Source organism: Seriola aureovittata, chromosome 20 (assembly GCF_021018895.1).
Source record: "Seriola aureovittata isolate HTS-2021-v1 ecotype China chromosome 20, ASM2101889v1, whole genome shotgun sequence".
Taxonomy (NCBI): Eukaryota; Metazoa; Chordata; class Actinopteri; order Carangiformes; family Carangidae; genus Seriola; species Seriola aureovittata.
The window spans coordinates 15,650,381-15,768,687 of record NC_079383.1 but is presented as its reverse complement, the minus strand read 5'-3'; the positions used below and the strand labels follow the sequence as shown (position 1 = coordinate 15,768,687).

At 40.1% G+C, this 118,307-nt stretch overlaps 4 protein-coding genes and 1 long non-coding RNA gene across 15 annotated transcripts; 2 read left to right on the top strand and 3 right to left on the bottom strand.

Moving 5' to 3' along the window:
* The first annotated feature begins 7,976 nt into the window (after positions 1-7,976).
* On the top strand, positions 7,977-16,934 carry shha (sonic hedgehog signaling molecule a). The gene is made up of 3 exons (XM_056363738.1): positions 7,977-8,620; positions 12,792-13,053; positions 15,172-16,934. The coding sequence occupies exons 1-3, from the start codon at positions 8,321-8,323 to the stop codon at positions 15,858-15,860; spliced, it is 1,251 nt and encodes a 416-aa protein (XP_056219713.1). The 5' UTR covers positions 7,977-8,320; the 3' UTR covers positions 15,861-16,934.
* Positions 16,935-19,450: 2,516 nt separating this feature from the next.
* On the bottom strand, positions 19,451-46,343 carry rbm33a (RNA binding motif protein 33a). 7 transcript variants are annotated; one of them, XM_056364034.1, is made up of 20 exons: positions 46,111-46,335; positions 42,701-42,779; positions 42,228-42,255; positions 41,694-41,767; positions 41,298-41,607; positions 39,249-39,407; positions 38,918-39,086; positions 38,484-38,713; positions 36,774-37,095; positions 35,096-35,157; positions 32,458-32,587; positions 31,537-31,904; positions 30,524-30,787; positions 29,982-30,275; positions 28,814-29,572; positions 28,628-28,783; positions 26,725-26,901; positions 25,699-25,884; positions 25,205-25,293; positions 19,451-25,012 (listed from the first exon to the last, which is right to left on the bottom strand). In XM_056364034.1, exons 1-20 carry the CDS (start codon positions 46,127-46,129, stop codon positions 24,964-24,966), a joined length of 3,924 nt encoding a protein of 1,307 aa, XP_056220009.1. In that variant the 5' UTR covers positions 46,130-46,335; the 3' UTR covers positions 19,451-24,963. The 7 variants fall into 7 exon arrangements, with proteins under 7 accessions (XP_056220009.1, XP_056220011.1, XP_056220012.1 ...); XM_056364036.1 differs by having other exon boundaries at positions 28,628-29,572; positions 30,524-30,757; positions 46,111-46,338; XM_056364037.1 differs by having other exon boundaries at positions 28,628-29,572; positions 30,524-30,757; positions 31,549-31,904; positions 46,111-46,338.
* A 3,943-nt stretch (positions 46,344-50,286) lies between these two features.
* On the top strand, positions 50,287-85,976 carry LOC130161181 (uncharacterized). 3 transcript variants are annotated; one of them, XR_008826105.1, is made up of 9 exons: positions 50,287-50,538; positions 51,198-51,266; positions 53,555-53,613; positions 54,325-54,393; positions 66,479-66,643; positions 68,451-68,523; positions 68,629-68,802; positions 79,653-79,716; positions 82,899-85,976. It is a non-coding gene; the product is annotated as an uncharacterized LOC130161181 (long non-coding RNA). The 3 variants fall into 3 exon arrangements; XR_008826107.1 differs by lacking the exon at positions 66,479-66,643; XR_008826106.1 differs by lacking the exons at positions 79,653-79,716; positions 82,899-85,976 and adding an exon at positions 72,658-74,473.
* Positions 73,203-79,646, bottom strand: en2a (engrailed homeobox 2a). Of its 2 annotated transcripts, none has more exons than XM_056364247.1 (2): positions 77,647-79,646; positions 73,203-75,522 (listed from the first exon to the last, which is right to left on the bottom strand). In XM_056364247.1, exons 1-2 carry the CDS (start codon positions 77,954-77,956, stop codon positions 75,203-75,205), a joined length of 630 nt encoding a protein of 209 aa, XP_056220222.1. In that variant the 5' UTR covers positions 77,957-79,646; the 3' UTR covers positions 73,203-75,202. The 2 variants fall into 2 exon arrangements, with proteins under 2 accessions (XP_056220222.1, XP_056220221.1); XM_056364246.1 differs by having other exon boundaries at positions 77,470-79,642.
* Positions 85,977-91,353: 5,377 nt separating the features above from the next.
* insig1 (insulin induced gene 1) lies at positions 91,354-100,092 on the bottom strand. Of its 2 annotated transcripts, none has more exons than XM_056364786.1 (6): positions 99,112-100,092; positions 98,581-98,952; positions 96,729-96,853; positions 96,290-96,456; positions 95,431-95,530; positions 91,354-93,629 (listed from the first exon to the last, which is right to left on the bottom strand). In XM_056364786.1, exons 1-6 carry the CDS (start codon positions 99,167-99,169, stop codon positions 93,600-93,602), a joined length of 852 nt encoding a protein of 283 aa, XP_056220761.1. In that variant the 5' UTR covers positions 99,170-100,092; the 3' UTR covers positions 91,354-93,599. The 2 variants fall into 2 exon arrangements, with proteins under 2 accessions (XP_056220761.1, XP_056220762.1); XM_056364787.1 differs by having other exon boundaries at positions 98,581-98,931; positions 99,112-100,086.
* Positions 100,093-118,307: the final 18,215 nt, after the last annotated feature.

The window sequence follows — 118,307 nt, the reverse complement described above, 5'->3', positions numbered from 1 at the left end:
TTGAATTCATGAGGCTGCCTGGCACCCGCCTCCAAATGAATGGATATAGGTTTGACTCACCCAACTCTGTATTACCCCACAACTGAACGACCTTTTGCTGATGGTGATGGTATAACTGGCAAGCACGGTGGCAAGTTCATACATTAAAACACAATCCAAAATAATCTATTCAGCCTTTCGGGGTAATTTCGGCATGGTATCACCCAACATCTCTGCTGCTGTTCTCCCGGTGCTTCCCCAATGTGTCGCATCAGTGGCAAAATATGAGTCAGACCTGACCTCACATGTGTCAGGTCAGTGCTGACCCTCCGGCTTCCTACACACACTCTAATCTACCAAACTAAGAGACTTTTCATAACGATATACTGTCATACTTCCCAACCCTCTGAGAAATTGACTGATTTTCGGTTTTATGGGGTTATTGTAAGCCATGCGGTAAGAGGTGTGGGTCTATTTTGTAAATAGCCACACCTACCACCTATCTATCTATTTGTCTGTCTGTCCGTCTGTCCGTGTGTCTATCTGTCTGTTTTATTGTCCGTTACTGATCAGACATCAAAGGAGTTTTAATGCAGGTCAGTGCCCGACATTTTCTCTCAGCAGACAAAAGCAGAAGCCTCTGCCGTGTAAGACAATTAACCCAGAGCCCTCACAACCGCGCAGGCTAAACAAATCATAAAAATAAGTATGAGTGGCTGATTGTTTGTCAGCTTTTTATGAAGCTGCTATAAAGGGATTGGGTCCATCCAAGAATCATTTGAAGTCTCTCAGGGAGTTTCTGCTTGTCAGAAAAAAATGAGTGAAGATGTCTCGAGGTGGATTTTGTTATTCAGGGTGTCAGGGTGTAAGCGGCAGGGGTCATCGCCAAGGTGCGAGGGGAGAGGTGCAGTGCAGTCTGGGTGCTAATCAGACTCGTCCTCCGGAGCAGCGTTTGACATTTCCCATCAACACTGGCTCCCAGCTCGCTCTCTCTCCTCACCTGGGCTCTCTCAGACGCTCAGCTCCAAACCAGACTGTCTTCCATACTCTGTTGACACAGTCAGGCTGCTCCGTCAGTCACTCGCCTCATTAACTCCTGTTGGGCTGTTATTCCCACTGCTATAGTCATATATGCACGTGCCCTCGCATATGCACACTCGCATACATCCACTGAGTCAAAGTTTCCCACTCGGAGGCAGTGGAGTGTTTGTCAGTTTGCACATTTTGACATGTTTTGACATTTTTCTCCTTGTGTGAATTACTACAGCTGCAGGATTCACTTTCTGTCCGCTAGCCTCTGATCAGATGAATTGATTTCGGAGTGTGCTGACAGGATAAGTGTGCACTTTTTTTCTCCTTGTCTGTTACGATTAAAGCTCAACAGATACATCACTTTTCACCCTCACATAGATAAGGGACCGTATGAAAATTATTAGGGGGAGGGGTGTCTAGAAAAGTGGAGGGTTATGTATTTTTTCTTTTTGCTGAGAGATGGGGGGGAGTCTTTAGTAATTGAGCAAACTGCTAATTGGTAACGATTTAAAAACTATTATTTGATTAACATATTACATCCAGTGCTACTGCATATGTGAAAGTTGGGTCAAGAGGGAGCTGCGTGTGATGTGTGTAAGTTTGAAAACGAGCAAACAAGAAACAAACTGAAGGTGTGGAATTAGAAACAAGTGAGGTCACCAGTCCTCTGTGGACCGCTTCTTACTTCTGGAGGCTAGCAGCCTGAGGCTACATTAGCCACCGCCACCATGTCTGTCTGCTGTCAAATACTGGACTCAAACTCAGGCCGCTGCCGTAAGGACTCAGCCTTGTAGTACACGAGCTACCGGGTGAAGAAAATAATAACACCAAGGAGGGTCTGAAACATAATGTTCAGCCACCCCCCCTATCCGAATAACTTCCCATACAGTCCCTAACTGAACCCTAGGATATAGATTGCTCAGAGTGAGTTGTTTTTGTCTGGATATTAATCAGCCATACTAGGTGCATTTACAGTAAAGCATTTGATATGAGTAACTGGATGTGAACAATCCACACATTTCACAATAAATCAATAGATACAGTATGAATGCCAGAGGAAAATATTTGTATGATTGGGTTTCTCATCTCTATCATTTCTGTTACGCACAAAGAACATTGATCATTGCTCAGACCACAGTATTTGACACAAAATTTATTGCCACTTTCACTTTGAAACGCCATCAAATATCCAGCTGACAAGGATCTGTGTCCATCCAAAGCCACAACTCATAATAAGATATGAGGCAGTGTCACTTTTGTTCGGCTTCCTTGTTCCTTCCAGGCAATAACTTTGATCAGTGGCAGCAATTTCCTGGATTAGTAAAGTTTGAATGAATGCACAAAGCGGGAAGGATATAGTTTGCTGTGGAACTGATCGCTGTCAACCTTGATTTAACACAGAAGGTGACACCACAGAGCACGCCAGGACTTCCTCTTTTTGATAAATTGGAATATCTGCGGCAAATCAACTTTGGTGTAAATCAAAGGGGAAACTGGAATGCCATAGCACAGGAAATTACATTTAGTAATGTTTATTAATTTGAAATATGCAAGTAATCTATATTTACCCAAACAACCTAACAAATAAACAACTGGGCATCAATTTGATGACTGACACATTGTTTTGCAGATATCATCAAGGCAGATGAGAAAGAGCTGATTGAGGAGAGGAATGCCTGAGCAGCATGTTAGCATATCATAATTGACTATCAGTCACACAGGTGGTTTGTGTGGTTAGCGTGGGTAGTAGTCTGCTAACGGGGCGTGATGAAGTTTTCCTGCTGTTTGTTGTGTTCCTACACCTCATTTTAGTCATAAGGGAATTATAACCTCCATTTTTGTAGCCTGGGGTGAAATGGCACACACTCGAAGCACTCAGGGCTCATTAGAGAGATAGAATCAGTGTCCTCACTTTAATGAAAGCAAATGTTGAAGAGTTCATGTTGGAGCAGATTGCTCATCTCGAAAAAGTGTATCTGCATAACCGATCTTACAGTGCGATTAAGTTTGATACTTCAGTCAGACATAGAGTGTTTCACAACTTTATGACTTTGAGTCACTGGTGGTGTTTTGATTAAAACGACACCACACTGATTTTACGCATGAAGATCAGTCTCGAGAGGTTCTACGACTAACCCTGATGATGTCATAGTGATGTCATCGAGGTTATCTCTGATTAGGCTTGAAACTTTAAATTATTAGCAAAACTCGGAACATGAATGAGTTTGAAAGATGTGGGCGTTTACCAGGCAGGTATGATCTCACAGAAGACACTGTTGAGTTGCATTATGGGAATTGTGGGATCAAGTGTTTTCTGAACTTGAGCCATTCGAAGAGTAAAAGTTAAGATATATCGGCCACTGCTGCATTAATTTTGACCATTCCTTTTTTTTTTTGTTGTCTCCTGTCTTATAATTTAATATCCCTTTACGATTCTTTTTTCAAGATTAAGAAATAGTAGCATCTTGGGAAATATGAATTCCTATCTTGCTTAGAGTTACTGTTTGTGCTAAGCTAAGATAACTGGATGTTGACTGTAGCTTCATATTTTAGCATAGATGCAAGAATCATATCAATCTTCTCATCTAACTCTTGGCACAAAATGAAAATAAATGTTATTTCCTAAAATGCTGAACTACCTTTACAATATAACCACAAGTGAACTGGACTCAGCCACATATACTGTCAAGAAACTGAAACTAACCAGATTGTTTTATGAAAAATTTAAATAATCTCACTCCAGTGGCATTAACTGTTTTTCCTAAAGAAATTAAAGAAAATTCTGGTGGCTCAGAAACAGGGAAAACAAAATGTTTACATGCAAATTCTTTACAGTGTTTCCTCAGAAACTCAGTTAGGACTGACAGCAAACAACTACTCATACTTCAATACTTCATCAATAGCACCGAGCCCTTCCCTTCTCCGTCACTGTTGCCTAAGATTGTGATGGTGTTGCACGGTGGCCAGCACTGACTCACCTGGCGGAGTATCGCACACACCGCCAGCCCCCCGCTCTCCAGTCACTCACCTCCTTCCCCTCCCACTGAGTTCACCCTGCACTGCAGTTCAAAGTGGTTTTGCCTGTCTAGCCTTGGCGTTTAATGTTTAAGTATTGGGAGCGGCTGGAGAGTGCAAATAAAATGCCTTTACAGACTCCGGGGCACGCTGAGGGCTGTGATTCCAGATACTGTATTGTGAAATTTCCATTGTGCTTGACAGAGTAGCCTCAGGGCACTTGAATCTGTTCAGCTGAATTTTGACTCTTTACTTCTTCATAATGCTTGATGCGTGCGGCTTAGATAAACCATTTAGAGGAAGATTATTCAAACTTTATTACGCTGACAAAAGAGTACACATGTTCACGGGATACAAGGCGACGTGTCTGTGCTATCAGCTCTTTGTCAAAAGTTCAGAACAGGATAAAGGTTTGAATGCAGACCCCACCTGTGAGAGAAAACCACAATGAGTTGTGGTAGGGCCAGCTTTCTGTTGGGCTGGAAGAAAGGAAACCATGTTTTCAGCAAAGGAAAACAACACAGAAAGCCTGACACTACTTATATGTTTGTGCGTGATTATTCTGTAGTCCTAATCCGTCTAACAATGTTACAAAACATTCAGACAGGAGGAGGCTTTAAAGCAGTAATTGGGGGGACTTACACTGGTGAAAAACTGCTCAACCACTTCTAGTTGCATCTCGCTCATGCTTGATCGAGACTGTGGCACAAGAAATCAAACATGGGTGTGGATTTAGTCTGATTCGAAGCATATCTCTTAATTCCCTTGAATGTCAGGCTGAAGAGTGAGCTTTTTAAAGAAAGACGGTGCAACGGAGCAGATGTAGACATTTCAGAGCAGGCAGAGGGTTAAGTGAGCGGATGTGATGTCTGTGTTTTGAGGGTGCAGGTCGCGATGGGACACAGAAGGGTCCAAAAACTGATGACTCATTGGCCGTTTTCACGCCTCACATTGGATTAGCCATCACATGCAACAGGCTTCTTAATATGAATTGTGTAATGGCCTCAATCCCTCCAGAATTATTTCATAAAATCAGCCTCAGTTTTGCTGTGTCACCCTCATATGCAAAACTAAGGTCAGTGAAAAGTGAGTCACAGAGCGTCACATAGCGGTACAGGTCTTGGTTTTTGGAAGCTGTTTACTTTGTTTGAGACCTGAAAGAATTCTTTCATTGTGATGTTAAGATAGGTTTTATAACACACAGGCTTCCAAAAAACATGGATCATGCTGTTGTCAGGTGAAAATTTCCACTTTGCTTGTTATAACTTAAATCACAGGATTATGCGCTCCTTTGTGGTTTTAGGTGCTGGGTTTATAAAATCCTTTCAAAATCCATTTGGCAAACTGAAAACGGCTATTCTGAAGCTGAAGGGGAAATTCTAAATTGTCCATACATGTGTGAATATATTACTCTTGATCATGTGTTAACCCTGCAACAGTATGGTGACATGTTGTTTACATCACAGCATGCATTCACCCTGAACAGTAGCAATACCGCAAGTATTTTTGCTGTTTGCTTTAAGGTTTTTGAGTGTTTCAGACACTATCAGATAATTTCTCAATCAAAAGTTCAAATGCTAAATTGAGCTTAGATACTTGATGATTAATCGGCCAGACTGTCGGCTGTGATTTCCATTCCAGTTGCAAACTCCACCCATCTGGCACTGGAGGAGGCCAAAACCAAACAATGAAGTGTAATGTTTGCAAATACTATTTGCCCCAGGTCGAGCAGATAGATGCTTGGTTTCCTCTGTGGGAGAAACTCAAGTTCAAATCTAGTCTGTCACATCAGCACACCTTGCTCTTTAGGCTGCATTATTCATTGCAATCTCTGCATTATTCATTTCACTTAGCATCACATTTTGTGACTTGGTTCATTTACAAAGAACCCCTTACAGTCTCTGTTATTATCATTATTATTATTACACCCTTATACTTTTGGCATGTGAGGATTCAGACCTCTAAGGACTGTTACTGCCTCCTCTTCCTATCTCTGTGGTTTTGAGACATTTGTGTGGCATGCCAGGTTTTATCTCAGAGCTGTGACACCTGAACCAAGACTCTGACCTGGGGCCAAACAGCACCTCCAGTGTCCCTCAGGGCACCACAACTGCTGTCAGCTCTGTGTTTGAACAGCACGTCTGCAGAGACAGCTGCTGAGGTCTAACAAAGACATCTTGAGAATCTCCATGACATTTAGCAAAAACAGTGGGGATTCAGCGATACGTAGGCTGAAAGCCATCACTGGTAGTCGAGTATTTTGGTCGGGGTTACACAGCAGTGTGCCAAGTGCACAAGCCATCTTTTGGCCAAGACTTGATGTTCATGGTCTCAGTGAGCGGCAGGCTGTCTCACCTGCGCCGGTTGTGGTGCCACGAGCCTGGCACAGACTGAACAACACCAGACTGGAGGTCAGCCAGAGTGAGGTTTAATGAGACTGAAGCCACACCAAAGGCTGGTTTATCTGTCCTCACTTCAGAGCACCTGTGCCACACAGTCACTGTGATGAGAGCTAAAGTTGCTCCAAAACAGTCCCTCTTCCTGTAATTACTGTTTGTTATCACACAAATACTTTTCCTTCCTGAGACATTTTAGATATCTATGTCTCTCTGAACTAATATACCTTGAATGTGGACACAGTGATGTTTTGTGATGGTGCAATGCAGGTTTAATCAACAACATTAAAATATGACTTGAATTAGCTCTAATCACAGGAACATGATTATCTGTGTGTTTGGGCAAAAAACAGCAGAGGAAGGTTGGTGATTGAAACCAAATATATTTGAACATCTAAGCAAAATCATAACGGGTGGAGAATTGATTACAGGAGTGTTGGGTGTTACTGTTTGCCATGAGTGCAAGAAGACCCCCCTTTTCCCTTCTCCTTTAAAGGAGGGAGAAAAGAGAAAGTTGGAGTTAGGCACAAACACGTATGCCACTATCATGGCCAGTAAATAAAGCGGTTTCCAAGAGAAAACCTGTCAATGAAGTGGACTTTGGAAGGAAGAGAGAGAGCCTATGGTTGACCCTTGACTCATAACAGCTACATGCAGAACATTTAAGCATTAAAGCGGCTGGTTCCAATGAGAATCCGCCTTGGATGAGTCGGACAGTTCTGGGATACACCTTCTAAAGCCTCATTTACTATTGTCTACTAAGTCCGTACCGTTCCCTCCCTCATTCTTAAGGAGTTAACTTCATGATGTGAGTCAGAGTTGTAACAATGTACTATAATTAGTTGAATACAGACGTGGACAAAAAGTGAATGGGGAGGAAGAATCATTAAAAGAATAAAATGCATTTTTTGATGCGTAAAAATGCAGGGTGCAACAAGGGCGCACGGCACGCGCACTGGATAGAGTGCAGGTTTATTTTTAAGTTTTGCTGAAGTTTGACAGAGTCTGAGTAGTTTCAAGCCAAGATGTAAATGCCGTTATATTTGTTCAGCTTTTCTAGACTTGTATTTACCAAAGTGGAATGAGACGTCTCCAAAGTCATTTTCGTGCGTATATTCGCGTTGGCATTAGTCTGTCTTAGAAGCCATTTCGACTTTAAATCCACCAATCTAATATTTAGCACACTAAGTAAACTCTTCGTTAGGTTTATTTATTAATTCTGTAGATATGGGGTCACAGCAAACTCTTCCAACGCGCGGCATGCGCAGTGCGCGTCCACGAGCAGTTTTATTCTCCTGGGAAATGCATTCTGTGCGGAAAGTTCTTCCAGACGCACTTCAATTACCGCACACACATTGAAATCACTTCAACTACATTGCTTCAGATTTGAGCTCAGCACTGTGCCACTGCTCCTGTCTGTCCTGCCTTCCCTGTGAAATCTGGAAAATGGGAGGGTGAAAAAAAAACGGTATATAATTGATGTTTTCCCATGGAACTGCCCCTCCTCCCCGCGACACAGGCTAACCCTCAGGTGGAAGAAATCTTTTAAGATTTTTTTGTGGGATAACATCAGGAGGGTTTGTCTAGGCGAGCCAATCAAGTCCCTCCCCTGCTATAGATCGGTGCTATAATACAAAGCAGTAAAAGCGGTCGCCTCACACAAGCGGCTGCAGCTCGACTAGAGATCCCGTGGCTTTTAATTCCCTCACTACTTTTTTTTAACCCTCCTTCGATGTGCCCCGTTATTACCATTTGTCTGAGGCGTTCATTTCCGCACCTGCCACGGTAGAGACCAGGCGAAGGCGAAGTAGAGGAGGAGACAAGGACATTGCGAGAGCCGGGAGAGGCAGACGGTAGAGATAGCAGCGGCGACTCGTTTGAGATCTTAAAGGACAAAAATGCTGCTCTGGACCAGAATCGTATTGGTCGGTCTCATCTGCTTGTCCTTGGTGTCCTCTGGGATGGGATGCGGACCGGGCAGGGGCTACGGCAGGAGAAGACACCCGAAGAAGCTGACACCTCTTGCGTACAAGCAGTTCATCCCCAACGTGGCGGAGAAGACCCTCGGGGCAAGCGGCAGATACGAAGGCAAGATCACAAGAAACTCCGAGCGATTTAAAGAACTGACTCCCAATTATAACACAGACATCATATTCAAGGATGAGGAGAACACCGGTGCCGACAGGCTAATGACTCAGGTAAGGAGACAGAATAACCTTTTTTCCCCTACTGCCCGTCTCCTAACGCACCATCACTGCGCACTGCAACAACCTCCTTGTCAGACTGATTGCGCACCTTAAGTGAAGTCTGTTTTTACCCGCTGCTGAACTCTTCACACTGAGCCTTTTAACTTCACTGTAAAAGCAGATGCGCTTTATGCACCAGCATGGGAGTTTTCGAAGGCTGCAGGCTTGAAGCGAATGTAGAAATCCAGCTGGAGAAGTAATGTGCAGGCGGACAGTCAGGACACTCGGCCTTCATGATTGTGACAGTGTATTTAAAATATTAATGTGCCCCTCTCCTCATATCTATATTTGTATCTCTGTGAAACAGTATTTGTTGCCTTATAGGCGTACATTCATATTACCTTATATTTCATGAAGACATTCAGTGTTTGCTGCATATTGAAGCTTTACATTACAGCTTGTTTAAAGCGCCTTTTCTTTATTCCAGCCCTGGGGATGCGCACCGATTCAAACAGCCGGGCTTATTCAGGCATGGCGTGGCTCATTCAGACATTTTCTCGCACAGGCTGCTGTAATTTAGCTTTTCGTATGGTGTGCATCAGTGCATGAAAACAGTGACATTTCTTTGAGAGTGTTCAGGACTTCATAAATGGGTGGGACTCGGTCAATTATAGGAGCGAGGCGCACAGAGGTGATGGTGCCTTTTACAAATGCACTTGCATGGAAGATGACATCTTTTTTAAATACTCCATCCTCATGTAGGCAGTTAGTTCAGTACAGATAAGATGAGGCTCACAAGACGTCGGAGAGATGTAGGCTGCAGGATGCCGCGTCTCTTCAGCATGACTTTTAGCACTCAGATGCTGGTGAATTATTAAAAGCGCTTGGGTGATACTGGCTCAGTAATAATAAAATGCCGGTGGTGATGGTGGTGGTGCTGGTGGTGATGACGCCGGGCGCGCGCCGGAGTCCCTGAACCCGTGCCTCGCACCATGCATGAGCACGAGCTCCGATGAAATATTCACTGTGCGTGCGGTCTCGGCGTCCCTCTCAGCCCTCCCCACATCTCCTCTGTCATAAACCTATAGGTTCTCATACACACAGATCATGAAATTACAGGCGCGTGGGGATGTGATGCGCAAAGTGGGGTTCAGGAACCCCCACCCCCACTCCCCCATAGGGTTCCTCGTGGAGGTTCCAGGGTTTCCAGAAAACAGAAGAACGGCTTCATTTGCCTCTTATTTCATTCATTTGTGAGAATATAGAGAAACGTGTCTTCATTATAAGGCTTTCAATCTGAGTCAAATGCCCCACCTGCTGTATAAACACTTGTGTTTGCAGGTCTGTATCAAATCATACAAACGAGGTGGCAAATCCTCTGACAAAGGGTTTTGTCTGTTTTGGAGCCTTTAAATAACATTTTAAGAGATGTTTCTTGTTTTACAGAGGTATATATATAAATATATATATATATATATATATATATATATTTTTTTTTTTTTTAATCAGAGTAGTTGCGGCTTCTGGTTCATCATCCGTTTCCCATTCAGCATCCGAGCGTTTACAGAAAAGCCAACGACCGACTCTAAGTGTGAAATGTACATGAAAGGGCTTTTAGGCACCCCTGACTGGGCCTGAGACGCAATTTGAACTTATGACCTTTGGTCAGCGGGAGGCCATAGTAAGTTAAAACAGGTGAGATTTTCTTTATCGTACGTGCCATTGCAAAACCATCAAATTAAAGCATGTACATTCAAATGAGAGTGACTGTAGCGGTTTTTTAGACTACTCTGACAAAGGCATAAGCATTATCACATGAGGATTTACGCTGTGCCAACAGTCTTTGCGCTGTCCCGCGGCTTTACGCATGAATCCGGTGGGTTTTTACGCACGGAGGTTTACGCATTAATATAATGAACTTTACACGTTATCATGCGTTGTAGAAAATTGATGTTGTACGCATACATGAAACAAGGCACGTGCCCGCTGTAGCTCCCCTAGGTGTGTGCAATAAGTGAATCAATCAATCAATCCACTGAGGTCTAATCATGACTATAATATTTGATACTTGAAGGAGCGCTTGAACAAGCACCTACTCCCTTAACTATTAAGATACAGCTCACTCCCAGGAACGCTGCCAGGAGAGGTGTTTTACAGACATTTACAGATGGATATATAGATGTTTCCTGAAGTGACGGGGGCCTACAGTGAGCAGGAGCATCAGTTTGGAGGCTGAGCTGCAAAATGTCCATCTTCAACCGCAAATGCCAGATGCACTTCCAGTAGTAGAATATTATCTGACACAAAATAAGTGGAAATGTTCCATGGTCGAGCAGCCAGATTGCTCGATCTCCTAAATTCCACTTATTTCTAATGAAGTTTCCCTTGTTTCAAGAATTTCCCAGACAATCTATAAAGCAGAATAAGGTGTTGGGTAGATTTTGTGACAAGAAAACGACTCAAGATTCAAGAAAACACACGATTTGCCTTGTGAAATCACACCACCCTCACTGGAAAAGGTTACTTTTATCGTTTAAGAAAAGTTCCTACTAGATTAGAAGTGTTTATTTTTTTGCAGTGTAGCACTATTAGGAGCCTGCAGTCCCTGCCCACAGTGCAAACGAGTCGGAAAAGAGATGAGCTGGCGGCTTGTTTGCACTGACAGGTAGCTGATAAGTGTTTCCTCTAACCAAATCATTTGTGAAAAGATTAAGAGGGAGGCTGTTGAACAACTTTACCCCGAGCACAAAGCGCCGGTCCGGGGCACCCTGCTGGGCTTCACGGTGGCTGAGCAGAATTTGGCTTGATTTGCGGCACACGACCTAATGAATTAATAAATAGGTTAAGCTTTACGGCTCTTGACTCCGACAAACCCACTCAGAATGTGGGAGGTTTTTTAGGGAGCTGTTTTTTATTCAACACATTCTACAAGTGTGATATCCTCATAAAACAGCCACTGATATATGAGGAACCTCTTTTTTTCTTTTTTGTTATACGAGTTTTTGGGTCTGTGTGAACATTCTTCCTTTAGGACACACAGCCTGTCCATAAGGGAAGAGGACAGTGGGTCACACATAGACGCTTCTCTGTGCGCCCATACCATCCCTGGATATTTCACAAGTCTGTCAGTCAGCAGCCAAAACACCACGACTTAAGGAGGCATGTCACGTTTCCAAGACTTTGCAGGAGGAGAATAATGAAAGTTTCCCTCCGCGGTTGGACTGAAAAGACTCTTTGTGATGTTTTATTTGACATATTGGTTGAGTGTTGAGAATAGTTGTCTTGGAGAAGGCCAAGCATCTTCATTGAGAGAGCGCAGAGAGGTTGGGGTGCGACGATTTATTTATAGGACAAACTCCAGATATTTTAAGGCTTCAGCTGCTCTTGAAGATCATCTTCATATCATCTGCATATCAATTATTTATTCAAAGAAAACAGACAAGTTGCAACCAACAAAAAAGTCGGTGATTTCATGACCTAATACAAACTCATGAATATATAATGTATACGTGTTGTGCTCAATGCAACACTTTTTTTTTTTTTTGGATAGAAAGGGACGCTGCTCGCACCTTTCCAAGACCAAAGACCCATATGTTATAGGCCAGTGAAGCGAATGCGGTGCCTTATCAATATTTCATCAGCAGCTTTCTTATCCGAGATGTGCCCTCTGACGCTGCTGCTCACACTGAGAAATGCAAGCTCACATTCAGGATCAGAGCTGCAGTGTGTTTCACCTCAGCTGGGAGGAATCAGGGGCGTCAGGTGGGGATGGAGAGGCGTGGGCGAGGCCTCAGTGAGCCCAGATATGATTTTTTTTAATTGTTATTATTATATAAGATACAGCAGAGATCAAGAAAACATCCCATGAATCTGTCGGGAAGGTATATTCTTGGGGGTGGGGTGGGGGTGGGGGGGGTATAAGGAGAAACCCTCTAAGTGCGGCGCATGCAGTCTAATATTTTATTTCTCTAACCAAAAGATGATATATTTTTAGACAGTTATGAGCACCTGATAGTCTTGGCAACAAAAATGTGTCAATAGAAAAAAAAGACTGTGGTGGCAGATGCTATTTTAAACTCAGGCTTCCTTTCACTTTACGCGCCAGGGCAGCTTATACCTGCGAGCTACGACCCAATCTATGACACAACAGGTGACTAACTGATCCATTTCTTCCTTCCCGCAGAGATGTAAAGACAAGCTGAACTCGCTGGCCATCTCAGTGATGAACCAGTGGCCCGGGGTAAAGCTGCGGGTCACCGAGGGCTGGGACGAGGACGGGCACCACTTTGAGGAGTCTCTTCACTACGAGGGCAGGGCTGTGGACATCACCACCTCAGACAGAGACAAGAGCAAATACGGCACTCTGTCCAGGCTGGCGGTGGAAGCCGGATTCGACTGGGTCTATTATGAATCCAAAGCCCACATTCACTGCTCTGTGAAAGCAGGTAATGACTGCGGGACGGGAGGAAAGCCACTTTGTTGTGCCTTTAGAAAATCTCTCATGCGCGCCACGATGCTGGCTGCAGGAGAAAATGACCCAAGTCTATCACCAGCGCTCATTTTCCGTCAGGTGCGATTGTAATCATCTAAAAGAGCAGGTGCAGCTCAGGGAAACTGCAGCCCTGCTTTATCTCCTAGGAAAGGTTCATGCAAAATCAGACTTTCATCAGTTGCTTGTGAGTAAAGAGTAGATTAGATGTAATGAAGTTAAGCAAGTTATGCAAGTGTCCAAAAAAACAACTTGATTTCAGTGACCAATCAGCTGCCACATTCACAAGCTCCAAGAAACTACATGTGAGAGAAGACGTGTAATAAAGTGTGTCTTATTGCACAGCTGATGATCAGCTATAAAGCAAAAAAAGTATCATTCATTGAATGATTAATAACAAGCGAGATCTCAATATTTATCTGACGAGATAGTTGAAGTGCAGAAACCAAAAGTTGCAGCATAACGATTAATTTTAAGTCGCTTTTGGAGTCGGAAAATGTAAATATATATTTCCATGAATGATGTATGCGGCACATCCCTGCCTGTGGCGTTATGAGCATTTCCCATGCAGCTTATTTCTTGATCTTACATCGCCCCACACTGTCTCCTGGTGGGAACCACGGCCATAATCTAACAAGGCTCCTCAGTGTGACCCAGAAAAGCAAATCATTTTGTTCTGTGGATTTCTGCACAGCAGCTGCAGCCAAAATAAGATTCTGCAAGTTGCGTTGTTAGTTCTAAATTAGGTAGCCTAACATTTTTGGGTTTGGTCATATAGGGGATAAACAGAAAAAAAAACTTGCCTGTTAACTTCTTTATTTTGGATCTCATTTGCTCTAGCTTTGACATTTAATTTTTAATTTTAAGACCTTTATTGTGGCTCACTTTTGGCTGAAATAATCTTCCTCTTAGGCCTTCACTAAGCAATGGGACACCTACGGGGCTTAGAAAATATTTCTTCTCACTGATTGATGAACCATGGCACTTTTTCTTAGCTCAGACTTTATTGATAAATCCCTTATTTATCATTCAGCACACACGTTTTGAGATCACAGTATGGGCCAGGCCGACGTGTCATTAGGGGTCATGCGACTTTACCAAAAGGATTTGGCTGAACAATGTTGAATTGGTTGGGGTAAATCTGGTTTTCAGTTGTCACCTTATTTCATGCTCGGGAATCTTAAAAGAAGATTAAAAGCCCCAAATTCTGAGTAGGAAACCGCCTTTTCTGTGTGTAGGACAGTGTGATCCTAGAGACTGGTATGTGGAGAGCTCCACCAAGGCCAAAATTATTGTCATCAAGACTGACAACAAAGCAGGGAGAGGTGGTAGAAAGAGGGGACATTGATGTTGCACAACAGAAAGCATTTAAGAGTCCGGGCCCTCATTTAAATTCAAATCTACGACTCGAGAGGCTTGGAAAAGTGGCTCCACTGGGTAAATAGTAGTTGTGAGTCGCCTATTTGTGTGAATTGTCACATAGAGGTTTCTGCACCTGAGTAAATATGGGAAGAGTAGCTGGGAAAGGCGTAAGTGTTCTTTACCGAGAGTAGCTCGATCCACAAGCTGATTTAGAATATCAATGCCTGCTCTTTATTGGGTTTTTTAATTAAGAATAGATGAGCCAAGGCTTTCAGTTTTCTCGTCTCAGACAACGTGGTCCAAGCCAATACGCATTTGGCTTGGAGGAGCCGACAGGCATCATTATGCAAAATGCATATGGCCCACCACGATGTGTGGAGGCAGGAGAAAACACAAATACGAGCAAAACAAACAAACAAAAAAAAAGAGATTCTCTTGAATGGGCTTTTGAATGGAGCAGTGGTCATTAACTGGAATGCGTAAAAGCACGTGTGATTCTTATCTTTAAGTCCTAAAAGTGTTTAAAAGCTTTAAATATCACTGCTTTAGGACACTGTGTGTGTTTCTAAGATGTTTTTTTTTTTTTTTTAATGTTGCAGAACCACAATGGCTTCAGTCATGAATAGGCTCCTAATCATTTTCTGATGGTGTAAAATCGTATGTTTTGACAAATTTCACTTTTTAACGCCATAATATATTTTTCTTTTAACAGAAAATTCAGTGGCAGCAAAATCGGGTGGCTGCTTCCCAGGCTCCTCCACTGTCACCCTTCAGGATGGTACCAAAAGGGCGGTCAAAGACCTCCAGACCGGCGACAAGGTGCTGGCAGCAGATGAGGATGGAAACATGATTTACACCGACTTCATCATGTTCATAGACCAAGACTCGACAACTAAGAGGCTCTTCTACGTCATCGAAACCGACTCGGGCCAGAAAATCACCCTCACCGCCGCGCACCTCCTCTTCGTCGGCCACAACAACCACACGGAGAAAGTGGACAAGCGGATGTCGGCAATCTTCGCCAGCCAAGTCCAACCTGGACAAAAGGTGTTCGTCTTCGACCCCGAGCGGAGTCGACTCCAGCCTGTGACCGTAAAACGGATTTACACACAAGAGCACGACGGCTCCTTTGCGCCGGTGACCGTGCAGGGGACCGTTGTCGTGGACCAGGTCCTTGCGTCTTGTTACGCAGCGATTGAAGACCATGACCTGGCGCACTGGGCCCTGGCACCTGTCAGGCTCGCCCACTGGGTGTCCTCATTGCTTTTCAGTTCCCAGCCTCAAGCCAGTGCACAGAACGACGGAGTGCACTGGTACTCCAAGATCCTTTATCAATTAGGAACATGGCTCTTGGACAGCCACTCGATTCATCCACTTGGGATGTCAGTATACCCGAGTTGAAACCTCTACTACAGGAGCAGAATGGGACTTAAATGTAGGACACACGAACTATTCAGTAGATTAAAAAAATAAAATAATAATAATAATTAAAAAACGAACAAACAGACAAACAAGACAAAAGGCCCCAGCGGAGTTGGGATATTTATTTCAGTGACTTTTCCAAGATGTGTCCCCTTTCAAAGAATGAATGGAGCCTTAAAAAGTTTCTCTTTGAATAATTTATTCTCATGTGAACTCGCTGCTGTCACACAAATGGATTCTGAAACGGTGTGAGCAGCAAATTGTGCATAATCTATTTTTGTATATCTCAAATGCAAAAAAAGAAAGAAAAAATGAAGAAAAAAAATGAAAAAACTGAAAAAGAAAAAAAAACTGCGCAAAGAGAAAGAAGACCATGTAGAAAGGAGCTAACTTTGACAGGTTGTAATGTTCATATGTGCATATATGTGCAACTGACTGTTATATTTTGGGGAGAACAAACTTCGCGGGGTTCCATAAATTATATTTTTATACACAGAATTGTAAATTAGATTTTGACAGATCGCTACCGAATCACATTTCGTTATTTGAAATAGTGTAAGATATGAGAATATATTTTAATTTAAATACAGTAGTTGGGAAAGTATTGGAAAAATCTTGTACTGCTTGGTTTATTAAGAATTTTATTATTTTGGAAACTGTTCGTTTAAGTTGTCGGAGAGGGACAGATATTCTGCCTCATGTCTGCATTCTCTTGCATTTTTTCTTTTGTGTGTTTCTATTTTTCTGTTTTCTTCTGAGAAAAATATTAAATGCAGATTCTGACAATTCAGTAACAGTTAAAGTAGTACTGAAACGGTTTCGTTAAATAAATTAATAAGTAACTCCTGTAAATGTACTAAAATGTATTTTTCTTTTCATATTTTGTAATAGGGAAATAGTTTTATAGAAATGACCTGCGGCAGATGCACAGTTTGGATAGTCTATATAGCCAGACCATACCAGTTAACTTTCATAACAGGGCGATGTGTCAAAAATGTCTAGAGTTTATTATTTATATGTTTATTACAAAATGAGATAAAGAAAATCTTCAAACTTGCAGTTGTTACATGTCTTTGTCTGAATGAGCTTCACAGGAAACACAAAGAGGAACATTTGAACAATATTATGAGATATTTTATGGCCATATTAAGGTCTTAAATTAGTTGTTAAGACAGCTAATTGATAAACAAATCAGTTATAGGGTTGTGTTAATATTTCCTTCTTGGTCCAATTATCTTTTATAATGAACAAAGCATTCATTCTAGACGGTTATAGTTAATATGTGGCAAGTTTTACATGGTAACTGAGGGAGTTTAGCCCACTGGGAAAGCTAGCAAACAATTTCGCCCTCTTTGCTAGCTTTTACAAAATGGCGAAAATATTGCGCTTTGAACTACCTTTTGCATGCTTGCGAAATGTTGAGAGTCCATGTTAAATTTAACGAGGTTTGCCCTCCGCAAATAACTTCTAACTTGCAGACAAATTAAACAGAAGTGTGTTTGTTGGCCCTAAATCTGCTTCTTGGTGTCTGCTGGTTGAGGTCAGATTGCTCCATCAGAAGAAATACAGTCATTGTAGTCTAAATCACAGCTTAGTAAAACATTTGTTAGTCTTAACAAATCGCTATAATCCTCCAATATTTTCATAGGGACTTAGAGTGTGCATGTAGCACTTAATAGTGAGGTTTTAGTGATGTATGTGTGTCCTCTTGAGATGTGCTTTGGTGTTGTAAGGCTACATATCTCTCTGAAATTGATTACAGCATCAGTCTCCCCCCCAGCTGCCTTGTTGTTAAGTTGTGCAAGTGCGACACCATGTGGTGAATCGCCGATAGTGCTGCCGAGAAATGTTTTAAAAAATCATTCTACAGCTGGGAGTTGTAAATAGTTTTTTTTATAAGAGAACTGCCTATACTTATAGCAAGAAATGAGCTTAATCTGCTATTTAAGTTCACTACGAAATAAATGAATGTATTGGGAGATTGAAGGGGTTATAGAACAAACTGCAGTGGCTCTCGCTTTGGTTGTTTTTAAAGATTTAAGTTTGATGCTTCAAACAAAATAACTGTACAGGTCTATAGAGAAGCAGAGGTTCAAATGGAGTATGAAATATATGAATATACAAATAAAGTGAATCTTTTATAGTTTTCTCAGTTCTAAAATCACAAAAATGATAAAAGCCATCTTTCACACAGATTTATCAAAGGTAAAAGGGGCCATTGAAGCCAAGTGTCTGAATACTGTTGCAACATGAGCAGGAATTCCATTTCCTTCTCCCACATTGTGTTTTGTTGTTGATATTGTGAGGTGGAAACTTCGGGGAGGGACAAAGCCGCCCATCTCTCCCGGCACTGTGACCTTGGGTCCCTGACAGATACAAAAGCGTCCGTGCAGGGCAGCATTCCTCAGAGCAGGTAAACAGAGCCTCCTCTAATCCCTCAGGGTCCCTCAGTCTGCTGGAGCTCAACAACAGCTTTTACAAATGTTGACATTTGCAAACATGAACAGTCTGGCATTCTGGAAAACAAAACTACCCATTTCTATGAGAGTTTTGCAAAAGGCAGCACTCCACTTTTTCAAGGCAACATTTACTGCTCTGTGGCAGCAATCAGCAGAGTGTTCAAGACGTAAGTGGTAGGTTGGAGGGAAATGAAAACCGACAAGGATCTGCTCTTTGACAAGCTATCACACCTTAACTACTGCCTCCTCCCTCACTGTCAATAAACTGAAACAGAGGACTGAACTTTTTAAAACACACTAATTTCTTACATGTTGATATTGCAGATAAACTCATGACAGATGGATGAAAAATGGGTAGATTGATGGCAGCAGGTGGACAAAAGAGACATACTGTGTACATTATTATACATTTTTCACCAATATAAATAGAAAAGATATCAGGGTTGCCAGATTAAGTCAAGATGTATGACAATTGAAACCCTTCACTTTTAAATCAATTAGCATTTATACAGAGTTCTCAAGAACTTCCCTGTTGGTCCTGGATCTGAAGAACACTTTAGTGGGTGCTCAAGTGAACATGGATGCAAATCTCTACAGCTGCATCACAACCACACGCTCAACATTGGCCTGATTGGCCCCTTTTATTTCTTACTCTATTTCTTCTCTTCTTATCATGTCTCAGACATTAGCCTCTAATTCAGTATTATGAGGAGAACATTGTAGGTCTACAGCCATGTATGCTATGCTAGCCATGCATTGTTCTGCTACTCAAATGCAGATGTTTTTCCCCCCATATTTTCTCTAATTATTGATTTTTTTTCTTATAAAATACAGGGCAGTTTTGCCTCTTCACTTTTTGAAGTGTCATTTATCTGCTCACAGCTGAAAAATAACATTCAACATGTGACAAAAGGTCGCAGGTAGCCAGTCCTTCATTTTAAGGGTTCATCAGCCAAAAAAGGTTGGGAACCACTGCTTCAGCTGACGACCATTCCAGTCTAGCTATTTACTTCTGACCAAAGCACCATGGTTGTTTAGGTCTGAAATGAAATAGATTTGAACTCCAAAAATGACCAGCCACTCCCAATTTCTCAATGAAAACAAAATCCGTTTTGCAGTGTAAGTCAAAAAGTTTATTTTCCTTCAGTTACTGGTACCAAATTTAACATATTTCATCTCTTTAAAAACATACTCAATTTCTTATAAAAAGCATTTTGCCTCTTTACAAACACCACAGTTTACAGCATCAAAGCTATTTTCGCAGTGATTTCAGAATATTCCAACATAAAACATGATCACTTCATATGATAGATCAGTGCGAAGGGTGAAAACATAAGACAAGATGCTTTGTCAACAGTTTCAGTCAAAGCTCAATAGGTTGGATTTTCAGTCATTATTTGGTGCACCATACTGTTTGAGATGAGGAAACCACTGTAGTGTCTTTTTCAAAATCCAACCAAACAATGTATGTCAAGAAGCTGGGATGACCTTTGGTGCAGTGAAAGCCATAAAGCGGCTTTAGAGTTACGTGTCTGCTCTGTGAACCCGGCTGTCGTCACAGAGATGGAAACCTCCAGCCACTGGGCTAACAAACAATGGTAATCCTGGTAGGCCACCCTGCTTGATACAGAAGTCTCAAGTTCATTCAACAACAGCAGCATCAAGGAAAAGATGAGTAACTGTAAAAATATATGCAAGCTGGAAGAACAGCGATGGCAGAAAAAGCAGTAATGGGAGGAAATGTGGCGGGCCCAATACTCTGAATGCAGCAACATCTATTTAATGAGGGAAGTAAGTTCAAGTAAAGTCTTCATCCTATGGTCGCAGGCTGCATTGGTGTAAAAAAGAAAAGAAAAAAAAACCTGAAGCGTGAAGTGAGTGAGTTAAGGCAGGAAAAGTGACAAAGCAGTTTCATGGATAAAGCTGGTAAACGGCTCTTCGCACCAGAATGCTGTGGAAAAATTAATATGTTAATCCGTGAGGCCATCGTTTGTATGATGTGATGATAACTGTGGTCACATAAAGGTGTGTTTTCATAAGACAAATCTCATTAGTTCCATCCCAAACCAAACATCTGTGCAAACAGCCCAATGTGATTAAACCAGCACCACAAGTGTCGGACCATACCAGTGGTTTTGCATGCTTCTGCTCAACCCATTTATACTTCTCATGTAATCCGTACTTCTACTTTTTAGACTTTTTCGTTAATGGTCACATTAAGAGTAACAGATTTAAGCCACTGATTTCCTAAAATATAAATACATTGTAAATTAGAAAAAACTCTTGGTCATTTGAAAACACTTAACGCCGCATTTTGCTGGTACAAAAATATTCCATCTGGTTTATAGTAAAAGTAAACTTGAACAAGATGCAACTAACCAAACAAAACTGGAGATGGCATACTGTATCTCCTTGGTTGCCTAACACAACTTAACAAAAAGTTGGATTAAATAAAGCTAAGTTTTGGAAATGTGTTGTATAATACATGCAGCAGAGAAATTATTTTTTTATACCAGCAAGATATAAAGGTCTTTTAAGTAATCTGGGCATGTCTTCAAAATAGCAGTAAGTGATATTAAATGACCTGCTGGGGTTTTTCAGAATTAAGCAATTGATGATTACATTAGAGATATAAACTGGGGCTAGTTTTAGCACATCAACAATTAACTGCCCAACTAAAATTTTATGTGTTGAAGCTACGCATAAGAATCAAATAGGAACAAATTACAGTGAACAGTATTAACATGAAACATAAGCCCAGCTTTAGCAGGTTTCAAGTCTCTGCATGTATACCTACTTTGTTAATTTGCTAAAACATGCTAAGCCCTTGGTATGGTCCCTTAACTTTGCATTTGGGGTGAGCAACACACTGATGACTGGTTGTGACACCACTCTGGTGACGTGGATGTGACCTGAAGAAAAAGAAAGAATGAAATGATTATTTCAGCCGGTCTGCAAAGTCTCAGCACCCTTATTCACCAAATGGACCTGTTGAAAAAAAGTTGCAAGTTAGTGTTGTATAGAACTCAACCCAGCTAGTGTTGCATATTTGACCCGAAGCTGGTAGAAACATTCTGATACTTGTCAGCAGCAGCAAAAATGAAGTTCTCTTATGCGAGCACAAGACAGCCCCATACACATCTGACAGATAAACCTTTCTGAATCAAATATCTAAATAAACTACCTCAACCATAGGGTTGAGGTGATGTGATTGGAAAATCACCCTGCTAATTAAATAGCTTACTGTAAATCAGGCATTAAGCACCATTTTCCTCTGAGAAATATAGAACATCATTTCTATAAACTCAAGGTACATATATGTGCGAAATTCTTAAAATTAAGGTACAAATAGATTCAATATGAATCTGTTCTGGAATTACAAGACCAGATGTCTTATAACAATATCTCTCTGACTGGCATTGCCGATACTTTTTCAAATCCACAGGATTTACCACAGGACTAAAATCATGCATAACCCACAACATGAAAGACAGTAAATACACATTGTAAGAGAACAAAAACCTCTACATCAGTTCAACTCAAAACAAAAGGATTAAAACATAAAGAAGCCAGTTTAGAACAACTGTAAAACATACAAAAAACTGTAAACCACTCAACCTCAAGTTTTACAAGACCTAAAAGGAATTTAGGGGTTTAGACATTTTCAGACACCCCATTCATCCAAATACCTTTGGTATTAAAAGTGTTTTGAGGATCTAGTGATCTTTACTGGCGAGAATCACTTAAGTGCAGCTTATTTCAAAACCTAATAGATTTTGAATTATTTCAAGTAATATCTAATTTAAGGGAAATACCACTAAATTTATGAATTTGATTCACACATGCAGAAAGCACAAATGTAACTACTTGTGAACCACTACTTCGTAAATCTCAAAACCAGAGAACTTAATCTGTGATGTCATCCAGATGCTCAGCCAGGAGTTGACTTTCTGACAGTAAATAAGGACTTTGTGGTTTTCAACATGTTAACCCTCTAATGTGATATAGTTTGCTCTAACTGAAAAATATATCCCAGTGAAGTTATGTAGGATGTAACAATTACTAGACCTATTCCTATATCTTACACATTTCATGGAGCTCCACATTAGTATGACATCAAGGTTAAATTTGCAGGAAAACATTTCTCTTGTTTAAGAATATGAAGCAAGTATTTTCAATGCCAAAATTCAGTGGCATTCCCCTTAATCTTTGAGCTAGAATTTCTTGCTGTATAATTACTTAAGTCTACAAACTTACAAAAATAATAATAAAAATCCTCAAAAGAGTTTTGCATTAATCCCAAGGTAATAGATAGTTTTTAAAGAAAAATATGATATGTTGCAAAGTGAATACCCAGGAACTTGATCGAATGATTGAAATGTGGCACAAATAAGAAAGATACTTCATTGCACTAGACACATGGACATCACACAAAACCACACATCTTTGGGCTAAAGTTGAACCGGCTTTACATACCTGCATGTTCACGGTATATTGGCCATGTTTTATTTTCTTGTTTTCCCTTAAACTTTTTGTCAAATGTCTTATAAACAGAAACGTGGTCCAGTCATTTTTTCATGTTGGCTCTAAATTCAAAACAAAAACAATTGTAAAATGATTTATGCCTGGACACATCAGCATATCTTTACATATAAAACTGTTTAACTTGATACAACATGAGTAAAGAATAACTCAAAAAATGTTAACAGGATAAATATTGAGTCAAAGGTCTGATCTACTTATGTACATGATCACTACATAGATAATGGTTGCCCCCTCACCTTCCTCGCATCACATCCCTATCAATAAAGTACGCAAAACAATGTTTGAATATTTAGAAGAACTTTCTGTTTGACAAATCCTAAACCCGGAATAGACAAAAATGTTGTGTGTAGAAAAAAAATCATGGAATAACTGAAAAAGTAAGTGAGACTAACTTGCTATATTTAGTTAAATGATGACACGGAAGTTAAGTATTAAGAGAATTAAAAGGTTTCAGTGATGTGGTAGCACTTCCCAAACAAGGGCACATGCTCAGAAAAATATGTTGCATTAGTGATTGTACAAGTGAATTTCTCACACGTGTGAAGAAATTTGAATCCTTTGTAAGAGTAAGATATCATTATGATTTAGAGCCCAGAAGTTACGGAGAACGTCTATATCATAATAAGGGGAACTCAACATTTAAGGTAATTTGTTTGTTTCTGCTCTTCTGCCAAATATCCACATTACTAGCTCAGTGTGAAGGCCTTTTGCTCAAAGTGCTATTCCAGGTACATTATACAGCTCATTGATAAGGCATCAAATTACCAAGTGATAGTCACACAGATTCAGATCAGTTATTTCCGAAAGGAGAAAGCCAAACATATATCCTAGCTCAAATAATTTACATAGGTGTGTATATCCTGAAAAGAATTGTAAGTAATTCCCTCAGAGCTACAAAATAATACAAATATTAAATTCCCAACAATATACATTTAAGTTGTACGCATAAAAAATCTCAAAAAACCTAAAAACACACTCCTTCAAGGCACACTTAGGACAGATTAGAAAGCTAAATCTAACTCCATAATCAGACATACAACTAAAATATACATCCAAAAAGGCATGAAGTATTTTTCCTAAATGCATTCCAGGTGTTAAAATTAAACAGTTAAAAGACGTTCTAACATTTAGAACAAGGAGCACTGCCAAATGACCAAATGAACTAACTTTAATGAGCGATTTGAGCTGAACAATGTCTGAGAAGCAGCACTGAAACTTAAAGCACCACAAAATCTACACAACACAGTCACAATTCCCGAAACTAAAAGGGAATTTGGAAAACACATATTCATGTTAAATCCTGTTAAATCCTGTGTTAACTTGGTTTTAGTCACTGCTATGTCTACTCTATTAAATCATCCACCCAGGCCACCTCTGTGCCTGTATGCTAGTCCTCCACTAGGTAGTGCCATTTACCCAAAAACTGCTTTGCTTGGGGATTCATCACTTTACCTAAAAGCAGGTTTGGGTTGAAAAAAAATGAAGCACCAATAGTAATGAAATACTGCCATCTACAGAGGGGGACAAACACTGCTAGGGTAGAGCCCACATGAATAGGCTGGCTACAATCAGCCACAACCATTCCCTGTGTGTAAACCAAACACCGAGCCGCAAATAATAATAAAGAAAAAAAATAACACTATGAAGTGGTCACATTAGAATTACAACGTTCAAGTGTCATTTGCATTTGTTAATATGAATCTCACTGAGGAGGGGAGCAACCATTATCTCATGATATGTTCTACTTAGGGTCCGTGTAAGATGCACAAAAACATTCATCACAAACTACATCGAAGTAGGATTAACTGTCCAGTGTCTCTCCAGTGCCAATTTACAACAATGGCCAATTGGTAGACAAAGTCAAACACAGGCGTGCTCGCAGCTTATGTCTTTGTGATCACTGTTCAAAGTCGAGAGGAGATGAATGACGAACGATGCTTCTGTGCAGACGTTGACTGTGAGTGACCTCAAAAGGCTGAAGAAATATTCCTATGCCAAGATGGAGCTGTGCATGAGAAGCTCCCATGTCAGGAGAAAGTGACGTCTTGTAACGGGACTCCCTGGCTCTATTGTGCTCCTCATCCATCAATCAGCGACACATCAATGTGGGACAAATCAATCATGTGCCTGTGTGGTAATTGTGATAATGTTTGAACCAGTGTCAAAAGGGGCTGGATACTAATACACATTTATGCAAAATCTGTACAAGCTGAATTTCAAGACCATCACATTGGCAAAATGTAAAGACCTACCACAATACGTAATCATTTGACTGGCATGTGTTTAAAGATGATGAAAAGAAGAGGGAGTATTGATTACCTATGGAAGCTCATTTGAAAACTTGCTGCGTGCTGGGGACTGGAAAATGTGGCAACTGCTTTCCTCTGCTGTGGCATCATTTTGAACATCTGCGACAGAAACAGAAAAGAACAAATTTAATACAACTAGATACTCCTCCTATCCACAAGAGGGAGTGAGGGTGGTGAAGGAAAATTGATTAGCTCACTCTCTACCTACCTAATCACTACGACAGAGGGCGCTATGGGATTACATTAGGAGAATTTCATTACTGCCACTATGGTGGACACACATAAATATCCATTTTTTAAAGTTTTCCTCACAAGGTACGTAGCTTAAATATAAAAAAAAATAACATATGTACATAAGGCATTAGTTACAGCTTAACTTCTGCCCAACTGTCTGAATATTGTTACTTTTTATACAGGACGGGACATATTAAGTTATAAGAAAGGAACAGAAATACAATACGTTTGCACGCTAAAATATTAAGTTGTAAAGCATCTGATACAAACCTCAATGGGGCCGATGGATCTGAGAAGATTCTTCAGCTGAACGTCAGTTGTAGATGAGGAGAGGCCCTCTATGGACACGGTACAGCGTTCACTCTCTGCAGCTCTTTGGCTTTGTCTGGTGGCCATCGGACGACCTCGACCCATCTGACCACCCCCTCTACCTCGGCCCCGGCCCGACACGACAACCTACCAACCAACCAACGCCAGGTGTGAGAAAAATTGCCGTCATGACAGAAAAATACGAGGGAAGGGGGAAGAAGAAAAGCGGCGAAAATACAGACAACCTTTTCCTGCTCAAACAGGCATGTTGATGTTTTAATCCTGAATTCAACCGTGTGGAGAGGAGCTATACTGTTTCTCAGCACAAAGGAAAATTTAAAAACGCTATGTTTTCCTTTCGCACCCCTCAGACACGCCACGCTTTCATGTGATTGACTTATCATATTTCTACATAGAACATCAACATCAGAACATGATGCATGTGGCATGGCATATCTTCATATGAGCTCCTGAGTGAGAGGTATGTTTCTTCAGCTGCAGAGGAAGAAGAGGAGGAGGGAGAGACCCCGAAAAGGAGAGGAGGTAGAGGGAATATGTGTGTGAGTGTGTGTGTGTTGGGGGCGGGGGAGCATTAAGGGAGAGGAGCCATGCAAGCGTTATGGTGGCTGCCTTACCCTGTCAGCATCAGTGAGTATGGTAACTGTGACAGCAGCCTGGTGGTGACAGGCGTGCAGAGAGGCCAGGGGACCTTGTGTAGCCCCCTGTGTTACACTGCTTTCAGCTTGTCAATACTCCTGCACCTGGCATACTGTCCTGTCTTATTACCACTATGCTCGATTGGTATGTCTGCTGAATGCCAGGGTAGCGCCAGCGGCACAGGACAACTTTACAGGAGACATTTTGGCTTCTTCTATATCAGAACTGCCATTACTTCACAGTCTGGACTATTAAAATATCTATACTTCAGGTGAGATGGTTGCTGATGCCCACAACACAGAAGGCGGTGAGCACTCATTTATGACATACCCTGTTTTGCTGTGGGTTGCCCATGCCCCCTCGGCAAGCCTGCGGTGTTCCGCTTGGTCCCTGTTGCTGCTGTCCTGTCATGGTAACCTTCCTCTGGACGCCCTGGTTGAGTGCAGGTGCCGGCCAGGTGCCTTGTTGCTGCATAGGGCTGCCAGTGGCCTCAGGCCCCTTTCCACTCTGTATGATGATGGAGGACAATACTAATTTAACAACTGAAAAAAATGTCCAGCCTTTATCTTTGTTTGCAGGATTCACAAACTCCTTCTTATGTTAAGCATTTAGGGAAAGTGTCATGTTTATGGACATAAGGGAGAAATGGAAGGCCATTTCTACAAAGCAAACTGAAAATGTGCCAGCATTGGAGCTGGATCCCTATCGCACAAGCTGTGGGGAATAAAGATCAACCCAACAAGGTGATGGTCTCATTATCAAATAAAGTCACAGCTGAACTCTGTTGACATGCGGGGAAGAATTGAAGGTCGTCTCTTCCCCGACTCTGCGGAGAGATGTGACAGATCAATACAGGGGAAGAAAAGAGGCGATATCTCTGACCTGTCCCCAGTTGAGAGTAAATGGATTAATCCCTCCTATAGAAATCACAGCTCCTGATTGCACCCATCAAATGCTAAGCTGCATTACACTGGAACGACAGCAGCTCGATGTGTACCCCATCCCCCTTACACCCCCCTTCTCCCCGGCTTTTGTGTCTTGTGCTGCTTTGTATTATCCCTGATGAAAATATAATTTGCCTCTTATCTGTGTGCCTAAGCCATACAAATCCAAATCCTCAAAAGTGGCAACTTTCTTACACAGGTATTATGTTGCCCCCCCTTCAACCAAGAAAGATTAATTACAAGGCTCTTGGATTGGCATTCTTTTGTTGCCTCACACCTGAGAGATGGGTTGATGGAAAAAAGCAACTGAGGGATGACAGAGAGGAAGAGAGAGAGCAAGAAAAAAAGAGAAGAGAGGAGATAACATTGTCAAGCTCCCGTTGATGACAGCAGAACAATGTGGAAGAGGGAGCATCTAGAGAATCTTCTTTTCATCGCAGCTATAGGCCTTAGCTGTGTCTTTCTGTTTCCATCTCTCTTTCACCACCTCACATCCCACTCCCCTTTTTTCTCCAAGATGCGGTACATCAGATAGCTCTGCGCAGGTTTCCATTAAGGCACTGACACCCAGTTATCTTCATCTGCAGCCAGCCTGCGATTTTGGCTCTGCGGCTTGATCCTCTGGGATGGAGTCGGAAAGCGGCTTATTTCAAATACTATCACATCCCACCAACATGTCTCATCAGTGACAAGTATGAATGTTTAACATGCATGCCTTTGTGGTTTTTCAATAAAGATTAATGTGTAATTAAGGCCACAGCAGTAACTTATCAAGTGAGTATAAAATAGCCGGCAGTGGTAATTCTGGACTTTGTTGGCGTTACTGTCATTCTTGTTTTACCTTCTCCAAGGCCTTTATCTTTTTAAAAGAATACTCTTGTGCCCTTAAAAGAGGATATCAACCTTTAAGAGCAGTGATGAGGTGTCCCCATCTCTACAGATAAATGTCATACCGCTCTCTTTAATGCCTACAGCCTTTCTGTGTTCTCAAGGTAAAATGTACGTGAAGGCATTGTGGCTTAAATACCAGTTCCCAAAGCTTTAGAGAGGAAACTCTTACCAGATCAATTTTGCCAAAATGACACAGACATCATCTTGTCAGCCCCATAGGTTAGATATCTTTTAGACTACAAAATAGACAGCGTGAGGGCTTTCAGTGGCATTTAAAACTATTTCATTTCAAAACTATGTAGCTTCCCTAGTGAATAAAAATCAGTTGTAGAGGATGAAATAAATGCCGAGCCAAACGCAAAAGAAGGTGTTGGATAAAAATGAAATCATATGCTCACCGCTCCTGAAAGTTTGACGACTCTGACTTTTTGCGGCACCTGCTGACCTTCAACACCAGAATTCTTGGCTCGCTGCATCACAGTTCTTTTAGCCCCAGGTTTAGGTCCTTGAGCCTGAGCCTGAGCCTGAGCCTGAGCCTGAGCCTGAGCCTGAGCCTGAGCCTGAGCCTGAGCCTGAGCCTGAGCCGGGCCCAATGAGGGAGTTACAGGTATGTTGTTTTGAGTGCCAGGTCTGTTTAAGTTCTGCATTGCACTATTCCTTCGGTGTTGTTGCTGTTGGTGTTGTTGTTGTTGTTGTTGTTGTTGTTGTTGCTGTTGCTGTTGCTGTTGCTGTTGCTGTTGCTGTTGTTGCTGCTGCTGTTGTTGTTGCAGCTGCTGCGGACTTTGTTGGGGCTGTTTCCATTGCTGGTCTGGAATAGGCCCGGGGGTCTGTTGCTGTGGGGTGTTACCTTTTACCATCTGTAGGCGTGTCTTCACATTGGGACGTGGAGTAAGGGTCTGAGTGGCGCCATTAGGAGGGATGGGGGTGCCTTGATTAGGATTCTTAAATGACTGATTTAATGGTTGTTGTGTTCTCTGAGGAAACTGTCTCTGCTGTTGTGGCTGTAACTGTTGCTGCTGTTTTTGTAACTGTGGCTGCTGTTTTTGTTCTGGATGCTGCTGCTGCTGCTGCTGCTGCTGTTGCTGCTGTTGCAGTGGTGGTGGCGGTTGTTTTTGTACAGGGTGTGTTTGCTGATTTTGCTGTGCAGGTTGAATCAGTGTAGGAGCAGGCCCTTGGCTTGGAGTGTTTGTCTGGGAATTAAGCCTTTCCAGCAGCTCCTTCTTTCTGACGCCGGCTTGCATCTGCCGTCGCATTTCCTTCCTCTTCAGGATCTCCTCTCTCAGACGCTTCTGCTCCTCAATCTTCAGACGATACTGCCGTGTCTCCTCATCCTCATCAGGGTCCTGTGGCACAAAACACAAGTTGACAATATGACTGCCTGTCTCCACTTACGTGAAGGGGAGCTGTGAGCCACGGTGTCCTATTTGAACCATATTACTTGACACTCAGATGTAATCAAAGTCAAAACCCAAGAGAAAAATGCAATAGTATTGATCTGTTCTTTCCAATGGAATGAGACTGCTGTCATTAACAACCTTATGATTGGTCTTTTAATAAATGGGGGTCCTCTTCAGCACACTGATAAGCTCGCCTGAACTGGATTTTGCGGGGAAAAATACTGAAAATTACTCAGTTTACAGTACCATTTCAGTTAAATATTTGAGAAATTAAAATAAGCAGTTATGTTAAATAATTTGTGCATTGTGCAAACAAACTCAATATTTTATTTATCATTAATGTAAAAAAGCTGACCTGTGCCGCGCTGGATGGTGTGCTTGGGATTTCCTTGCGAACCACTGTCCTGCCTGCTCCCCCAGGCTGCGATTCAGTCTTGGCAGCAAATAGGCCTCTTCCTCTGCCACCGTCAGGCACCGGCTGAATGTTCTGCCCAGGACGCACCCCCTGTGTTGCCTTGGCAACAGGCCTGACGTTGGCAGCGGGGGAGGCAGTGGGGCGGGTACTGTTCATGTTTGTGTTGCCAGGTGCTACAGGGAGCTCCCGTAGGTTGCTGTTGCGCTGCTGTATTTGCTTGGAAACAGGTGTGTTCTGAAGAAAGGGCAAAATGTAAACATTTCATTTTGAGTTTACAATTAGTCTGATTTTAATATACATTTAGATCTATCCAATTTCACCATGCACTATTTTGTTTACTGAGGAAAGATGCTGACAGAATAACAGAGTAATTATAATGACACTGATGAAAATACAGACCCCATGTAAGTTCTTTTCATCAGTTTGAGCAGAAAACAGATAATATGCTAATATGCTAATAAGATAATATGTTAATCTCTCACCATCCTCTGCCTGTTGGACATGTTGCGCTGCTGGGGGTTCTGAGGGCGGGGAGTCATCTGCCTGGGGCTACCGTGCGCCTGCTGTTGATGGAAGAGATTCTGGCCATGGTGCATCATGGGGCGAGGCTCACTGAGATTTAGCTGTTGCTGCTGGTGATGGGGTAACTCCTGCCTATGATGTTGTTGCTGGTGGTGCATGGGCTGATGGGATGACATAGGGTCGTGATGTGGAAGCTGGGAGACAGGAGGACCATGCATTAAGCCCTGAAATTATAGAAAAGACAACTAGAACATGAGAATCAGAACTTGCTATCACATACAATAGTTTTTATATTACATATATGTTTAATAAGAATGAAATAAAAACTGACTACATTATATGTGAGTATACATATATACACAGTTCATACACATATATAATGCAATCTGTTTTTTGTTTTTTTTGTTATGTTTTTTTTAATTTAATTTAATTTTTTTAAACAGCAACTGTATAATTTCTTATGAAAACTATTTTCAACATAGGATCAGACAATTACTGCATGTAATTAACCTCCAATTGGTGTCCTCATGTATCCACATAGTTCTACTAAAATGGCGATTCAGTCACTAGAGGGAGCTCACGTATATGTCTCCACAAAATGCTGAGATGCCAAACAGACAGGTCTTTTTCGCTTCAGTAGCAGTGAATATGATAACTAGTCTAGTTTACTCATGTGTACAGTACTCTAGTCATCGCTCTTGCCAACACCATTTTAATAATCTAGAGTAAAACCAACCAAAATTCATACATTGATGGCACACAAAGTATGTGAATTGTATGCCAGGCTCCTTTACAAAATTTGTCAAAGGCAAGAGAAGATACTAAAAAAACCTCATGATACTAAGATCAAATTATCATGTTTGGCATGCAAATTTAATACATGATTGGAAAAGAAATAAAGAAACATTACCCAGCTGTTGCACAACTTACAGACAATTACACAGAACATCTTTTAGTTATAATATTCACTTACTCTTAGTCGTACCTGCATCCCAAACTGAACTTGTGGAGGGGGAAAAAGGTTCCCCTGCTGGCCAAACGGCTGACGAGGGCCCATGAAAGGTCTGGGCTGGTTAGGGGGGCCACTTTGTTGATTCAAGCCGACCATTCCTTGGTGACCTTGGTGGGGAGGGAGGTTGGGTCTTGGGGGTTCTCTCGGAAACAGTCCTAGCGGGCCCTGACCCGGCTGGTTGAAGGCTGGTCCTGGTGGGCCGAAGCCCATGTGGCCCTGTCCGGGCAGCTGCTGCTGCTGGTGGAGGTTGTTGCTGCTGTTCATCAGAGGGCTGGGGCCCTGGTGATCAAACATGTGCTGCCCTGGAAACCGTGTTGACTCTGTGCGCTCTGTGCCCAAGCAAGAAGACCAAACAACAACAACACAACAGAGATGTCAGTTTTTTGCACTGTGAGCCAATTTCAATACATCAGTAACTCCCTCTCCAGATGTATAGTGTTATGGCAAGGGAAACAAGAACAGACAACTCTATCAAGGTGAAATGATAAACCACCAAGTGGGTTGTATTTAATTCAACATTAACACTGTGAATAAAAAATCTGAAATATATGTTTAATGCATGTTTTAAGTATCCAAGGCTCATTCAGATGTACACATATATATATACACACACACACACATATATATATATATATATATATATATATATATATATATATATATATATATATATATATATATATACACACACACACACACACACACACACACATATACATATACATACATACACACATGCATTTAACATGAGTGCTGCTAATAGAGCAGCACCACAAAGCTGGGAGCATACCCTGTAGGTATACTGTCAGAGCTGTTGTCAAATAGGGTTAAATATGCTAAGAGCGCTTTGTAACCCTCGTCAAGGCTGGGTGTGAGACTCACCTGTCATAAAGAGGGGCTCCCTATCCTGGGGGCCTTGAGGTGGCTGGTTCCTAAAGGGCTCCATGTGATGAGGAGGCCGCTGGGGCTGACCAAAATTACCAGGCATGTGCTGCTGGAAGTCTCCCGGTCCCTGGGAAAACACAAAACTCATGAATTATAGGCCATACTGGGAACTCAATAATCACAAACAAATTAAACTAATGAAAAATGGGAATTTGTGGTGGAGTATTTCATCGGGCATGGCGTGCTTGTAATTGAAGGGCTAGGGTCATTAAAAAGACACAGAATCATGAGTTGTAAACATCAATATGCATGCCAATATTAAAGAAACCCTTTAGCATGAATTTGTGAGCAAACCTGCATTAATGCTACTTGAGGCTTTGTTGATAAACCTTCTAGAAGTCTGTCTTTAACAAGGAAAGGGTATTTTAGGAGGGGATAAATGCCCTCATCTTTGTTTCAACTTCGTTTTCTCTTTGCATGTTCGACAGCTTTCACTGCATGCACACTACTCCCCATCTATCTTCCAAGGAAAAGTAGATAACAACCTTTTAATCCCTCCTTGGAATTCGAATCCCCCTCATAACTGTCTCCTTTATTCTTTTAAACATCCATCTCTGTTGAAAAATTAACCTGCTATTCAACACGTGGCACTTCCACAAATGGCCTCCTTGCCTCCTCCAAGCTTATTGTAAATTACTTAAGATGCTATCAAGGCTTAATCCATCTTTATTCCACTGCTGTGTGGCGGTATTTAGAGAGGAGAGGTGTTAGAAAGCTGGAAGGCCAGAGTCCCAGAAACTTGCTTAACAGAAAGTTAATCAAAGGGGCTTACAAAGACAGGGGAGCACAATGTGGGCACAATCACACTGTTCTAAATGGTCAGACAGGCAGGTTTGCACAATGAGGACTCTGGTGTCCATATAATACCTCTAAAATAACACGGCTCATCCTCTCACTTCTAATCCTTGATAAAAAAAAAATTTAAAAAAAGGCTGCAGGCTGTTCAATATGTAACTGATGCTCGGATAGCTCTTAGCAATGAGGGGATAACCATGACAAATATAATAGAGAGGGGTGAAATGTCACATATTTAATAAAGAATGGAAATTTGAGCTTAAAGCATTTTTGTTTTCAGGATATAACATTCACAGGCGGTAGGAATCAAGGAGCTATGACTGCTACCAACTGCCATCAAGGAAGAATTTATTTATCAAAATGCACAACAAGACGCTAAGAATTTCAAAAAGGTATTGACTACTAGAAATTACATCCCATACTGACATTGTTTTCAAATAGTGCAGTTGGTGGCATCTCCGTTTCATGGTTAAACTGAGTGTCATTATCTAAATGGATTAAATATACAAATAACTTTAATTGGCACTGAGATTAATATTTCAATACCAGTCTCCACCTGCAAATATTTAATGCAGTAATACTAGAGGCTATGACCCCCATTCGCCTGGTCTTTTAACAATTAAATTTGATGGGATGATAATGTATGATAATCATGAGTAATCAGGTGCCCACTGCTAAATGGAATGTTGCCGGCTGGTATGTCACCTGCATTTCAAATTGTGTCCTTGGCAACAGCAGCCTAAATGCAATTGACAGCTGGGGAATCCAACACTATGTTGTTCATCAGCCCATACCCTTCCAACCCCACCTTCTACTGTCTGATAAGAGCCAAAACAGCTCCCTGCTACGGTGCTATCAATATCTAGCACCATCACAGTCCTCAGGGAGCAGGAATTGCATGATACTGACATTGAAGGTTGGAAAAGAGGTAAATAAAATACAATTTTTTTGACAAAGATTGACTCCAATGTGAAAGCCTGGCTCATTTGGCAACAGGGTTGTAAATCCACATGAATGCAATTGGATGCAGCTATTTTCCAATGGCTAATTTGCATAAATCCATATAAAATGTACTTTCCAGGAAGATGTCAGTCAGGACCAGCGCCACCTGATGCCTGGGCATCATTAACTAGAAGGACGGACTAACTTAAGGCACTTTGGCTGACTTGCTAGTGAGCCATTTCCCGCAATACAGTAATTACTTTAAAGGCATTTCTGTCATCTCTTGGATGGGTTCTTTGTGTGTGAAATAAAGGACCTTTTCTTACAGGAAATCACAGACTTAAGATCCCTTTTCTCTGACATGAAATTCAGCTTTCTTAATATATAGTGCAAAAAGGCAAGACGCTCACAGCCCAGCCCCATCAAACCACCACCATGTTTCATTAATTCAAATACCATTCAAAAAAGGTCTCCATGCCTTTGGGACACAAACTTGTAGAAAGTGAATTTTAACTGGCAATATATCCTGGATTCACAATTCCATTATGTGCCAAGCTGGCTAGTCTGAGCCCCAGCCCATCCATGAAGAGTTGCTAACTAAGTCCCGCCACTGCAGCCCCGACCTCCAAAAAGTCTACTGCCTAAAGCCCCTATCACGCATTTCCAGTTGTGCAGCCAGACTCGTATCAGTGTTTACAGATTTGCTTTAACAGTATTTGGCCAGGGCAGGAAAGTCTAATTGCCGTAATGATATTACCCTCACAAAAAGGGACGCTAACCGTGTGGAGAGGGAGAGAAAGTGAGGCAAAAGGGAGAGAGAGGAGCAGCTGCTACTCACAGGGAACCTCTGAGGACCCACAGCAGGTCTGGGCTGGCTCTGAGCAGGAGGCATCAAGGGCACTGCAATGAGAGAGAGGGAGAGAGAAGAGAAAGAGGGGTGGAGGGGGGAGGGGGAGAGAAATGAAAATGAGGGGCAGTAGGCAGAGAGAGGGTGGTGATAGTAGAAAGGGAGGAGACCATTAGACACCTCCATGCTAAAGGCTGTTACACAGAGCTACATCTTAAATTTGTCTCCGAGTTGCTCCTCACATCTTTACACAGCTGGGCACAGACCAGGGAGCTCAAGGAAATGTGAAATGCATGTGAATCATTTCCCAAATTCAACAAATACAAATGAATAAGACATTTGCTGTTTGACAACATTTGGCACAATACAATTCAATAAAAGCATTTTAATTTTGCATACTGCTGGCATACTGATTCAAAATAGGGGTTACTGTAATTGTATGTCAACATCTACAGCTGGAAAACATTCAATTGGAATCTATCACTTAAAATATATAATTAAATAAACACAGACATATATACAAACACATGCACACACACACACACACTTAATCATAACCAGAGGCAATCCCTGATCTTCCAGAACACGTCTTCCTCTCAGGAGCAAAACCCAAACCCCCACATGCACACACAGTGAGATATACACACATACACACACGCGCGCACACACACACACGCGCACACACACACACACGCGTGCACACACACGCGCGTGCACACACACACACACACACACACACACACACACACACACACACACACTTCTAACAAAATTTCAATCTTGGCCTGGACAGACAGGCCAGATAAAACTATCTCAGGGAACGGAATGGTGATGCCGCCAGAAAAAAAAAAAAAAAGAGGATAAACCCATTACTGGCTCAGAGAGCTATTCACTTGTCACTCAACCAAACAACAAAATGACATTCTAATCCAGACACCTTTCAGGACAGTGTAAGGATAACTGCCAGCCAAAACGGCATCATGCACCTCAAGTGAAGATCTTGCTGATAAACTAGGGTTACACAATTATGGATAAAATGACAATTATGATTTCCATACTTGAGACTACGAATCTTAGAAGAAATAATAAAAGAATAATATTTATTGCATTTTTATTTGTCTTCATGCATACTAGTATGGAACTATAACATCAACTTTGCACAAGACAAAAGGCACACTCATGTTTTAAACAGACAGCTTATAGCCAACTGCTTGACTTTATATGCTGAGGGGTTAGGGTTAGAAATAATGTCAACTGTAACTGAAATAATAACTTGAGTCACAGCACCATACACCTCTGGATGTTTAACTACACTATATAAAAATGTATCTTAATTCATCAATTATTTTAACGCATACATGGACATCATATAACCACACAACAGATATGACCCTTTTCCTTGTATAAACACAATTTTATATTTTATATCCCTCTCACATTTTGTTTGCACGGTTCATCACGGGATGTAAACTTGTGGATATAATTAGGAGAGTTTGGCTTGATGCAACAAATCACCTTGCTAACACATAGGTAGCAGAATTGTCATTTATGAATAAGACTGAAAAATCAATTTTAATGCTATTGATCGAGTAGTGCTGTGATAAATCCAGAAAAACGGCCATAGAGGTTATATTAAAAAAAGCATTTGAGTGATGGTGGATTAATTTACCTTGCACAGAGGATGACGTGGGCCCTCTGAAATGGGGGTTTATGTGGATGTTTTTGGGCTGTGGAGGTTGCTGCTGGTGATGCTGGGGGAAGTGGGGTGGTGGGGAGCTCATCATTCGTGGTGGCGGCTCCATCTGGGGCCGCAACGGCGGAGAGCGGTGAGCCATGTGTGGGGGGATGAGGGGCTGAAGGGGCTGCTGGGCCAGTGGGCGCCCATGCTCTTGGAAGGGAGGAGGTCCTCTTGGACGCGAAGGGTGGTGCTGCTGGGACTGCAGTTGCTGCTGATGAGGCTGATGAGGAGGAGGCATTCTGGAGGGTGGCTGCTAATTGGAAAGAGATGGGGAAACGGAGAGGAGGGAAAACCAAAACAACCTGTCAAAACACATTTCTTTCTGGGAAGATTCTGATATCATTGCTCGCAGCCATGCGATGACACGCCAACAAGTCAATTCACCAGCAAAACTGAAGATGATATCCTAAAGTAATTTAGTGCAAGTCTCCCCTGAAGATTAAAAGTGCACGTGTTTTTTGAGAATATATATAAGTGACATAAAACTCAAGGCAACCTTGGTGGGATCACAATATGTAAAAAGTGAGCTACAGCCATTAAGAAGAAACAAAGACCAACACCAACAGTCAAGCTATCTGCTGGCACTGGAATATATCGACCAGGGATGCACCAACTGATAAATGTTGGACCCATAATTATATAGTTAAGTGACGTGTAAAATGGGTCCTTGATAATTGGCCAGTCTATCTATTCAAACTACCAAACAATCAAACAAACAAATAAACAAACATGCCAGTGACCAATTTAGTCAAGTAGTTAAACTTGGCTACAACAGTATGTTGTAAAAAATACAAGCTCATTAACAGCAGTCAGCACATTGTTTGTTGTGTTGGCATGTCGTCGATCTGCTTTTAAATTTTCATTTCCAGTGCTGCCGTTTTGTTTTGAATTTTACAGCCTATTATCATTAATTAATACTACCTAAAATAATGAAGAGCTGGAGAGAAATGTCATGCTGCCTTGAGAGGAATCACTTTAACACAATGGTATATTGGTATTTTATTATTTATTAATACTTTTGATTTTGTGTACTTTTTGTGTAGTCCTCGTCGAGTTCTTAAATCCAATAACCTTCCACTGTGTTACTGAAGATCATCATCACTGGCCCTTTTTATTTAAGTTACATGTTCAAGTGACTTCAAGTGACTTAGACTTTTAAGGGTCTTGTATGAACTGCTGAGCCATGTAAATCAAAGGATTAAATGCATGAATTGATATCAAACAATAAAAGCCCACAAGAAACTAAATCCTGGGCAAAGAACAAATTTAATTTTGTATAATACTGTCTAAATGGACTACTGCCAAATGATTTGCTATAATCCATATATCAACATTGATATAGAGAAAGAGTGTTTTGACTTTTTCACGCGTAAACGAGCACTGCTTTGGAGGTCTTAGACAGTAAAGACAACAGCAGTGAATACAACACATTTCAAATACAGAGAAACCCAGCCTTGCTGTAACTGTGACAAATACAAGAAAATGTCAAGCCATTTCAAATCATCTTATCCAGTGAAACCCTTATGCTCCCTTTAGCTACTCTTCAAGAGGAGTGATTCAGTACTAAGTGATGCGTTACTGTGTAGCTAAATAGATTATCCCTTTTATGCTGTTCAGGTGGATGACTGTACAGTAGTTTACCTGCATGGCCATGTTTCCCATCAAGGGGAGCCTCTGGTCATTCATTCTTCCTCTGTGTCCTCCTCTAAAATCTCCCATTCCAAAGCCTGGGAAGCCTCCTCTTCCTCGGCTTCCTCGCCCAAAGCCGCCTCCTCCTCCTCCTCTCCCCCGGCCTCCGTAACGGTTCTGTCTTTTCTGCCGTTCTTGCTCCTCAAATTCCCTCAGATCCTGCTTGGCCTTCTCTGACAGTTCTGATTATATGTGGAACAGGAAAACAGCATTTGTATATTAACCCTAAATATTAATTTAGGATAAAGTACAGGTTCAAGTCCATATTAATGTAAACCTATTACAGATTAGAGGTCACAAGATCACAAAATATGTGAGGATTTACTTTTTACTTTAGTTGTCAATGAATCAAGGACAAATTATAACCGGCAGGAAACATTTTCTACCTAATGTTTCAGGGATGTTCCTCCTTTTACTGCCTGCATCAGCCAAACGCACAACAGCGCCATCTTTTCTCTCAGACTTGAACCGTATGCGACCAGACTCTTCATCTTCCTCATCCTCCTCATCCGATTCCTCCTTGGTCTCTTCTTCAGGCACAGCTTCATTTTCAACCTGAAGACATTTTCAGAGGTTAGAAACAAAAGTCTACCATTCTAACAAATACCCCTCACCATTTTTATTACGAGCACAACTGTGTGCAATAATCGAGTTTGTGGTAAATAAATGCAATCTATAGAAACAAAACTAGGCGTTGAGTGGAGGCTCTTAACATACCTCCTCTGTGTCAAAGACCTGAGAGTCCTCTGCAGTGTCTTCCTCCTCTTCTTCCTGCTGCTGTTCTCCCCCCACCTCTTCCTCCTCCTCGGGGGCCTCCTCCTGTTGGACTCCATGTTCATCCAGAGGCTCATCATAGGAGGTTTGAAATTCATCATCCTTTAAAGATCACATGGGTAACATGTATTGATTAGCTTAAGTGGTAACAACGCTCAGATAAGGATCAGCAATGGCTGACTGCATTTCAGTCGTTGTTGGAAAACAATCTCTTAGTGTGCTTCTGTTGAAATTAAAAACATCAATTCCTAACAAGCAATGCTGTCACAATGTAGGGCAAATATATACAAGCATAAAGAACACATTATGAGTTCAACTGGCATCAATTTTTGAATGGCTAAAATAAATAAAAGTAGGCTAAATGATGATATACTTTAATATTAATGAAGAGATAAGTAGAAATTTAAAGACAAAGACAAAAATTATACAGAGTATAAAGGCAAACATTAAAATGTTATGGAGAGGATTTTGGGGAGGCACTATGTACCCCCCATCCCATCCCACCCCCCCACCCAAATTACCATAACAGTGGGAGCAAGGCTTCATTACTATTCCTGACAGCATTTGAAATTCAATGAGATGTAAATGTTTGACATGATATACAGAAATGCAGGCACAGATAAAAACACTCCTCCCCGCTTCAATGATGGTGAAAATATCATTGACTGACTCCACGCAAATCACACTGTTATTGGCCGCACTGTAAGTTCATGACTCCATGCCAAAAACATGGCACAGATGCAAACATTCTGGGAGATGACAAATCATTTTTTTCCCTCCTCCATAATAAGATTTCAGTTCAACTCGTGATACAACCACTTCATACAATCCCAAATACACATCTCAGTCATTCCAGAAAATCAACAAGAAAAGAGACCCCATAACTGGTATAGGGGTTGCTGGTTATTCAAACATCCTATCTGCATTAACAACCTCTGACAAAAATTCATTGCTAAATAAGGTCAGACTGTAGGTCACACAATGCTGTTTGGTGTTGCGCTCCATTAACCTGCGAAACAGCAGCACATATTAATGCAGAAAAGAAAAAAAACACACTCTGTAAACTGATGGATGGACAGGCTGCCCCAAGGGAGCTAAACAGCTTAATCCTTTAAACTGTTCCACATAGTACCCACTGAATACCATAGTGTGCAAAATGTCAAGGCCGGACAGTTTAGTGACCTTGTAAACAGTTATTACACATAATACAAATACACATCCACACCTACAGACATTTCCCAAAATCCAAAGTAGGCATCCACTTGAGCTGTGTACCCTCAGTAAGAAGGTCAACATCTTATCTTTGTTTGGAGAAAGGAGGTAGGTTAATATATCTCTGTCAGGTGCCAAACACCATCACACCTTGGTAAATGGACCATAACGGACATTTGCACATGGATCTGGTCTTATCTTTGATCCTCTTAGTCTGGGCTAAGAGGGAAGGGAAACGAATAAAAGGGAAACTCGCATCAATCATTAGAAAACTGTATGGGGTGTCCTCAGGAAGGTCAATAATCTTTTCACCTGCATGAGACTTTATCAGATCCAGTCTAAAGCCTGAGATAAAAGCCCCCCACATTAACCTCCGTCGATTGGCAGCACATCTCCTCAACACAAAGCAGCTTCTTACTCCCCCAAAGATACAGGGCCCAAGGTCACAATGGCACAAGGATTTGGAGGCGACAGCAGAGCATTACTTCACACCAAACAAGCTGTCAACACAAACTTTGTCAGCAAGATGGAGAAATTAACTGGCAGGAAGTGATAATGAATCTAATCCTCTCCTGCCCAGAAACGCCAACCTACATCTCCTTCTCCTGAATAGATTTTCAGTCCTGACTGTCCCCTCACCTAGACAAGAAAACTGACATTATCTCTTGGATACAATAGCGTTGGACAGAAAAAGGAGGTGGAGGACGTATGTGTGTGTGTTTGTGTGTGTGTGTGCATCCGCAGGCGTTTACATGTGAGTAGGCAAATGTGAGAACTCACTTGAAATTCACCATCTAAGGGCTCATTGATTTGGATGTCTAACACTTCATCCTGGTAGCCATCTTCACCGTCAGCTAGCTCAACAGTGTAATCCATCTGGTCTTCAGGCATCTCTGTGTTGTCGTCCTGGCTGTATTCCTCTGTGTACTCCTCTTCTTGCTGGTACCCCTCCTCCTGTACATCCCCTTCTTCACAGCCCTCTGCACCCAGGTTCACAACGTCATCTGTGTAGTCTGCTTCCTGCGAGTTGTCCTGCTGGTCATAGGATGTGCCTAAGCTGTATGTGGCATTGAGGCTCATATCCTGACCACTGAAAACAAACAAAACATTTCACTTTCCGTAAAACATAGAAAACATTATGAAACTGAACACATAGCACTGATGTAATTATCTTACCCCATGTTCACATCTTCATCATCACTTTGTAGAAGGTCATCATTCAGCTCTTCATCAGACACTTCTGAGGGATTCTGAAACAAAAATATAGCAACATTTTCTTTGGCTCTTTGACAATTGTATTCTACCCTTCCTCAGTGTGTGTGTGTGTGTGTGTGTGTGTGTGTGTGTGTGTGTGTGTGTGTGTGTGTGTGTGTGTAAAACGTGCGGGCAGGGGACCACCTCCAACCCCAAAGGATGCTCTATTCCCATGTGGTGAAGACAATCTGGGCAGGTCAACACAGTTCTTTTTTGTCCACTGTACTTCCTCCTGGTTCACATCAACAATTCCCCCTGTGGAGGAGCCACCTGCTACAAGTCCACTGCTCACTTCTATTTTCTAAATGTTCTATCAACACTAACGTTCCAATTTTTTGGATATTATTTTTCATGTCCTGCTTGTGAGCAAAGAAACCATACTGACAAGCAAAGTGCTATTTGTTGCCTAGCTTAATGTCAAAGTAAACGAAAAAGTGAGATTTTGTTTAATCTTACCTCCTCCAACAAATCCTCTTCCAAATCACTTTTAAAGAGAAAAGACAGTAACAGGTTAGCAGAATCAGACAAAACATTTCAGTCTTCAGTACTGACTAGATGTTTATTTTTATATTATTTTATTTATCTACTAATTTTTACACTTAGATTATGTCTTCTGATACCTCTGTTTTTACTTTTTACTTTTTTTCCAGACAAAGTTAAGGATTAACTGCTCCTTTATGGGATGATAACATTTATTTAAAATAAGAACACTGTTCAAGCCATTGACTTATCGGAAAATTGGAAACTTAGCGTACGACAAATTAGTGTTTTGTAGATATATGATTTTAAAAGGACAGTCATATTTTGTTTATGGGAAGATATGAGTTTTAAGCTGCACTGGACCTATCTTCATTTTGATAACATTAGCAGGTTGTGAGTTATATACAGCACTCTTCTTAGAGACATGAGAACATGAGAAGATGATTTACCTCTCTAGATCATCATCTTCACCTCTCCTCCTGCGTGATCGCTCAGCACCAGGTTTGTCATATTCATCAAAGTCATAATCTGCAACAAAAAGGAAATTTTGCTGATAGATTTCGCACTAGAGCAATGCAATATGCCAATATATTCAACATTATCATAGGCTGACATACTTATTCTACACGCAGAATTTGAAAAGCACATTCCCCGTACGCCAACCTGAGTCAACTACTGAAAGTACACAAACAGCATAGTAGAGAGTTGAGACTAGTACACTCTCTCATGCCTGAATCCAAATAGAAAGATATTTACCCAACATTTAACAGCCTTCCAAATGAACATTAAGATTGGCCTGAGTTATGGTTGTATAAGCTGAAGTGTTTATAATGTTGTCCTAATCCTCAACAAGAATCTGTTATCACAGTATCTGCCATACTAGATGCTGCTGCTGTTTAATCCTCAACTGATACAGATCAACAACAAACCCCCTGCCTTATGTGATGCATGCTCTCAGTTTTAACAGGCTTTCCCAACCTTGCAATTACATAACATTTGGCACACTGGCTCTACGAAAGGGAGCAGAGCTCCAGGGAGAAAGGGAAACCCTTGATCCCTCAAAGTCATACATCTAGAAAAAAAATGGGAAGAGTAACCAAAACAAACGTATTTTATTTAACAGAGAATATTATTCTATATATAATAAGTTGGAAACAATGAAGAACTGAAAAAATTAAATCCAGGCCGGATCCGTTCCTTTCCCTACATCAAATTGATGACAGAGGCACTGATTATTTCTTGGGGCCACTTGGCACAGTTGAACCATTGAAGATGGGCACAGATATAGACACAGCAGACACGTTGACTTGCCATAGTTGGAAAAACACAGGTGTTATCAATATCATTAAGAATGGCTTCATTCTATTCAATAACACCCACTATATACATCTCATTCCAACATCTGCAAATGTGCAAACGTATCCACAAACCTCCACAACTACATAATTACAGTCAGCATGCAGACCTAGAATATGCCTTTTCGCTCATCTCCTCCCAAAATACACTGATAATCAGGTAAACAAGGTATCTATGAAGACGAGAAGAACAAGGAAATAAAAAGAAAGTAACAGATATGCTGTACAATGGCGAAACAAAACCACTGTAAAAGTTTTAACAAAGAACAATCACAAGCAGCTTTTCATACTGTCTTCTTCTCCTGTATGCATGCTCTAGTCCTGTCCACAGTGCCTTCTACAGTGCCGGAGAGCAATGGCAACTCCTGCACAGATGAGAAATTGGCATGTTTGTGTATAAATAGAATAACTATTGCAGATATTGCAGACACACCCACAAATGCGATGGCACACAGGTTTCCACAGGGAGCACACTGAGAGCTGTGAGGGAAATTTTTTATATCTCATGAAAACAGAATAACTTAAGCAGAGTGAGACTGATAAAGAGGTCCTATACTTTTCTTTTTTCCTCACATGGATGGAGGATAGTTACACATGACACTTAGTACATGTGCATGTGACACCCTACTCTAACACAGAATTCATCACTGAACACCACCCTTTAACAAAGATACGGAACACTCTCGTCCCAGTTGTTACCCAAGAACTGATGGTCATGCCACATTAACATCCCCATATTTGATCTGTCCAACTTGACATGACCCAGCCAGACAAATGTCCCTGCCACAACCTTCCTGGCTCTAACATATCAGTACATATCCCTTACCAAATGTTTTCCTTTCAAAGTCTCCTAATAGGCTTGATTTTGAAATCGGTACATGATGAAAACACACAACAATCATAATTTTCCTAACAGAGTTCTGAGCCTGCATGCACAATACCAGGATGCTGAAACCCAAGCAGCTAAATGGAATTCAGACAACATTTTTTTAGTTTTTGCCTCCTATCACATGCGAAAATGTCTCATGTGACAAAAACATATTACTGGCTTTAAGTTGAGGTCAAGTATCTGGCCAAGAGTTAGTCTAAAACTTTTGGTCTAATATTTCAGTCTCTTCACTCAAGACCCACTTGGACATGACAGGCTAATAAGCAGCCCCACAATTCATTTTGCACCAGTCAGTTGTTTAATGGAGCAGACAGAGACTTCAAACAAACTAAAACGTTTGGCAAACATTACATTACCTTTTTTTTTTTTTTTTTTTAAAAACCGATTTCTTTTACTCAACTTGACCAAGAGAAAAACCTGCATGAGGCAAATTTTGGAAATAGATATTGGAAGCAAGTTAAATTCCTGTCTGAATATGTATTTAACCATAAGGTCAGACAGAAAAAATATTAGTCATATGGACACATTACCAAAACCAATTGTTAGCAATTTGTCAAGTTGGAAGTGAAATGCCCACGTTCATACTATACAATGAGATGTAGTTCAAGTTTCTCATTCGTAGTTATACTAATATACATTTTCCGGCAACTTTCTGGTAAACAATTACATTTAACTGCACGTATGACTGAATATAACTGACACCTAATGATCTTCTGGTGGCCACAGCAACTAGCTAATAAAAATCAACGAATATGTAGAATAAAAACAGCACGTAAAGTGCGTCATATAGTAGCACCCCTGTGTACACATGCCGTCGTTAGTTCAGTCCCAACCCTGGCAACAAGGCCAGAAGATAAAAACCAACGCATAGTACATAATTTAAAGCGGATATCTGAACACCACCATTAGCCAAAGAACTGAGTGTTTTGTGAACAACTGCCTTCAGTGGATCATGGTTAGCTAGCTAGCTTTTATCAGCAATGTTGGGACTAACGATTTATTATATTATTGTACAAACACATGGTGTTATTGAGCCATTATTCATTTTAAAATGCCATTATAGCAGTTTCAACATTTTTCAAGAGCAACGTAACAAACACGACGCAACAAATACTCTACATCACTCACATGAGGTGTATTTTCACCAGTTTGCTGACTAGCTAGCTCACTTGCTAATGATATTTGCAAACGCAGCTGTTAACAACCACAAGCTGGAAATTAGGGCTGAAACATTAAAAGCTAACGTTAACGTTAGCCCGCGAATTGGCCCTGAATTCATTCGCTAAAACAGTGGATAATACCAGCATTAGATAATTTAAACAACGATAAAATGTCGCTAATTACGTTTAGATGTTAATTACTTAGCTGCCAAGCTAACACTGCCGTTCGCTGAAACTTATATCTGTATACAACCAAGAATGTCAACCACCGATGGTTACGGATGTTTGTTCAGGGTAAAGCTTATTAGCTAGCCATAGCTAAGGTCCAGTTTATGGCCTACAGTCACTGCAACCGTGTTTCAATCTACTGCTAACAGTAGCTAGCTATGTTAGCTAACTTAGCTTTCTACAAAGCTAACTTAGCATTATCGACAAAAGCCGCTGACATTACTCACCCTGGCCGTTGGCTGACATGGTGCACTGCGTGTCCCGCTCAAAGTCTGACTACAAAAATGGGGGTTGCATTTAATCTTTCGTATTTCACTCGTAGGACAGTAAAAAAAAAAAGCGTGAAACTAGCAACCAAACAGCGTCTATGCAGCATTGATTTCCATCCACGACCGTAGTACAAACATGGCAGAGCTGTGGTTGCTGCGATGATGCATTGTGGGTGGGAAACACCAGCTCCGCCGATAGGTTTTTGCTGCACAAACGCGAGCTCCCTGTCAGGTCCGATATGAAGGCAGATCATTATGAATCTGGCAAGTATCTGCCCTCCACAATTGCGCGTAGTTCATACCAAGTGTTAGTTGTGGGAAATACGTTTGCTGTACAGTTAGATAGATTATGCAGTTCAGTTCAATATTGCTTCCATAAAAGGGCCTCATTATCAAGAAACGTACATCCAAGAGGGCATTTCCTTTATACGTTTAGAAATTCTAGTAGACCTACATGTAGGCTATGGATATATGTGAATATATAGGATATCTATTATCAATATTTATCAAATATATTATGAGTATTATGAACTGGAACCCAATATTTTTCTAAACATATGCCTTGCACTCAAGGTTGGTATGGCCTTTGTTGTAATAGTGGGTATAGTTAGTGGTACAATATAGTAAAAACATAGATCATAAAAAGCCTAATGGTTGCCACCATTAGTATAGCAGCCTTCTGTATATTAATGTTTCTCTTTGTTCTCTATGCTAATGATTCACATGTAATTATTCTACATGATTACCACATGTTATCCTGGCATTCTGGTGAGAACTGTGTGGCTAAGAAAATATATTTGTATTTTCTTCTTGATATATTAAGAAGGATGTTCTGTTGAACAAAACAGAAATTGCATTTTCACACATTGTTTTCCTGTTTATTTTAAGGAGGTATAAAATGAGAATAAAAGTGCATAAGCTACATAAACACAAGGGTACAAGTATATCATAACAGATATGTGTCACAGAATTGTGGGAGATTCAAACTGAGTGTTTAATCACAAGTTTACTTCTTCTTTAGTAAATATAGGAAATAATCACAAGGAAAACCCCGCCTCATCTGAAATCACCTGTCATCCTGTTAACCACACCCAGGAAGTTATATAACCCCCCCCCCCCCCCCCCCCCCCCCCGGACTGCAAAGCCTTTTCCCTCCAAAACCATTGTGAGAACAAAGAGAACCACTGTAAGTTGAAGAATGGACTTCCAAACCTTATGTTATTTTTTTTTTTAAAAGTATTGAAATTGTACTTACTTTGTCTTTATGTATTTTATATCTTGCTTCATGTACAGAAAAGTCATCCATTCATCCATCTAACCATTTGCCTAATCATCTCAATGGCTTTCTGGATCCTGTGTTCAAATGTGCACACCACAGATGCTTAGTGAGCCAGCACCACCACCTTCATTATCATTATTTTCACTGAGATTTTGATGCAGTTGGTCATAAAAGACAAAAGGATAAAAAAGAAAACTAAATAAATATTATAGCCTGATTTATAGGTACATACTTCACACACGTTAGCAATTACATTTTCATCTTACACGGACCCAAGCTGGTTCTGCTATATTCAACTCTATAGTAGCTTGTGAATCATTATCATGTGGTTAGGATTCATAGATAAAACATGTAGGTTGTTCTAAGAATGGGGTTTCTGATCTGCTTAGCAGTGAGATTTTGTGTTGTTGTCTGAAGGTAACATGAGTCCTTCAGACATCTGTATGGACAGTACTGAACTCACTCAACCAGTCCCACCTGTCTTTACCACTGAAGCAGGTTGGCTAGCACAGCAGATCACTGCATTAATGAAACCCTGAAAAATATGACAATTCTTGGTTTCTATTTTTAGTGCTACGGCACATTTACAAATGCTTGCCCTTTTCAGATCTTGGTCACTTTGGCTGGAACTCAAAATGCTGCTTAATCTTTATTCAAGTCACTCCTTTGATTTTTCTTGCCTGTAAGGTCAAAGCCTTTTTATCTCTGACCAAATTTTTTCCTCTTTCTTGCTTGGGTCTGGGAGTCAAAGTTGTTGTCTGACTCTATAGCTTGACTACAGCAGAATTCTAACCCCCCAAATTCCTCCTGGGCTGACAAACGTCAACAAAGACCCCGAGAGACACCAAAGAGAGGTGAGCAGTGAACTGAAGCCTCATTGTATTGGCTCATTATGGTGTCCCGCAGTGAGGAAGAAGCTATTTTGTAGCACCACAAGGTCAATATCTGAAAGCCAGGGCGATGGAGGGGATCAGCCGTGAGATTTTTAATTTGAGAAAGCGTAAAGGGACTTTCCAGTGAAAGACAGTCTGTGAATCATAATGGATTGTGTGGATTGTACAGACAAGATGTCGAGTTGGCAAATATTTTTCCTTCCTCTTCTTATAAGATTATATTAAATGCAGATTCCCCACAGTATTGCAAGCTCCCAGACACTTCCTCGTTACTGCTGGTTTACAATAGTATACAAGTTAAAACTAAAATTAAAAATGTCAGGGGCCCGGTGCTGCTGCTTTTTTATAACATGTTTTCTAAACTTTCTAAAATCCTGAGGTTTCAGTCTCCCAAACTCACATTTTGGATGTTTGTACATGCACAAGCTCATAAATCTAGTTTTTCTCCTTTTATTAAATGAATGCAGGTGCAGTTCATCACAATATGTATTCCATACCTTACTAAATATTCACTCTAAACAGCTGTTTCCAAAGCTGTATGAAATATTTCTGTGCTCCCTGGATTCACTTTCCCAGGAATTTTGATTTTACTTCCAAATAGATGTGAAAAGGGGAGCTGTCACACTCTATTATGGTGACCTCAATGATTCTGTGCCCTACCCAAATCCAGCGGTTTTCCATAACAATGCAAATTAAAGGGTGCAAAGCCGAAGGAGACAAGACTTGTTATTTTCCATCCAAAGGACAGAGGTTCTTTACAACAAACTTGTCTGTACGCCTTGTGTAGACTTTGACAGAATCTAAATGCCAACTTGGAAGTTGTTTTGTGTGAGACAATACATTTTTGCTGTCAATTCATAAGGCTCAGCAACTGTCTTGAGAAAGGGATACTGGTGCTGTGGAGTAGGAATATATAGGCCTGCAATAGATAATTTTGTAAATAAATAAAAAATCAAATCTTTTTAAAAGCATTATGTGCTGTGTTTAGCTGCAGACTAACTCTGAGACCTTCTGAGACAGATTTCATGTCCAAGTTCTTTTCTCAATGAGGGTAAGTCAAAGGAATGTATTGCCATGTGGCCATAACTTATTAGACCTATTAGCTTAATGTACTCCAACAGGAAGATTTGTTTTTGGCAGATGTGCAAGTGTCTGGTTCAATCCCACAAGGGCGACTGGGGTTTGAATGTAATATTATCTTTCTGTGGACTGTGGTAAACTGGATCTGATAAATTAGGATATACATTTTAAATAAATATTTTTTTTTTCTATTTATCTGTATGAATTCTTACTACTCAAACATAAATAGACAAAGACCTGGGCAGCAGACATTGCTGATATTCATAGGACTGTTTCAGGAATTACAGTCAACTGTAAGTGGTAATGTGAAACAAAGTATTGCATGTACTGACACAATGGCTGAAGCATATGCAGTATCACTAGAAATCGTTTGTGGTGCTTTCCCACTTAAAACAAACACCAGCAGTCACAGGAAAATACGCTTGATTACTTTATCACCTTTTTATAACCTGTCATCTTTATTGGCTTTTATATGGTGTATATAATGCAAAACATATCAGACAGGTAGATTGTGATTACAGCAGTTAATTACATCCAGGCCATGTAATGCACAATTAATTTTATAATGTATGTACATGTCTCAGGTAATTATATATGATATGATTTCTCTGTAATGCATAAGACCAAACATCTCTGCCATTTTACCAGACTGAATAGGCTGCAGTCAGTGACCCACATCTCAGTGCAATGAACTGCTTAACTCAGACTGTTATTTTATTCAGTGCACTGTCAACAGACGGGTGAGGAGGAGGAGGGGCGGGGGTTTGTACTTATCGGCCATTGTGATTGGATGCCAGACTCGGCTCCTCTTTACCATTGGGTCCTCGCGGTGTCACTCTGGATCTGTTATCGCAGCTTCCCGCGCCATTCAGCGTGCACGCGCAAGGCAAGCAGGCACGTAACCGCTTGGAGACTGTCTGGAGTCTGTCTGAAATTGATAAAATTGGAGATGGAGTTTTACACCTCTTTTGCTCATTTGCAAGAAAGCTGCCCGTTGGAAATGGGAATTTTTGCTCTCCTCTTCTAACGCCTTCGCCTATGAGCCGCCACGCTCAGCCAAAAATATTTTTTCAGATAAATGGTGTGAAAGTTTTTTCTTCTGCAGTCTATCAGGAGACATTTCTTTATGCACAGGTAGGTACGACAGGCGCCTGAGTGCAAGTTGCCTAACATACAGTGGATATTGCAGCGTAACATTACTGCCAAGAAGATGTTTATTTGTGAATGTTAGCTGTGCGGTTTTTGGTCTGTAACGGTTTCCTAGCTTATAATTTGAATTAGGCTGTTCTACCGTAACAAACTGTAAGTAGCCTGATACATTTTTATCGTTCAAATAACGCTTATGATACATATATACATATTTTAATTTCTTATGAATTCCACACAGTAGCTGTTTTGGTTTCAGTACTTGACCTCATTCACACTACTTCAGGAGGATGCGCAGGTGACGCACCTTTGCTGACGTGGTTGTTGATTAACCCCACGCGCGCTTAAGCTACCTGTTACTCAGCAGACACCTGAGGGGAAGACTGTCCCGTGTGTGTGTGTGTGTGTGTGTGTGTGTGTGTGTGTGTGTGTGTGTGTGTGTGTATTTGTGCACGTCAATTCTCTTTTTAACCCTTTCACCTGTACTACCAAAACAATTCCTGATTACAAAGCGCCGGGTAATGTATTTTTCATGCACACGTGCAGTTAACTAATCTAAAGCATGTGGTCCTCAGGTGGTGAGATAGTTTAATATGACTCCTGTGTGAAATGCTTTGTCTTTTCCTGCCCTTGTTTATGCTCTGCAGGGGATCAACCCTCAGCCCTGGAGTTCAAGAGGAGTGCACCATCCAGAAGGCAGCATGCACCAGTACAAGGTTGGTTAGTTGCTGTACACAATGTAGGTTGAGACAGGGATAGCATGTTCACTTTTAAGGATTGAGGTGTTGTAGGGTGATACTGATTAGACTTAATAGGCTTTATCAGACAATTGCATTTATTAATTTGCCATGATTACATCTCCCATCAAGTATCACTTTTTTTTCAGTAATTATCTTCAACTTCACCACAAGTAGCTTCAAAGTACAGTAAAGCATTTTTCCTCATTGTTTGACAGCATCACATAAAGTATGTGTCTCCTTTCTTTCATGGTATATTTAATATATATCCGTAACAAAATTATTTAAATGTAATTTTCTGGCTGTGTCATCACTTTTTTTAATTGGTGGTTGTGAGCCTGGTATATTTGGAAATGTTCTAAACTTCTATCAGTCTAACAATGCTTCTGCATATGTTTAAAGAGGTCAATTGTCACACTATTTCCTGCCCAAAATGATGAGCTTTTGCATCTCAGTGTGCAGAAAATGAAAAGACGGCTCAAACACTGAACTAATGACATTGTGGAAGTCTAAGTAAGTTGTGTGCGACGGTGAATGTATACCTGATCTGCTGCTGCCTCAGACCTGTCTAGACGCTTTTGCTCTGTCACTGCAGTTGTCTGCAGACAGTGCAGTCATATGACTTGGGGAGCCTTGTTCCCCCTCCCAGTGTCTGCTCTTTTGGGGCAAGATGGCTGCTATAGCATTGTTGTTACTCATGACGTATATGAATAAATGTGAGGTGGAAAAAAAGCATCGGGAGGGTAGTGTAACACTGGATTTAAAGGAAACAGACATCACCCTCCCGAGTACATAGTGAACACAGAAGGGATAGTGGATGTTAACTCTGTAATGGGGTCCTCTAACCTAAATTTGTTGTTTAGTCGAATGGATGATTATTTAGTCACCAGTTGCCATCATGTGGTTATTGCAGCCTGCCAGTAACTAGGCAGTTCCAATATTTTCATATAAGTCTTAACTTGATGGAAGTTGTTTCCTGGCTAGTTTCACTGCTATTGCCTCCCTTGTCTTTTATTAGGATGCTTGGTAGCCATTTTGTCTGATTCATCACTGCCAAATGCTTGCAGGGTATCCCGGAATTTGTTGTGAACAACCATCGCTCTGCATGTTGTAGAAATGTCTGTGGTGGCTTCTGATTTTGAAAGATTAGTATCGTTATAATTGATGTGTGTGTGTGTGTGTGTGTGTGTGTGTGTGTGTGTGTGTGTGTGTGTGTGTGTGTGTGTGTGTATATATGAATCCTTTTTTTAAAAAAGCATGTTTGGAAAGCAATAGTCTTGAAGATTGCATTGTGTCTGAATATACTTATGTCTTATCACTACACACACTTATAATAGCCGTTTCTTAGACAATTACAATATCTTACTGGGAGTCTGAAAAACAGATTTCCTGTAACGACTTAGCTTTTGTTTACAATGTGCTTCACCACATGTTAAGGCAGCAGTGTGAACATAAATCATTTTATACAGTGTGAAATAATGTTTTCATGTTGATGAGAAAGTAAAACAGCAACTGTAAAACATTTAGTTAATATTTTTCAATCGACAGCTATCTGGTGGATTTTTAACTGAAAGTCAGTGAAAAAGTGACTTAATCATTCTCCTAGATTTGAGAAGTCTTGTAGATTGCATGGCTCATCAGTTCTGAAGGAAAGACGATCTGCAACAGGTTACCTTTTTAAGTATTGTTAATACTTTAAGTTTTTTTTCGTTTTTTTTTTGCTGTACAATAAATTCAATGCTGTAGTAACAGCCAATAAAACTAATTGTAATACCATCATCACTATAGTCAAGTTTTTATGCATGTTGATACAAATTCGGTGAAGCACTAATTCACTTAAAGTGAAGGAAAGATTGTTTTTTTGTTTGGTTGGTTGTTGTTTTTTTTTAACACTTTAAAAGTCATGTTTTGAACCAAGCAAAGATACTTGTTTTTAAAGTCAAAGTTGCTGCAGTTTGCTTTCCACAGTGCTCTGTCAGTTAGGGAGGGTCCAAGCAATATTAACTTTGGCTTTCCAAAGTGCTCAAAGCTTCACTCTGACATTACAAGTTATTTTCACTCAGTGAGCCTGTGATGTTTATCTGTTTGCCATATCAGTGACCAGCCTGGACAGATCTCTTCATTTGCACCTACTTTGTACATACTACTGCTGTCAGACAGCTCCTTTAGTCTTGTCGTTTCAGATTCCTTAATGGCCTTTAAGTACTTGTTGATTATGTTTTCACTGGTGCGTACAGCCACACTTAAAACATGCAGTATCTTTGCAGGCCTGTCCCAAACCTGATCCAGTGTCTGAGAAAAAATGATTGGAATTGCAGTTAGAAAGGTAAGAGACTTGGACAGCAGAGTTTTAGGTTCATACATTTTTCTTGCAGTAACTTTTTGCACTTCACATTCATAGTCATAAATTGGCAACCGTTGATTAGAATATACCTTTTTGCGATTGTTTTTTGTTTCTGCTACACAACATAAAACATAGATCATGTATCATAAAATGTTGTTTTTTGGTTATGCATACAGTATCAGTTTATTTTAAGGAAATTGATCACTTGTCCTTATTTGTAGTTAGCTTGTATAGTTAGCTCACTGTGTGATAACTGCTGCTTGCATGCATAATAGAAATAAAAGATGTATTACACAATACTATCTTAAAACAAAGTTATTCCTAATTTGTGCATCTTGAATTAGATGCCAGCTATTTTAAAGTAATTATAACAAACAACTAGAGCTCATACATTTTTTTTATTATTTATTTTTTTTTAGAACCGTAAAAATAATTTCAGTGATACTTGAAACATATGCCATGTAATATCTATTTATATATTGTAACTTTTTTGATCACAAATTTAGTTGGAATGTTTTGTAAGATGAAATCTCCAATGTTACAAACAAACCAGAATGAAAAAGCCTTTTAATTTAATGCTTGTCCTTACGATTTATTCTTTTGTTTTCTTCTTCTGTGACCACATAGTGTGTATCTTGACTATTTCCAAGCCGCATAGTTGTTTGTTAATGATTTGTCCTTTTGTTTTCACAGGAGATCCATGGTTTCTTGCCACCTGCCATGCCTTCATGTCTTCAACGCTGGAGTGTGTCTGCTCAAATGGTAAGATCTGTGTTGACCTGTTCATTAAAGCGCATTTGGGCACGTTTAAAGTTGAGAGAAGCAATTCTAGAAATGCTTCAAGGTGCTGCAGTGAGTGAATGTGATTGCCTGAGGGAAATATCAGTCCGCTGCACACCAGTATTTACAGAGGTTGAGCTCTGGCTTGCAATGCCAATTTTGCATGATGTGATGCTGAGAAATGGCTAATCAAATTCATTGCTGTCATTCACTCGTCAGCAGCAATCATTTTTTATTAACACTGATTTTTGATCTCTTCATAAGATAATCATGGATATGGATCTTGTAACTTTCACTTGAGGCTTAGCCGGAAAATGCTGATGCAAGAAGGGCTCTGAATCTTCATCCCGTTTTTCTATTGGCTCATTGTCTCCACCCACAGTGCAGTCACGAGGTCTAACATCATGATGATGTCTGGAGAAAACAGGCTTTCATCTAGGCTCTAATGCTTCCTGAGCTGTGGTGAAAAGATTTCTTGGGTTATTTCTGTGTACATACAGAGCAAAATTTGAGCATGTTTCAAAGCATTGCTCTGTACAACAGCAGCACCTGCCATTGTCTGTTGTAAGCGGTGGGTTGTTTACCTCACCAGCCTCTGCTGCGTAATGACGTAGTTTCCTTTGACATTGGTGTGGCATATTTTAAATCAAGGCCTTCCCTGTATTTTAAGGAGTCTCCTGGCAGTCTGCCAAAATATGGATCCATTTGCCTGTTCTCTCCTAAGAGCACAACTGCACAGCTGTAACCCTTAGCTGGTCCTAGCCACTGATAACTCAAAGCCAGCAGCGTCCATTTTAGGTTTTAGGCAGCGGCGAAAGAGATGAACTGTAATGTAGCTTGTAGAAGAGAAATCAGAGCTTTAAGCGTAAATTCTGTTTGAAAATGGCACGACTTTTGTGGAGCAAACAAACTTTTCACAAATGGATTTGAAAATAATACTGAACAAATGCGTACTTGTGAAAAATACTACTGAACTGTGTATGATTTATAGCTTTGCTTTTTGTCCATCGCAGCGCATACATTTTTTTTTTAGATGAGTATTTTGATGTTATCATAAATATTTATTTTATTTTCATGCATTTTAAACTATCTAGCAAATGCTTTTGGTTGCAATATATAATATGATTTACTACAAATGCACGTCGATGAAGAGTTAAAGTTATTAAATTCCACATGTATTTAAACATACCACAGTAAAAAAATATTAACGGTACAAAATAATTTGCTATTAAATCTTGTGTCAGAAACGCGGTCGCTATTTAGTATTTTTTTATTGCACAAATGAACTAAAGGTTCATCAAAAACAGAAGGTAATGAGTAAGTCATGCATTGCATTTGGGTAAAAAAAAATTCAAAAGCAATGAATGTAGGCCATCTTTTAAGGCGTATGGTTTGTCTTGTGTTTGGAGATTTGGAGCTGTGAAATTGAAGTTTTCACTCTGAATATTTGAACAATAATTAGTTCTTGATGTAGATAGATTGTGTTTTAAAGCAATTATTAAAAAATATATCAAGTGTGTATATATACAAATTAAATACAATTTCTTTTTTTTTTTTTGCGAATCGTACATCATAAACATTTAATACAGAAATATTTTTCATCGCAGTCATCAGACATTAAAATGTTTGATAGTCCTATATTTCGTGTGTGACTTGTATGATCATGTTATGCATATATATTCAGATTATTTCAGTTTGCAAATATTTGTTAAATTATGCTCGATACCGTGTTAATTGTTATAAAACTAACAATACACATACATACAAATATATAGTAAATATAACTAATGAAATATGTGTATTTTATGCTTACTGCAAATCTGCAATAGCGATAATGCTGTATTATTAGTTTGCTGTAAAGCATCAATCGAAAATTAAAAGTAATCTTTATATCTTTTATAATTTAAATGCGCTTTAAATTAAAGTCCAGCCATTGTAACATTTTTAAAAAGTATTGTATATTGTGACGTATAACTGCTAAAAGGTTTAGGTAACCTTTACCCCCTTGAATACTTGTTTTCGTGCACTGTTAAGACCTTGTGTGAAAGCCACACTGTGTTCTGATGCCACCTAACACAACAGTGGCTGTCAGTAACATATTAAGCTGGGCCTCTGCTCTGTTGCCACAAAATAGAGGGAGAAAAGGCACTTTGGATTTATGCATGTGTTGTAGTGTCAAGAGGAAACTAGGCAGGTCGGAATTACTAAAGCTATAGATTAATGTCAGATTGAGTGTTTCGATTTTTTTTTTTCCACTCTCAAACCTGTTGACCTTTTTGTAGATGGGACAAAACAAGTGACGTTTACTTCTCCAGGATATTGCAAATTCCCCTAATGCAAGCAGACAGTATGGACATTTTCCAGTTGTAGTCATGCGTATTCATATGAGTCTGTTTCAGCTGTTGTCAGACTTAGAAACTGTAATCCTGATAGTATAAAAATTTTGTATCGTTATTCATATTGATACTTCTGTTGACCGCAAACACTTTTGATAATGTGCTTTATTGTTTGTTTGTTTTTTGTTGTTTATATCTAATATTTCTGTCGATCAAAGTATGTTTCCTTTCATAATATGTTCAACATGCCCTAATAATAGAATAACAACATGAGAGACTTATTTATCGGGTGGAATTTGCAAACTATCTTGTTTTCTGCTCATAGTTTCTTAGGTATGAAATCGATCTTGGTTCAACAGTGAGATCTTTGCCCAGACATAGCAGGCCGTTGTTTATCATTAAAACAAACAGTCAACACACCACTCACTGAGTGAACAGAGATTTTGAATTTAAGCTGCAGCCACAACATCAGTATCAACATCTCATAAATATTAGATCCTCATTAGGAGAAGGCTGCCTACCTGAAATTGCACAGTGATGATATTGTAAATGTTAAGTTGTTTTTTTTTTAGCTTTGTGAGAGGTAAAAAACTTGCTTTTGTTGACTGTATTGTTAATGTTGTGTGTTGCCTGCATTTGTTTCTACTGTTTGTGATCCAGCCATTCTTAAGATATGCACATGCAGCATGTCCGTTCCTACTCAGCTGCGTAGCCCTGACAGCTTCAGCAATACTTCCTGTTTTCATTTGACTGCAAATCCACCACTGACTTTTAAATGGAGTGTGCTCATCTATAACACCCTCATGAACGCTACAAAGAAGGCTGTAGGCCTGGGTGACCACTGTTTGACTGCAGTGCAAGGCTGCATGCCTGCTTAAACTGAACAGCAGCCTGAACAAGTACTTAGTTACTGGGGAGAAACTTTTGGCCTGAGATGAACTTCTGCTTTTTTTTTTTTTTTAGTCTTAACTTTCACTGAGCCCCAAGTACAGGGAAAGTGAAAACACACTGCTGGATGGAGTCGAGTGAAATGAAGAGGAGTAGATCTCTACTCAAGTTTCCAGAAAAATTGCAAAAATGGCAAACCTGGCGTACCGCTTCATTTAATGCTATATAAAGGAGTTGTTGTTCTTTAAAATAACAGGATCAACTCATCTATAGGAACTTTATCAGATGCGTGTTTGTTTGGGCTCAGTTGTCAAGTACAAGATTTAAATAGGTTTTTTTTACCCTTGTACACAGACAAAAATTAACCTGTGGCTGCTGTTGGTAAGAATAGGTCAGCAGCAGTTATCTGACCCTGGTCCACCATGCTTTCAGTCAGGGTTTTACACAGGCCAGATATTGTGCAGCTTTGGCATGAAAGGTTGAATGTAAAATACATTGTGTCTTTGTATCTCTGAACCTTAGTTATTGTATAGAGCTTTACCATTGGTGGATTTTAAGGTCAGATACTGATATTTAGTCTCAAAGATTTTGATAATGATAAATCAGAAAATGTTTATTTCATACACATTTTAATGAAGGAGCTGTCGTCTTAAAAAAAAAAAAAAAAAAAAAGGCACAACAGTTGAACAATAATGTAATTATTCTAACCAGAGGTTGAATTAACATCTGGTCAGACCGAAAAATTGTATGTACTCTGAGAACCAGGCTAAATTCCATTCCATATGGTAAATAAGTGTTAATTTCTTGTCCACACAGTTATAAATCTTTTCAACCGCAAAGATGCTTGAATGAAAGTGTAACTTGTTGCATTAACTTCATGAATTGGCTAAAGAGAAAGTAGTTTATAGTTATACATGTTTTGTCCAAGCTCTTTCCTTGTTGAATCTCAAGTGTGGAAGATAAAATACTGCATCAAATACTTTTAGTGATGCATCAACCCTGTTTAGCAGTTAGTGGTAGTTATGGACTGGGTGTTGTAAACACAGACAATGCAGTAATTATGTGACCAATAATTTGGTATAAATATCCATGCAAGAGGGTTGTGTTGTGTGAATTATTTCTATCTTTCTCATTTCTCTCTGTATCTAATGAATATGTAAAAAAGAAAAAGTACTCCAATGTGGTACAGCATTAAAAATTTCCCCAGTTCACAGGCTTTCCTTCAAAGTCAGATATGTGAGACTTGAGGGTGTGCTTGCATTTTTCCCTAATTGGGGCTTATTTTTAACACACCTGGAATACCTGCTTTCATTTTGCCATTTGACCTTTTGTGAATTAAGACGGAAAGGTAGAGTTGGAGCTCGTCAACCCTGCGGTACATCATAGCAAAGGGAGGCTGCACCATGACTAATTAGTAAATCTCACTTCTCTCTAAGGTGAAAAAAATGATTTCCGTTGCAAGGAGGGAAGGTGTTGATGAGTAAATACCCACCTGCACCAAGTTGCAGAAACCCAATAAGTCTCCTTGGACTCTGAAACTGAATATTTCATATTTCACTGATCTCTAACAGCTTTTCTGCATGTCTCATATTTGACTCTCCATAAGCCATCTAAGATGGGTATAAGGGAAACAGACTGCAGGGTCTCTTTCCTGTCGCACAATGGCGTGGAAAGGTCAGTCCTAATGAAGTCGGGGGTGTGACCCCTAGTATTCAGTGACTTTGCATGGGCCCCCACTTCACCGCTGCAACCATGCCGGTTAATCCCTTTTTGATCCTAATTGATAGGCATTAACATGATCCTTATCCAGGAGCTGTGTTTTGTCTTCCACAGCCCGTCTCTCTGGGTGTCAGTGACACAAAGTGTGAAAGCGTTAAACCAAATGTGAAATTGATATTTTTCGTGTTTGTGTGCTTAAAATCTGGCTGTGTTTCTAAACACTCACACAAAAGTGCTCAGTGTTCAGCATTTGCCCTTTGAGGCTCTTAACAGGACTTAGCACATGACCTCTAGAATCCGACTGTGATGTGAATGGTACCAGCCCATTTCCAGTTTGTTTTCCTTTGAGCCCTTTTATCTTCATCACTAGGTGATTAAAGCCTTTAACTGTTGACTAATTACCCTCTTCAAAATGTTTGCATGTCACTTTCATGAAGGTGCAGATATTGCATGATTTCCGAAGTGCAGGTGTTGTACCAGTTCCCAAGGGCTTTATTTTAGTAACTTTGTCTGTTCCACAAAATAGATTTGTTTTATATGCCATAGTTTGAACCTTTTTTAAAGTCGATTTACCTGTTAATACCAAGTATGAATGTCTTCTGATTGTCAATGATTGTCTTCAGACTGATGAAACCTTTTCATTGCTTCCTATAGCTGGACACTTATTGGCTTTTTGTTGTTGTTTTTTTTTAATTTATTTTTTATAGCAACTAGAAGTAGCTGTCCATCTTAGTGAACTGGAGAAAACTTTCATGATGCAACATCTAAGAACTAAATTGTTCTGAGATTCTCACATTTGTGTGGCTTTTTATTATCATTATTATTATTATTATTATTATTATTTGCACTCTAGCCAATGATCACTGTTATTTCAAAATCTGAATATATTCCATCATCATGAACCTGAATTCAGTCCGAGTGGTGACGGAGTGGCACTAATGTGGCAAAGAAGTTTTGATTTTACTATTTATGTTTCATAAACTCCTTATATCTTACATATCTTCTCAAATCACAGAAATGCTATGATTTATATGTTGGTATGACAAGTGTTATTTCAGAACTCTGATTAATTTGCATCTCTTCGATCTTTATTCGGGGTTCAGGCTGAACACAGTCAGTTTGAGTCATATTTGAGCTCGATTCTACGATCAGTTTGTTCAGTATAAAAAGATTTAGCATAAGCAAGCGTGTAGTGGAGAAGGACTACTTTTATTTTAAAATACTTTGAAAGGGTTCAACCGGAAATCATTCAAATAAACAGTAACTTAGTCATGTTCAACTTAAGACATGTTTAGTCTTAAAAGATGACTACATTGAGAGGTCCAACCAACCATCAGTTTTCCCTTCATATATTTATACCTGCAGATCAGAGCGAATGTTTTCCCACTTCACCTCCAACAATGCAGCTGGGCAAGTTTTAGACTTACTTCTTTATTTATAGTACAAATACAACATTGATAAAGTGTTACCTCAAAGGACAAAATGATGTGATTCATGCTAACAAGGCTTGCTACATGATAAATATAACTACAAAATTGTAATCACTGCAATATTTTTGCAGAATAAATATATTAATTAACCCTAGATGCCTTTTACAGTAACTTATTCTGTGTCTTCATTCATTCTTCTATAGAAAAGTTTTCCATTTTCAAAACCATTTCATTTCTTTGATAGTTTTATTTTGATTTAGATTTTTGGTTTAAAAAAGAAATTCTACTGAATGCTTTTGGGCAGTTCCTCAAAATGAGTAATTACTGCTTATGAACACTTACATCAAGATTAGGTGCCTTCTTTAAATTTGTCTAAACAGTTTTTACACATATATGTTTATTTGAAAAAAAAAAAAAAAAAGCCTCTGGATTCAAAGGCGTCTATGGACAACCATATGTGATTTATTTTTTTTTTTTCTTCTCTCAAACCTGCACAATTAAGAAGCATGTCTTGCCATTGTGCTCAGCAGTGTGCAACAGCCCACTTTAGCTGGAAAATGCCAGGTGTCGTGTTGGTTCTTGTTGGTTTCACACAGCGACTCAAGTCCCTCCCTGGAACGCAGTTCTCAGGTCTCCATAGGATTGAGTGTTATTTCCAGCTTGTTTGCTGCAGTGAATAATGAGTACTCTGTAAGGCCTGATGACATAATTTGGAGATTGCTATGGAAAAATAACTAATTATGGAGCTAAGAAACTACAGATTGGGACTACACTCGTGTATTTCACTTGACTGGCACCACCTGCCCTCTATATGTCACAGTCACTTCACTTATCCCACAGTTGTGAAACCGAGCTGGTGTCTGCCAGTTATGCGCAACCCCCAGCAGACACACACAATGAATCAGTTGTGGATTGGGCTTCATAATGCTGTTATTTAGATTAGTTCTTCCCATAAAAAATAATTTGAGTGCAGGATTGAGAGTTTGATGGAGGGAGGATTCAGTGATAACAATAGCAAGGGAACTCCCCTTAGTGTTACTGTCTTCACTTAGACAGTAGGAAAGTTGAGCACTGGAGAGCTCTACAAATTTGGGTTGAGGCGAGTAGTGGCACTTGCGTTTCTCTGGACTGCTGGAGCTTTGGGAGTAGACATTTAGGGAAGAGGAATATGGCCTATGATCATATGCTGTACTGTATGAGGAGTTTGCTTCAGTTCTGGCTGTGGTTGTGAAGCTCTTTCCTTTGCATTATTTTTTTCCTCCACACTTCCTGCTTGGAAAACTGGCAAAGTAGTTTATGAATATAAAACAGTTTTGTTTGTAAGACTTTTGTGTAAGATTGCGAGCTTATAGAACAGGTTTTAATGTCTTTACCAGTGGTGCACTGGTGCAGCAAGTTTAAATAAATTTAAGTGATTTTCTGAAATTGCCATGAGTGAAGCTGTGTGAATAATTGGCCAACACCCACACTGTGCATCTGACCTCCAGCCATATAATGGTAAAATTTTTACTTTTAAATGATTCACCAGTATATTGTATACTAATACATTGTCAACAGCAGAATGCTCACCTCAACAAAGCTCCATAAACTTTCGGACTTTAGCTGGGCTGGTATTTTTCTATTCTCCTCTGGTACACAGGCCTTTTTTCTGACTGGTTTTATCAATAATTGCAAGGCCAAAAAGTACAAAGAAAAATATCAGCCGCATCAGATTGTGTGTGTGTGTGTGTGTGTGTGTGTGTGTGTGTGTGTGTGTGTGTGTGTGTGTGTGTGTGTGTGTGTGTGTGTGTGTGTGTGTGTGTGTGTGTGTGTGTGTGTGTGTGTGTGTGTGTGTGTGTGTGTGTGTGTGTGTGTGTGGTTGTGTGTGTGTGGTTGTGTGTGTGTGAGAGAGAGAGAAGTTTGACTACCAGTCTAAAGGCACCAAAACAGGTGCAAGTGTGCAGCATCATTACAAAGGACAACCAGTGTGGTTGACAACTGACTGCTCAAGCCATGTTTATGCATGTTAAATCCTGGCTGGAATGCAAGTCAATATATTAAGCCTTCAGCATTTTAGAGCAGTTACACCATCTACATCTTTGAAGTTTGGGATGTGTGCTAAAAATGTTTTTATTTTTTTTTAAATCACAAGAATAGCACATATCACAGCACCTCACCTGCTCCAGTCTCCATATTGTTTTAATATAAACTGCTTCTCCTGGAAATAACACAGATGAAAATGATGTAAAGTACTTCCAGGATGTAGCTGCATCACAGCAGGGATGAGAGGAGCTTGTTATGTGTGAAGTAAGTCTTTTAAGACATTGAAGTCTACGGTAATTTCCACTTCTCTCAGGATATAGCTGTCAAAAATCATACCAGCAGAGTGTCATTCACTTTCAGTTCATTTTTATGAATTGGTTTATTTATCTGTGTCATCTGACCAATTTTTGGCTACTTTGTGGTTAAATAGTTTACTGTGTAATCAGTTGTTTTCTGTGTTTATTTGCTTCTGCTCATGCATTTCACTTTTATTCTTGCTTATTTATATAGTGATTTAAAACAAAGTGTTGGGCCTGGATGTGATTTACATAGTTCGTATGTAGGAGGGAAAATGAAGGATGGAAGCAAGAAAAGCAGGCAGAGAAAAGTTAGAATATTAGTGGCTGTAGAATATGAAAAGTTAGAAGGTAAATGATTCACAGAAGTGCTGTTTATCTTCAAAAAACCTTGTGCTACGCCAGAGATGATGCTGTATCTTTAACACTTAAATGAAATTTAAGATTAAAATTACATTCAATTTCAGTACTTAAAATCAGCTTTGCATAATTTCTCTGGAGTTCAAAGCTAATAAGAAAAACGTTATCAAAAAATCGTCTTTAGGTGCATGAGTTTTACCTTGGATATTCTGTATGTCCTAGTTCTACCAACAATATTCATAAATCTCATGATTCATTAAAACATCAGTTTGTTCTGGCAATACTTTTAATTTGGATTTCATAAATCCCCCATATCTACATTCAGAGTTAGGATGACACATCTGTCTGAAACCTTGAATGCAATTCATTAGAAACGGAATTCTTTGCTGTAGCTTGTTTTATAAACTGATCTTGTGTGCAGGCATAGACTGGTAGCAGGTATAGTTTAAAGAGGTGATAGTAAATTGGTTCATAATCCAGGATTCCCTACCATGACTGCTGGACAGTGTGACAGGTGTATTACACAAACTTCAAGGTTTTGAGAATCCTTTAGCATCAAATTCAAGCATAAGGCATCGAATCTCTGTGATTTGTAGCTGTTGGAATTAAGCGATGTGTGCAAAACTATGTTTCAGAATTAGCTTTGTGCTTGTACACAGTACTTTTTTCCATGTCATCATTGCCTGGCTTGTGCCAGTCAAGAGTTGAATTTAGATTTGTTGCTTTTGTTATGAAATCAGTTTTCATAACAAAGCAGGTAGTCCCATATGGGCAGGCTACTCAATCTAACTTTACTTCTCAATGCTGCACATTCACCTTTCTCCTGACAAAACCATTCAAGATCAAGGGCAGCATCACCTTTGCCACTAATGAGGTTGTTTATTTACCAAATTTCCTTGTGGACTTAAACTGTGAGAGAAAAACAGGCCATGCATAGCAAAGCACATAATCAGCATTAGCAAAACAGAGTTCCAAAAGCCCCAAGTTATACATTTTGTGACAGTATAACACCATGCAGCTTATCAGAAATGCCTGCATGTTGAACATGTAAAACCTCTCAAAGAGGCTGCTGAATTGAACAGACCACATTATTATACTTTGAACAAAGTGGCACCGGAAAGCAATTAGGACAGGGTAGCTATTTTTATAACATTTTCTACTTTTAGATTCATCTTATGTTAGGTTTTCAAAAACAACAAACTGTTTGACAGCAAGGATGCTCAGGTGATTGATTACTTCAACCGTGATGTCTTTGGAAACCCAGACTGTTCATCTGCGTATTAATAGCTGGGTTGTCATTATGTAGTATAGACAAAGACAGACAGTAAGACACTAGAACAATGACAGAGAATCTCAGCTATAAAGTAACTACATCACTGTTACTAACAATATTACAGAAGCTGGTGATATTGTGTGGAATTCCAGTTGGCTTCATTTTCCACCTATAACAGAGATATATATATATCAACCCTAGGAATTATGGGAGTTTTCAAGGCAAAATGAGCTGAAGTTAGGGTAAATCACCAACAAAAAAAGCAAAGTTATCTAATATGTGAAGCGAAGAGTCAAACGTCATGACAACATGTGCAAAACACTGGGACTGGGCACAAGTTGAAACTAACCAACAGGGTTGCGACAGACAAACGGTGCAGCGTCTGTGAGGCTGCAAATACTGCTAATTGGCAGTTCCATGTGATGCTAGGTTGAGTTAAAAATTTAGTCTATCCTATGTATTGGCTTTGTAAGTTTTTGTTAAATGTATAGCGTCTTGAATTATTTATCTCAATCCTTATTGACTGTATTATATTAAAAACTGAGAACGATCACATATTTTACAGTTTTTCTTCTAATTTCCATCACATATTTATCCTTGTGTTCAGTGGTGGTACAACATACAGCAGTTTAGTTTAAAGCTAATGGAAGAGCCTCTGGGCACTGATAGTTTGCAATAATAATAATAATGATGTATGTGTGGCACAGTTGTCCGTTTGGTGCACAGCAGAATTCCATTTTTGCTTAAATCCGTCATTGATTTGCAGACCTGCTCATCAGAGCCCATGTACACTGCTTTATTTGCTGATGTAGATTGGGTTCCAATCTCTGCGTAAATGTGTGAGGCTTTACTGTATGTTTGCTTATCTGTCCAGCCATCCCATCTATTCAAACAGCTTTCCTTTCATTTAAGGCTGTGTGTTGGCTGGGCTTTTTTTTTTTTTTCTGGGACCTTTTCTGTTATTTTGGGACCAGATGGCGAGGGGCACGGAAGCGCCTCTTTTGTCCGGGCGCCCCTGTGAAAAGAGGCTGTCCTCCCTAATGTAATCAGCGGCACCGGAAGGGTCCATTTTGGGCTGTGAAAGAAGACAATCGGGTCTGGACACGTCTAGATTACAGAAACGCAGAGTTCATCTCCCGACCCTGCCCCCTTTGACCAAGGCCCTGGCATGGAGGATCCTCATCTTTGATCAGTGGAGGGTGGAGGTGCTGATCCGACCTCACGAGGGCGAAAGGCCACCCCCCCCACCACCACCCCCCGCCCTGTTTACCCTGCACTTGGCTGCTGCTGACACCTCCTTCCGGAAAGAGCCAGGGGTGGTGGGTTGGTTTGGGCACTGGGGAGGATACCATGACCCGTCTAGACACCCTTGCTTGTTGCCCTGGTGTTGCCAAGGGGACATAATGAACTTTGACCTCAAATGTAGTTGGTTAGGAGCCACTCTGGTTATCCAAGGAACACATTTTTTTTTTTTCTTTTTAATTTTCAGGGTTGGGGGTGGGGAAATGAGGCGGGGATATGGATGTGACCCACATAACACAGAAACTGCTTTGAGCGACCACAGTCATGAATTTATTGGCAAAAGTTCCTTTTTTAGTTTTTAATAATTGTGACATTTTCACTTAAGTTAGAGAATGTCAAGTCAGTTGTGTAAGACAGATAATATTGCTGACTAATGCCTTTTGCTTTTCAGCTCTGAAATGACATTTACTTTTCTGACAATTTTATGTTTGTTTGCTTTAGTTCATCTGACACCGATGACACCTCAGAGGGAGGACTGATTTTTTTATTTTTTTATTTTTTATTTTATTTGTGACATATTCTAACACCAAGGAAGATTTGCTGTTTTTGGTTCATGAGTGTTTTTTGATTTTGATACATTTTGGGACGTTTTATTTCTCATGCACAGTAAGTAATCTTTGAATCTGATGAATATGTTGTATCCCATAAAAAAATATTCTTACATTAATTCAATATTTCAGATTAGCATTGCTGAGTAAGATTTGTCTTTCTGAGCTGTTTTTATGTTGTGCCTTGTTGAGCCAAAGCCAGTTTTCTCCCTTGGCCTGACGCAACATTTCATTCAATTTTTTTCTGTTTTATCTTCATGAAACTGATTTTTATATTTCAGTATATTAAAATAAGGTGCACGATGATTTGCAGCTTCTCTCAACATTTTATTGTAACTTGCACTTAAAAAATAAATCATAGACATACATAGCTCAAGAGATTTGAAAATATTCTAAATGGATTCTCAAGAAATATGCAGTGCGACAAATAATGCAGTTAATCTAAGTCTTAGTGAGAAGAAAAAAGTAGACGCAGTGATGTATTATATTGATATTTACGAAGTATTTCGAATTTAAACGCGAAACATCTGCTTACGTCTTGAATTTTTGTCTACGTTTTTTTTTATAATCAGGGATTTTTCTCAATAATAAATTGTCAGAATAACATAATTGGCATTTTTATACTCTAAAAGAAATGTTTCCTCATGTACACAGTGACATGTTGCTGGTGTTATTCTCATTTATTACGCGTCATACTTCGTCTTATACCCAGAGTCCTTGGTTTTGGCCTGAACCACAACATAGCCTAATGTGTGAATTGGCTTTGATGTTGAGGCTGTTCCTCAGGAGTGGGTGTAGATTCCCCCATCATGGCCGCCACTACCAACCCCGCCCTCTGGCCTGCCACTCAGGAACAGTTAAAATGGCAGCATGCAGCAAAATGAGTGAGAGGGAGAAAGAGAGAAACGCCCACTACTGTGAGCTAAGGCACAGTCGACTGAGCCGCAGTTCTCCTTGTATGCCATCTCAAACTGAGATGATAATTTTTGGTGTATTCGGCCGTCAGAGCACAATTTAGAATCTAAAGACGTCTAGACAGGTAGCTGGTGCTGAAACCACTGAAGGGTTAACCTCTTTTGTCGCAGATTTATCCCAAATCTGTACTTGACGACAGCGCTCTGTTTTTGGCCGCAATATGTCCAGATATAGAACCAAATGTCGCTGTATACTCTCCTGTAACATAACAAAAGTTTAAAACATAAAATTTATCCAGATATCATGAGTGAAGCCACGTCGCCACTGTTTTCACAGTAGAAATACCGCCAAGTAAGAAACACGAGTGCAAAATATGCTTTCTGGTATTAGTTGTGACACTTACTACATTGTAATGGAAAGTGTTAACATTTTCTGAACTCTTCATGCAGGTCTTTGATGAGCTACCATTTTTATTCTCCAAATTATCGCTTTCAGCTCAGAACGATGGGCGCTGGCTGATTTTCACAGAATTTTCTGCTCTGTAGCTTCTAAGATGTAAAAACCAGCCATGTTGTTCATATACTGTATATGTTTCGTAGGTTATAATATGTCTTAGTTTGGGTTGTCAGAGTTGGCCACAGCATCATTTGTATTCTGAAGTGGTGTGCAGTACAATATCTCAGTGTATATTCATTTTTAATGTAGAAAGTACAAAGTGCTATGATCAGTGATCATTGTAGCCCTTTTCTCTTAGTCAAACAGCTCTATGCATGTGCTTATTATGTCATCTAACTAATACCAATTAAAGGCTATACGCTACACCAACCCAGTGCTATTTCAGTGAGCTAGAGACCCATTTAAAATGGCTCACAGAGCGTAGATGTGTGTATTCAGTCTCAATAAACCGACTGAAATTAAGTATTACACCCAATCATTTTAAACCTTTGCAGGTCTGGCTGCCACTTCAGAACAACTCTATTGCACAGCCTTCCATATCCAGGCTGCAGTGAGGAGAATTTTAAGGTAAACGTCCATATCTTCTATTTTTAGGTCTTCCTACTCAAACTGAATGACATTTTGTTATTGCCTCTTGGTGTGAATGTTTTTTTTCCCCCTTCCCTTCCACAGTGTAGAGAGTTGGTGGTGGACTAGGAGGAAGATGTCATACTAAGGATGGGTTTTGGTGATGATGTTGCTGCTGTTGATGCAGCATCGAGCTCTTACTTTGTGCCTCTGTCAGCTATGATGCGTAACCACAAAGTGAGTGACAGGCCAGCCCCTGGGGAGAGCAAGGGGCCTGAGGTGAGTCAGATGTATCCTTGACCCTGTCTAACTGTGTGTCAGCAAGCAACACAAACTCAGTAAAAAAGAGGCCTGAACTGGCATGACTCTACATTGTACATCTTAATTTAGTATGTAGAAGAAGAATGGGAGAGAGCCTTTTTAAGACACACCTAGAAACACAATCACCTTGACTACTCCTGTTCAAGAGATCTAGTTTTCATTGCATAGACTCCCTTATGAATTATGAAATTCTAATGCAGCATATCACATTACAACTGATACCTTTGCGTACATTTGTATTTACACCAGAGCACTGAATGTTTTACTCTTGCCTTTGTGATATTAAGAATGATCTTGGTACTGGGTTTTTTTTTTTTTTGGGAATATATTCAGCGTTTTCTACCATCCATTGCAGATACAGCATAAAACATGCAATGCCAGGTTGGGACTTAAAAAAAGATGTCAGAGAAAAGTAGTATATGTGTGTCATTCTGTGCAGTCACAACCAGTTTATTATAAAGGTTTTGTTTTGTTGCATATTCTTATTTTAGCTAATTTTACTTATATCTTAAGTTGCAAAGGGAAAAAGAAGGTGAAGACAGGTGCTGTTAAAATTTCCAGTGCGTAAGTTTGTGACTAAGATATTCCAAGCTGGAATTTGAGGAAACCTTTATGATTATTATGTACACTGTACAAGATGACTGAAGAATCATTAGTACTCAACTGTAAATCAACTACAATTCTATTTGTTAAAATATTTGAAGGTGATCTAACTGCACTGATAAAGTAATGTGTTTTTAGAATAAGAAAAGTTATGAAAAAAATGTAAATGAACACTTGGCCATATGATAACATGAATGGCTAATCAGTGTTTAATGAAGCTTCTTTAACCCAAATGATCCAGTAATTTGTGGACAAAAAAAAACCCATGCATGCATCACTCACCTTGTTTTTGATTTGTCATATTACACATGCTATAGGGAAAAGAACGTAAAGTGAAATACTGTAGATTAGGTATTATTATATTTAGTGCTGAAACTGTTAGCTGATGAATCGATTAGTTGATTGACAAACAAGTATTGGTATTAGTAGACAACTGTCCTGATTATCGATAAAGGCTCAAGTCATTTATCAAGCAAAGCTCCTGAACACTTGCAGCAAGTGGAAACAGTTCCTCATATTCTCCACTGCATATCCTAAATGAAATATCGTTCGGTATTTGGTTGATGGTCGGACAAAACAAGCAATTTAAAAGTCACCGCATGCTCTGGGAAACTGTTACAGGTTTTTTTTATAGTATTTGCTGTAATTTTATAGACTAAATGATTAATGAACTAATGAAAAATGTAAAATGGATTCATCGATAATGAAAATAATCATTAGTTGCAGCCCTCATTATGTTAAGTGTTAACATAAAGTTAGAAATGGACAAAATCTGTTGATGTTTCATGGATTCAAATGAATATAAATCGTTGTGTTCAGTGAAAGACATCTCCTTCCATTAGCCTAGAAGGTAACTATCATATCAGTACATTATTTTGAAAGTTAGCTGTGACCTGTTCTCACAGTCCCTGTATTTTGGCCAAAGCCGTGGTCTATGTTGTATCAAATGCAGCCTGCAAAAAAAATCAGGCTTGAACTCAAAGTGTAACAGAAACAACAGATGCAACCTGTCATCATTTGAAATGTAACATAAGCTGATTCTTTACGAACACCTACACTTTATGAGCAAATATTTCCTACAGTGTTGTCTCATTATTGTTTCCACATTTTGGCCAAAAGACGAATAATCTTTTTGAGACACAGCAATGATTCCCAGCCAACGTAGAGAAGAAGCACTGTTGGTCAAACCATGTTACAAACAACTGTGAAATTTTAAGGTTTGTTTTAATTCAATCCCCAGAAAACATCCACTCTAGAAACCAGATGTGGTGGCTACATGGGAAAAAGGACACTGATGTTTTGTTTTTTTTTTTCTCCCTGAATTTCGTTAGGTGAACAAAAAGAATCTTTAGTGAAAAGTCTTGCATCTTTTTTCCAAGGGTCACTCAAACACGGTGTGTGAAATGAGAGTTGCCTGGGTGTGACTTTTCCAGAAAGCATCCGCTCGCTATTGTCTGCCTAGTCAACTTCTGCAGGCCCCAGTGCCCTGACTTCCATACATGAGAGATCAAGGGTTACCAAGGTGCTATTGAGAAAGGAGTGCTCAATGTGAGAGGGGACAAACCAGTCCACAAAATACTCATTTCCTTTGCATGTTAGGTGCCCTAGTGGGGATTCAGACGGGGTCACTGACACAGTTACTGGGGTTGAGTTTTTTTTTTTTTTTTTTTCTTCCATGGTTGTTCTTAATGAAAACTGTTGCTCGCCTTTTCAGTGGCTTGTGACTGCAATCTGCAGCTTGTACAGTATGTGGCTTTATAATACGCTGAGTTTGCCCAAAAGAAAGTTTGTTCAGACTCTGGCTGTTTATCCGGTGCCAGACAGAGGCACCTCATGTAGAAAAGGTAAAAGTAGTTCTGTCCACCTCTCATTCTTGCCAAAAAGTTCAGTCACTGAGCCACGGCATTAACTTGTATTCTAACAAGATTAAAATATATTCGTCCTGGGGATTAGCATAGTTAGGTGTCCTTTTGCCTTTTTTTTTCCTGCACTGGTGCGGTGACAGTGGGCTTTGATCTGTGTTGCGAGGCAAGAGTCCTGGCTTGGACCTAGCCATTCGAGTGCCAAGTGTGAAATTGGCCTGATGTCATCCCCATTCTTCACCTTTTACATCTTTCACCACTTTAATTATGTTTCCGCCACAAAGCCCAGGCACCTCTGAGCAGATTCCACTCTGGCCGTAGGAAGCATTTAAAACTGTGGGTAAATGACACAGTAGGGGAGGGGGAGGATGGTAGGAGAGGTCATAGCAGGATGGGGCCCTTTTGTGTTTAGAGGTAGACATTGATACTTTCCTGATGTATCCTGCGCTCACTTCCATTTTTACAGCATGAGAACTTTGTGAAATTGTCAGCAATACTGCAGATGATAACTTTTATTCCAGGATTTTTTACACTTTCTATATCCTGTTCTGGAAGAGAGGTTTATTTTCCTGTGTCATCTGCACAGATGACTCATGATTTATACTGTCACATATTATGTTTTGACAGCAATGCAAGGCTTTTTGGTTGCAGTTAAGAGCCCTAATCAGCAACCACTTGAAGTCACTTGACCACCTGAATCTCACTGTCAGAGATGAGACAAATGATTCTCAGATGAAAGCTTTTGTTCCAGGAGACTGTGCCCGTGCAGCCTTTACAGCTTTAGCTATTGTTCATGCATTGGTGTCCCTATCTGAACTTCAGGGAGCTTCTCTGCCTGTGAATATTTTGATGAAGGTTCCTATTGATGCGCTGAATGAAGGACCAAAACAACAGGGGTATGTGCGAATGTGAGGAGGAACAAAAATGAATGAAATATGTTGGTGTGTGTGGGGATGTGTGTGTGCCAGGCAAGAATATAATAAAACCAAGTGATAGTAAGTGTGTGTGTGTGTGTGTGTGTGTGTGTGTGTGTGTGTGTGTGTGTGTGTGTGTGTGTGTGTGTGTGTGTGTGTGTGTGTGTGTGTGTGTGTGTGTGTGTATAAATGTGTGTGTATGGAGGGGAGAGAGAGAGAGCGTACGAGTTAGTGAGTGAGAAAGCTGTGTGTGGAGAATGGGTTACTGCAGGGTGGGAGGGGGGAAACCAGCCACCTGCAGCCATGACAGGCTTTGACCTTCATTGCTCTCTCTCTCTCTCTCGCTCTCCCTCTCTGTCCCTCACCCCCTCCCTCTCTCTCTATCTCTCTCTCACTCACTCTCCTTTTCGACTCCCATTTCTGCCTTGTGATAGAAGCACAGGCTCTTTTCAGAAGCGGCGAGGAGGACTGACCGTCGTGAAGACACTGCTGGGAGCAGCCCTATCTGCTCTAATGGGTAGTCACTGGCCGTTAGACATGGCGTTCAAAGACTAGTGGTGCAAGTATGGAAATGCAGATAAGGCATTGTTGAGGAAACATGCCTGGGAATTGTTCAAGGCTTTCCCTTGCATAATGTTGATGCTTGCTAAATGTTTTAATCTCAAAACCCGTGAATTTGATCCTCCATGAATCTCATCCCGGACTGCCCATAGAATGAGTGGGTGTTTGTTATGCTATGCAAATTAATAATGCTTGTGATCAAATTTGTGATTATTTGACTTCTTGCAACATTTATTTAAAACTATCATTGTATGTATTTCTCTTCTGGACAATTTTAGCCAGTAATGCAATTGTTGTTTTCAGGCCTGCAGAAGCTCAGCACTGATTGAAGGTCACGTTTGCTGCTTTAGCCAGACCTCATTTTTTTTCCTGCAGTTTTAACCTTTGCTTCATATAAACGTGCCAGAAACTTTGTGTATAATCTTCAAGCTTTATTTACTCTTCTTTTGCAGTTTTCAGGAGGCAGTTAATTACACAATTAATACATGATACAAATTATGTACATTTATACCAAAGAATACTTCCAACATAAAATAAAAAATAGCATTGTATTCTACAACTCTGTGTTGTAATTTTATTTAAACATGTTCATATATAGATAGATATACGCTGATGAGTAAATTCATAATGTCGTACCAGCAGTTCTCATAAAGGCATTAAACTTGAATAGTCTGCATTTGAAGTAATACTGCTTCTCTGATTCGGCACAGTTCTGTTTCATAAAAAGTTCACACTTGAACTTTAAGGCAAAGTGTGTTTCTGTTTGGTGGATTTTAATTCACACACACTTTTTGCAGATACACAACAAAAACACTTTGAAAGGCAAAAAGTCCACAATTTGGTATGGATACAGTCTAAAACTTAGCTCGATCATACTTTCGTCGATACAGACCAAAGTTTATAAACACAGTTATTTGCCCAAGTACAACAAATTGCAGCTTTCATGCAAAGGCCCCATAAACTATTTTTCATTCACAAAAAAAAAAAAAAAAGAAAACAAAAAGAAGTTATTGCAAGATAAACAAGCAGTGTAAACACCTCAGATATCTACTCTAAAGCAACACTGGTCATTGGATAGATTTTTTTCTCAATATAATCTATATAAATACACATATGAAGTCCTTTCAACAACGATAAGATTTCCAACATTTGTAATACAGTCACTGACGGATTTGCCTTCTTTTATGATATATGGATATGTAATAAAAATGTATATAGAGAAAGATTTAACAAGAACATCCAATAACCTGCATTTATAGTCTATACTCAAGAGTGCGCAAAATGGTTGTCATCATTGTCTTTATGCTACAGAGTTGTTTCTGTGACTTTATGGGCAGCATTATAGCCTCGAAATCATTTAGCTACAAAAAAATGACTCATATTGCTATTTAAAACTATAATAGCTGCACTGATGCATTGGTATAACGAAGGGAATACGCGCATAATAGTTGTTTAAAGGCTATGAGACGACCACATACATAGAAACAAGGCTTAAGTCAGCATTTTAGTGAAGTGGCGTGTTAGAAAAAATCGCTACCTCTCTCAGTCACTTATAATAATAAACTGTTCCTGTGAATTTCTTTTTTAAAAAACGTATCAAAATTCATTGTCTGCCCAATTAGGTCTACGAGTGAGACTCAAAAACACCTCCTGTCCATTTTTTTTTTTTTTTTTTTTTTTTTTTTTTTTACATCAAACACAACCAAGGAAACCAACAAGCATGGAAATAAAATCGTGTTAGCATTTATTTAAATTCACAGTAGCCTGGATGCAGCAGAAAAATATTCTTTGGACTTTAAGTTTGTTCACTTCACTGACAAGATCGAAACGTCAAGTGCCAGTTAAATGTAAAATGATGACAATCATGGATAGCAGTAGGCCTATAGAAAAATGAAGGGTGTAAGCATTTGTACCTCCTGTGGGGGGGGGCGGGGTGAGGGGGAACGACAAACAATGAAAACATACCTTTATACAACATCTTTTATAGACGTGATATTGCAGAAATATCTCTCTCTGTTATTTTTTAAACAATTTATGCTGGTATACTCTATACACTGGCCCTTTATTCGATGAAATTATTGCATTGTAGGCTTGATTACACCTCCCATATAACGAAAAATCCCTATAATACTCCTATAGGAACCTATAGAGATCATTCAGTATTCCTGTGTGGACTCTCGGTTGTCCACTGACCTTACTGTTCATCTGGAGTATTTTTGTAATTATTTCTCATGCTGCCCTGAACCCATTGTATGTCTACTGGGTCAGCATTTAGTACTCAGTGGTATTTGTATCTGCTGCTGTGTGATGAAATATTCCTGTAGGCAGAGTTTCGCTGTGATATCTCTATAAAACAAACTATATAGGATTACTATAGGCTCTTTTTCGTCAAGGAGGCTGCTGTTACTTCTCTGAAAATCAATCGCTGTCTGATTTTTCGTCTTTCGACGTGACGGTGGCGTGATTGTACAGTCCCTGTGCCATCAGGTGCAAGGCCAGACTGTTTTTAGTGCCGCTGGCCTTCTTGATTTTGGCCCTCTTGTTCTGAAACCAGATCTTGATCTGGGACTCGTTCAGGCCCAGTTCCTGCGCCAGGTTCTGCCGCCTCTGCTCGGTCAGATACCGATTTGTCTGAAACTCCGATTTTAGTCTTTGCAGCTGTTCTGCTGTGAAGGCCGTCCGTGGTCGCTTGTCCTCTTTGCTGGTCGTTTTCTTCTTTGGTTTGCGAGATCTTGGCCCTGTAGTGGAGGGGGTTCGGGGATGGGGGGGATCACAGACACAGATATGTTGGTTTGTCAGTGTCAAAACATGGTCATGAATATGGTCAAAAAATAATGAGATGGATAAACATTTACATTGGCGATAATCAGGCAAAAGGCTGAATAAAAACTTTCTAATCAAAGAGACACATTTTTAGACTTTCTCATTAAAATACTTCATCAACATACTGATCTGCTACTTTTCATACAGGATGCTGCCCACAAATGAATCTAAAGCTGCTGCTTAAAGTGTATTTCATAAAACAATGTAGATTTTAAAACTTATTTTAATCTCCAAAATTTGGAAATAAGTAAACAAATGGCTGTTCAGGCCAGGCTGTTCAAGAAAATCACAAATTAAGTTTTCCTGATGCCCCAAAACATTTTGGACGAACGGGTACAGAAACCCCCCCCCCAAAAAAAAAACGTGAAGAAGTGATTGTAAAATGTTGGCACGTCCACTGGAGAAAACCTCCCCTCCCTCCCTGTTTCTATCCCTCTTCACTTGCACACACATAGGCTACGTACGTATATACACACACATCATACACACACACACACACACACACACACACACACACACACACACACACACACACACACACACTCTGACACCGTCTCTAGTAGTAAGGAATTATTAGCCAATAGGACAACACTGGAAAAACATCAGTGACACATCTCAGCCACTGTTGTTGCAGGTGAGTTTGGGGGGTGGGGGGGACAGGATAAATTTCAATGCAGCTACTTTGCATTTTTGTTTTTGTGGGCCACATAAAAAGCTCCTCAATGGACAAACGTGAACAGAATCTGAGCAGCACATTAGATACACATTAATTTTCTATCTGGATCGAGGCCTGTTTGTTGGGGCTGAGTGTTTGGTTCCCTCCTCCAAACAGTGAAAAAACACCCCATTAAAACGACATAATACAGGCCGAACTTCTTTACTGATGAATCAGCTTGTGTGTGTCTTTTTTTTTTTTTTTGTCTAGCAGCCCATATAAAAACTGTGCAGCTCTACAACTCGTAGTAGTCGCCTACGCCACTCTATACAGCGTTACATAATGCATGAGAACAAGTTGTACTCCACTTTTGATGGACACTAAAAAAAATACAGTAGATATTAACTTAGCTGCAGACTCTGAAGTTGTAGCCAGTGTTTTCTTACAGATGAAGATTAGAAATAATAGTATATATATTTTTAAAAATTTAAAAAGCTCACTGGTGGCCAGGGTATACGTGAGCCAGTGGGAGCGTCCATTGTGAAAACACGCATTTTTAATTCATCCCAAACACAACTCGTCTAAAGCTACCGAGGAGCAGAAACAGCCACGACCAGCGCACCAAATAATATTGAGCAGGTTCTGAGGAAAGACGTGCACCCTTGTCAGCGCGCTCATGTTTACCAGCCTTCACGTAGGACCCCAGCATTAGCTATCATTCATAACCAGAGGAAATGTGCATGAAGACTGCCTGAATGGGAGCATTTTAGTGAAGGAAAATCTGTGCGTAATAGTTCCAACAAAAAAAAAAAATTGGCCTTTTTTACTGTTTTGGCGAGGAATTAAAATATAAAGATTTTACAAAGTGTTACTGTTTTAAAAGAAATATTTTCTTCTTTCTCGTTTGCTTGTAAAACTCCCACCAAAAAGCCAAATTTTTTAATTTCATTTATAATGTTTTTTTCCTGCATTGCACAAGGACATGTTGTTCGTATAGTCAACCACTGGATTTGTGTTTTGCGTTCAATAATATTTCTATATTTTTTAAATAGTTGTATATGTGGTTAATTCTCAGTTTGCGGTGCACTGCACGGTTCGCTCCACTCTACTCGGCAGAAGTCGGTCAAGGCATCCGGGGTCAGTGTTACGGGGTATTTCAGGTTACCGAGAATACGGTATAGTAAAACGCATGCACGGTGCCACCAACCTGAAGAAGGCCTGTCCGAGTATCTGGTGCAGTAGACCCAGGCTGGCCACAGCATGGGCTGGGACGTGGCTGGGTTTGAGCTGGCTTGGGAACTGTCTGAGTCTGAGCTTAGGCACTGGTCTCCGTTCTCCCCGCGGGGTTTCAGGGGCTCCTCGGCGGCTATAGTGGGCTTCTTACCCGCGGTAACCGTGTGTGGAGTGGAGGTCCCCTCCGCCGGCACCGTGCTCCCCACCGGTTCGGTCTGAGGGGCGGCGGGGCTGTTGTGGCTCTCCCGCGATGCCAGGCTACTCTCTTCGCGGTTTGCGCCCCCGTCTTTTCTCTTCCCGAAATCCGGCCGCAGGATGTTGTCGATGAAGAAATTGGTGACCCGGTGAGGGATCTGCAGGTTCCCCGGAGCCTGTAACAGGGGAAGGATGGCTCTGTTTGATTCATCCGCCGACTCCTGCCGCTCCACCACGTCTCTGTTGCCGTGATCATTTTCTTCCATACTGATTCACTTTCCCCGCTTTACTCTCTTTAACCCCTTTATCGCTCTCTCCGCTGCAATAAAATACGTAAAGAACTTCAGGGAAATTAAATTTAAAAAAACTGCACGCGTAAAATAAATAAAAAAAATAAAACTCAAATGCTAGTGAGTGGCTTGGACACCATGCAAAGCCTTGCGGTAGTGTCCTCTGAGAAAAGCATACTTTTTGACATATATTCCCTCTATCTCGGGTTACAACTGACACCGTAGAGCTAAAACATGTGCCATTTGCGCACCATCCAATTTAGTGTTATCCGATTTCAGTGTGCTCAGTAATGCCTACACCTAAACTAAACTAAGGGTAAATAAAGAGGCTCCTAAACTGATGCTCTAATACACTCACTCTGGAGTTTTGTTCTTATTTTCAATACGAGCCCCCCGAGTGACGTTTTCCCACCGTCCTCCCTGACACGTGCCTTGGACCAATAGGGTGGCAGAAACCAGGCCACGTGACGCAGACTCCAGAGCAGTCCACAAACGCCCATCCTCGCCTTGGTAAAGGGAAAGAGTCCTGGACTAACGGAGAAGAAACCTAATTTAAATCCTGTGCATGCCCTCGGATACTCCCAATAATTCATCTGTGTTTATGAACATGCAACTTAATTTATTGGAGTTTAAGTTTGCAAAGGAAAACACGATGCACATCGGCTCGTTTGTGTTTCTAAAAACAATGGGAGATTGAAGTATCGGTTGTCAAATTGGGTTGCAGGGACCCCCGGGGTTCCTTGCTTGCAGGGCATGGAGGGATCCCCAATAAAATGAGCAATAGTACATTTTCACTTTGCTTTAATGCACTATAACACATGTTTGTTGTGAAGATGTTTAATCCTCGACACTTTCACAAACCCCATAGTTGAATACAGTTTGATTTTACAACCAATAACAAGAGAAATCTGCTCTCCTGAAGCCAGATCAAACGCAATCCCATCAAAATAGAGGAAAATGGCCTCACGTGGATGTATCTGGGGATCCGTGACGTGAAAATCTTTGAGGCAACATGTGTTTGGATATCAAGTGAAATACATCTTTGGACAACAGTGTATAACGGCAGTATCTGTCGGAAATATCCCAGAATACAGACGCATTAGAGGTTATTCTAACACCTGTGAGGTCAGATGGACTCGGAGTGACTTAAAGTCAGTGTCCTGGCCAAGCTTAACCGCGGACACAAACTGCTGCATGTCTGTGTACTCACGTTTTGAACTGAGGGTGGAGTGACCGTGTTTTCTTCAAAAATTGAATTAAATCTCAAAAGAAAAAATTATTTTATCATTATTATTTTTTGAATCCAGAGCAACAACACTTTGTTGGTTGTATCGTGTAATGTAAGCACTCTGGTTTGCAGGATTGTCTAATGTGTCATGTCGCCTCATAATTGGCAACAAAATGCATCAAAAGTGAAACGTGACAGCCCAAGACTCTTCCCTGCGTGATTTCAAACGCGCAGGGGATGTGTGTTAAGTATTTTTTTGATGTTCTCATGTTCGCCTGTCGTGACCCTGCGGTCGACCAAGAACTGGGTCCGTATCCCTTTAAAAGAAATCAGTGATGCAAACAAACTGTTTTGTGCTCGGTGCTCGGGATACTGAGTCGCGCCAAAGACAAAACTTTGAGCAACTTTCGCTGACCAGCACTAAGTTTGTCTTTCTCCTCCCAGGACGCCACCGGGCAGCAGGGATGGCTCAGCCGCTTCTCCGCTGGCGTTGGAACCGGGGCTGCGCGTAAAAAGACACACACACACACACATACATACACACACACACACACACACACACACACATGGGGGCATCGAGGAGGAGCAGAGGAGCAGCGAGACTGAGTGAGGAGCCTTTGAACAATTCAGTTAGAAAGTCAGATGCCTTCTTTTTTTTTTTTTTTTATTATTACAAGCATGCATTGTCTTTTCCTCCAGGTTCCAGGAAGTGGGAGCAACTTTGATCCAAATGTCTTAAATTAATACTTATTTGAAGCTTATTTTGTTGTAGGCTATAATGTGATTATTTGTGCATCACTGGCCAATCAGCCGTTATGATATGGAGAGCTCCTTGGTTTCTTTGAACTGTGCACACTTGCTGTAAAGGTTGAGGTTTTTTTGGACAATGTGGCGGTTGGTTTTGTGGCCCACAACTATTGTTTTTAATTTGTATTCGTGGCAGGATAAAGTCTGTAATTTAAGCTCAAGTCTAAGCAAGGTTTTGTCCTGCGGGAAAAAAAAATCACATCCTTGACTTTTCACCACTTAAATACGGGCTTTGTGCAAATTGCAAAGCAATTATTGTGGAAGTATTATTACCTAAAATATTTGTTTGGAGTTAATCTGGATTTGTGTTCAAACGCGTCTGGACAGCTCAAGTGCAGCATCACTGGCTACTGGCGGATCTGTGGATACTATTCCTCAATTAGAAGTGAAATATTGCCCTCTGATAACGCTGTCTTATCCAAAATCTACCTGAGCGACACCCACTTGGTCCTATCTCACATGTACCCCCCTCCCGCCGCCCCCCATCACAAAGGGCCCATCCAAACTCTCGGGGTCGGCTGCTGAAGTGAAAGTTGGGAGTGAAAGATGTAATTAGACAGGCCACTCTCATGCTGCGATTGTTTCTCACTTGTGAGGGGAAGCGCAGATTAATGTTGAGCGCTAAATAAGCAGCAGACAATGGAGGCACAGACAGGCCGCTACCGCCTGGGCTTGGCCTCTAACCTCCCAGCAAAACAGGGCTGTCTGGAGGAAATGACACCGTTTCAGCCTCTGAATTATAATAAGAGCATGTGTGCACTGCAAAAAAAAAAAAAAAAAAATCCACATATTAACACGCCATCCAGTCTGTTGTTGAGCCCCAAAATCTTAGATTCTCTTAAAAAGTGACACATCTGCCACTGATCTCAGTTGTTTCCATTTTGAAGCGGCGTTTTGGAACAAAAATTAGACTTGTGTTTAGGGAACAGATCGAGAATTAGGTTTGTTACGCACAGGAACTATATTTAAAAAAAAAAAAAAAAAAAAAATCTGTCAATGAGTGAAACAGCAGAGTGGAGAAGTCATGTCACTCTCAGTCTTTACAATGAAAACGAGCTTCTCAGCTTTAAAACTAGAGCATATGTGTATTTTTTGCAGTGTATACTTTACAAGCCCATAATCCCCACTATTGTGGGGTTTTCAAGTCACTATTGTCTTTCCACTTTGGACCGGCTCGTTTTGGTCCTTGGTGCTGAAAAGACAAAAATAAGTACCGTGTCCTGTTTTAGTAGAAAAGCTCATCCCAACCTTCACCATCGTTGCTTTTACTTACTGGGAATTTCTGTGCTTTGACACATGAGCGAGACTGTGCTTTACTTCTCTGGGTGTGAGTGGAAATGTCTTGTAGGGCAGTTTGTCCTGGTTGATTAAGGGTTAAAATATTGTTGTAGCTTTCAGTTGATTTGCATATGACGGTATTGATGTTTTTAATTTTTTTTATTTTCATCTAAAGTCAGACATAAGAGTCACAGAAAGCTTTTAGCCTTGTTATTGTTTTTGTTACCACAGTCTCTACTGGTGTGTTGTTTTGCTCTATATTGGATATTAGGTGATATAGATAATAAAGCTCCTCCATAATTAGTCTTTAGGGTGTTTATTGTTTTTTTAATTATTAATTTATACAGAAAAATATTGCAATTTTAAAATGAAGCTATTTTGATGGCAGTTACATTGTTTTGTTTTTTAAATCTACATAGGCCTACGTTGTCCTGACGCGGGAAAACTCGCATATAAATCAAAAAATTTGATTTTTCCTTTTTTCTCGCTTGTAACATTATCAATAAGTATCCAAGTAAAAGAGCAATAGCAACGTTCATCTCGTGCATGTGCTCATCCAGCAGGCCATGCAGGCTTGTATCATGGGCGTATGTAGGCCTATAGTTTTTGTTGAGGATGACTTTAAACCCTGTGCGTGTGCACTTTTCACATTCTGGTAAAAACACGATCCAGGTCCAGAGAAGACTGTTTCTGCAAAAGCCATTTTTTACATTTATTTTTTTATTTTTTTTATTTTAACCAATTTCACCAGACTCAGATGTGTCTGAACCCGAAGCCTGCTCTGCCATCATTTCACAAGTAAAACACAAACGCTCACTTTTCATATTCAGGTGTTCTTTGCTTTAATTAGCTCTATAGGACTCATGTCATGTAACCTCCAAACAGCCGCCAGCAGGCCCACGTCAAATCAATAAGCAATGATGTGAAGTTTTAGAAAATTCTTGTTACAATCTGTAGTTTCGCCAACATAGGATCACCTAATCAATAAGCATTATTTTTTTAGTATTTTAAAAGTGTAGCTACATTGAGAGTGCCGCCTTATGGTTAAAGCATAGGCTGAATAAAATTATTATTTGCCACGAATATATTCTGTTCTTGTTCAGGGGAGCAGGAAATATTGATTATCGCACCAGTCATGTCTGTCAGGTTTTACCAAACAAGCGAATGCTTCAGTTTTCTTCTCTCTGTTCTCTTGTTTGCTTTAAAAAGCGCTGGAGCATCTCTTCTGCTTTGCAGGGAAGGGTTAATATCCCCTGTTTCTTCTTCTTTTTAATTCAAGGCTGGTAGCGCACAGTTTGAGGGTCTGATTTTTGTTTCTATGCAGCCTATAAATCCAGCAACCGGGTCTATTTCATATTCACTTATAGCTCAACACCCCCCCACACACACACATGTTCACCCCTCCTCCTCCCCTTCCGCTTTCTCACATACACGCACACACACACACACCCACACACACACACATATATATATATATATAAATATATATACACACACACACACACACACTCCTCCTACTACTATAATAAATCGTATGCATTGTGCGCATGTGCCCTGTCCTTGAGTTCCTATAACCTATTTTTTCCTCTGTATTTTGCTTGGTAGGATTGTCTCACACGTCACCAGCGCTCAGTACTATGGAGTACTACAAAAGGTGACGCGCAGAAGGAGGATTTGTGAATGGACGCCGTGATGTGTGCCAGCTCACAGATCAGAGGGCGGTGGGACCTCTGCAGATGCACCCTGAGCCCCACTCTCTCCACCCCCCCACACCCCTCTCCCTCCCTCCCCGGTCACCATCCCTCCCTCCAGATGAATGGGGGTCTCTAAGATATCAGCTCTGTCACCATGCAGGGGTCGGACCAAATCCTCCAGCTTCCTGTGCCTTTCAAAACCTGAAAGCACGTCTCTCCTATTTGATGATCCTGTATGATTTTTTTTGTTGTGCTTTTTGTGGGCCTGGGAGCTCGCTGCCCTCCCGTTTTTCATCCCGGGTCAGCCAAGAGCATGGCAGCCGAATTAGCAAAGATTAGAAGCGGGCCTAATTGCATGTAGTCTGCACTGCGAAAAAAAAAAAAGTCAATCAGTTCAGAAATGCAGTTCATCTCAAATGAATTTTGGGATTTGAGGAGGGGAGTTCCACCTGTTTCCAACGCCTCATTGTTTGCCAGGAATTTTCCAGAAACAGGAATTTTCTTGCCAGTGCTCAAATATGGCAGAAGACAAGGAACCTATGTGAAAAAGGGAAACACAAATAACATTATTTTTTTAAACTCCCAAACTCCCTCCTAATCTTCTAAAAGTCTCATAACATGATACATAACTTTCAGTTTGGATTTTTATTTTGAAGAAAAACATGTAGTGAGATAGTGCTTCACGAAGTCTGTTTGTCTCCTTCATTTATTTTGTTTCTATTCACCATCCAGGTGTTTGATCCTTCACTCCACTATTTATTCATCACGTAGATGATGTCTATATAATTTCTCCGCGGTGTGAATGTGTTTACAGAGAAATCCTCTGCAGTAGCAGCGGACTTTCAGGCTGCAGAATCTTCTGGTTTCAGCCCTTTATAGGTTTTAATAACTCTTAATCCGTCTGATCGGTCTGGCGTAGATAAGTCTCATTTGAATTGGGATTGTTCTTAAGGAGAAGAAGTCTCAAACAGAGCTTAGCACAAACAAGTGCACCACCCTGAGCGCAATTAAGGCCTCAGTTAAATTACATGAAGGCTAATTGAATGCAGTTGAGTTCCCATCAGCCAGCTCTTGAATGCTCCACTAATATGAGGAAAATGTTCAATTGAACCAGCCATAAAAAAAAAACAAAAAAAAGTTTTTGAAGAGTGTTTATTTTCTGTAAAATGTCAAAGAAGTATTTTTCTCACAAGCGTAAAGCAGCAGCACTCCACTTTTAATTTCCATTGTTTTACAAAACGGCTTTTTTTTCTTTTTCTTTTTTTTAAGTTTTCTCTATCGTCTGTAAGAGACACAAGACTAAGCGGAACAAAGTTTTTTTTGCAGCTGTTGAGTTGGATACACGCTTATAAACAAGTCCCATGTAGAACCAGCTGAAAAGAAGAATGTACATTGTGGCAAGTTAAAAAATTAACACTGATTTCTGGTCTTTTGCCGAAATCTCCCGGGATGGAAAATATACTTTTAACAAAGTTAGTGATTAGAGTTGAAATCCTTATCATGAGGAGTCAGTTTTCACGTCCTCAATCTCTTAATGCCAATATAATGGAAGCTGAAATCGCATGACTGACTAAAAATAAAGGCAACAATAGCTATAGGCTACATACACTACCCTGAAAGAAACTAGAGAGTTAAGATAGAGAATATAACTCCAACAATAAAACGGAAGTCGTATCCTACAGTTGTGTTAGGCAGTTCTTTTAAAACCTTAGCCTATTTGTTTCATTTTGAAATTTAAAAAATGAAAGGTAGAGGAGAAACCAGGCTTGTGATTCAGAGTGTGACTCTAAGGCCCAGCGACAGTGGACATGAAGGGTTAGAAGAATAAAGAGCGCGCACACAAGATGACATATGGTGAATCCATCGTGTTTATGGGGTGTTGCATTCTTACTCCCATGTCTAATTAAAAGTGTGAAAGTTTTTTTTTCTCTCTCTCTTTAATGAAGCCTCGAGGTTTCGTTCACAGACACTGTTAAAAGTAGGGAAAATTGTGTATCCGTTGTCTCCGTGATACTCAACTGGTGTCAGGAGCAGCGTTTCCCAGCTGGCCTGTGAGACTGTTCACATGTCGGGACGTCTTACTTGTGACAGCAAAGAATGAACTGCACGTGGTGGCTATTTCCGTAAGGTTAATGGGTTTACATTCTCAGTCATACAGAACAAATAGGCTACCATGCAACATGGAGGGGGAGGGGAAGGGGGGGGAGTGAGGAGATCGAGATGGGGTGCATTTATGAATGGAAATGTGTCGCTAAACAGACTCAGAAAAAAACAGCATAAGGTAAAAGACTCCACAGTCTACCTGGTGCCACCCCACCCCACCCCACCCCCCACCCACACACATACACTCATACACACAAAAACACACAATTCACTCAGCTCAGCTCGGAGGCCCCCTAAAGTTTTTTGGGCCCTCGATGCTCCTGTGTGGTGTCACCCAAGATGCTTCACGGGTTTTGGATCGTCCACATGCCCCTCGTGCACCTGTCTGGCGTTTTCTGAGGAGGGAGGAACAAGTGGAAGGGAGACAGGTGGGAGGCACTTGCTGCTGCGGAGCGAGCTTCAGCGTTTGCTCTGTGGGAGCAGGTTTCATTGTGCTGGCAGTGCAGTTCAGTATCTGGTCAGGTCGTCATAATGAAGTGGAACAGAATTATGATTTGAGTTGTAATTATTTTAAAGATGTTCCCATGAAAAATCAAAAGGCGGAAGAAGCTCTGTTTGCAATCACTACATCTCATCTGAAGTGCATGTTAAACTCCATTAGTTGATGCTTCAGTAAAAACATTTTCCAAATTTTATTCATCTTCAATTTAAGATACTCTTGAAGCAGATCCAACCCCACAACCTGTGGCCTATGTCAGTGGATTTTTATGTGATCAAAACATCAAATCAACAAGCCAGATGGAATCTAACCACAAGCAGATGGTTTTAAAAGTTACACATTTAATGAAAGTGGTTAAAAAAAAATAATTAAAAACCTAAAACAGCATCGCCCTCAGCCTTTTTTTTCCTCCAGATTATTTCAGATCGGAATTCATTCTAAATGCGAGAAACAATTTCTGTTATGTCTCTGGGTCCAGCTTGCAACTTTAATTATAGTGGAAAGAGGTCAGTCATAAGCGGTTATTCGACCCCTCTCCCTGTGTGGCATCGCGCCCTGCGCCGTTTAACTCGCCAAAATAGTGCTGCAACCACCCCACCCCACCCCCTCTGAAATGGCCATGTGCGACGCAGTCCCTTTCACCTCCCCTCTTCCTGTGCACCTGAGTTGTTTTTACCCCCCAGCCGCGAATATGTTGTGAATTTGTCACTTATCAGGGGGGCGGGCTGTCAAAGGCCATTTTAGGCGCAATAACTTTCCCAGATGGTTTTAGGCTGCCAACTTTGTGCATCTCTCAGCAGCGCGGTGAATAGGCTGCATGCCTGTTGCTTCCCAGAAATGTCTCTTACGCCTACTAATGAAGACTAATTAAAACATGACAAACATCGACCTTTAGTGCATCCTAAGTAGGACTGCAAGCATGATTTGGATTATTCTCCACTCTCTGACATTGTTAGAGTAGGTGACATATCCCTTGGACGTGTGTGTCCATAAACAATTGGCCGTGGAGCTGTGTGATTTCAGCTTTGTACAACAGGCGTCAGAGCTTTTTCCATTTTAGTATTCATAAGCAAATTGACTGAATCATTGTTTTTCATATTTGATATTTTGTTAAATACGTGTTTAATTTACACAACTAAAGCCCACACGCAGGCCTACAGGTAGAACTTCTCTTAAAATCAGTGAGTAAATTAGCTGAATCCAGACTGAAAGAGTCCCCTCATATTCAAAACTGATAAAAACATTTTTTTTAAAAACACCAAGGGGTGAGGATGAATATTGACCTGTGGTGTAGATTTTGAGACTACTCCCTGTTTTTTGAGTTGCCACAAGCTGCAGACTTTTTGTTGTCTCCCTCTCAGGATTAGATGTTGATGCAATGGAAATGCTCACCCTGATTTATTCCATTACCTTTTATTCAGTTGTTGTTATTATTACCCTGGTCGATTTACAGAGTCTGATCTGGGCTGTAAGATGCACTGGATGTGTTTAATTTACACTGGGAAGGATTTGTTTGGATGGCATGCATAATGTGCCATCACCTGAGGTTTATGCTGTCATTTTATTATTGTCCTGCAGAGGAAGAAGAGGAATCGACAGGAATGGCACACAAGGCTGAGCATGCTGACTGAACTGATAAATCCCACTGAGACATGCGCTGTTGTTTACACTGTTAAAGATGGGGCCGTCTCTTTTGTGTGTGTTTTTTTTTTTTATGTAGATGTTTTGTTTCTGTTCCTTTGACTCTCCTGTGATGTTAATCTAGAGCACTAGGAGGATTGACCACCAAAAAAAAAAAAAAAAATTGCTGGACTCACAGGTGCTTAAATGAGTAAATGAAGAAAGGGTGTGAGTGGATCATTTCACCCTCAGATAGGAATACGTAGAGGAGTCAAGGAGCAGCCTGAGACTGCCATTTGAATGGGATCTGAGAGGTAATTTGAACTAAAATGGAGTCCACTTCTGAGCCACTCAGTCAGCCCCCCATGGCATCCACTGGTAATTCATTATTCCTGGCCAGCACAGGGAGAGGCAACGAGCGAGGGCAGAGGACAGGAGTGGACCCAGCTCTGGTGTAATGAAGACTCAGTAGACCTAAACGACTCACACACAGACTTGCACACCCATGCACACACACACACACACACACACACACACACACAAAATCTTTCATTATATATCACAGAGAGCAGGACATTAATGCCACTGAAGACCTTTTGGCAGAGAAATAAGAGTGTGCAACGATTTTCTCCACACTCAATCCATTTCATTGACCTTTTCTATCATGCATGTGACTCTGCCCGCTCACTGCAGTCTGAGATAAATATTCCAAGAATAATATTCCTGCCACTGTTTAATAAATTATCTGCCTGAATCTGAATTTTCATGTTCATCAGTAGTTTTTAAGAGGCTTTAGGAAAAAAAAATAGAATAAAATAATCTGCACTTCTAAAAAACATTTACTGATATATGATTTTCTAGTTTTCTTCCTCTTTTGTGTGCAACATTTGCATACTTGAACATCCATTTTTAAACGTAAAGAGCTTGTTATCTCAGATCAGTTAAATACATTATATCTATATGTGTGTTGTCTAAAGGCTCAGGGGACTTGGGTTATCAAAATTAAAAAAAAAAAAAAGTAGTTGGATGAATAGGTTCAATATGCATTGCAGGATCAGGCGCTGCTGGACGTTGCTGTTCCTTGTCCCTCCACTAGGGGTCCACAGATGTCACGTAATAGCGTCCAGACAAGCTCAGAGGATAAATACTGTCATCTGGTGGCAACAAAAGCCATCACCACTAAGCAGACAGCATTGTAATCTGATAGCAGACTGCACGGTTAACATCTCCTCATTCACCTGCTCTTCTACACGTCTCTCTTTCACCTTTATGCATCTATTTTACTTTTCCAACGGGAAAAACCAGTTGTTTAGATTCAACTCAATCCAGTCCAGAAGGGCCAAGCAGTCAAAGAATCAAAGCAAACACTTGTCAAGATGTCTACGTAACAGCGCCCGAGAGACAGATATTTGTGACAGGAAGTTTACTACAGAGAGTTGTGTTCAGAGGGAGACGGGGGGGGGGGGGGGGGGGGGGGGCGTCTGCGTCCAGCCAGGACAGGGTCAGGAGCTGCCAATGATGGAAGAAGTGTTCAGAATTTTTACCTCAGTAAAAAGCACCACAACTACAATGTAAAATACTCTATTGTGAGAAAAAAGACAAATCTTATTCAAGTTGAAGTAAAAAAAAAAAAAAAGAGGAGATGTGAGGAGGGCAGATTTTACTGCCAAAAAAGGTCAAGAGTCACTGGTTCAATCGCTTACAAAGCGTTGTGTTTTATAAGCTCATCACATGTTTTTTTGGTTTTTTTTTTAAATGAGTAATCTGAAAAGTAAAGAGCAACTCCAGCTGCTAAACAAAGGTAGTGCTGTAAAGAGAACAACATTTCAGAGTGAAGTAGAAGTATAGAGAGAAATGCAAATACGTAAGTAAAGTATATTCAAATTGTACTTCAGCACAGTAGTTGAGTAAATGTACTGCAACTCTCTGCCACTAAGAACCGTGCCCTAAGCTGCAGAGCAATTACTCCACAGAAGTCTGAAGAAGTAATTCAGTGTAGCATTTATTATTTTAATACGAGTGTGAGCATCACACCTCTCCCTTGTGCAAATCAATAACCGTCTTGATTCTGTTACAAAAAAGCTTAAGTTAGACTTTGAAATATTGTGACTTCATGTTAAATTCTCAAAGCCAAGCAGTGAGAATATCTGGAGGAGCGAAGCAAGGGCAGCTGAAGATGAGATGCTCTCATCCAAGAGACTTGTTTAGTTCAACAGAGCTAATAAAGCGATGAAAGCCCCGTGTTACAGAAGCCCTTCAATATCCTGCTGCACAGTAATATAATCTTATTGTAGTATATTATGTCCCGTCCTTCTTATACAATGCTACTGTATCCTGTTGTATTCTGTTATCTCATTTATTATAGGCTATATATTACACATTTATATAGAAAACATTTATCTCACACACATCTATATCGCTCGTTTTATATTTATATTCTTTTTCGCATGATGCTTCATTCTATACATTTTGCATACATACCAATCTATACATAAATATTAATTCCATTAAACTCCTTTATTCTCTATCTATATCACTTTGATGTGGATAATCAGAAAACTAGCACTGGTTCCACTCATACATTTATGCATACTGGTTAGGGTAATGTTCTGTTTCATTTCTCTATTTATCTGGGACATGTATTTCCCTCCTCAGATAAATAAACTTTGAACTTTGATCTTTGATATTTTATATACCGTCATCACATTCCACTGAACAGGCGCAATTTCAAGAGAATCATGATATTAAGATATTAAAGTGGAGTATAAAGTGAAGTAAATTGAATTTTAAAAAAAAAGAGTGCAGAGTTGTGAAATGTTCGCATCACATCCTTATGTTTACCGGGAGTCGACCCAAAGCATTAAACTAGAGGCAGAATAACAGGAATTTTAAAGGCACAATCAATGACACAAAGGTGCTGCAAGGACGTGAAATTGAACTGCCTACCAGGCAAACCTATAGATGGCGCAAATCAATAGATCAGCCGGGGCCCAGGCCTGTCTGCTCGCCTTGAAGAGAGGACAGACAGAGCGAGACGAGGAGAGAGAGAGAGAGAGAGAGAGAGAGAGGGGGCTCTTTTGGCAATAAGGAGGTGCTCTAATGGAGTCTTTCAGTTTGCTGTGGCTGGAAATGAAAGGAGGTTGAAGCTTGGCCAATTATTCAGCCTGAGAAGAGGAGGAGACTGAAAGAGGAGAGAGAGAGAGAGAGAGAAGTGGCGTGTGGCGTTGGAACGTTGCCCTGTCAGAGAGATGGAGGCAGAGATAGATAGATAGATGGATAGATGGATAGATGGATGGATGGATGGATGAAACACAACAGATACATAGAAGTATAAAGAGCCTCCCAGAACGAGGGTCTGATTCAGAATAGCCCACAGATATTGGCCCCACTCCCAGAAATTTCCCCCAGTGCAAAAGGTTAACTGTCAGTCCCCCGCTAGGTATAAATAGAAGTCTGCCCTCCAGAAAGGCGTGTTCAGAGAGGGGGTAGACAGGGGAGGGAGGGAGGGGGGCTGGGGAGGGGGCAGTTCCTCCTGATCGCAGTGACACACAGAGGGTACACAGGGTAGTTTCAGGGGTTCTTCAGTGGGGGGTGGGGGCGGGGAGGGGGTCTTACAGAGGAAGGAGAGAGAGAGAGAGAGAAAGAGAGAGAGAGAGAAGGAAGATGCAGCTGAGGACATGATAATGGCTCTGGAGACTGACAGAGACCCCGGACAAAAGAGTGTCCTCATCTATTCAGCTTGGCCGTGACAGCAGACACAACAAATGCCATCATCAGCACCCCAGAAAGCTCCGGTCCAATTGAGCTGCTGCTGCATTTGACACACACACACACACACACACACACACAAAAAAAAATCAGAGGACTATTGTTTTACTGAAGCTGCTGAGACGTGTAATTAGGCTAGTAATCAAATGCAGAATCAAAGGCTGAAGCCCAGTTGAATTATACATGTTGGTATCAGGTTTATACGACTGGGAGTGAAGCTACAGAATCATGACTTCCTGTATCTTCTTCCTGGTTATGAGGACAGCGTCAATATGTCAGAACCATACACATAATTCAAATATTTATCTATGATAATAAACTAGTTTCAAAATCCCTGAACAATCCCATTTGTGTGAGTAATGATTATACACGGACGTCCTGATCAGGTGTTTTTATTTTTCACTTAAATCCAAGGTAGCAAAAATGATACACAGATGAAATATCAGACACACACAGAAACTCTAAAACATCGAAACAAAAGGTGCTTCACCACCTCAAAAAAATAAAGCTTCCTCTTCAGTTTAGTACACCTGAATGTAAGCAGATGGACCTGAAGTGATCTGCCGTTAAAAGTCTTTAAAAAAATAAATCAGGTTTCCTTCGATAATGCTACTAAATGAGATTTTTTACAACAGTTTGACACAATATCTTTTTTTTTAACGTTGTCTCTCTGATGAGAGTCATTGGTATTGACTCTAAAAGGCATGTAATCTCTGACAAAACTCTTGTTCACAAAAAACAAAGATGTTATTGCTCTTTTTTTGAAGTATCCACACTGCATATACTTACAACAAGTTATACTTTTTTTTAGCCTTTGTCAGAAATAATAAATAATAAAGAATAATCGGCTCATGTATATACTCTGATTGCACTTAATCCTCTAGACCCCCAAACACTAACTAACATACTGTAGGTCTAGTATGGTAATATACCTGTCTGATTACATAGGCAAGCCATTATACATACAAGCAGTAATGTCATTATGTTTGTACAAATGATAAAACTAAACTGTTATAGTGACAAAAGCACTACATTCTATAATACACAGGCAATCACAGATTGCAAATCTTAAGTAATAATGTCCTCCCCTCTCATTCAACTGGTGTATGTTCCCAAACTATCATCACTAGTTTGAAGATGTAATTCCAAGTCAGGAAATGTAGTCATATATGTTTGTCTCAATGGGAATCACAGACATTTAAAACATGTGGACACAAAGTTAAAAATGCACTGGAAAGTACCTTAAACTGGTTTTTACAGTAACCACAGATGCTGGCAAAAATAGTTGTAGTATACTCCTGGTAAATTCTTTCAGAACACAGTCTTTCCTCGCTCTGCTAGTATAAAAAAAAAAAAAAAAAAAAAAAAAAAGCACATGGTTGGCATTTGTTTCAGTCCACATCAACGCTTTGATGCCAAACTTCTCCCTGCTTTCTTACAAAAACCATCATCTGTCTACCTGAAACTTCTCAGAAGCATCAACAACACACTGAAAGGTCTCAGAGCCGTTTTCTAAAAAAATAAAATGTGATCTTGTGCTGACCGGCGGCTTTGAATATGACACCGTTCACAGGTAGACTTCTATTGAGGAATGAAAACTGTTCGCATTTCTGCTCCAAATATCTCAACAGTTGTTGTATATCTTCTCTTGAAGTCCTCAAATACAAGTGAACATTAGCCGGTACGGACTCGTAGTAAACTAATTGGCACTTCCATACATTTATCATGTCTCTCTTCACTCCGACTACCATCCTCTAAAATGCGTTTCATGGTCACTTGAAAGAAATAGTTCCACTTGGACGAGAAGATCGATAATCCTCTCGTCTAACTCAAGAAGCGAGTTTCCCAAAACATCAAAGTATTGCTTCCAAAAATATCAAACTATTTCTTTCAAAAAATGGGAATCATCATTCATTATCAGATATACAGTACATTTGGTTTCGGGGGGGGGGGGGGGGGTGGGGGTGTCATTGAAAATCCACAAAATAAATACTTAATTTGGTTTGAGTGGGAACATACATCTCCCCTGTGCTGTAGCGATGCCACTGCGGCCACTTAATACATTTCTATGTGAGAGTGAAGACAGTTCTTTTTTTTTTTTGCCCACTCATACAACATTTCCCTTTTATGATCATATTAAATTCAGGCTAATAACAAAAAAAAAAACTGAAACATTATAGCACCCTCTGCATGTCTTCTCTGCTAAGACCAAGATACATCCACGCGAAAGCACACACGCACACGCTTCCACTCCATTAACTGCAGGAAGATACACACTTCCAGCGTGAAAATAAAACCAGTCAACAGTTCACTTCAAAAAAAAAAAAAAAAGAACAAAAACATTTAAAAAAAAAAAGGCAAGGAAGCCTTAATGCTAAAGGGGAACAACAGAGGTGGGAGGGAGAGGTTGTTTGGCCACAAGGAGGTGCAGAGGACATGGCACGTTAGATGAGGGGCTTTTTTCTGACCCGCACTTTGTTATGAGAACAACGGATGAAGTCAAAAACAATGAGTCTTTTCTCTCCTATTCTCCTCCCCGTTCTTCACATAACTAGTCCGTTTTTTTTTTTTTTTTTGCATTGGGTGTCCTTCGCCGGGGTTTTTTTCCGCCTTTACCGCCGTTCAGTCCATGTGGGGTTTCTCAACACCACCCTGAAGGGAAGCCGGAGAAGAAGAAGAAGAAGAAGCCCGTTGTTAATAACTAATCAATCACTTGATTAATGCAGCAATCAGAAAATCCAGTCAGGATATCTGTAGGTACAATACGATGGTTACATGTGGATACAGTAGAAATGGGACCAAGCGTCTGTGTTGTGTCCAGGTGGCAGCTAAGGTCAACTTAATGTATAGAGAAACATCTAAACTGCTAACTACTATTATAGGACAACTTTTAACAGCCTCAGGTGATTTCTTTTCAAGACTGGAATCACGCATGAACAGTTCAGTTTCCTGTAAACTCAAAATAAAACTGCAGCTGAAACCGAACTCTGTGGACAAGTTCCTGATTTTTATTTGCAGTGAGCAGCCTTCAAACAAATATGGATTTCAGTCTATATGAAATATGGATTGAGTTATTTTCTCTCAGTTCCTTCTTGTTTTGATGATTTGGCTTTTTCCAAATGTCAGCGGAACATTTTACACAAAGAAAGGTACAAAGTACAGTTTGCTCGCACAAAACTTCCCCTTACTCATTTTATCCATCGCAAAACATTTAAAATATATTCAGAGATAAAGGTTTCAACAGTTTGTGTACTCAGCTCATATTTCAACTTAGATTCTAAAACTACACATCTGACTGTAACTTGGTAAAATAATAAAATAATAAAATGGTGCCATTCAGATCTAAAGTCTGTGTGGTTAATGCTGCCAAACTGATTGTTTCACTGTAACTGGCTTAAACCCAAAATAAAAGAAGAACAAGCCACGCAAAAAAACATTTTGAAAGGGGGAAAAAACAAAAGTCTCATGTTCCTCCTGATCCTGATCCTCATAACTGACCCACTGGAGCGAAAGGGAGAAAAACACAGAACAAAACCACGAGTGCGGACTTGTGCCAACATTCTTCAGGCCTCATCACAAACAAAAACAACAAGTAGCAAATGACCCTCTGGTCGGCCGAGTCCTGACTGGCTCTGTGTCTCGCCACGACTGTGAAAAACAACAGCTCTTAATCTGCTTTCACGCTTTCACTGAGTCAAACTGAGGGAGTGACGGGACTCTTACTTTACAGACAGAATGAGGTGAGGCTTCTGGGCAGAGGCTTAATGAAGACATCAAAGCTGACTTGATGGGATAATTATGAAGTAAAAGGGGGGCGTCCAGTGCTATTTGCGCAACTTTAAGCTCATTTGACAATGTTATCTGCTGTTCTGGTTCAGCTAAATAATTGCAAATAAAGCACGTGCGGTGCAGGGGAGTCTTTTGAAGTCATCATTTTCTGTTTAGCTGCTCAGGCGGAGCGCAGAGGGGTTCAACGTGCACATTTTTGAAGGCTGATACGGATAAATGTGGAGGGAGATTTTGTGTGAAGATGACACAAACTTCCAAATCATCCGAGGAGTCACAGGTGTTTACGCCTCGGCTTTATTCTTAGCAAATTGGAAAAGGCCTACAGATCAAGATCAGGAACTATTGTGTTACTGCAAAACAATAGACCAAGAGCAGCAGGACTGAAACTGGTTTGGTAGCTGTTTTAAAGGGCAGTATGCCTGAAAGCTGCCAACCTGTACACAACTTCCAGCTAATACATGCAGTGAAATATCAAATACATAATGGATGCTACAAGAGCTGTTGGATAAAGAAACAGCGTCTAGTCATTTCTGTAACTTGCTCACTAAACGCACACTTGACCAGTGTTTTACAGTAAGTGACATGAGACTGATTTTAGGCTACAGCTGGAGTTTGACCCTTTAGTTACAAGATTATATATGTTATGAATGGTTCCAAACTTTACCATGGCAAGTTGGCGTCCAATGTTCCCCACAGTAACACCGCCTGAGAAGAATATGCATGGGAGCCAGGAGCGTACATACAAGAAGTCTGGAGATGTGTACCTGAAAGAGGGAGAGAACAACAACAAAAAACATCTCATGAAATATCATCTTTAATGATGCACATCAGGTGTAGTGACACTGTTCTAAGGTCTGACCTCTGACCTCCCGGGCGGCGAGGTCAAACAATAAAACAGAATTCCCTCCAGAGCTAAACAAGTTATCCTGTAATAAGCAAATTATGTCTCGCCTTTCCCCTCAGGCATAACTCTAGAATAAGACGCATCAATTCTGACAAGCCGAAAACGCGTCTTAAAGACAAAGCCAGAAAGATCTCTGACAGATCTCTGAGTGGGAAAAACATACAAGACCTGTCATATTGGAAATTATAATTATCAACTCTCACTCCTCCCCCTGCGTTTCTACCTTGTGAAGTCAGCGTGAGCTGCGGCTGCCTTTTGAACCTCCTATCGTGGGCAAAAGTCCCTTTTCTCAGCTGCGTGGTTTTGATGATATGCCGCTGAAGTAGGTAGGATGGGCTGTTAATTGGGTTCCCAGAGATAAGGGGAATACCACAAATATAACTCAATACTTTTTTGTGTTATCTGCCACATCTTTTTTTGGAATCAGACAGGTGGGAGTACATCCAGTGCTTCCTTCACACCAGGGTGTGACTTACTCTCATAGCTGTATAAAGAACACTTAAACCGAGCAGCAGAGTATTTCTTGGGTGTAATATGAAACCAAAAATTAGTGATGACAAAGCACTCACAGCATCAGTTTTGTTTCCTCAAAAGTGAAACTTTGGAATTGCTGACTTACTGGTAGACTCCGTTGTAGACCAGCAGCTGCGTGATCACAGTAGCTAGGAAGGCGGTGGTGATGCCCAGACCAAAGCCGCTCCTGGACCGGTCGAAGGTCCACCACAGGCCCAAGGACAAGGCTGCCAGCGTTAGGGAGAGCTGCACATTGTTGTCGAAGTCTAGTTTCTGTGTTACGGGCCAGTTAAGGACAAAGTCAAACAGTGTGACGCTAGCATGGGATTAGTTCTTACTCAAATATTTGGATGACCTGCTAGCACCAAGTTCCATCACTTCTTAAGGGTAAGGGGTAAAGAAGGACAAATCTCCTGCTTTAGATCCTGTCCAAACCAGCAATGGAAGGACGACTTTTCCCCCTCATTCTTCGGCCGTGACACACTTAATGACGGACAACAGTAAAATCTATGAGTCTACAACATGAGTTCTTTGTGAAAGGATACAACACTGGCATGGTTGATACCGACGAACACTGCGATGCACCTCATGACGCTGGCCCACTCCCTCTTGAACTTGTGCGGCTCTCCCAGATGGCTGTCGAGGCAGGGGTACAGCAGGCCGACAACAGCTGCAAAAGGGAACAAACAGACCCAAATTACACAAGATAAGCAGAAATTCTGTGAAAAGCCAGAGGGCAAATCCTGTCATAGAGCTGCTGTGTGGGATTATTTGCTGAACATGCGTTTCCATAATTAGTGAATGATTTATACACCTACGGTAAAAACACTTGAAAGCCCTAAACATTATTTTATTTCAATTTTTAAACTTCTTTTTGTTTGACTTTTGGTGTAATTCCTAATTTCTATGTAAAGTCAAACTCTTGACCTACATTTTCTTCTACATGTTGTCAATAAAGTAAAAAACAACTAAAAAGAGGACACTATAGAAAATACCACAGAAACTTATATATCTCTGAAAAAGTTATATTAATTAGAGCTGAAATCGATTCATTATTCAATGAATCGATTAGTTGATTTGACAGAAAAATTATCTGAAACTTATTCAAACTTTTCCAGCAAAAAGAATTTCAGGCTTCTCTTTGTCTTAAGTGTCAGTAAAGGGAATATATTTGGGTTTTGAACTGTTGGTCTAATAGAAGAAGCCAACTTGAACATTTTTCCCTTGGAATTCCCCAGACCAAATATTTATATGCGAAAATAACCACCTGTCCAATTTTTGTGTGATTATTCAATAACAAAAATTTGTTGTAGTCCTTACAGACACGTTATATAATACACTAATCCTGAATCTAGTTATACTGTCATAATCAATCTTGTATCAAGGAAGATATACCAAACACTTGCTGGTCCCAGCTTTTGAAATGTGAGCACTTGCTTCTTTTCTCTGTTTCATTTCACCGTAGACAAGGAAACTAGTGAAGGATAGTTTTGTGTATTTTCTTACATTTTATAAACTGAACAGTTAAAAGTTAAATCAAAAAAGCAGACATAATTGGGATTATAGAGGATAAATACACACCAAAAGTTACAGTAAGTTAACTGTGACCTCAGTAATGAATACCTTAAACAAGTCCCTACATGGCACTGTGAAACATTAATAAAGCAACAGACAGTAAAAACATGAAACTAAACCACCACTTCCATTTGTTTTCTGCCCTGCAGCACATGGTGGGTGGAGCAGACTATATACGCGCTTGTTTTTTTCCCTCCCAACTTCCTGGTTCCTGGCCTTGAAAGTACCTCCCACTCAGCTCACCCGTTATGACACCGGCCAATGAGCGCGCAGCTCACCTCGTGTCCGGCTGTTGCGACCAATCAGAGCACGAGAATCGCTACCATCTGTGCAAAGTCAGTTTTTTTTTTCATAACTGACTGCCAGACAAAACCATCAAGTCTAGTGCAGCACAAGAGAGGAAGGTTTATATAATAGCCAACAAAAACAAAGCCGAATGATGATTCATTACCACATGATCATACAGCAGCTGGGTTCAGTGGCAGTTATAGAGAGGTATCGTTTTCCTGCCTTATATAGTTTAAAATGGCACTTTTCTATTGCCTCTTATGGCGTGTGATGCAATAAACCACTCAGAGGTGATTATCAAACTTTTACCGACTATAAATGATTGGTAAATTTGATTTTAATGGCTTTATTTGTCATTATAAATGTCTCTTTATAAGGAAAAAGCTGGTGCACTTTAACCCCTCCCCTTCCCACATTCCTTTGTCCCAAACTTAGCAACAAACTACTGATAACCTTGGTCAAACTGCTCTCCAAAACTATTTATAACACACTAATAAACTTTATTTATCCCAGCCACCACTGCTGTCTACTCACCGGCTCCTGTGCCGCAGCAAGGCGGGATCCACCAGGCAGACGAAAACAAAGTTGTCATCACCTCCTCGGGAAACAGGGTGACATTTCTTTGTATCTGCAGCAAGTTGAGCACCAGGGCGAGGAACACTCCCACCGTGAAGAGGACGAGACCCCGGCGGATCAGGTTGGCCGTCCGGACGTCGTGCAGCGAGCCGTAGGCATTGCTGAGCACCGAGGTGATGATGGACATCATTTCTTCAGCTTTGGATGCTAACCAGTTTGCTCCAGATGATGAGTGCTTAGTTTCTACCCTTGATGCACAGGAGCAGCTCCAGCAGTGGTCCTCTAGTCTGGGCATTTGGCACTTTAGGGCTGAGGGAGAAGGAAATACCACTGTCATGACTTTAGATACATATTTGTAACAAAGAGACACATGTAGCTCACAAGTGTAAAGATACGTTGCTGAATGAGAGATGAACAGTTATGTTTTCCGGATTCTGCTAAAACTAAGTTAGACTACAGCGAGAAAAGGCTGCGATGATCGCTCCATACCTTGATCTCCAGACGTCTTCAGTGTCTGCTCCAAACAGAAACCAGCTCTCGTGTTCATTCGCGCCGCGGAAATGATTAAGCCGGGACCCCCTCCTTGTTTTCCTGCTCTTTACAACAAGGACTGCAATCACGTTGTTTGTTCACATCATCTTTAGCAGACGCACACAGAGAGAAAAAAACACACAGTGCTGCTCCATTCCACAGCACAGAGCTCATACCAGGGACAAGAGCTTCCTCTGCAGAAAACAATCACAGCTGTGTCGGGTGAGAATCGGCAGCCAATCAGAGTGCGGCGGCTGATATGACGTGACGCCACCCCACCGCCCCCTCGTCCGGGACAGACGCACAAACCAGGAGGCAGGAGAGCTGAAGTGAAAGTGGAAACAGACAGCTACTTTACATGGCAGTAAAACAACTCTTAGTTAGTGCAAGGAAACAGCATTCAACAAGATCAAAATGGGTTATTATTAGAGCAAAATTGGAAATGTAGTTGCAAAAAATACAATAAAAGTAGCCCAAAATGTCATTGTGAATGCAGAACTGAAATCCACAGTTGCAATATGTATCCATTATAATTGTTTTCTAAGAAGAAAGATGTGTTTACCAGGCTAATATCAGAACTTGAGCTTGATCCTTATTGGATAAACAGTTCAACTTTTACAGATCTTCCTCTCTTAGTATTCCAGCAGACTACTTTTTCACAAACTAACCCCAGTTAAACAGGACCTTTATTTATATATATATAACAAAACGCTGCATATATATGCAGCATTTGAGAAATGAGGTTAGTGGCACAACTTTTTTTCTGATGTTTGTGAGAAGTTGTTGAACTTCGGGTCAGGATAGAGGAGGTGTGTCTCACAAGAAGGAGTGTGCAGGGATGGTATGTAGGGCCCCTGCACGTATGCCAATGATTATGTGAATGGGAAAAAGGTTCATTGCCCGCTTGACATAGTCTTTCAAGGACCGACAACAACATGGAAACATGTTTTGCAAGAACCTGTGTGACCCAGCCAGGCGTCTATAGGGCAGTGACATAACAATCTTCCACGCATTCCATACGTGCAGCAAAAAGCATGTATATATAGGTGCATGTTTTCTCATCCTCTGTGCCTTAGGACATGCACAGGGAACAGTACCCATATATTTGACAGTGAAACACACCAACACACATGCAGGTGAAGACTCACTGCTGCAACTTTTTAAAATAAAATGATACTACAATATTTCTCCACAGCGATTAACAAACATTTCTATCATTTTAACTTAACTGTCAAAAAGTCCCAAACTAAATCATATTTACTTAATTTCAGCTGCTGGCACTTTGTAGAGAGCAATACCATGGGTGAATCATCTTTTTCATGCAAATTGGCTTGCAAAATTGAGCAATGCTCCATGACCTACAGCAAATTTGGTAAACAAAACCAGAGAGCGTATCAATCAGATACCATTTCTTTTCAATTAAGTTTAATTAAAATCCTTTTTTTGGTGTAATTAACTGTGCTGCCGATGTCTCAGGGTATTGTATTCATTTTTTGTTTTTGCAATTATGTGGTGCTAAAATGCAGAACTACGCAACGTGGTGACTGATTTCTGGTTGTCACCCAGTATTCAGCTTCAAAGCCTTAACTCAACTGCTGAATTTATCTCTTCTTTTTATGGCTGATTTGATGTGCCATGTGGAGGAAAATGATGCTCCAATTACTGCGAATATTGGTAAAGCACCCAATAACTATATTTATGAAAACAGACATGGAAACATTGCAGGAACATCAGAGACTTTTTTGCCACATGGCTCTAGGGCTAGCAATGTCGGTCTGTCGGTCCACCAGTTTAGTCCAGACTGAAATATCTCAACAACTGTTTGAAGGATCAAGGCTACTACTTTCTATGGTGATTCTCTGACACTAATCCAGTAGCACAAAACCTTGTACAGATGTTCATGCTTTGTAATCACTTTCGTGATGGCTTTCACCATGGGGTTATGTTTGTGGTTCTGAGTAAAAGTGTGATGACAACTTTAGCACTGCTGTAAGATTTGGCACAAGCATTCTGTTCCATCTAGCGGCATCATCAGGTCAAAATGTCAATTTATCCAGTACTCTGGTTTATGGCTTTGTCCCATCAGCCTTAGCTGTACTTTGTAGTTAGTGCTAATTAGCAAATATTAGCATGCTAACATGCTAAATTAAGATGGTGAACATGGTAAGTATTATTTCTGCTTAGCAGGAATGTTAGCATTGTGAGCATCATAGCATGCTGATGTTTGCTAATTAGCACTAATCAACTCAAAGCACTGCTGTGTATAAGCACAGACTCACAGAGCTACTAGCATGGCTGTAGTCTTATTGTACCTACAAACACTGATGGCAAATGTAGTGGAGGTGAAGCTACTTTATTCTATTGACTTTCATATTATAAGTCACTAACCATATCGTCACACAATTGAATAGATAAAGCAGCTTTGTTAGTTCCGCTAAAGCAGTTTCGGAATGAGCTTTTGAATGTAAGTATTACATATGGGTGTATAAATCATCTTATAAGTTACAGTTTCCAGGCAACACATTCAAATTGACCAAGTTTAAATTGGTTCCACTTGAATTGAATGAGAAAATGCCATTTCTAAAATGGCAGTGATAACTGAATGGTTAAATATAAATGTCACAGTTGCCCTCCATTGGAGCTGTTTCACCATTTTGTACTAAATAAGTCAAGCATGAAAGTATATTGAGGGTTGAAAAGTTTGCATTTGTCCTCCCGTCACATTTCTGAGTGCTTAGTGTTGTGTTGGTGTATGCAGAGGGTTTGAACAAATACAGCATGTCTTACAGGATGAGAAGACTGCCAAAGAGGAAATTACTATCAGAACAGGTTTCTTTTTCTTCTTCACTCATTTCATAGCTTTTCTTAAAATATGCTTGGATGTAATGGCATAGATCCTCACTCATGACCTCTATACAAACACGCTGTCGTGGTCCTGAAATGACATTCAGAGACATTCACTTTGCTGCAACCCATAGATAATGACATCAGTCATATTTACTCCTAATTTCAGCGGACCATGTGGTTAACACAGATAAATCGCCACAGTCTAACAGTCTCACAAAGGGGAGAAAGGAGGTCAGAAAGAGAAGGGTGCACCTACAGGGAGCTCCCCAAGGCCCCAAACTACTACACCATCCCATTAATCCAACAATAGTATTCTTCTCTGCCCCAGGACAAAATGAGTATGTTGAAGGCTCGTCTCTGGGAAGGAGCGTGTGTATGTTTCCCAAATGAATAAGTTTCTCTCTATGTAATTCTTGGCAATCCAGGTGCCTGAGGATAAAAGCCTACAGCAGTGAGTGTGTGTATGTGTGGGTGCCAGTGTGTAGATCTCTGTCTTTGCTTTACTGTTTATATGTGTACGTGGTAATCTACAGAGAAAAAAATCTGTTTGCTGGATACGCGTGACCTGAGAGGACTTCCACACACGACATGTTAAATATCTTATTATATTAACAAAAGAAGGCAAAAAAGGTTGATGGTGAAAAATATGACACCACTATGGAAATTTCGATTGCTTCTAGTGCTTCTACTGACAGTAACATGCGCATTAATGTGGAAGCTTAAATCACAAGTTGTATGTTAGCTAATGCAGGGCTATAATAACCATGAAAATGACTCGGCATATAGCAAATAGCTCCTAGCAACCAGCAGTGCTGGCGCTGGCATCGAGGAGGTCTCAGCCACATCAGAAGATAAAGCAGGATGCTTCGACACTTCAAATGAATAGCAGATCAAGCGTGTCATAGATTATGCTGTTAGACTGGGAGGGATTGAATTATAGCTAAAGGAAAAGCCTGCTGGAACAGCTGGTAAATTGATCTATCAAACTCGAGCTTGACAATTTTGTTCCTCAATCCTGTATGAAATTATGAAGGGAAACATCCTAATCCATCCTCTCGGATAGTTGATTAAGATGAAAACGGTTTTGGCTTCATCCCATGTATTCCTTCTAGTTCAGGTGTCAAAAATCATTGCATGCATTCCTCAGTAAGTGCCAAGATACTGCACATTTAGAGAGCATTGAAACTGTGTAACCCATTAATAAGGATGGTATTTTCATGTAAATCCACCATAGTTAACTGTAGCATCCATCCCTTTTTATCACTAGATTAATAATCCACAGTTTGATCAAAATTCTCCAGCCCTATTTTCCTCCTTTTCTTTCTTTCCATTGCTTCAATGCTTTCTGGGCACTCTTCTCAACACACACACACACACACACACAACCTTTTCAGTAGCTCCCTCTCCCTCTCACTGTGCCATGGAAGATGAAAGGGGATTCTGGGGTATAGAGTGTATCAAGCAGCTTAACAAAGGATACCATAAAGGCCCTGACTCTACAGCCCGAGGGCGTGGCACCAGGATGCAATCTCCCAGCCCCTTTGTTCTTTAGCGCTCAGCTCCAAAATTGTTTCAGAGCAGCTCACCTTTTTCTATAGCCAGATCCTACACCCTTTTCTGTACCACATGCTTATTTTCTGGGTGTATTATGCCAAAACAGAAAGAATATGTGGGTTTTAAGGGATGATAAACAGATCCTGAACCGGAGCTACAAGACAAACAAACTGTGGTTTCCAGAGAATAAACATTTTTATATTTCAGAGACAGTGACCTGGATTTGATGTGGTTGTTTCAGGGAATAGTTTGACATTCGGAGAAATTCGTCTTTCTTGCCAAAAGTTGGAAAAGAAAGTCAATGCCACTCTCATGGCTGTATGGTAAATTTGTAGCTGCAATCAGCAGGTTAGCTTAGCTTAGCTTAGCTTATTTTAGCACAGAGGCAGGAAACAGGACAAAACAGCCAGTCTGACCTTTATTTAATCGTCATTTTTACACTTTGGCTTTTTGTACAGATAAAATAAATGAGGTATTAATTAGTGAGCATTACAGGGTCTGAGATTTTATTACCTTTGGACTAAGTTAGCTGTTTCACCCTGTTTCTAATTTACAGATGGCTACAGCTTCATATTTACAGTGGAGACGTGTGAGTGGTATCAATCTTTTCATCTAATTCTCACCAAGCAAGCGAATTAGCCTGTTTCCAGAAATGTCAAACTACTCCTTTAAGTTGGTATATAACCTTCAGTATTAGTCTGTTGTGATAAACTACACTATCCTCTGCTCTTATCAGCTGTGAGCTTCCCACTGTTAAGCTCATTGCTGCTGTTGACCTTTTAATAGCCATTTCACCATAAAGGAAAAGACTTCAATTTGTTATCTTTCAAGGTGAAAAGGTGATGTCTACAGGGCAAATGGTGGCAGTATTTCTAATTATTTTACCATTTTAGTGCAGTTTAGTAAACAGAGTTTGTGAGTCAACAACACAAACTAAAAAACTCATAACTTATAATGCTGAATTAACACCCTCTGACAATCTTACGAAAACGGAACATTATTATCTTTACAAAAGTACCATTTTGTCGTAGGCCATGTATGTGACTGCTCTAGATTGCAGCATACTGTAGGTGTCTGTGATACTGCAGCCCCGTGCCTGTATATGTGGCATGTTTACACAAAAGCTCTGCTCAAGTCAGCCACACTCAAAGTGCCCATGAACAGCACAGTTCCAACAGCCAATGAGCATCCTAAATGATCTCAGGTGTCATTTTCGACCAATCACTGCTGCTCCCTCTGTGAGTACATTTGTGTTTCTGTGTGAGAGAAAGAGATACTAAGAGGGAGAATGACACATAGTAAGAGCAAAAGACAGATCTTATGTAAAGTTGAACAATGATCTTAAAATACAGCTCACATGTTTTTTTTTACTGTACACTGGTGTTTGATTTGGTAAATCTTCTCACCAAGCTGAACTGCACAGAGACAGAATTTAATGATGATGTAATCCACAGACAAATCCTGGAGCTGTTATACAGACAGTGAATAATAAGACAGCTCACGATGACAGCACCCATCCATGGTGATTTCACTGGGATTTGGGCAGATGACTAATAGCTAATGAAACTCATTCAGCTGAAATGTCTTCAACGAAAAAATCTGTCAGTCATTATTTCCACAATTCCAGAAAGGGTTATGTATTAGCAACATTAAATCAAGGGGCACAAATTTTGTTGATATTGACTTTGCTGTCCAAAATGAATGCAATAGCATAATTTAAATAAATTCACTTCAAAGAAATAGTACATTTGGTAATATATGGTAATTTGAGTTCTTGCACAGAGTTAGTAGAGAAAATTGACACCGCTCTCACATGCGTACACTGCAGATGGTTAGGTTAAGTTAGCATAAAGACTGGAAACAAAATCTGCCTACTAGCACCTCTAAAACGCACATTTTAACCTGTACATAAGCTAGCCAGCTGCTGGCTCTACCTACATTACATCAAACTTTCTCTGCCGCTGAACGTGGTTTTTCTAGTCAGACAAAGAGTCAGCAAGGGTGAATGTTGCTGAACTTGCAAAGTTTCACCTAGACTGGTAAGCTAACAGCTGTTAATGCTAACGTTGGCTATGTAGAAATAGCAAAATTTAAAAATAGCTCCTTTAAATTCAACAAGATATAGTGTATTAATAAGTTAACCTTACTGGCGCTGGTACTTTTGACCTGAGGTATGCTAGCTGTTTCCCCCCGTTTCCAGTCTTTGTGCTAAGTTAAGATAACTTGGCTGTGAGCAGTATTTATCATCTAATGTAACTCTCTGCCATAAAGTGAATAAACATATTCCCCAAAATGTCAAAGTATTCCTTTACCGGTCCAAAGTTAAAACAATACCATTGCGATACTTCATTGTACAGCTCAGTTTTCTTTTTAAAAAAATGTTTCAAATCCCCTGTTGAAGTTTTTTTGCACATTATAAAGAATGAACATGGCGTATTTACAGCCATTGTATTCAGCTCTCCTCACATTTAAAGATAATTGCTTTTGATCACACCACCTTCACCTGAGGCAACCTGCTTCCTGAGCTGACTCTTGCTGTAGCTTAATGTTTAACATACTGTGGCCTCATATCAGGGGAAGTGCTGAAAATCCAGTTGCCAAAGAGGCTTAGTGTGGGAAAGCAGTGTGTAAAAGTTCAAAAATTAACTCACCTTGTATTTATCGTTATCGTTATTGACAGAAAAGTCCACATTCTATAGAAATGGAATAGAATACCTGCAAAGTTTGGAACAAGTTTGTATTTCAACCAAAAGTGAAACACAAATGAAACTTGTGCAAGTTGTAGAGTATACAAAATAGTTTAAACATTTCTTAATATATTTTTTTTAATACTCACACGAAAGATAAAATAACAGTTCACACCAATAAATGACCTCAAACAGACAAAAGTTGATTACGTCACATTGAACACCCAGAGACTCACATCATGTGATCATGACAGTCACTGGACTGGCTGGAGGTTTAAACAGTGTTGTCCCGTACAACTGTCCTACCATTGTCCTTGCTGGCCTGCCCTGCACTTGTCACAGATGAAGCCTTGATGCATTGTAAGCATGTGATTTTCTTTTGTTTTAAATTGTTTCCTCAGCCTTGCATCACAGCATCGCTTTTCAAGCTACATCCACACTTGGGAGCAGATTTTGAAGACCTAATTGCTAACTCAGCTATCGAAGAGATCTGCTCAAAGATTATATTAAATGAGTGTTATTCTCATTTGTAGAGGAGAATGTCAGCTCAAAATGGGGCTGCTGTTTTTTTCTCAGATTGCTTATAATTAAACATAACAAACATAAGTCCTATGAAAAATAAATAGCATGACAGAACACACAGCATAATGAATACTGCCATCATTTGTTGAAATGTCCTCTTTCAGGGGTTCAACGTGTAATAAAAGCTGTTAATGTAATAATCTGCTTGCTAATATGACACGGTATCATTATACCAGTGATTATACTGATCGCTGGGTATTAGATTCAGCTATTACTATCTCAATTCTTTGAAGTAACTTTATTATTAACCGGTATTATTAGGCCATATTCATTTCAAAACACCATCCGACCACCATCCATCATCTCCTTATGAAGCCATGATATGATTCATGAATGACTTTATCTAGGAATTTACTGCATATATACAGTAGATTATAATAAATGTTTAACTTATTTAGAGAAACTTTTTTATTACACTTTGAACAGTTATGTTATCACTGTTATGTTTCTTATCCATACGTACATGTTGTTATTGTACTATTTTTTTTTCACTGATAAAGGGTGGCAGTTATTGCAAGGTCACTATTGGACAGAGGCAGACAGCTTGTATGACTGATCCATATCTCTGATAAAATAGAATAGTGGTAGTGCTGGAGCCTGTGTGACTTTATCTGTGAGATAAAAGAAACAAAAACAAGACTTTATCTGGAAATATGATTACACAACCCCGTGGCATTTTAAGGTAGAGTTTTATCAAGTTATGTTTTTTTTTTTTTTTTTCCAGTCATGAAAAACTGTTTGAAGCCTCTAAATGCAGTAGTACAGTACCCACCCAGTGGTGTGTGAGGGTAAAGCACAGCGTTGACATGCTGCACAAGAATCACCAGCAGATGGCAGCCACATAACAGCCAACAGAGGACTAATGATTTTGAATTGTCCCTCTTTCTCTCCTATATCCTTTCAGTATTCTTCCACATACTCGATAGAGTCTTAGGCTATATCATTGCATGTTTACACCTGTTTCAGACCTGGGAAGAGGTGAGAAAAAAACAGCTGCACTCACTGGAATATCAGGTGACACACTCCTCATCATTTCCATCACAGATGTAAGAGTGTGTTGCTATGGCACCAAAGCAAAAACACATGTCCAGTTTTAGTTTGGCTGAGACATTTATAAAAGAAAATTTAAAAACCCCTTTATGGTAATTTGAATTTTGACAACCTGCTGCAAACTTTCTGAGACTCACAGACATCTAATACGCAAGCTAATTAAACATTTGTGTGCTCGCTGTTGTACCATAAATTGGAAAGTAGAGAGACGAAAAATGGCCCTTTGGGACATTCATTGTCCAAAGGTTGTTTGTTTCAGTCTAAGCAGCAGACATTTTCAATTTTGAGCTGAGATCTCTCTCGGCTCATTTTGCCAGCAGGGACCACGGAGGCGACAGACGTATTTGTTGATAACACCTGGTGGCCAGAGGGGTCAGAGAGAAGTGACTCTCCATTCCAGTGCTGGCTCCGGAGTGTATTTTACCTGTGAATGAATTTCAGGGATAACATGTTTTAAAGGTACACTGGAAAGTGTGTAAAGTGTAATCTTTTCCTTATATATTGATTTAATTGATACAAGTTTCTGTCACATCATGAACAATGTTTTGTATTATTTACTCAATGTGCCACATTGGAAAATGAGATGTGTCCTCATTTCCTGTTGGAGCTATGCAACCACAACTGTGCTGCTGTTTGCAGGGGCAGATAAATTGTTTTCTACTTAGTCTGCCATTATCATCCCTTTATAGGTAATTGTTCCTCTTAGATCTATTACAGTTGGCGGTTTACAGAACACTTTTAAATCATGAAACAAGCGAAATGCTAATGGACGCCGGCTATCCAATAATTGCAGGCAATTATTACAAAAGTTCTCTTGTCATCTAATTGCAGATAATGAAATCATGAGATTGTGAAACAAGGATGGTAATTTCGGTGAATATACATATCAAAAACCCTACTTTGACTGTCAAGTAGGTCTGCTTGACGTCACTATACTTTGAGTTGGAAAATATCCCATCTGAACATGGCCAGACTGTAATACTGATCAACTGAATATCACCGGTAAGCACCTAAAATGTGAAGTATTTTGTACTTTTTTGTCACCTCTTACATAAATCCTCACAATGTCTTTTTGAATTGATTAACATTTTCACGCTGTGCAATAAATGAAACGTTTCATAACCTGGAGCCTCACATTGCCCCACTGTAACGAGACTCTGAATGGGGCATGACTTTCATCAGTGCCTGAGTGCTTGTGAGTCAAACCGAGGAGAATCTCCTTTAGTTGGTTAAGTGCTGAGGGTGGAAGTGGATCCAGCAAGTCAAACAGAGCCTCAGATGTGTGACATTTGACACCCACTTGAGACATGTGAATGCATATGAGGAGAAATGTACCAGCCATAGGCTCAGAGGGTAGTTACATTGTGTGTGTGAGCAGTGTGTCCTCAATCATCCTGAGCGAACAGAAAAGGAATCAGATCCACATATGGCTGTAGATTTTTGCAAAGTCCTTGAGACAGAAGAATGATATTGGTTTAATAGATTAAAAAGGAATAAAGACGATTATGTACTTTAATCAACTTAGAGGTTATTAACAGATCGGGGAGATTAAATGTGTTAAAGAACAGTCATTGGAAAATTGAAAATAAAGTCCTGCGGGATTCTCATGCTCTGCTAATTAAAACTGGAGCCCTTCAGTCGGAGCTTTCACAATAATACTTTTACGATTCGCCAGAATGTTTCATCCTACATTTCAATTGAGTTGCTTCAAAGCGAGCCTGGCACTGTTTTGAGAGTTGAGTGTGCATCAGTGCCAAGGAGGTCAGCTCCGGCAGGATGCAAACTGTTAATTTCATAAACACTCTCCCTGAATTAAGTGCTCTTCCATTCAGGAGTTATATGCCTATCAAAGAACGTGTGATCATGTTGTAATGAGACAAGGTCAGTTTGCACGGCAGGGATGTGATTAGCAAATCTGTTCATTGTCAACCTAATGACATTCAAATTGGCCTCTGTATTCACATAACTAAACGAGAACCTACCTTACACTTTCATTACTTTTGTCACCATTTTCAGTGTGTATGAATCATAACCTAAACTGATTGTTAAAGGATGTGTGTGTCCAGGTGTTTTGTATGAATACATTTACATAATGTAGTAAACTCTTTAGGCTATCTTTAGGCTGACCTGATTATGACAGCTATTCATGATAGTGTGACTGGAGCCACATTAAAGCCTGCACACACTCATAGCTCACCCACACAGGTGTTTTCACTTATGCTGCCTAATTAGACCTCTGGTGACAACTGTGTGTGCAGGCACAGGTCCCTCGCTGTCTCACTGTGTTGTTGCAGTGGTTAGAGCGGGACATTTAACACTGTTAACATTGTTATTAGTTAAATTGAAGGTGGCATCACATAATTATAGATAAGCATAAGCAGAGATCTAATCAGTCACAATAATGTTGCATTCAATGTCAGCAGAAAACCATCCCGTTATTCCAACGCGAGTGTTCATGCTTGTAGTAGTTACGTAATCAAAATAGTAAAGTAGAAGTAGACTAAATTAGCTACTTTTGCTAATAATAGTCATGTAACACGACACCCATCTGTCAGCAATGATACAAAATGACTGTGACTCATAAGTGTCTGAAAAGGTGTAAGCTGCCACACCTTTGGCAGGTGCAAGACAACTAACAGGAGAGTAAAGGGAGATGTCAGTGAAGCCCAAGGCCACACAGTTCTGAGAGGACGGGTGGAAATGTAGGTCCACACATATATAGTAGTTTCTTGCACAGATAAATATTTTAGTAGTCCTTACAAGGATAAAATGAGGATAAGACAAGAAAGGGAAGAATAGAACAACAGGAACATTAAGACTAAAGGAAAAAAGCAAGCTTTTAAATAAGTCAGTTTTTCTTCATACACAAACTATAAGCATCAGGGAGTTGACATTTGTGCCTGAAATTCCCAAAGGGCAAAACCAGGTTAAAACGTGAGAGTTCATGTGAAAGAATCCTTTTCATCTCACCATTCGGACTTGCATGATTATGTGTTCAGGATGTAAGACACCACACTCCTCAGATGAAACACTTGAAAGCATCGCCTCAGCCAATAATAAGCGTCTATACGTTGCCGCCTGCGTCTAATATCACCCTGAACCTCGAAAATCAAGATGCTTACAAATGAGACCTGAGAATTCAGTCCAGGCTCATCGGTCATCCAGTGTTTGTCCTTATAGGACTGGAGGTGTAGTCCTTTTTCCCCTGGTGAGCCAGCCAACCCTGACACACTCACACACACACACACTCACACACACACACACACACACACACACACACACGCCGCTGCACAGTCACTGGCAGGTGCAGAAATATTCTACTTTTGATCTTTCCACAGAGTGCCTCGCTATGATTATCTCAGGCTCGCTGCCTTTGATTCATTTGCTGCTACATTGTGGAATCCGTCTATTTTAGTCCATCTATTGGATGATTTTTTTTGTGTGTGTTTTGTAGTGGGCGCAGATTGCACAGTATGCCAGCATTAAAGAAAAACACATTTACAATCTGTCACGCAAAGAAATATATAGTGGGAATTTAAAAAAGCCATTCATTTAGGCATTTGTGATCAATGTTGTGTTGAGTGGGTGTGTGTAAGGGTAGTTAACTTTCAAAACAAAAAAAAAACCGTCCATATTAAAAAAGTTTGTAGGGAGCATCCAAGCCAATCAGAGCCTGGTGATGCAACTGATCTGCATATGTGGACTTGGGTTGCAAATTCATTCAACAATCATGGTCAAAAGATAGTCATTTGCAAAACATCATGAAGAATTTTCCTGAGCCACAGAACATGTGAATCAATGAAAACTGAAAAACTATATGGCAATCGATATGTTTTTATTGAATGTGGTGACCGAGAGGCAGAGAGAGAGGTGAGAACGCCTCCCCTGAGTTTGCTCACACAGAAAGAGCAGAATGTGTCTTTTTTGGCATCTGAATCCGGTGCAAAGCAAATAAACATTTGGATGACGACTGTGGTTGATTTTTTTTTTTGGAAGATGTGAAGAGGCTGTCAGAACCGAACAGAGCCAAAGCCGTAGAGGAGGCACCTCGCTGGTCTCTGCTTCTTTGTGGGATGTTTGTGTTTTGCCCCTGAGTCAGAGAAGCACAGAAGCTGCAACGCCACACAGATGGGATTTCTATCCTCAGCGCCTCCAGAGTTTAAACACAGACCTACAGTACACAATTATAAACACATCCTGCCAAGTTACTTTGTCAGCAAAGTTAAAACTTTATTATAATATTTAAATCCGGAACTATATATTCTGTAACAACACACACACCTGATTGTAGACTATTTTTATTTACTGTTCATTAATTTGTTCAGTCAAGAGAATAATTAAAAAAAAAAAACTTTTGTGAAAATATAACAAGCCAGAGTAAAATCCAAAATATAAATAACACTTCATTATAGATGTGAGTCTGCCATATCATTATTACTAGCCTGTGGTGACGATCAATAATTGCCCTGCAGTTAATCACATCAAACGGCCTCATTAGAACTGACACAGATATTGGCTTCGCTCATGGAGTGAATCTCCCTGCATCTTCAGTCTCCTGGGTCCTGCATTTTATTTTTTTATTTTTTTTTGGAAGAATGGAAAAATCTTGACAGGTGTTTGTTTATATTCTACCATAATGCTTTGTCTATGTTTTGTTTTTGTGCACAGGATTACTTAAACTGAAAAAGTGGATTTTTTTTTGCTGTTTTTCATTTGTGAAGTGTGAAATTGACAGAGAATAGAGTATAATTTGAACCATTCCAGTTGTAGAGTTTGTAAGGAAGTTGTCAGAGGTATCCGGTATTTTCATCTTCAAATCTTTTCTTATGTTGCTCTGCTCACTGTGCGTAAACCATTTGCAGTGAAGAAAAAAAAAGCCTCTTTTGCCGAATGAAAGACTCTAATACTCGCCATGAATACTTTCCATGTTTGTCTTTATACCTGTGAATGAAGAATGAAGAAATTCTGCTACTTTCAGGGTCTGTGATCTCTATGTTTTTTTCTAACGAATTCCAGTATGAAATGGCCAGACATTGCCAGATGTTAACCAGAGAACTGTAATAGTATTTCAGATTGTGCCATCAAACATTTATTGGTTTATTTTTTTATATATATATAAAATTAATGAGAGGAAAGTAAAATTCAATTTCTTCGTGGAGAGTTTGTTTGTTTGGGCTTTATTCTGAACAAAGGATTCACCTTTAAAATACATCTTCCATAAATGACTTCATGTCCCTTTCCATCCTTTTCTGTTCTTATTTTTTAACAAACCACTTCACCACAACACTGCACATAACCATATAAGGAACATAGTAACATTTGGTATATTTACTGTCACACAAAAAACACACTTCTATTATTGTGTCTGAATGTCCAAAACTGCAAGAAAAGATATAAATGACAAAAACTGAAACAAAAAATGATTTGATCAAATAGATTATAAAGCTGCATTAATTCATTGTTTTGCCTTTTCTTTGTGAAGACAACACTTAAATATTAATAATACCTTATAAATTTATTATGGCGAACATGTTAGCGGTCAATTCTGTATTTAAACATCCAGCAGACACATAGAGTAACATTATGATACATTTGGAGTTGTAACTCCAATATTCACTCTCCTTTTTAGCTCTGTTTTGATCTCCACCAACTATGGAGGAGCTCTTTAGTCGCTCAATGCTCCAATATATTCACCAGCTTGCTAACTTTGTATGTACCTGCCGTTTGGTGCAAGAGAGGCAGCGCACAGTGGGCTTATCAGAGCGCCCGCTGTGTCTCACAATGACACTGAGCCGTGGGACTCAATCAAAATAGTGAACTGGCAGGCTATAAAAACAAAACAAGGACATGTAAAATACAACCCTCTGTACAACTGGGGGGAACTGCAGAGGTGGTTGATCATTTTTTTGCAGGTTACTTGAAGTGACACATTTGACACGGCACCAAGTACTCTGACCTATTGCTCATATAAAAAATATTGATAGTGCACCTTAAAAATATTCTGGAGCCCTTCAAGTCCATAGGCTCACAGCTCACACAATAAATAGCCCTCATCTTCAATCAAATAAATCATTGTTGCTCCAACAAAACCAGTATTTCAGCGTTGAGCCTTTCGCTGAATATATCAAATTGCATAAAACACTCAAAACTCATTTTGCATTTCACACATTTGAATATTTTCACATGATCAGCACCCCATCATGAAGAGTAAACAAATTGTAACAGATGAAGTAGAGTGCTGGATTTGAATGGAATTTACAGGGCAGAACACGGAGCACTAGGATGCTAATTAAACCTGCTGGCTACAGAGAAAAGCAGCAACGTGGGAACCATTATCTGCGAGGGAAGTGACATGGAACAACCCATTCAGCAAATGGTGTCAGTGACATGCCAATTCACCTTGTTTCTCCTTGTGAATGATGTCTGTGTACACACATATCTATCTATCTATCTATCTATCTATCTATCTATCTATCTATCTATCTATCTATCTATCTATCTATCTATCTATCTATCTATCTATCTATCTATCTTAATATCCCATATTGCACAGCAGGGAATCAAATTTCTTCTGCCACCTTAAAGAAACACTGGTCTGTTAAAGGCTCTAAATCAATATTGATAAATAATGACGAGTCCTGCAATCACACAGGCACAGACACACATGTGGAATACTGTGACTGATAATGCTGAAGACTCTGGAGACACACACACATGAATCCACATATGGTGCTCTAAATTATATCGTGAATCTCAATTAAGCCACACAGCTGGGGTGTTTTAGTCATGCAGCACACAGCGTTGCACTTTTTCCCCGAACCTTCAGGAGAGAAGCAGATGAACTGAAGGACGGATGCATGAAGCCACAGAAATCTATAGTTTTGCAGCGATACATTAACAGCAAACAGTCAGTAAGGTGGATTCTTACCTAGTGGAAGGTGTCTGTGCATGAAAGCATGTTCGGGGGGGGGGCATTTGAAGATTCTCGCTTTTATGTTGATGCCTCTCACGAAAATAGCTATGTTATCACCTCCACACACTAAGTACAAACATCTCTGGGAATTCCTTTCAAATGTGCTACATGCTAACAAGCCATGGAGGATGTGGCCTCAGCAAAGTTAGTCGGAACTGGTGTCAGACAGGGCTTAGAAATGAAAATGTGTGGCCAGAAAACAGGACCTGTGCAAGCATTAATGGTCATTAGCCAGACAGCATCCTAATGTAGCTTATTTATGCACATTTAGTGTTATATATGAAAGGAAAAGAAAACCTGTCATGGTAATAAATCTGTTAGAGAATAATGAGTATCCAGTTAATCAGTGGGGTTTATCTCATATTCACAAGTACCAGAGGCTAAAGTGATAATGCATGCCAGGAGGTTTAGCATATATCTGTCTGGAGACCCTGGATGTGGCCTGGACTAGTTTCACACACTGTTGTCGATGCATACAAAGCAAACAGACTGATGATGATCACTCTGCTTTGAAGATTATCGTGTTCTTGTCCGGGCGTTGTTGCCTCATGCATACATTTCCTGTGAATTACAGGGCTGTAATGAAGGTTTGATTGGCTTCAGTGTGACAGCTCCTTCCTGTCTTGACGGTGACAAATTACTCACATCTACAAACACACAACTGGACAGTGGAAAGTACACACATACACACACACACACACACACACACACACACACACACACACAAATGGTCAACATAGATAAACACATCCAGTCAGCACACTACATCTGTTCTTTATAATGATTTATTCAGTACATTGGTTAATTATTCACTTATGTATTTCTTTAAGGTTAGCATTTATTACAATCAACCTTCTTTTTCCTTTTTTTAATTTACAGTAACTCTTTTGTAACTCTAAGTTTGATTTTATTCAATTGCCAATTTGCTTGCTCCAATTATAGCTTAGAAACTGTAACTAGGCACAGAAAGCCTGTCAAGCTTTGGATTTCTCCAAATGCTGAAGTGTTGTGAATGGGCTCCAGTCAGAGTGATACTCACATTTAAAGATTTTGGAGGGCGGTGTTATTCTTTAGCCTCTCCAAAATCAAAATGGTAAGGACTGGGTTTCACAGTGTTTGTCTGCTCTAAATTAAGCAGCAATTGTTAACATGTCCGACTAGCTAGCTTAGTACTTAGTAACCAAGCACCAGGGCCAAGGAACATACAGTATCAAAAACGAAACTACATTATTTTCTGAGGTTATAGGTTACCTTGAAAAACAAAACCTTACGTTCACAGCTAGAATTGTATAGACTGTCTGTCCTGGAAGCTATCCGAGTTCAGGCTAACATTAGCAGCCCTGTCCTGCTGCGTTCCATTTACCTCCGAAGTTGGATGTCGTGGCTTGGAATGACGTGACACCCGTTCCAGTAGATAGAAGATAGCTATTGTTGTTTTTCGCTTGTTGTTGGGGTTAGCAAATACCAGTGGATAGCAATGCATTATGCATATTTTGCGCTTTCAAACACCATAGCAACATGACCACAGATAGAAGCTGAACAGTAAGTGTACACATTATTTAATGAGATACAAATCAATCATATATAATAATAAAAAAGTGAAAAAGTTAAGTTTAACAATGGAGTCAAGTATGTAAGATAAGCAGCCAAACGGAGATATGTTGGAATGAGGTAATGATTTTACAGTTTTCTTTACTGCCTCTGCCTGGGACTCCCTAGCCTCAGTCTTTTAGTATTATATCATGTATGTAGTCGTAAAAGTCACCCAGAGACAGACATTTTAATCAACTCATGGAGCTAACATTAGCTTAATTAGTTATCTTAATTAGTTAGCTGTTTATTTTCAACGCGTATTAGCACGTCCACTGTACATTTTCTTCGTTTCATCCCACTTTATAATCACACCTACTTTTTATTTTGATACTGTTCTTACTCATCAGAACCACACCCACCCACACAACAGTCATTTCCATTATCAGTGTCAGCATGCTTTAGCTAATAGGACAGCTCACTCCTCTTGAATCTGCCCACTCAGCACATTGGATCTGCCTAATTGAATAATCAATAATCAAATGAGCACTGCAGGCAGCATTTAGAAATTGCTGAAACAATATAGTATGAGGGGATACAGAAAGAGCTACATGGTGACTGACCAGCTGGTGTTAACAGCCATAATACTCTTTTCTTGATTATGGCACCTTGGGGAGTTATTGAGTCCCACTCATTTTCTCTACTGATATTTCACTTTTAATTCAGTTTTTAAAGCAAATTATTCAAATTTCAAGCCTTCTGTATGTAAAGCACTCAGACCTTTTATTATGGATGTTCCTCATTGATAATATATACCCAAAAAGTGCATCCATTTGATGTTTCCGTGGAGGATTCGCAATTCAGCTCTAATCTCCTCTGTGATTTAGGTTGTATTGAGTTTTCCTGGGCTCGCAGAGATAACATGTTGCTAAGTGCTGCAGCCCAAGAGGACATTTTAACTGAAAAGTGGGCTGTGTGGAGTGGAGTTGGCGTGGACCAACTGCAGCTATAAAAAACCCAAGGCAGAAGTAGACAATGATGCTAAATACACACTGTGTTGTAGATTGTCAGCAGCCAAAAATGTCCAAAAGAACTGCATTTTTCCATCATGGGAAGAAGATGTTCATGTTGTTCATATTTGAATAATCTATATCATAGTTATATAATCAATGAACATGATTTGTTATAATGGGATTTTTGGATTTTGATTCATGATGCTGCAGATGACATGAGAACAGCACACCATAAAGATCATGATCTCATACAAATTCAGGTTTTAAGACCTTATTTAGCATTTACTGATTTGTCATCTATCTGCATTAATTGCGATTTCACAATTTATTTGTTATGTGCTTCTTAACAGACATCAATGATATGCTAATTCAACATTTCCTCGTGCTGTTGGAATCACCCAAAAACAGCCACAGCAGAAGCGGGACCTTACAGGCAATAAGCTGGCCAATAAAACTTACCACTGCTGGCATTTCCACAATGCACAATCTGTCAAACACCCTAATGAAAATGCTACAAGGGCACAAAGAGATATTTTTACATCTTGTGGATACTTTCAGCTCTGGAGTGAATACAAATGTGCAAAATGGATAAAATGCAGATAAAACTGTCTTTTATCTGTTTGAAGAAAATATGCCAAAGCCAGAGGTGTGATGAACACTGCATCGCATTTAGATTTAATCTCAAACAAGGATTTGCTGATGTTAATGCAGCTCCCATAATAAAAAAGGAACCAGTTAAGCTTGTACAGATGTATTCCTTCCACAAAATGCAATAGCAACAAGCTAGAGAGAATGTTGTTTTTTAAAATTCATCTTGGGAAAACACCAAAAAAGTCATGTTTTCAGGGTCTGAAAATGAAGTAATGGGGTGTTTAGGGCAATGTAGTTGGTTTAGTGTCTGCCAATGTACCACAAGCA

What these genes read in the sequence shown, in the direction of transcription:
- shha (XM_056363738.1), top strand. Translation starts at nt 8,321, where the DNA reads ATGCTGCTCTGGACCAGAATCGTATTGGTCGGTCTCATCTGCTTGTCC. An exon ending in CCGACAGGCTAATGACTCAG is followed by an intron (nt 8,621 to 12,791) that starts GTAAGGAGACAG and finishes TCCTTCCCGCAG; the next exon opens with AGATGTAAAGACAAGCTGAA. An exon ending in TCACTGCTCTGTGAAAGCAG is followed by an intron (nt 13,054 to 15,171) that starts GTAATGACTGCG and finishes TTCTTTTAACAG; the next exon opens with AAAATTCAGTGGCAGCAAAA.
- rbm33a (XM_056364031.1), bottom strand. An exon ending in AAGAGGATTTGTTGGAGGAG is followed by an intron (nt 41,768 to 42,227) that starts GTAAGATTAAAC and finishes TTTTTGTTTCAG; the next exon opens with AATCCCTCAGAAGTGTCTGA. An exon ending in TGGGTCCTCAGAGGTTCCCT is followed by an intron (nt 32,588 to 35,095) that starts GTGAGTAGCAGC and finishes GTGTTTTCCCAG; the next exon opens with GGACCGGGAGACTTCCAGCA.
- en2a (XM_056364246.1), bottom strand. Translation starts at nt 77,956, where the DNA reads ATGGAAGAAAATGATCACGGCAACAGAGACGTGGTGGAGCGGCAGGAG. An exon ending in CTCGGACAGGCCTTCTTCAG is followed by an intron (nt 75,523 to 77,469) that starts GTTGGTGGCACC and finishes CCTCCACTACAG; the next exon opens with GGCCAAGATCTCGCAAACCA.
- insig1 (XM_056364786.1), bottom strand. Translation starts at nt 99,169, where the DNA reads ATGAACACGAGAGCTGGTTTCTGTTTGGAGCAGACACTGAAGACGTCT. An exon ending in TTGCTGCGGCACAGGAGCCG is followed by an intron (nt 96,854 to 98,580) that starts GTGAGTAGACAG and finishes TCCCTTTTGCAG; the next exon opens with CTGTTGTCGGCCTGCTGTAC. An exon ending in TTGGACGCCAACTTGCCATG is followed by an intron (nt 93,630 to 95,430) that starts GTAAAGTTTGGA and finishes GCTTCCCTTCAG; the next exon opens with GGTGGTGTTGAGAAACCCCA.